The 121,185-nt window shown below is 44.1% G+C and overlaps 2 protein-coding genes across 4 annotated transcripts; one reads left to right on the top strand and one right to left on the bottom strand.

Moving 5' to 3' along the window:
• Window positions 1–6,882: 6,882 nt before the first annotated feature.
• Window positions 6,883–28,437, bottom strand: CCT8 (chaperonin containing TCP1 subunit 8). 3 transcript variants are annotated; one of them, XM_074997174.1, is made up of 16 exons: window positions 28,277–28,437; window positions 26,312–26,402; window positions 24,819–24,898; window positions 19,360–19,509; window positions 18,847–19,027; window positions 18,051–18,112; window positions 16,663–16,800; window positions 14,451–14,629; window positions 12,524–12,590; window positions 12,348–12,435; window positions 12,119–12,234; window positions 11,591–11,662; window positions 11,350–11,514; window positions 8,970–9,089; window positions 7,904–8,002; window positions 6,883–7,123 (listed from the first exon to the last, which is right to left on the bottom strand). In XM_074997174.1, the coding sequence occupies exons 1-15, from the start codon at window positions 28,334–28,336 to the stop codon at window positions 7,910–7,912; spliced, it is 1,662 nt and encodes a 553-aa protein (XP_074853275.1). In that variant the 5' UTR covers window positions 28,337–28,437; the 3' UTR covers window positions 6,883–7,123; window positions 7,904–7,909. The 3 variants fall into 3 exon arrangements, with proteins under 3 accessions (XP_074853275.1, XP_074853289.1, XP_074853281.1); XM_074997188.1 differs by having other exon boundaries at window positions 26,312–26,392; window positions 28,277–28,419; XM_074997180.1 differs by lacking the exon at window positions 7,904–8,002 and having other exon boundaries at window positions 28,277–28,436.
• A 20,490-nt stretch (window positions 28,438–48,927) lies between these two features.
• MAP3K7CL (MAP3K7 C-terminal like) lies at window positions 48,928–117,875 on the top strand. The gene is made up of 5 exons (XM_074983451.1): window positions 48,928–49,275; window positions 51,598–51,706; window positions 70,558–70,619; window positions 97,231–97,346; window positions 116,666–117,875. The coding sequence occupies exons 2-5, from the start codon at window positions 51,637–51,639 to the stop codon at window positions 116,844–116,846; spliced, it is 429 nt and encodes a 142-aa protein (XP_074839552.1). The 5' UTR covers window positions 48,928–49,275; window positions 51,598–51,636; the 3' UTR covers window positions 116,847–117,875.
• The last annotated feature ends 3,310 nt before the right edge of the window (window positions 117,876–121,185 follow it).

The raw sequence follows: 121,185 nt of genomic DNA, 5'->3' as shown, positions 1-121,185 counted from the left end.
AGCCAGCATCGACTGCCCACCTCTGGACGAAGGCCTCCCCTTTGCTCGCGACCATGGGGAGTGTGCAGTATGCACCCACAACCTGGGGGATGTTCTGGAGGCCAACGTCCAGGCAGGCGAGGAGGCACTGACACCAGCCCTTCAAGCAGCCGAAGGTCCTCTCCACCACCTGGCGGGTGTGGGTCAGGCGACCGTTGAACTGCTCCTGGCTCGCACTGAGGTGGCCGGTGTACGGGCACATGAGCCAGGGCTGGAGGGGCTAGGTCGCATCTGCCATGAGGCGGGGGAGCACAGTGGTGTCCCCCAAAGGGATCTCCTTCTGGGGGATGTAGGTCCCCACCTCCAGCCGGTGGCACAGGCCCAAGTTCCAGAAGGCAGGGGCATCATGTGTATAGCAGAGTCAACCCACATAGACATCCTGGAAGCGCCCTGGCTGTCCACCATGGTCTTCAGGACCACGGAGTGGTAGCCCCTCTGGTTTTATGTATCGTCCCCCACTGTGGTCGGGTGTGGACAGGGATATGGGTCCTGTCTAGGGCCCCAAAGCAGTTTGGGAACCCCTTGGCAGCGAATCTTGCAATGGCCGCATCCAGGTCCCTGGCTCAGACGACCCTGTGGAGCAGCAAGGCATTGAGCACACAGACCAACAGTGGGGAGGGGACATGAGCCTCTATGGGGGTGTGCAGGGTGCCTCTGGCCGCCCCGGCCCTCCTCAGGCACCCCTGTCCTGAGCAACCCCCTCGCCCAGTTCCCTCCCCAAGCCCCCGCCCAGCTCCTTCCTTCCCCGCTGCCTCCTTCCCCAACTCCACACCTGGGCCCCCCCGTGGCTCCCCAGCCCCCAGTGGGTGCATGCCCAGGCCTCCTTACCTCCATGATGATGGCCCCAACCCTGGCCTTTCCCACTCAAAACTGGTGGCCCACAAGCAGTAGCCATCTGGAGTGGCCAGCTTCCAGACAGCGATTGTGACCCCTTCTCCACGGGAAGGGCGTGGGAAGGGCGTGCCGTATCCGTGTGCCCTGGTGCCTCAGTGTGGGGATGAGCCACTGGCAGAGCTCCAGGAAGGTCTGCCGGCGCATGCGGAAGTTCCGCAGCCACATGTTGTCCTCCCACTCCCCCAGTACCAGTTGTTATCACTACTCTGAGCTGGTGGGGTAGCTCCAGAGGCGGCAGAGCAGGGGAGGAACAGGGGAGCCTGGTGGTTAGGGGTGTTCCCATCTTCTCCTGAGTAGGGCTCCCCTGCCACGAGCTGCTGGACAGCCTCCCGGGCAGCACCCAGGAGGGTGCTTGCTCCCTGGGTGACAACCTAGAAGGCTTCCAGGTGCTGCTGCTGGGGGTCCATGCCTGCTGTGACTTGGTCTGCGAGAGCGTGGATAGTATTTTGCAGACCTTGTGCTCTGCAGGTCGTGTCTGGGAGGGGCCCTTTAAAGGTGTGGCTTGCTGTTGCCTTGGAAGGGCTAGTCCAGCCTCTGACCCCGTCCGCAGGCTTTCGTGGCCCCCTATTTCGAAGGGGAGCGCTTGTGTGTGTGGATGCCCTGCTTTTCCCTCTGGGGCAGCCCCTTTCAATGTTCGCCGTCACTACAACGTTGAACATCAATGGCACCAGCCCCAGACGATGTGTGGATGATACGCATTGAAGTAGCCTATTTTGGTGTCTTGACTTCAAAATAGACTACTTCGCCGTAGTGTACTACTGTAAACGTAGCCACAGTAAGTAGGTTGACAATCATACAGTAGACAGGTAACTAGGTGGGGAATACTAATGATAGTGTCTCAGTCTAATACCCTATATATTTAACTAGGATGCCTTATTTACTGCTGCAGTGTGGACCAAAAATTGGTGTGTTTCCCTGTCACTTATATGTATAGATGGTCTTCCAGACAAAACACACTTTTGGGGCAATGGCCCTATTTGTGTGACCCGTTTCGCCTCAAGTTTTTCAAGCAAACAGCAGTGTAGAAAAAAGTGTTTGTTAAATTGAGACATTATGTTCCATTGCCATGTACCTTAATTTCTTAGAGAAATTATATACAGGGAAAGTAAAGCTAAGCTCTGCCATTTTGCATAGAGACTACGGGGCCTGTACCATAAATGCTGAACATGAAGCATTGGCTCTTTCTATGGAATAGAGCCTTTCCATTTTAAAAGAGGAGTGTTCATGGCCTGCTATCCCATCCAAGATCTCTATTCTCTGTATGTTCAGCTTCATTGCAAAATTAATGTGCAAGTTAAAGGTAGTCAGCTCATATCTGAACTTTAACAGTAAGTAAAGCATCCAATTCAATGTGGTTTTGTACTGGTTTTCAAAAGCAGCTAGTGATATTTCAAAAGTGCAGTTTTTAACTGTGCTTTTCTTAAAATAACAAAAAAAACCACATAGATGAACGTCTAAAAACGGGCTACAGCACAGTTTGAGTTTGTTTGGCTTAGCACTTAAAAGCAGCACTTTGAAAATTTGGAAATACTTTCTGTCAATGAGCATTACCTGACAACTGCTGGCTAATAGCTTCATTTTAAGTAAACTACAATTCCAGACCTGCTTCCATGGCTAGAGGGGGAAGAAGTAGCATTTGGTAAATCTCCCCCTCCAGACCATATCTAAGGGTCTACCTGCACCAGTGGCCTCATTCTGATCCATAGGAGTACAGAGAGCTTTCAATCTGCTACATTACTACCTCTGGAAGGAAGCCGCTTACTTTGCAGTGCTGCTGTATTTCTGTTTGTCTGCTGAGGCTATGAGAGACAAGATGGGTGAAGGTATGTCTTTTATTGGACCAACTGCTGAAGAGCTTGGTGTAGTTCAAAAGCTTGTCTTTCACCAACAGTAAGTAGTTAGATAAAACACTACCGCACCCACCTTGTCTTACTTGCATTACTTAGGTACCAACATGTTGGCTTCTTTTTGTCCCACCATCAGGGTCTGATAATAGATTAGCAGAATTGTGGCTCAGTTTCTCCTGCAATTCCATGTTACAGCTACACCAAGGTTGCAGTTTAGTTTTGAATGGGCATACTTCTTCCCTGTTCTTGCACCTTTCCATTGCATCAGTACAGCTGCAACAGAGCACTTTCACTAAAGTAAGATGACAAGAGAGAGTGCTCCTGTGGACTAATCTACTTCTCTCAGAGGGAGGGATGGGAAAATCTCTCCCATTAACATAATGCTGTTTGCACAGGCCAGTATGTCTAATATATAACTATCACTCAAGGATGTGGATTTGTCACATCTGAGCAATGTAGTTATATGAACATGTTCAGCAGTGTAGACTAGCCTTAACTCTACTGGGAGGTTTGATGGTTAATAATGCAAAAGAATTTATTTTGAAATATCACGTGCATGGACGCTAGCAAAGTTATTTCAAAATCATCAACAACTATGTGCTCAGCGCCTGTTGGTGTCAGATACCTGCCTATTTCCTTCCATCTTTCCCTGTCCAGTGCAGAGTGGCTTAGTTTCTGCAGCCTAGCTCTGCACCAGTCTACTATATTATGAACCCATTCTCTGTGGGGTCCATTATGCCAAATACCAGGTTCTTGATTTTTCATTCATCCATTCTGCAGATATGCCCAAATAGCTGTAACTTCCATTGTATAACCACCTGCAGTAGGTTCTCTTTCAGCTCTATCTTACTATATAATTCCTCGTTGGTGACCTTCTGCATCCATCCTATTCTTAGGATTTTTCTATGACGACTCCTTCTGAACACCAATATCTTTCTCTTTAACTCTTTGTCATCCATACAACATGCTGCTGCTGCGCACATGCACACACACACAATCTCTCTAAGACGCTCTACTACCTCAGAATAACTTTGCTGTGTGGCCATAGCCCAGATACACAGAAGCAGCCTGGGAAAATTTGTCATTTCGTGTTTGGCCAGCATGAACCAGCAGAGCAGGCAGCACTCCTCAGCAGCACATTTGGCCATGAATTCTGAGGGTTGCAGACAAGCTCCAGCATAGAGCATGCAGAAGATCCAGGACCTCATTGCTTGGCAGGGGGAATGGGAGTAAATCTGTACTGGGAAAACTACAAAGCAGCAAAAGAAATGCAGACACACACCAAGATCTCACAGGGCATGGAGAAAAAGGATACATCAGGGATGCCAGCACTGCCGTGTGAAAATAAAGGAGCGCAAATAGGCATACCATAAAACAAAGGAAGCAAATGGACATTTTGGGTCATCACTGCAAACATCCTACTTCTGGGGGCAGCTGCATGGGGCTCTGGGGAGTGACCGAACCACTGTCCCCAGTCAGTCACTGTGGATACCTCTGAAGAGAATCCTCAGGAAGCCTCTGGCAACAGCAAGGAGGACACAGTGGATGAGGCCGATGACAGTGGTCAGCAGGCAAATGGAGCAGCTGATTTGTCAACAGCCAGGAGCTTTCTGTAACGTTGGATCTCATCCCCTTCCTGCCAGGACATTTTGCAGCTAGGCCCTGATGTCAAGGAGGGCACTTCTGGTGAGTCTTCATTTTAATAATGGTACAAGTAGGTTAAGGCACTTGGGTGTGATCTGTGGCAGGTGCTGTACCTACACAATCCCCAGAACTACTGGTTAATGTGTCTGGGGATGGGGCACCGATGCTCCTTGCACATCTCTACGAAGTTCTCAGGCAGCTACACTTTAATCCTTCTCATGAGGCTCAAAGGTTTGTGGGTGTGGATTTTTTTTGGTCCGGGGGTACTTATTCCAACCTCAATAGGACACCTTTCCTCACCAAGCCACCACTAAGTATTCTGGAGTCATGGCACCACAGACCAGTACAGCATAACAACCAGCCTTGTGCCAACAGTCAGTAGCCATTCCTTATCAACATTAGTCTAAAGAGAGTAAAATCACGGGGAGGAGCATTATGCTACTATCTAATAGCACATGTTGCTCTGCCATGCCCTGACCACTCCCTCCATTCCCCAGGCTGCTAGGGGAAGGGAAATTTTCACTGTCCCAGGAGTGTTGGGGGTAGAAGCACGCTGAGACAGTGAGAAGACACTTGAAAGCATGCTCCCAGTCTGTGCCTTACCTGGCTGGAAGTGAACCATGTCAAGCAGGTCTATTAGGATCTCTGTGCAGTACCTGCTGCACCAATGATGCTAAAAGCCAGAGTTTGTCTTTGGACAGAATTCACCCCTATTGTATTTCACAGAGGTTCCTCCATGAGACTCCTTTGTGGTGTTACTTATCTACAGTAAATGTTTCTCCCTAATGCCTGGCCTTCACTTACGTTCTGTTGCAGTGTACTCAAGAGCAAGCTCTTTGACCACTGCTCCTTTCCCCCAGCTGTTCAAGTGGCACAGATCTGCAGGAGAAAACAAATGTGGGAAGACATGTTCCTAGCACACATAGGAGCCACCTGCAAGGACAGGCACAGTTAAATGCAGAGAGAACCACTGTGGAGGACTGATCAGGATGAAAGGAGAGCACTTGGTGCAAATTGGAGACCTAGGAGGATATTGTACAGCTGATGAGGCAGCAAACTATTGTGACTGTCATGTTGCTGTCTGGTCATTCAAAGCTGTTTTTCAAAGCCTTCCTAATTAGCAATGCTGTGTGCTATGCTCTCTTTGTCCTGGTGGCTGGCTGCTAATTATTACTAGCCAGATGATCTGCCTCTGCTCTCCAGCCTGGCATGAAGTTTTCTCCCTAGCTCTCAGGTAAATTATGAAGCCTACAGGTGGCTGTCACCACTGAGGTCTGAAACAAGAGACTCCTGAATCTGATTTTTAAATGGCTGGAAGCAGATTTTATGACCATTCTGCAGTTGCCCAGCCTATAAGATGCCTGGGTGTGGCTTTCAGCTAAAGGAGTGCTGGATCACTGTTGCTACCTCCTATGGTAGCATTCTCCAGCTTTCTGAACAGATCATTCTGTACCTTTCCCAACCATCCCATGTTGCTCAGTGAAACAGCCCTTGTGATCCAACAATGCCTGCAACACTATGGAGAAGTACCTCCTGAGTTTCATGGACTCTGGTGCCAAGGTAAGTGGCGCACGCATACCTATTGCCCCACAGCAGTTAGTGGACAGATTTGCTGAAGTGGGGTTCCCTATGTCCTGCACACTTCTCAGAGTCACTGTCTTTCGTAGCAGAAGGGTATTGAATGGAGATGACAGCATCATTTCTTCCCACTATGGTGGGGCTAGGCCATACCAGCTACAGGAGAGCAGGACTGCCAGGGAAGGACACTGTCGCAGGCTGAAGATTGGGCTACTAGGTAGAAAAAGGGCTGAAGCAGTTCTGCCCTGAGTGGTGGCAAATAAGCAGCTGTATGGCTTACCACTTACTTACTCAAGTGAGCTCTGGACTAACAAAACTCAAAACTCCATTACTGAAGTTATTTAAGAAAAGGTTTCACAGACATCTGTAAGTCCTACCCTATGACATGGGTATAATTTCCCAAAATTGGGCTTGAAGCTTTAACATTAATGGTGTTTATCTGAAAAAACCCTAAATAGAAAGCAAAGCTGGACAGAAAATTAAACAACTTGTTTCTTTAATATAGCTCAGGGTGAGAAAAGGGGGTGGGGGAGGTTTAAGATTCCCTGAGGAGAGGAAATGCAGCAAAATTGGCTGCTGAACCTCAAGCTCATTTCATTAAAAATGCTGAAATGTGTTACTGTTTGTGTATTCACCTTTATACACCAATTAGGAGTTACATTCTACATATTTTCTTACACCTGCGTAAATTTTTCAGTATGAACCTAACTGAAATTTCCCTCACTTTGGGTTACATTAAACAAGTGAAGGGTCCCTGCTAATTGCAGAGATAAAAAATGGGGCCCATTGTAAAATCTGCTTACCCCAATATAGATAACACTCAAAAGCAACGTGTGGAAGTTAATTTTAAGACAGCAAGTCCAACAAGAAAAGTTTGAGATTTTATATTTCAAGATCATTTATTGAAATGGTAGCGGTACTGTACTTTATTGGCTACAGTCTTATAACTTAAGGTCAAGAAGGAGAAAACATGTTAAGCCCCAACAGGAGTTCAACAACAAGAGACATACAATCCTAGTTCACTCAAACTATAGTGAAAGTGTTCATTCACTTTGGTCATCATCCCAATCTTTCTTTCCTGAAGGAGGTTTGGGCCCACCTGCTGGTTTTGCCATGATGATCTTGGAGAGGGGGAGAAAAAAAAAAAAGATGAACACATACGCTGCATTTTTCCATCCTACAGCACAAGACATGCAATTTTAGTAGTATTCACAAAACTCATGCAAATCTGTTATACGTGTTTTAGTGGACAAGCTTTTGCCATTAGATATGTTCCATATTTCTGCAAATATATAGCAGTTTAGTGCATAAGATGTTTTCCCCTATACAATTTCAATATTCCCTCAGTTAACTTTTTTAAAGGGAAGAGGGGAATTCAAGCTGTACACTTTCACATTTAAGACAGACTTGTTCACATTTTATTCTGCATGCAATTTAAAGCCTAAATTAGGTTAGAAAAATGTCCAATATCTAGACAATCTGTCAGGAGCTGACTGTTACTGAACATGTACAACATCTGATAGGAAATATTTACAGAACCTAATGCACAAAATCTGAACAAACAAAATCTATTTTAAATTCTTGACATCAGCATTTCCCAGCTTAAGATTTCCAAAAATGCCAGCTGCAACTCTCCCCTGCTAAAATTTGGTTTTAAACAGCATGTGCGCAAAATTATGTTAAGCTAAAAAAGTAAATAGCACCATATAATTCAGTTAAAAAAGATGAGTTCACTGCAACACAATCTGCCACAAATCGTGTCAAACAGGTTGTTAAAAAGATGACATTGCCCACACAAGTGCCCTTGAAAGGGAACAATACATATTAGTTCTGCATTTTGTGTGGATACATTCATGCAAGACATCTCTCAGCTCAACATGACAAGTGCCACCCGATCTTACAGCACACTAGTTTTCAGGTTCCTCTTTCCATTCATCCTTATCCCAGTGTCCTTGTTGTTTAGGAGCTTTTGGACCACCTGCTGGTTTTGCCACAATAATCTACAGAAGTTTTACATACATCATACACATTGCTGCTGAAGTTCCATATACTATCATGTCTTTAAACTACCCCAAAAAGTCTTCACTGCATGCCTTCCATTTTGCTGTACAAGATGCATTCAGGTAAAAAGTGAGTTTCTTTTTTGGAATCATATACATTCTTTGAGGCAGTTACACATGTGAAATTAATACCTACCAACTATGGGTCAGGTTATAAATCCAAAATGTACAGATCTCAGTGATATAGCACCTTGACTCACTTTTCTAGGATCTGAATCTAGTAACCTGGTCAGCAGTTACTAAACCTAAATTTTCATCCTGAGAATTTTAAGTAAAAGTCATGGGCACTAAACAAAAAGTCACAATCAATGATTTTTATTATATATTCCTGACTAAAACTGAGGGGGAGGGGGAAGGAAGAAAAAAGCTGTTGCTGCAGGTCACAGCAAGCTCAACTCCTAGCACCACATGCTTGCTGCCTCTGCTCCACAGTAAGCACCCATTCGCAGAGAATCACAGCCAATGGAAACTGTGGGGGCAATGCCTTCAGACAGAGGTAGCAAGTGGAGCTAGGAGTTGAGGGAGAGGAGTTCCTGTCCCCCTTCTAGGAAGCCTCCCTGGTAAATACTGCCTCACACCAACCCTGTATCCAGCCCCCAAACCCAAACTCCTGCTGCTGGGGGGTAGTAGGGTCTGAGACTGCCCTTACAGTGACTGATGCAACTGGCCCAGGGGCTGCCTCAGCTGCTCAGGTGGTCCCCAGAACAGCTACACAGATTACTGAAGAAATCAGGGTGGTCACAGAAAAAACAGATTTCATGACCTCCATGGCAAAATACAGACCTTTAGCAATAGTGTATCCTGGTTTCACAAAAATAGACTTAAGGTTATCAGTTTCCTTTTTATAAATATATCTCAAGTTTGTGACTTCAAACTTCTACCTCCCCAAATAATTTCTTCCACTCACCTGATCCACTCTGAGCACAGTCACTGCAGCATTGGTAGCCAGCTTAATACCCCAGTGTTTTCCAAGATATGTGTCTAACACACCGTTTTCCAACATGTCCTTCACAGCTGCAGCTTCAGCCTATCAGAAACAAATAAGACCACGGTTCAGAGTTTCACAGCACCAGTTTTCCTACCTTATTTTAAACATTAACAGTTTGTTAATCAGTCACCCCTGCAAAGCCATAACAAAATACTTTTGATTTATCCCACTTCAGCCAAATGAAATACTTTTTGAGCAAAGTTTTAAAAATGGGATCTGAATTATAGGCAAAATTATCTGAGATAGATTATTCTCTTTCAGGTAAGCAATCAAGAACATACCCTTGCCTTTTCACATATGGTACTGCATGCACCAGTATTTCCTCTGATTTTTTTATACCCATGGGCAGAATAAATTGTATTATGTGCACACCCATAGAAACATATGGTCCTGCTCTGGGTGGCTGTGGGTGTTCCCTTAGTCAGCTGGGCAGCATCTGAATCTCTCCCACGTGCACACCCAAGCACTCAGCTTATAGCAGGGGTGCCTGGGGGGCAAGGGAGGAGGGAGGGAGGAGAGGAAGGGGCATGAAATTTTGGCAGGGGCCGCTGGGTTGATTGACCTTCCCACAGCGCCCAGCAATGTTTGAGCCTTTGGCCTCTCTGTAGGTTGGGAGGCTCCAAACTGGTGGCAACACTGCAGATCTGGGGGTGCAGAACTCTCCACTGAGTCTGGGGAAGGAAGCCACTTTGGCTGCTGGGGGTGGAACAAGCGTAGGCCAGGCAGTGAGGGGGTGGCTGATTACTCCTGTTCCGAACAGGGTTTCTGTTGTTACAGCGCTAGTGACTGGGGGAGGGGGACAGAGGCTCTGAGTCAGGGCCAGCAACGACAGGAAAGTTTCAAGGAAGTTTGTTCCTCGGGCAGGTGAGGCCTGTGTCTGTTGCACATGTTATTCTTCAGCATGGCTTCTGGCCCAGGCTAGAGGTGCCTGACAAGCCCTGGCTCAAATTAAGCATTGATCGTTCACAATATTCCCGCTAATCTTTTCCATCGGGGAACAGGTTTCTTCCCCATCCATGGGCACAATGAACTTTTTCCTGTGTACTGACACACGTGAATGGGTGCCACCCGTAGAAACTCAAATCTAGCTCGGGCCTCTGCTAATCAGCTGGGGAGTAACTGCATCTCTCTTGAGCAGCTGCACAAAAGCACAGCTTACAACAGGGGTGCAAAGACGTGTGGAGGAGCACCTCTCAGGAGACATAACATTTCCTAACAGGGACAAAGCACAATCAGCCTCCCTTCTGCAGCCTTTGCTGGCTCCATTCCTTGCCCATGCTATTGCCAAGGAAGTCCAACGCATAATTTACAAGAGACTACTGCTTGCTTGTAGAGCACTGGACATGCCCGACAAAGTCTGCTCACCCCTGGCTTATAGGAACACTGGTTGTAATTAATTTGTCTGTTGAAAAACACGGCAGTATAAGCTGTTTGTCTAGCTTACCAATGAACACATTACTTAATTTAAAAACAGAACACCTAATATCTAGAACATGGTTTCCCAAACTGCGGGGTGTGAAGAAATTCTAGGGGGTGCAAGGTAACCCAGCCTCCCCTATTATTCCCCCAACATTTTGCTTCTGGCTCTCAGCTCCTGCTATTTTACATGGGTGACCCAACGCAGCCACTATAAAAAGCAGGCAGCTGGCGAAGACCCACAGGCTAAGGTGAGAGGAGGGGGGAAAGAAGAGAATAGAGTTAAATGGGGGGCTGGGAGTGCCTGGCTCAGGTAAGGTGGATGGGGATGGAGTAACAGCAGAGGCTTGGCAGTGCCTGGCTTTGTGGGAGCGGTGAGCAGCTCACAGGGCTAAAGTGTCTGCCCAGCTTGCAGGACTCACAGGGCTGGGTGGCAGCTCTGGCAGCTGGCTCCAGAGGCTGGCTGGCCCTGGCGGGCAGCTCTGGCAGTGCAGGCTTGAGGCAGGTGGGCGGCTGGCATGGGCAGCTCTGGTGACTGGCACGGGGCTCAGGCAGCTGGCCAACTGGGGCTGCACCAGGCACCCACAAGGAGGCTAGAAATACTCTGTGCTTATTTCTAATTTTAAACAACATATTGATATCAAGTTTGTGTTTACTTTAAATTATGAATTGAATTTTTTGTTAAAAGGGGGGTTGGGTGATGGTAAAGAACAGGTGGGGGGGCGTGAGTGTTTCTTAAAAATCAAGTGGTACATGATGCCGAAAAGTTTGGGAACCACTGATCTAGAACATGTTTTATATATTTAGGCATTTTGTGGTATATTCTGTTGCACAGAAACAAGCATTTTGGCAGGCATTATGTATGACACCAATAACATATTACCTCAATATCAAATCCAACATTTTTGTTGCCTTCTTGATGCACTGCATAAAGTTTAGAGATGACTTCATTAGCCTTTACTCCTGAATTTTCTGCTAGTGCTCGAGGAATGGCTTCAAATGCCTCAGCAAATTTCTTGATAGCATACTGCTCAAGCCCAGGACATGTCTAAAGCAAAGTTTGAAAACTGTTTAAAATATTAAAGAAAAATAAATTGATAAAGCAAAACGAGAATATTATTTACCTCCCCATAAGATGTGATCTGCTTCGCCAACTCAATCTCTGTTGCACCACCACCAGGAACAAGACGTTTATCCTGTAAACCAAGCATAAGCTACATAACCATAAACACAAAGTGAGTTAAAGCTATCAAGGTCCACAACTGCTGCTGCTTTCTGTTTTCAATGGGTCCAGCAGGAGCTTCGGGAAAATGGTCCACAGATGGCCACATATGGGTCACTGTTTCTCTGGCCAGGATGGTGTTTAGCTCTGCCAGTTTGTATTGGAGTCCAACAGACCATCTTGTGACTAAAGATGTATGAAGCACAGTGCACTCTGGCCACAACCCAATTTCTAACACCAGAGCTGCAAGCGTGGCAAAGGAATCTGTTACATACCTGCTCTTTACTCAACATGGAGTAATCATCAGTGGGGAGATACAAGTATCTTCCACATTCTAAGTGACAGAACAGAGCAAAGCATGCTGGAGAATACTGGCACAAATATCTTATCTACAGCTCTGGTTTAACAGAAGTATAATCATTTTACTCACCCTAGTAAGTACTTTGAAAGTATTAACACCATCATCTATAGCTCTTTCTATATCATCCATTAGATTTTCTGTAGATCCACGGACTACTATGGTAGAAATGGCACCGTCTTCCTTTTCTGGTAAGGAAGAAAAGATTTAATTATCTGGAAAACACATTACGATGTGGAACATATATAAATACACCTCTAGTCACAACCCAGAACCATAATCTCCTACGGAAAACACATACCGTGTTTAAACACAACAACTTGCGTATCCCCAACCTCTGACAAACAAACACTGTCACAATGACCCATTTCTTCTAGTGTAGGTGGAACCTGGCAGAAGAAGCAGAAGTCAGAACAAGAGTCTGTTCATATAAAATAAGTATCTCCACTGTCATTATGCTCTTCGTAAATAGCATACCAATTTGGGAAGAGCTGTAGCGCCCACAGTTTTACACAGCCTCCTTAGATCCCATTTTGAGTTCAACCTTAAAAAGAAGAGTTCCTTTTAGTACCAAGTTTCCAAGAACAATGTGAAGTTTAAATCAGTTGGCATGCATAAATGTTTCCTCCATAATTTGGTTATTTGTGTACTGCATCTGATGAAGTGGGTCTTTGCCCACGAAAGCTTATGTTCATACTTTTCTGTTAGTCTATAAGGTGCCACAGGACCCCTTGTTGCTCTATGTACTATGAAATTTAGTGTAATATTGAAATCTACAACAACACTACCAGGACATCAAATTCACTAGGGCAGGGGTCTAATACGAAGCCGCCACATATGGCCCTTTAAGGACTTCTCTGTGGCTCCCAATGCTGTAAATTGGAAAGTGTAAAAAATAAATAAAATTAAAATAAAAATTGATAAATGGTGAATGTCTAAAAGCCCAAAACTGGTATCTAAATAACAAAACCATAGGCAATCTTCAAATTTGGATGACTCCTTTAATATGTACAGTGCACTGTGGGATAGGACACTGTTTTGATCACGTTGCTAATAAAGTATTATTTACATGCATTGTGGCTCTTGAATTATTGAGGTGGTTTTTTTTACTGAATTTAAAAAATGTCTCTTCCTGCTGTTTTGGTAGCTGACTCCTGCACTAGTGCATTAACTAGTGCAGTTAATAGCAATAGAACAGAATACAGTTACAGAAATTCAGTGCTAATATTATAGAAAATGGAATAGTAATGCTTTATTTTACACATCGTTATTTGGAATCAACTCTTTTTACTTAATAATTATTTAGCACGCTAAAAGCTTAACTATTAGTCCTCAACATCCTTATGATGGCGATAACTACTTGTCTATTTTACTAACAAGGAAAATGAAGTTTAATGACCTAATCAAGGCTACTAGTTCAACATCTGGTCTACTATATTAGACAATATTTTAATCAGGAACAACCGCCTTAAATTGTAATGCTGTTTCTCTGAAAATCCAATCCAACTCTTTTGAAGTGTCACTGATTCTATTTTGTAAACAGAAGATTACCTTTTACATGCACAAACTTTTCTGAGAGGGAAACTATGAAAATTTAAGAGTAGCTGTTCAGTCTTTTATATGGGGTCGTCCTATGTATAATTCTACCAATACTAAAAATGTTCACTCATGTTTATGAAGTGAATTTTAGTGCTCATGGAAGATACTTAACAGTCCTAGGGAAGAGTTCTTCCATTTATTAAAAATACAGGCAGTGCATACTTCTGTACATGAGTGGGCCATCATGTCTCTACTGTGACTTGGAAGTATCATCATAATGATAGCATTAAATGGGCACAGAGTTAGGGCTAACAACTCTCCTAAAAACACTGTGTCCTTTTTAAAATGTTTGATTTTGTTGACTAGAAAGTTATTTTCAAATGAGGGGGGAGGAACAGCTCAGTGATTTGAACACTGGCTTGCTAAACCAGGCTTGTGAGTTCAGCCCTTAAGGGGGGGCAGTTAGGGATCTGGGACAAACAGACTTGAAGAATTTAAAAAAGATGGTGTTTGGCTCTGCCAAGAGAGCAGAGGACTGGACTCGATGACCTCCCAGGGTCCCTTCCACTTCTATGAGGGGTGGGTGGGTGGATGGGTGGGTGTGTAATGCTTACAATATATAATGCAACAATTATACCAAAAACTCCATATTTTGCAAGGTTCAATCCACTGTCAGAAAAGTCAAGCTATGTTCTGTAACATATACACCTAACTTACAGACACTCAATTTCACCCTCTCTTGGAGGAAAAAAAAAAATATCCACACAAGTAACAATATTTACATTACAAGTATTTTTGTATTCTCATGACTTTGGGTCAAGAGAAAGTATGGTACCTATTGATGTGTAAACTTTTTAATCCTTACCTGACTAACATAAGATTGTATTTGTTAGCATAATGAAGTGCCATGTCTGCCACTTTGCCACCTGTTACTACAACATTTGCACCAGCATCAGCAATTGCCTTTACTTGAAGATCCATTAGATTTTCTTCTCCTTTGCTGAAATTCATAAGTTCTTCAGCATTTTTTATCAGCACGGTGCCCTATCGAAAAGGAAACATTTCAGTTGACAAACCAAAATGAACTTCTTCTCTCCTATGCACAATGTCAACTCATGTCACACTATCACTATTCCTCAAGCAAAAGCATGTGTGAAACATGTCAGAGTCTACATTTCAGACAGACCAGATTTTAGCTCTGGACCACCCGGAAAGAAATTTCAAAGCTGATGATGCTGTATCAAGAAAGTCTTAAATTCTAGTCCAGAGTTCAGATACAAAAGACTGTTCATATCTGTTCCTGGATCTTCTCAAGTGTCAAGACAGTTCCAAAACAGTCAAAATACTAACCATATAAAATTTTACTTATACAGAACCATCCTGGCCTGTGAGTTTGCTTCTACAGGTCAGCATCAGTTATGAAGAATATGGTGTAAAATCCTCCATATGTTTAGTAACTAGTAAGCAGCCACATTCTGCATCAGCAGAAGCTTCTAAATAGTTTTCCCGGGTATCTCCAGAACACATCAGACTAGAGGCTACACGTCCCTAAGCCAGTTCTCTCTGATCTGGCAACATCCGTGGTCCATCAAGGACTACAGGTGTTCCTGGGCCAAAGAGCCCCAATGGCTGGCAGTCAAGCAGCAGAAGGGCCAGCACTTCAGAGCCGTGGCTGCTGCAGCCATGGCAGGGTGGCCGGCTGTGGTTCCTGGTGGCAATGTATTTCCCCTGGTATGGCAAATTGGTCCCCAGGGTCCAGACCAGAGATATACAACCTGTAATCTAATGTAGACATCAAGTATACTTGTATCACTGGCAGGAGAAAAGTCAACCATCCTACCCCAGCGGTTCCAATTACCAGTGTTATCTTTCAAAATATAAGGTTTTATAGAGGCACAGAAACAGCAGTGTCCCAATATGAACTAAAAACTAGACTGCCATCATTCACTTGCTGCTCTCAATGCACTCTGAAAACCTTACAGTGGATAGAAGAGTGTGATGAATACCACCACTTTGAATATGCGAGTACTCATAGGAACTGTACTGTTGCCCAACACTATCTTCTAAGGCTACAGTTACACTAGCATGGTTTGTCAACTAAACTGCTGAAATGTCCACACACAAAATGCATTTTGTCAACAAGACTCTGCACTTTCACCAGCAGTGTTCTGCCTTTCAGCCATGAAGCCACAACGCTAACGTTGACAGATTCCGTCAACAAAAAAAGCTGCGTGGACATTCAGGGGGGAGGGCAGTCTTTTCTTGACAGACAGGGCATCCAGAAAAATGGGCAGCCCTGCCTGCTATGCTTTCAAATGCCTGTTTTGTCGCAAGCATGTCCAGGCAGTCCACCCACTCTGTCGACAAAGCAGAGTACTGTTCCAGTTGGCTTTTGCATGTAGCCACACTCCGTCGACAGAAATTTTGTTGGCAAATCTCTTCCCACAGTGACTTCTGTTGGCAGATCACTGTAGTGTAATCGCAGACTAAGACTTTCAAAAGAAAAGAACTGAGCACATTGCAATGCAGCTCCATCCATCTCTACCAGAATCTATATCTTTTCAGGTAATTTTGTATAGCACTACAATGTAATTGAAACATCTGCAATTAAGTCTAAGGTCATATGAAATAACAGAGTAAAATTAGTGTGCGTTAGACATACCAGAATATGTTAAGTCAATTCTGTGAAATTTTTGGTTGGGCTGTTTGCATAGTAGAGCCACCAGAACTTGTCTGTATTCCTTCTGACTGTTATATACCCTGACTGTTACAAACTCGATTTTGACTTAAATTGTATTTGTATACTAACATTTTGTATTGCTTTATCATCAGTGGTCTAAGGAAGCTGATAAATGCATTTTTCACCTCAAAGAAACCTTCATACTAAAGTTAGAGAAAAACATGGCTTAGACAGTTCTCATAGAAAAACCTAAACTTCATTTTAACACAGAAACTCAAAGTTATCATCATCCAATGTCAATGATATTTAAAATTAATATGAATCTGGGAATGCATACAGACCAACTATTGCACATGTACATGAATTGTGATGGGACTTCTTTAGGGCACCTACATACCTTAGTTTCAGTTATCATGCCATCAAAAGGACAGGAATACACAGCTATTTTAGCATCTTTAACAGAAGTGACATCTCCTTCAGTTTCTTTTTTAAAAACCATGCCATGCAGGACTGAAGAAGCAGAGATACCAGAGCCCTAAAGAGAATAAAGGGGACAGATAAAGCTCAGATTTCAGTACACCAATCCACTACGATAAAGCTACACTTGGTCTTTTAAACAAAAGAAAGTCTCATGTTAAAACATGCTTAAATGTGTTTCTTTCGTAGGATTAGCAGGAAATACTATGCTGATTTAGAAATACTAAATATTTTTCTCTAGAAATACAAAGTTGAAGATTTATTCCACAGCAGTAACAATTAGACATCTATACTGATCCTTCCTCTTTTCCAAGACATGGAAAAAGATTAGGAAGAAAGAAGTTAATGGGAAACACAAATTTGGCCCACCCTGACATCTTTACTGAGGTCTGACATCCTACTGACAGATTAAGTATGACAGAATCAGGCCTGTAACATTCTGCATCCTCCCTCACCTCACCCTGAACATCTGGGTTGCCTTTTAAATTGAAGGTATAACTATTAATCATCATACCGCTGAGGTTTTAGCTCAGAAAAATTAATTTGTTGGACGACCACAAAGTTCTGCTACTGAACTTTAACAACAATTCAGCTTTAATCTATGTACTGGACAGCAAATTATCTTGAAACTAGACATGCCATATGGGTTGTGGTAAAAACAATCTGAGTATGCTATATCAGTATACATACGTTACTGAGGCCATATCTTAAATCTTTCAAAAATAAGCACAAAGTCTAGAATGGGCTGGAAAACAACAGAAAATACAGATTATAGGTTCTAAAACAGGGGTATGCAAAGTGAAGGGCATGAAATTTCATAAGGTGGATGCAGCATGATCTGCTGCTGGGTCTCCGGCTCATCGATCTAATTAAAAATATTGAAATATTATTGTTTTTATGTATTTGCATTTAAAGACCAATATGTAAAGTTTTTACATTCTACATACTTATTTTCTTACACATGCTGAAAAGGTTCTCTTTTTTCATATGAACATGTATTTCATTTAGACTGGTGGGTGGGAGTGCTACTAATTACAGGGACAAAAATGGGGCATGCCGTAAAGAGTTTGCTAATCCCCGATCTACAAATTAGCTATTTTCATTACAGAGTTGTAATCTAGTGAAGTAACAGAAATATCAGAATATACTCTCCTGGAGGAATTCTGTACGTCTACCAAATGGGGTGATTGTACTGTGTTATTTCTACAAATAAAATAAACCACAAAATATGCAGCATTTTTAATTTTTGAAACAATTTCCCCAGGAGTAGAATTAGTTATGCTTTAGTAAAAGCAATTCATAGCTTACCAAAATTTTGCATACTCTGATATTGTCAACATTGAAATGACCAGAATCAGGAAGAATAGATACTGTTTGAGAAAAGAAACATATTAAATATGCATAATACACAAATGTGGTACCAGCAAATCATATGCATAATTTAAACAGAATACTGTATAATTAAGATATTTGTTAAAAGGCTTTTGAACTAAATAAAGAGATCAACAAGGTAACTACCAAATTTTATATGTTAGCAGGAAAAAAGTTACCCTCCTCACTAAATCACTATTATAGATAAGTACAGATAATTTAATGCTGAGAAAACAGAATTCTTTACTATAATGTAAACAGCATTTGGCACTGCGAGAGAACACAAATCAAAGAAGCCAGCAGACCAAGTCTGAGACTAAATTTAGCCCAAAGTATTTAAGAAAATTTTGCATTAACAATGACAGTAGTGTTTTTGAGCTCTATATAACAAAATACACCAATACCATGCTTAGATTAGGTGATGCACTTAACAGCATAAAGGCAACTGCAAAGATGAAAATAGATTTGCATCTTGAAAATGTATGGCTTAGTAGAAAGCCATTTGCTGGACCATAATCAGCATGAAGAGAAGACAATTGGTAAGAGGAGAAGAATTACCCCTTCACTCTCTCTCGACCCCCGTAGCATCAGGCCTAACATGTTCATCTTATTTAGCCTGATACACAAATAGCTGGCAATGGCTTTCACCTGTGACGTGTGTACTGAATATCAAAGTTTAAAAACAAGCCTGTATGTATATAGATGCATATAAGATGCAAACTCGTTTACTTACCACAAGCCTGAGCAATAAGCTTTGCCAGAAAGATTTCATTGCCATACTGTTTACTCATTACTGAAGTGTGCAGCAAAGATGCCACTTCTTCAACATCACGCAGATTCTTTGCAGAACAGCATACTAAGTCAGGGAGAATTTCTAAGGCTTTCTTGCAAGCTTTTTCATACCCTTCTATCACCTAAGATGCAAACGACAAAGTTCACTGACATTCTAGCCTCCGCCATCTAGCTGTACATTAATATTTGCTATGTTTCCTTCCAAAAAAGTCATATATATACTGCCATTTGAAATATGACTGAATAGAACAACTCAAAAACTATGAAGATCAATTGATATGCTGTCTCAAGAATAGTAAAAACAAGGCACTGTTACTTAAATTATCTTACTAGCAAGTATTCAAGAATATTACAGATCTGATTAGGTAATACACAATCCAAGTTCATTGACTAATCCATATTAGTTATCATCTACCATTGTACACACATCATGAATATTAATTTAACAGCTTGCCTCTGAAACTGAAAGTCCCATCCTCAAAAGTTCCTCTGCTAGCTCAAGAAGGGCTCCAGCAAAAACAAGGACAAAGTTTGTTCCATCCCCAACTTCTTGCTCTTGCATATGTGAAGCCATTACAATCATTTTTGCAGCAGGGTGTTGGACCTGATAAAGAAATTACGCCAACTGATTTTACTGTTCATATCCTAGTAGTCAAGTTTAAATGTATATGGCTCTCAAGTTTGTTTTCTTTTTTAAATAATTTTTTTAGTTAAAAATCTAAACTAATGTTAATCAGGATTATGAACTAGATGGGGAAAAACAAGTTAAAACAGTAATATTTTATCAAAATTTGGTAAATTACACAATAAGCATGAAACATGAAAATGGCAGAGTGCTCTAGGTTCAGGCACTTCACAGGAAAAACACAAAAACACACACTTCCTTTTCCCCACTTCTAATTGACAAATGCATTATTTTTTTACAGGACATCAATGTGGTCTTAAAAAAAATTTGATTTTTATTTTGACAATATAATTTGAAGATATAAAATTCAAGCAATACTGAGTTGTCTATGTGTGTATACACACCCACAATAGATCAGTTCTCTAATTTTAACGTGCACAAAAATGGCAACTCTTCACCCTTCCAAAAACAATGAATAAGCAAAATGCTTTATATATTCTGAGATACTTTCATAGCTACAGAAACGATATGTAAGCCATTGTAACACACAAGATGATTAAAATAAGCACATAAAGACACCTGTATTTAAGCGCTCTAGTGAAATTACTGAGGATAGTGGAAAAACAATATAGATTAAGGATTCTCAAATAAAGTAGTAAGTTTATTTTTCTATTGTATTTGTCCATTGGCTAATTTATAATTCAACAAGTTTAAATAGGGGACCATTACAAGCAAATTAGGAAGTTTCTATAGCAGTGATAATCAGACCTCAAGTATCAGAGGGGTAGCTGTGTTAGTCTGGATCTGTAACAGCAACGAAGGGTCCTGTGGCACCTTACAGACTAACAGAAAAGTTTTGAGCATGAGCTTTCGTGAGCACAGACTCACTTCATCAGATGCTGGTCTTGGAAATCTGCAGGGCCAGGTATAAATAAGCCAGAGCAAGGATGGGGATAACAAGGTTAGCTCAGTCAGCAAGGGTGAGGCTTACTACCAGCAGTTGATCTGGAGGTGTGAACACCAAGGGAGGGGAAGCTGCTTTTGTATTTAGCTAGTAGTGCCCCTCTGCTGTATACACACTGGACAAACTGGACAGTCTCTATGCAAAAGAATAAACGCACAAATCAGATATCAGAAATGGCAATATACAAAAACCCGTAGGAGAGCACTTCAATCTCCGAGGCCACACAGTAGCAGACTTAAAAGTAGCTATCCTACAGCAAAGAAATTTCAGGACCAGACTCCAAAGAGAAATTTCTGAGCTACAATTCATCTGCAAATTCGACGCCCTCAGCTCAGGCTTATACAAAGACTGCAAATGGCTGGCTAAATACAGAAGCAGCTTCCCCTCCCTTGGTGTTCACACCTCCAGATCAACTGCTGGTAGTAAGCCTCACCCTTGCTGACTGAGCTAACCTTGTTATCCCCACCCTTGCTCTGGCTTATTTATACCTGGCCCTGCAGACTTCCAAGACCAGCATCTGATGAAGTGAGTCTGGGCTCATGAAAGCTAATGCTCAAATCAGACCTCAGTGGTTCAAGGAACCAAATTAGCAAACAAAATCAACCAAAAGAGTCACAGTTGGGTGAATTCGTTATTTCATTTACTATTTTCATATATTATTCTCATAGCAAACAACTATTATTTTATCATCTGCAATTGGTTTGTAACAGTAAATTTTTTCTGACTGGTTAATAATTAAATCACACAGTGTTTTAATATACATGCTCAAAAGAGCTGCAGAAGACACACTTAAGGGCCTTACTCTGAGTATCACTGTTCTACCAGATATACAGAACACGATTCATGGATTAATCCAGAGATAACACAATTGAGTTTCTATTTAACTGATGCAACAAATGACATGTCAGCTTCTGCACAGTTCTATTAACTTTCTCACTACAGGACAACTTCACATCCCCAATGCCTCTAAAACCAAAAAGTGAGAACTGTAAGCAGGTAAGAGAGACATGTGACAGTTGGCAGTAACAAGATGTTATCACCGCAGTTATTGCACTTAAAAAAAGAATCTTCCACACAAGATGTCAGCAATTAAAATCCACCTATCTTCAATTTCTGAACTCTACTCCTGTTTTGAGGAAGGGGGGCAACTACCTATAATCAGTGTCAATCTGAGTGTCTTTTTAGCAAGGCCTTGTTGTCACTACTGCAATCCTGAAGAGCCCTTCTATTAATTTTCTGATGTGTGTGTATTTGCTACACACCTTTCAGGGTCCAATTATGAAATACAGTGAAGTCTCAAAGTACGCAAATTCAGAGTATGCAACCCCATTCTTATGTGGCTGGCCCTCCCTCCTCGCTCCCCCAATTCATACTTACTCTTGTGATTCGTACTTATGCGCTATGTATGGGTCGAGAAGCAAGTGTACAGTACTCACCCACATCTCGCACTAGCATCACTTGGAAAGCGAGTCTACCCACACAGCATCTTTCTTCTTGCTTAAGAAAAGTGAGACTACCACCACCAAGCACCCTTCGCCCCGCGCATAAGAAAAGTCCACACAACTTGCAAGTTTTGTTTGTATTTATCATGTCACACTTAATAAAATATACATTTTTGATCAGCGAAACACTATTTATTTAGATGGTTCATCCTGTTGGGATTATTGCTGAAAGGCCTGCCTAAATCAATTGCATAAAAATCTCGCATGCTAGTCCGTAAGCTTATGGACTCTCAAACTATATATCTTCCTTCTCTCTCATGCTCTCATTCTGTGAATGTTATCCCCTAATGCTCGTGTAAAGTTTTTCTTTATCAGTGAATTTTACCACAATCATGGGCCCTAAGAGGAATATTAGTAGTAGAGCTAGTCATGTTGAAAGTGAGAAGAGGAGGAAAATTCATACTGTGAGAACTTCTGCAGTCAAGATTTTGGACTCATTAAGAAGTGGCACATCAACTCTGAGGTTGTGTGGTGGTTCAACATGAACAAATCTTCCATGCGTTCTATTAAAATTCATGAAAAGCAAATACATAAAACAGTGGAAGACAGTGCACCAGCAACAGCCAAACTGATCCAACATGCGCGGGATCCAATTCTTATTAAGACTGAGAAGGCCTTAAATTTAATCACTAGAGGACATGAATAAAAAGTATGGGCCATGTGATGGAAGAGTGTTACAGGAAAAAGCTCTCTTTGTATGAGCACTTCAAAAAATCCATGAGTGGTGAAGGACCTACCGCATCTACAAAAACATTTTCAGAAAGTAAAGGATGGCTGGCAAGATTCAAAACCCGATACTGCATAACGTACAGTTAACAGGGGAATCAGCATCTGACAACCATGCTGCAGCCAAAAAGTACCCAACAGAACTAAAGAAGTTGCTCCGGGAGAAGGGATATAAGCCAGAACAAGTGTTTAACGCTGATGAGACCAGACTTTTCTGGAAGAAAATGCCCAGTAAGAACCTACATTTCAAAGTCTGAGAAGCAGGCACCCGGGTTTAAAACAGCAAAGGACAGAGTTACATTCCTATTTTGTGGCAATGCTACTGGGCATACGATCAAACCTGGGATGCTGCATTGCCCTGTGAACCTCAGAGTATTGAAAGGAAAGAATAAAAACGTCCTCCCTGTGTTTTGACAGTCCAATCAGAAGGCATGGGTAACAGCACAGATATTTTTGGACTGGTTCCACAAGTGTTTTGTCCCTGAAGCAGAAAAATATCTGGCTGTGATGGGAATGGAATTTAAGGTGCTGCTCATCATAGATAATGCTCCTGGGCATCCCGAGTCTCTACAATTCGCGCACCCCAATGTGGAAGTCATATTCCATCCTCCCTCATCTAGCCACTTGACCAAGGTGCGATACGGACATGCAAGGCTATCTACACCTGCCTCACCTTCTCCTGCATCCAAACTGCTATGGATCTCGACCCGGAGCTTGATATAAGACGTTGCTGGAAGGACTACAGCATCTGGGACTGCATTACGTATGTCAAGGAGGCTATGGAGGAACTTAAGCCTGAAATCATGAATGTGGGATGGAACAATATTTGGGAAGAAGCTGTGAATAACTTCACAGGCTTCACCAAGGTAGAAAAAAAAGTCAACAGGATCGTTAATGTTGCTCATCAGGTAGGCAGCAAAGGATTCAATGACATAGCAGAAGACGATATAGAAAAATTACTGAATGGTGATGGGGATAAGCTAACAGACGAAGACCTAGAAGATCTTGCGAAGAGTGCAGAGAAGGAAGAAATAGAAGAGGAAGAAGAAGAGATCAAGCAGGCATCATGGAACCTCCATAAGTTCAGCGAAGTTTTTCAACTCCTTAAACAGCTAACTGGTAAGGTGCAGGAGTAAAATCCTTCGATGGAAAGGAGTTTAAGGATCACTCGGGAAGTGAACAGATGTTTCTTCCCATTAAGGGAGATGTTCACGGAACTCCAGCACAAGAAGCAACTTCCTATCACCATGTTTTTCAGGAAAACACCACAAAGAACACAATCTCCCTCGCCAACCTCTACCATCATGCAGCCTCCCAGCACATCGCCGCAAGGAGCCTCCTTGCACGCTCCTGTTTTGTCCCCTGCACGAAAAAAGGTTGCAAAATCACCGACCAAAATGCCTGTCACAATTCAAGCCTTGCATTCTCCTGCTTCGTTGCCTGTGCTAGTTGAAGCCTCGCATTCTCCTGCTGCCTCGATGTCTGCATCACATGTTCGCAAGAGATCTCTACAACCTCTACCTTCTTCTGAAGTGGATCCCGATGATCCTCCATCTGTTGAGGGGTCGGACGAAGAGATCAGGAATAAAATGCCCCCATCATGCTGTATAGTGCACTTCATTGTCTTTATCCATCATCGCACTGTACAGCAGGCTTTATCGTCATCATTGTACGAAGAGAAGTGAACAATCTTGCATTCAGATAAGCCCAGTTTGATTTTTTTATAGAAAAATTATAGCGTCCACAAGCACAGTGTTTTATAACATTTATACTTTAATATTTATGTACATATAATATACACAAAGAAAGTTTATATGAACACGTACATGGTTTATAGGCTTTTCTGAAGTTTTACCTTTGTACACAATAGTTTTCTATAGGGATACCCCAATTTATGTGAATTCAAGCTTATGCGGGGCTAACAGGAACCGAACCCTCGCATACTCTGAGGCCTTACTGTATATTGTTTAGAAACTATGGCCCTCATACAACAAACTTACCTGCAATCACTTATTAGTAAAACTGAATAAAAGTTATAGACTCTGAAATAAATTATTTGGATACACATGAAAATCTTAACATGAAAAAGCACTTACCTCCAACTCCCTTAAGATAGTTGCTGCATCATTTGTCACGAAAAGCTTCTCAAGATGGTTAATAACCATTTTGTTCATACCTAATGATGAAAAGCTGATCAATTCTTATTTTACACTGTAAATACCTTACAATTTGAATTGGTATTTATTTGAATTTATTCCCTTAATTCCTCTTCTCTCATGCATTTGATGAACTATTTTTGTTCTTTTATATAAAAGTATTCATAACAAACCTGTTTACCATAATCAGTCTCGTCTCTAAAGAAAGGGTTTAGAGTATAACGACCTTCACAACTTTTAGCTCTACCGACATTTGTAAATTTGGACTAATTGTGAGACTTCTTAAAGTTTTGAAGTTGCTTTAAGACTATATTATCAATTTAAATGAGATTAGTTTTTTTGTAATCCCATTCCTATCTAATTTAAGATAGCTAACAAAAAGGTACTAATGCAGGGGTGTCCAACATTTTTCAACTGGGAGCCACATGGCAATTTTTTTACATGTTCCGGGGGTGGGGGGCACCTGAACACATAATAGCCCCAAACGTCCCCAACCCCAGCTTCAACCCTTCTCAGCCTCAAACCCACCTCCCCATCATCCCCAGGTTCAACCCCTTTCAGGCCCAACCCCCGCTCCCTGTCTCCAGATTTAACCCCTCTGAGCCCCAAACTGCTGCCCCTTACCCCCCAAGCCTAAGCCCCTCACAGCACCAAACCCCAGGATTAACTTACCTTACACAGGAGCGCTGGGTGCTACAGCCCCCCCAGTGCACCTTTGCCAGGCTGTCATCTCCTCCTCAGCATGGCTGACCCCAGCCCTCCTACTCCCTACCCCACCCGTAGCATGTGCTACTCTCTGCACTGCCATGCTGAAATAATGGGACTCAACTGGTTTAACGATCACATCGCTCCTGCTGGCTGTTAAGCCAATTAAATTTAGTTTTACTCTTTCAGCGCAGCAGGGTAGGGAGCTGCAAGCAGCTCAAGGAGCCACATGCAGCTTGGAGCTGCCGAGCCAGCTTTCAAAATGCACGGCTGCCGGCTCCGCAGGCCAGATGAAAAGGCTCCACAGGCCGAATTCTGCCCCATGGGCCACGTGTTGGACACCCCTGTACTAATGCATTATATCTGTCTTTAGTTTTTAAGTTTGCTTAATATGTTGGATAGTGCAGGTGTGTTGTCAGTTTAACCATACCCCCTGTACAGTCAATGATGTTTCTTCATCTTGTGCGATTTTTCACACAGCATAAAATGGAATTAAAATAAGAAAAAGGTAAGAATGATAACAGTTCCACAAAAACTGACTTGAGGACTTAGAGAAATGCAGCCTACGTTTTTAAAAAAATTGAACAAACAGAAAAACTCCCTTTACTAAGGCCATGTAACTGAAGACCCAAGGTTTGCCATAAACAAAAGAATGGTCATCTTTAAAAAAATGTAACTTCTTTGTACGTAAGTATTACAGTAAACTGTACAAAATTAAAGAAGATTACCATTTGGTCCCAGAGCTGTACGGGTGGTTTGGGAAAGCTCCTTACACGCCTGTATGTTCCTAAATACAGCTTCTTCTAATCCTGAAAAATGCTACCAAAAATATACATATTGTTTAAAGAGTCTACCAAAAGATACTTGGAAAATTACAATCACATATCATTTGACAGCCAGGATGAAATGCTGGGTTCAGTAAAGTGAACAGCAGAAGTCCCACTGATTTACTTTGGAGTCATCTCCTGTTATCACAGACGTTTAAATAAAAGTTCAATCTTACTCTTTTAAAACTAATGACAAAAAAGCTAACATACATTGACTCAACTGCACAGTTTAATAATTAAAGCAAATTTATCAATATGAAAAAGGAAAGCTGTGCTAGTACTCAACAGACTGACCCGCATCAGCCCTACCAAGTTCACAGTCCATTTTGATCAATTTCACTCAGTCATTTAAAAATAATAAATGTCTTTAAAGTACCTAAAGTTCATTACAAAGAGGAGAAAGAAAAATCACTGTCCTTAACCTCTGATGATAGGATAAGAAACAAAGGGCTTAAACAGAAAGAGAGGGGTAGATTGGACACTGGAATAAGTTGCTCATGGATGATGTGGAATCTCTATCATTGGAGATATTTAAGAGAAAGTTAGACAGACATCTGCCACAGATGATCTAGATGGTGCTTGGCCCTGCCATGATAGCAGGGGATGGGCTACGATGACCCCTTAAGGTACTTTCCAGTTCTACGAGTGATTCTAAATTTCATGATTTCAGCTATTTAAATCTGAAATGGCTGTGTTGTAATTGTAGGGGTCCTGACTGAAACAGGTGTGTGGGTCCAGGGGTGTGGGAAGTGGTAGCAAAGTTATTGTGAGGCAGGTTGTGTTAGTGCTACCCTTATTTTGTTTTGGTGGCGGCCACAAGGATGAATTTGGAAAGGGGCTTTAGGAGCTTTCTTAGTGCTGTCTTCAGAGCTAGGTAGCTGGAAAACGGGCTGCTGCTAGCCAGAATCCAAGCTCTGTAGACACAGCCACTGCCAGAAGTAGGGCTGGCCTGGCATGGTACTGCCATCAAAGCTGTGCACCTGTCCAAGAATGGCTCTCCAGCCACCTAGTTCTGAAGTCAATGCAAAAAGGTGGCAATTCTACAACTCTCTTAAAACAATCTTGCACACCCGCCCCACTCAGCTCCATTTTTGGATCAGGACCCCAAATTTGAGAAATGCTAGTATCACCCATAACATTCAGATAGCATAGGGTAAAAGCACAAAAAAGGCCAGATTTCACAAGCAGTAACATGTTTTTCATGGCTATTAATTTGTTAGGGTCCTACCCATAAAACTCTGACCAAGTAAACCAGGGCCTTCGGGTGAGGTTATTGGTTTACAGCGATCCTGACAAACAGTATTTCCTCTAATTTTTTTTCCATCTGAAACACGTAATTTCTACATTGGTACACACAACAAAATTCATCATGCACATGAACCACCTATGGTGAGGGGGGGTGGAGAGATTAGGAACAGGAGGGGGGGGGGTCAAAGTTTAGGCGCATGGGCTCTGGGACAGGGCTACGGATGAGGTGTCTGAAGTGCCACTGACCTAGCCCCTCTCCACGAGCTCGCTGGATCCCATCCACCCACCCAGGGCAGGGCGGGACCCCAGCAGGCGTGTGACCGTTCGGGGGCGGGAGGCGTTTCGGGCTCAGGCCGGCGCGAACTGGCATCCCGCACAAAGGCGGCGGCCCAGCTGAGTGCAAAACCGGCAGAGGACGAAGGGAGCGGCCCGGCTCCTTTCCCCGCCGCAGCTGCGGCCCCGCGAGAAGCCGGCCCGGGCAGGGAAAGCTCACCCGGCCTGGGGGTGGGGCGGAGCCCGCTCCGCGAGCAGAGCCGCAAGGCTGCGCTTCTGGAAGCTTCTCCCGCCCGGCGCCGTGCGCGCGCGGAGATCCCAGCCCGCGCGCGTCCCCGCTCTCACCTTCGCGCCCTCCTTCAGCATCTGGGCCAAGCCCGGGGCCTTGGGCACGTGCAGCGCCATGTCCGCTCCCAACAGCGAGGCCGCACGAGCTGCAAGAACCACGGCAGGCAGCAAAGGAGGGAGGGACGGAACGAGCGGGAGCGTCCTGCGCACGCAGCTCTTACGCAGGCGCAGGGGGAGGCAGCCGCGCGAGGCCGGAAGGGCGGACTCTCGCCCTCAGCGGCAGGCGAACGATTCGCGGAGAACATCCAGCGCGGGGAGGTGGGCGGAGCCTGGCTCGCGAGCGCCGGGGAAGAGCGCTGCCCCCGGCGCCTGGCGCAGCTGCTGCGTGTCCACAGCAGCGAGGCGGGGCGGCGACGGGTCCCTCTGCCCGCCGACGAGACATTCTGCACGTCAGGCGGGGCTGGGGGCTGCGCCTAGCGCTGGGGCTGGGGTGAGCTCGGCACCTCCGACTCCTGCTGTGGCGCCGGGCCCAAGCTCTGCCCTGCAGTGTGTGGCCGAGCCCCGCGCCCCCGGGGCAGAAGATGGGGTTGGGGCAGTCTGGCTGTGGATGTTGAGGTGCAGGGGGTTTGGAAGCCCTCGAGCGCAGCCAGGAGTACCGCAGGGTAGGGCGCGCCTCCTGGCTCAGCACCGTCCATGCTAGGGCCTCGCCTCTCGTCTGTGAGGTGGGAAGAGCAGGGTGTGGGCAGCCCAAATGCGTGTGATACTCTCTCCCCCGAACAGGACAGTCCTTAGGATTTGTGGACAATGGAACTGGTGCCCTTATTCCAGGTGGCATCTGTTGGGGAAGAGGATTTTTTGTAGATGTGCTTTTATAATCTTCAGCTACAGACCAATGAAATATTTTAAAGCAAAATTTTAAAACAGTAAATTCAGAAACTGACAGGTTACACCTGGCTTCGGCAAATGTCTGTTAAATGGCTCCTTTATCACACGAATGGCTCTTTCACAGATTCAGTGTTCTGCTAATAGGGCTGTAGGGCTTTTTTTGCATTTGAGGGTTTTTGTTTTGATAGATCCTCTCCAGAGGAAGCAGAGCCACAGCACAGAAATAGGAAGAGTCATGTGGGTGGGCATTTAGACCCAGAAGTGACCCAAATTTTAGCTGACCTATGCAGGTGTGTATTCTGCATATAGGCAAGGGAGGCCCTACCCCAGGCTGAGGATCCACATTCCAAAGTATGCCCATGAGCGCCATGAGCGTCAACTATGGTAGCACATCGTCAGCTGTATCCCAAAGGGACAAAGCATCCTTACTAATCCAACACCAACCCAATCAATCCAGGAGGTGGTCTGGCTGGTTATTCAGTCTGACTGGTTACTCAGTCTGTGCTCTGATCTGTGTTTCAAGATTTAGATGGGTATGGTGCTAAATGGTGTGAAGGCCTACACTCCTCAGCCATTTAGCTATGTTAACCTAATCCCGAGTGTTGATTGAGCTTGGAGAGGGGTTGGCAACCAAAAGAGCAAGAAGAGCCATGTTTTTCGAATTTGGTAAAAAACTCAATAATTCAAGAGCTGCAATACATGTGAATATGAGGCAGTCCTTAATAAATAATGTCAAACAATACTTTTTGTAACCTCTATTTTAAAAATAGTACATACACACATCCCACAGTGCACTGCACGTATTAAAGTGGGAGTTATCCAATGTTTCGAGATCACATCATTTGCTATTTAAATATGAGTTGTTTATTGTTGGACTTTTAGATGTTCACCAAAATATTGAAAATAATCAGGACATTTTTCTTTTTCTTTTTTTTACTTTGAATTTTTAGTGTCAGGAGTCACAAAGAAGCCCTTAAAGAGCAACAAGCTGCAGACCCCTGAACTAGATCAATAGAAGAATGCTTCCATTGACCTAGCCACTGTCACTCAGGTTCCTAAAGATAAAGAAAAGTTGCTTCTGTTACTGTTAGCTGCATCTAACTATGTAGCTATGTTATAGCTGTGGCACCCTAGTTCTCTTAGCATAGGCTTTGCTTTCATTGGTCTCACCCTCCTTTGGAGCTTTTAGTGACATCGTGATTATCACATATATACTGGCACCTTGATAAATGCCCTTCATAATTCATTGGTGGTCCCTTCTAATAATATGTCCATAACTAGAAAGCTGCCAAAACAGTACAGAGAGAGTCAGTTGTTGGTTCAAGTATCAGAGGGATAGCCGTGGTAGTCTGTGTCTTCAAGAACAACAAGAAGTCCTGTGGCAGGACAAACAGATATTGTTAGTCTACCTGAATTGTTGGTTCCGCTAGTAATATCTTCATTGCTGATCTCATCTGGCTGGGTAGTATGGAGCAGCTGAGGAAATGAGCAAGAATCAAATAAATTGCTGAATCTGCAGTGACTGCTGAAGCCATGAAAGGATAACCTGCAGTTTCCGATTCAAGGTTGCCAGTTTTGTTGACTAGAAGCCATTGTTGCAAATAGCATCTGGTTTGTGTAGTTGGGAAAGTTGGCAAACCTAGTCTTGCTGTGTCTTATAACAGTGGCCTTAAAAAGCTGTTTTGTCTTTTCTCAGCATAGTGTGTAATGATTGTTTTAAGGACATACATTAAACCCCTGAAATGCACAATTTCGAGTTGCTCTTTACATGCTTTAACGTGAATTAAGCGCAACTCAAAGCCACTCTGTGATTTTGGTTCCCCCAGCTGGGGGAAGCCAGGCTGACAGCCATGGTGGGGTGACTTCTCCCCAGCTCCCCAGGCAGCCTCAGTGTTACGGCTTCTCCACAGCTCCACCAGCTGGAGAGAAGTTGCACTTGGCTCCCAGAGTGGCGGTTCCAGCTCCTGCCTCACTATGAGGGCCGGGAAACTGACTAGCACTGGTGGGCTGAAGCTGGGAAACTGACCAGCGTCAGCACTGGTGTTTCCTGTCTCCTGTGAGCCAGGGGAGCTGTAGCCTGACATGTGATTGCATGTGGCCATGAAATTAGGAATTGACTCTTTAGTGCACATGGAAAACTTCCAGTAGTACTAAGAAAAGTAGACTGGTGCTACGTGTAGCACCTGTAACATGCAACTGGTTCTGTTATTGGTTCCAACTGCTTTAAATTCATTTTGTAAAACTGATTGGATTTCAAGTCAATGTTAGTGCCTTCAGCATTTTTAGTCTCTCTAATTCGGAGACGTGGTTTAATATTTACTGTTGCACACCTGTTTTGTTCTACTGGCAGAAAAAAGTTCTCTAATAAGGGCAAAAAAATTGCTTTTGGTACAGTTGGTCACTTAACCAACCTCAAGAGGGAGCACTTACTTTAATTTTATGTCTTGCAGAATTTAACAGAATTGTGTGTTTTTATGCTGTATAACATAGTAGAAAAGATAAGTAAGAACAATGTATGAAGTGAAATTGACAACAAACCACCTTGTTAATTAATTTTCTTTTTAAATGTAGGTCTTCCACAAGTCCTCAAATCAGAGGTAGCAAAATTTGCCAGTGAGAAAGCTTCTGTTATACAGGCAGAACCTCTGTAATCCAGAACTCTCTCATTCAGCAAGCTCTGTCATCTGTCATGATTTTAGTTAGCTGGACACCATTTATCAGGATGTGACCAAGTTTCCTGCGGTCCCATAAAGTTTATTTCCAGCCACCAGTCCTGGCTCTCAGTATTCTGTGCTGTTATTTAGCTGTAATTTAGCCCTAAGTGTCTTCTCAGAGCCCAGCAATCAATGGAAGTGCTGGTAATGTACTTGAAAATATTGACCTCCTGTCAGCCATAAAATTCTCTTGTCTAGCACCAGTCAGGTGCCAAGGGTGGTGGATGAAAGAGGTTCAGCCTGTATTACATGGTCAAAGTCTCAAGTATGAAGCATCATGAACAGCTAGGTATTCTTTACACAGTGCCAGTTCTAATAACACACCGCATGGACTAGCTTAAGTTAGAGGGGAAGAATGATCTAGTGCTAGCTTGGTACTTGGAAGAAGTGGGCTCAGTTACCTGCCACATCACAGGTTTACTTTGTGAACTGGGGCATTTCACTACTATAAAAAGTTTTCCAGCTTGAACTATATGCATATAGTTAAAATGGCCAAATTATCCTCTTTCTTCCTCCAATGTGATGGCAGTCATATTGGCATAAAAGTGTCTATGCCCTTTCTTCATAGAAAGTAAAATGTTTACAACTTTTTTTTTTGTATTTTTCTAGCATCATGAATAGGAAGACTCAACTAAAAAGGAATGAAATCATCTCCTTCTGGTCTTGCATACTGGTAGGCTCCATTTTGCCTGAGAAAGAGTTCCAGAAACTGATGAGATCCAGAGAACCACCGTGAGATGTGGTACAAGTAGCCATGGTAAGTGTATTCTGTGGTAGAGAAAACACAGGTGTAGAAATTGAAGTGTCTGGCTGCTGTTCTGAGATACCATTCCTATTTGGAGATTGGAAGGCTTTCTCAGGATCAGTGGGATGTCTTGATAATCAGAGGACTGAAACTGTGAAAAGAGCTCAATAAGCGTTAGACTGTATTTTTCACAGAACTACAACATGCCAGCAAGCCTGGCAAAGACGCTACCACTTTTTACGTGAGTTTGTCTTGGAGGTGATGATGCTGAAGGGAAGAACTTTAGTTATGGTGCAAGATCCCGAGAGAAACCCAGAGATTCTGTTGATCAAAGGTGAATTAAGGCAGACTGGGACCTTGAAACACTGATTTTTAGAGGCCCTCTTCTAATTTTTGTAAGTTTTCCCTGCAGATCTTGTTTGTTCCCTTAATTCCATTCTTCTCTGTTTATGTGATGAGTAAACACTGCTCTCTAGATGGTAGCAGAGAGGGAGCTGTGCTAGTCTATATAGTATCATAACAAAAAGCAGTCAAGTAGCGCTTTAAAGACTAGCAAAATAATTTATTAGGTGAGCTTTTGTGGGACAGACCCACTTCTTCAGACCATAGCCATACCAGAACAGACTCAATATTTAAGGCACAGAGAACAAAAATCAGTAATCAAGGAGGACAAATCAGAAAAAAATGATCAAGGTGAGCAAATCAAAGAGTGGAGGGGTCGTGGGCGGGGAGGTCAAGAATTAGATTAAGCCAAGTATGCAGACGAGCCCCTATAGTGACTCAGAAAATTCCCACCCCGGTTCAAACCACGTGTTAATGTGCCGAATTTGAATATAAAAGCCAGCTCAGCTGCTTCCCTTTGAATAGTGGTGCGAAAGTTTTTTTTCAGTGACACGCATACTCTTAAGTTGTTAACAGAATGCCCCATTCTATTAAAATGTTGACTAACTGGTTTGTGGATCTGGAGTGTTTTGAAGTCTGTTTTGTGCCCATTAACCCTTTGTCTAAGGGAGTGTAGCCAGACAGATTCCCCCCTTTTTGCTCTACTCCATCTTGTCTCCCCTAGGTTCTTCAGAGCACCACAGGGTTAAAAGAAACAGCTCAGCCCTGGAATGCCCGACAGCGCAGATGTGCTTATCTCAGGCACAGTCTTTTGATGCTCTGGAGAAAAACTGCAACATAACGACCCTGAATGGGCCGAAACCAGACAACAAAAGACAAATGGGCTAACAGACAGCCAGGGCCTCAGGCTGCCCTTGGCAAGTACCATCAGTTGATCCGCCTACACAAATGTCCCAGGCGAGGAAACCTCCGGCCCATAAAGAAAGAATGCCCTAAATTATCTCCACCTCACAGGTGTGAGCAAACTCCCTGTCAGAACTAGTGTCACTAGACAATCTAATTCAATTGGCAGCCCCCTCTAACTGAGCTCCAATTACCTCTACCTGCCGGTCAGGAGGATCTTTGCCTCCCGAGGTCCCAGGGGACACCCTTTCCTCGTATTGCTTCTTCCCGAGGGATTGAGTGAAAACGCTGGTCACGCCATGTTGAGTAATGCAGGGGTGAGAATAAGACCTGTTAAGTGTATTGCTTTTGCTTTTGTGCACATTCAATAATAGATCTATGAATTGTTATATGCAAGCTATTGGTAACTAAAGAAGGGAAGTACAAACCTTGTAATCTTGTAACAAAGTATAAACTTTGTAATCTTGTAACCATAAGAGCTAAGTTCCTTACTCAATAAATAAGTAACTGGTTAAGTTTTTAACCTGATTCTTCCTATTACTGTGCAAACCGAACACAAACAAAGTACTCAGGTGCTTTTCAGCTGTTTTAGCCTGATCACTGGTGAGGCGTACTGAGAGCTGAGTGCTGGGTCGTGCTTCCTCCACAGAGCGGACTCTTGGGGCACATGTCAGCCTCCCTGGCTGCCCGCTGCAAAGGTACTGTCTGTCCTAGCAGTCAAAGACTCGGGTGAAGGAGGCTCTCAGTACAACCTTTGGGGCACCCGTCAGTCTCCGTGGCTGCCCGCTGCGAAGGGACTTTGTCCTAGCAGTTAAAGACTCGGGTGTTAAAACCTTGGGGCATCTGTCAGCTACTCCTGGCTGCCCACTGCGAAGGAACTGTCTGTCCTAGCAGTTAAAGACTCAGATGAAGTGAGGGCACACGTGGTATCTCACCCCGACCATCGGCTAACAGGGAGTTAGAAGTCTGTCCAATATACAAAGCATCTGGGCATTGTTGGCACATGATGGCATATATGATGTTAGTAGAGGAGCATGAGAAAGTGCCCGTGATTCTGTGGGTAACGTGGTTAGGTCCGGTGATGGTATTTCCAGAGAAGATACGTGGACAAAGCTGGCAGCGGGCTTTGTTGCAAGGAAAGGTTCCAGGACTGGTATTCCTGGGGTATAGACTGTGGCTGTTTGTGAGGATCCTCCTAAGGTTGGGAGGTTGTCTGTAGGAGAGAACAGGCATGATGCTTTGTATATTGGACAGACTTCTAACTCCCTTAGACAAAGGGTTAATGGGCACAAAACAGACCTCAAAACACTCCAGATTCACAAACCAGTTAGTCAACATTTTAATAGAATGGGGCATTCTGTTAACAACTTAAGAGTATGTGTGTCACTGAAAAAAAACTTTCGCACCACTATTCAAAGGGAAGCAGCTGAGCTGGCTTTTATATTCAAATTTGGCACATTAACACGTGGTTTGAACTGGGGTGGGAATTTTCTGAGTCACTATAGGGGCTCGTCTGCATGCTTGGCTTAATCTAATTCTTGACCTTACCCCTCTCCCACCCCTCCACTCTCTGATCTGCTCACCTTGATCATTTTTTTCTGATATGTCCTCCTTGATTACTGTTTTTGGTTCTCTGTGCCTTAAATATTGCATCTGTTCTGGTCTGGCTATGGTCTGAAGAAGTGGGTCTGTCCCACAAAAACTCACCTAATACATTATTTTGCTAGTCTTTAAAGTGCTACTTGACTGCTTTTTGTTTTGGTCTCTAGATGGAAACTGCTGCTGCTAAGTGGAAATCGTTCCTGGCAGAGGGGAACTGGAATTCGTACCGCACGCACCTGTGCCTCTTAAATCCTCTAATCACAGCACAGGAACCACCAGAGAATGGTGCCTGTACCTTCCTCTCCTTTCATGTAGCTCAGGGCTGTGTTTGTGCCCAGGCTGAGGGTGAGAAGCCCTTGGCTAACAAGTACCCTATTAAAAAATTAAACCAAGGGGCCAATTTGAAATCCTTGCTTTACCTGCTGGTGCTTCCCTGCCCTGCTTCCTATTTCTTGGCAACACCGTGGGAACCTGAGGTGAGGGTTTGCCTGGAGGATCAGGCCCTTTTACTCCCAGGCTCTTGTCACCTGTTATAGAGAACTAATTCCCTGCCTCAGCAGCACCCATCTGGGGAGGAGTAGCTGGCTGTCCTGTGGCAGTGTAGGTGCCCAGAGAGGCCGGTACTTGCTCTGCCTTTTCAGGAAGGGAAGGATGGGGTGAGCAATGTTTCTGTGAACAAACGGTAAGTCTCCATTGTGCCTTACGGCAGCATGAATCCCCAGCTCCCCTGGCTGCCCTTAGCCCACCTGTCTAGGGTTGAGAGAGGACGTGGGGAGCTGGAGCTCGAGTTCAGGGAAGGTAGGAGATTTACTCACTGATTTACCTTGCTGCGTTCGCAGAGCAGCCCCACCCACTGGCCCTGGTGCATCCCCCATTCCATGCCATTTGCCTCCCATGCATACACTGCCCTCTACTCATCAGCATTTGCACACAGGGGCATGGGAGCAGTACCATCTCCAGGCCTATTGAAGGAGGATGAAGAACAGATCCTCTTCTCTTTTGACTCCCACCCACAAACCTCTCTTGCCTGTCTCTAGATTTAAACGCTGGCCCCACAGACATGAAGTCACCGCATCGAGGGCATTAAAGTTCAAGGACTTTCCAACCCTGCTGCTCTAATTCAGGTGAATACATCACCTCATTCCAAGCCTCCTTTATATTTCATGGGTGGAACTGAAACCTGGGCAGTGGCAGAGATTCTGTACAATCAGGAAAAAGCCCGGATCCAGCCACAGCTCTTGGTCGATAATTAATTACCAATAAAACCTCAAGTCAGTTTCACAGGGCTTTCTGCATATTTAGATCTACTTGAGAGTGACCCACACCACTGCAGCATGTTGTCAGTTTCCTTGCATAGTCTACTAGTTTTATCATCTCCAAATAACTCCACCTCCTGATTCTCAAGATCTGGGATAGGGAGCAGACACCATGAGATTTCAGAGAGACACTGGTCATCAGTCTCTTCAAGAAGGATGACAAGTTGCACTGTGGACACTATGATGGCATTGCCCTCCTGTCAATGGCAGGGAAAACCTCAGCTTGAATCCTTGCAAACCAACCTCAGCCACTTATCGTCTTTCCTATTTCCTTATCTCCAAATACCACTGTTTTTGTTTTATCGATTTTCGTAATCAGTCCATACTGCTTCCCTTCTTCGTTTAACACCTGCACCGTTTTTGCTAGCTTCTCCTCGTGTTCCTCAATGATAACTATATCATCCGTCAACCTCAAGTTGTTAATTCTTTTCCCGTGCACAGATATCCCTTCTACCTCTTCCTTGATCTTGTCCATCGCTCTCTCCAGATGCGGAATGAAGATATTTGGCGATATTGGATCTCCTTGTCTCGTAACTCTACTTGTTTTAAACCAACTTCCCAACTCCCTGCATGTTTTCACCACTGCCTCTGCATTGTCATTGATATCCTTCAACAACCATATCAGTCTGCTATCCACTCTGTATGACTCCAACACCACTGTTGAAGCAAAAGACTTCTCTGTGTTTAGGCGGCGAACAAAAAACTTTATTGAATTCAGGAAGGCAACAGATGAGCCAAACTGGACACCAGTAAAACCAGGTCCAGCAAGGCTGCCCTATTCAGCTAAGTCTAGCATTTTATACCCTTGCACAAACAGGTCCAACGTCAGAGGCAATTAGTTAGAGAAACATAAATCATTTTCAGAGAGAAAACTGTTATCAGTAAGGAGGAACAAGTACCAGGGAGTAAAAGCCCCAACTCCAAACAGTTCATTAGTGCATTCCATAGAGTTCATCCTCCCTGCCATTCCCAAATAGGTCAGGAAAAGTTCAAGCTCTTGTGTATGTGCAGAAATAAGAAACTTGAAATGGCTTCTATATAAGGTGGCTTCTGCACCACCCAAATCACTTTCTGATCTATACTGTCAAATGCCTTTTGAAAATCAATGAAGCAAGAGTATATGTTCTTGTTCTTTAGTCGAGCTTTTTCCGCTATCAGTCTTAGTGCCAGTATCTGCTATATGGTACTTCTATCTTTTCTGAACCCCGCTTGCTCGTCTGCTATATGTTCTTCTGTCTGTGATCTTGGTCTTTCCATCAGTATCATCATCAGCACGTTGCCTAGATGACTCGTTAGGGCAATTGTTCTGTAGTTCTTGCACTCCAATGTACTTTCTCTCTTGGATATTGTCACTAGCACAGTCTATTCCTTAGGTGCATAGTCCCTTCTTTCCATGCTATATCACGTAGTCAGTGGAGAATGGTAATGTGTGACGGGATGGTACAATTTGAAAGGTCCCACCACAGTGCAGATGAGGAGAGGCAGAGAAGAAGAAAAGAGCAACAAAAACTGTCCCAGCCCCTCCAACGGCTACCAACGGCTACCTGCCCCTTCTGTGATAAGATCTGCAGCTCTAGAATCAGGCTGGTCAGCCATCAGTGGACTCACAAATAGGAAGGTGACATGAAGCCATCCTACTTGTTATTGAGTGACTGCCAAGAAGAAAGATATTATGAAACAAAAGGAATAATCATGATAAAAGAAAAAGGCAATACAATTTAGAACAAACTAGATAGTTGAGGAATCTGCAGGTAAATACAGAGCATGAAATAAAAATGAAGGATTGGGGGTTCATATCTGTGGAAATACTGTTAATGCTTAAGAGCAGTAAGACAAAGCATACTCCAAGATACGTAAATGAAGTTACTGAATTGGAGTTAGTTTGTAGTGGATGATAAAAAGCTATTCAGCCATTGTGAAATATATGGACAAGCAGATATATCTACAAGACTGGAGAAGGGCTCTGTATATGGGAAATTATATCCAAACTTCTTGCTGCCAAGAGTGGTTGTGTTACAGGACAAACAAAACAGATTAGCCATGAGAATAAATGGTATAAATAGGATGTTTTTCTGTGTATTTTATTGGTATCACACCTAGCACTTTATTGGGATCACACCTAGCAACTGAGGTGGGCTAGCATCTGCCTATTGTGCATTTTTTTTGTTTTACTGTTTCGAAGAACAAGGTGAACTCTCTATTCAGATGGTTCTTGTAGTTCTAAGATAATGATATTGCATAATTGGAATCACAGCCAGCTCTGAAACAATGAAAAGTGTATGACATGTTTTAAGCGTGTTATATGTTTTTTGCTGCAAAAATCCTTAGCAATTATACAAACATATCTGTAACGTTTATTCGGCCATTCTACAGTCTTGCCAGTTAGAACAGGGCTAGTCTTGTTCCCCAACATTTGCTAAAGGAAATGGAACCCTTGGATAGTAAATAGAATTTTGTAGTCTCCTGGAAAAGTATTTTAATTTTGGTGTATATTTTTGCAAATTTGTGGAGGCAAAGTTAAGGTTAGGTGGGTAGAATAAGTAAACGTTATATGATAGTGAACGAAGAAGATTATGTAGCAGAGGAGAACTAACATATCTTGTTCATTTCCAGACAGAGTGACATTAGTTTATTTTAAAGATGTTGGATTTGTGTAACGAACATGTAACAAATATTTTTGGGCTTTAGTTAATTTCTACTTCACTTAACTGTCTGATAACGTTCAACTTTTGTAAATAATTTTTGTTTGCAAATGTGACCTGCAAGGGTTAGTTTTTAGTGAACGAAATATTTAAAATAGACTGTTTCCCACATTTTATAACTCAGAAACAAAGTAGCATGCAATTTGTCAGAAAGCTGGGATTTTGTGCACCGCACTTAGCTTATGACTTCTGTAAATAGCAATTTATAATTGAAATGCCAACATTTTGCTGCTATGATACAAACAATCTTAGTATAATACACAGCTCTTCATAGTGAGGTTCACAGGTTCAGGAATGATAGGCCTTTTTCCCTGTTTCATTACTTCATTTTTACGTAGCTATTACTCCACTGATTGGTGTAAAACTGGAGAATGATGCAATGAATTCCATGCAAGTAACTTAATGGTTACTTTCTACATTTAGCTAAAGTTAAAGAATTATAGTGCTAACATAATAGAGAAGTTGATAATATGAGTTGTAAGTAGGCACAATATGGAGACTCTTCTCTGCTCCCTCCATGGGACAGATTCCTCATGTGCAGTGAGCCCCACTTTTAATGCGCTCCCTGGGCCCCTCTGTAGTATAAACTTTTATGCCTTACTGCATTGTGCTTCTTTGAAATGGACAAATGAGTAGACACTGAGAACTAAGTAAACAGTATTTGCACTTGAAATAAAGGAACACAAATGGAATTTAATAGCAAGAGTACTAGTATCCTGAATTTACTCCCTATATGGTTAGAAAGCAAGAATTTTGATTTTAATATACTGGAGGTTGATTTGGGGACATAACGGTTTCTTCTTTCCAGAATTGTTGAACCTTTTTAAAAATTTAAGGGTTCAGGAATTCAAAATTGTTTCATTGTAAGTGTAATTATCAGTGCCTGCATGCAGATATGAGCCCTGATGCTGGAAAAGAGCTTGGCTATGTGGAATTCTGTTGAATTCAGTGGGCCTTTGCATAGGCATCCACCTACACAAAGGTCCTCCCAGAATCAGGACATTACACATTAGTAATGAGTACAGGCTGAACCTCTCTAGTCCAGCACCCTCCAATACTGACTGGAGCCGAACAGGAGATTTTGCCAGACCACAGGAAGTCAATAGTGTTTAGCAGCATTACCAACATTTCTGCTGTTTTTTGGGCTCTTAGAAGACATTTGGGGTAAATTATAGCTAAATAACAGCAAAGAACACTGAGGCTGTGTCAACACCAGCTCCCTTCTTCTAAGTGAGCATGGTAAGTAAGGTGTCAGGAGATTATTAATGAAGTGCAGAAGTGCATATGCAGCACTTCATTAAGCTAATTCTCCCCACCAGCAACTTCGAAGTGCTAACCCACTGGTACTTGGAAGTGCCTGGGCAACTTCGAAGTACCTTTACTCCTCAAGTTGCCTAGGCACTTTGAAGTACAGATGGGTGAGCCGCAGCTACACGTGAGCCGGCATTTTGAAGTTTAACGCTTCGAAGTTGGTGCGAGGAAGAATTAGCTTAATGAAGTGCTGCATATGCACTGCAGCACTTTATTAATAATCTCCCGATTTATCATGCTCCCTTTGAAGTAGGGAGCTAGTGTAGACACAGCTTGAGAGCCATTACTGGTGGCTGGAAACAAACTTTTTGGGACCATGGGAAACATGGCCATACCCGTGGTAAATGGTCATCCAGCCAACCAAAATCATGCCAGATTACAAATGTTGCCACATGATAGGGTGCTGGATTACAGAAGTTCAACCTGTACTTCCCTGCCTCTTTCAGATACTTAGGCTGTAGCCACACTTGGCCAAACCTTTGAAATGGCCATGCTAATGGCCAAATTGAAGAATACTAATGAGGCACTGAATTGAGTATTCAGCACCTCATAGCATTCGCACGCTTTTGGCCGCAGTGCTTCAAAATGCGCATGGCTTGGTGCAGCTACATGGGGGTGTTTTGTGAAAGGACCCCGCACATTTTGAAATCCCCTTTTTCCTCTTGGCTGAGGGGAATAAGGGGATTTCAAAATGCGCAGGGTCCTTTCGAAAAGGAGTAGCTGCGCCAATCCATGTGCATTTAAAAGCGGATAACCGTACCCAGAGAGTAGTTCTTAATGGTTCTCAATCCTGCTGGAAAAGTATAACAGGTGGGGTTCCACAGGGGTCTGTGTTAGGACCGGTTCTGTTCAATGTCTTCATTAATGATTTAGATATTGGCATAGAAAGTACGCTTATTAAGTTTGCAGATGATACCAAGTTGGGAGGGGTTGCAACAGCTTGGGAGGATAGGGTCATAATTGAAAATGATCTGGATAAATTGGAGAAATGGTCTGAGGTAAACAGGATGAAGTTTAATAAGGACAAATGCAAAGTGCTCCACTTGGGAAGGAACAATCAGTTTCACACATGCAGAATGGGGAGAGACTGTCTAGGAATGACTACAGCAGAAAGGGATCTAGGGATTATAGTGGACCACAAGCTACATATGAGTCAACAGTGTGATGCTGTTGCAAAAAAAGCAAACATGATTCTGGGATGCATTAACAGGTGTGTTGTGAACAAGACACGAGAAGTCATTCTTCCACTCTACTCTGTGCTGGTTAGGCCTCAGCTGGAGTATTGTGTCCAGTTCTGGGCACCACAGTTCAAAAAAGATGTGGAGAAACTAGAGAGGGTCCAGAAAAGAGCGACAAGAGTGATTAAAGGTCTAGAGAATGTGACCTATGAAAAAAGGTTGAAAGAACTGGGCTTGTTTCGTTTGGAAAAGAGAAGAGTGAGGGGAGACATGATAGCAGTTTTCTGGTATCTAAAAGGGAGTCATAGGCTACGTCTACATGTGCACGCTACATCAAAATAGCTTATTTCGATGTAGCGACATCGAAATAGTCTATTTCGATGAATAACGTCTACACGTCCTCCAGGGCTGGCAACGTCGACGTTCAACTTCGACGTTGGGCAGCACCACATCGAAATAGGCGCTGCGAGGGAACGTTTACACGCCAAAGTAGCACACATCGAAATAAGGGTGCCAGGAACAGCTGCAGACAGGGTCACAGGGGGGACTCAACAGCAAGCCGCTCCCTTAAAGGGCCCCTCCCAGACACAGTTGCACTAAACAACACAAGATCCACAGAGCCGACAACTGGTTGCAGACCCTGTGCATGCAGCATGGATCCCCAGCTGCCGCAGCAGCAGCCAGAAGCCCTGGGCTAAGGGCTGCTGCACACGATGACCATAGAGCCCTGCAGGGGCTGGAGAGAGAGCGTCTCTCAACCCCTCAGCTGATGGCCGCCATGGCGGACCCCACTATTTCGATGTTGCGGGACGCTGATCGTCTACACGTGCCCTACTTCGACGTTCAACTTCGAAGTAGGGCACTATTCCCATCCCCTCATGGGGTTAGCGACTTCGACGTCTCGCCACCTAACGTCGATTTCAACTTCGAAATAGCGCCCAACACGTGTAGCCGTGACGGGCGCTATTTCGAAGTTGGCGCCGCTACTTCGAAGTAGCGTGCACTTGTAGATGCGGCCATAAGGAGGAAGGAGAGAACTTGTTCTTCTTGGCCTCTGAGGATAGAACAAGAGGCAACGGACTTAAACTGCAGCAAAGGAGGTTTAGGTTGGACATTAGGAAAAAGTTCCTAACTGTCAGTGTGGTCACACAGTGGAATAAATTGCCAAGGGAGGTTGTGGAATCTCCATTGCTGGAGATATTTAAGAACAGGTTAGATAGATGTCTATCAGGGATGGTTTAGATAGTACTTGGTCCTGCCGTTGGGGCAGGGGTCTGGACTCGATGGCCTCTCGAGGTCCCTTCCAGTCCTAGTGTTCTATGATTCTATGGAGCACTGCAGCTGGAAGCGTGCGAATGCTAATGAGGCACTGAATATTCAGTTCAGCGCCTTATTAGTATTTTTTGATTTGGCCATTAGCATGGCTATTTAGAAGTTTTGGCCAAGTGTGGCCACAGCCTTAGAGGCAAATGTTGCCTTCTCCAGCCATGTGGGCACCAGTGACCCCAGTTGTACCAGCACTTCTGTGATAGCATTACTATCCCCCAGACAAGAGAGGCAGGATTTTGGGAAGCATACACAGAGGCCGTACAACACCACCGTGCAACAGAGCCTGGTTTATAGCCAGGTTCATTTTGAAAGATTCAGCAACTCTTAAAAATTATTACACAGGTTCAGCTCCGAGATCTTAATGTGTTGCTATACTACTTGCTTAATGAACAGAGGAACAAAATCACTCATAAGTCAAAATCTGGACATTCATTAATAAGTGGAAGTCAAAAGTGAGAAGGTAAATCAAGCTGAAATTTAACAAAGGCAGTTTTTTTGAATGAGTTGACCTTACATGACTAGCTGCTATATTGGTGAACTGTTTCTTTCAAAATGAGCCCAAACCTATAATATGCTGAGAAATTTCAGTTCTTATTGTGTGTTCAAGGGTCTTCCTGTGGTCTTTGCCCACAACAACTTATGTTCCAAAATATCTGTTAGTCTATAAGGTGTCGCAGGACTTCTTATTGTTTTTAATATGATGAACTTCTAAAATGTGTCCTCTAGGGGGCAGCATTGGGGAGCAGATATGTTTGGATAAACACTATTTATATACATAAAGCAAAAAGCAGTCAAGTAGCACTTTAAAGACTAGCAAAATGGTTTATTAGGTGAGCTTTCGTGGGACAGACCACTAGCACGGCTTCCTCTTTGTTACTATTTATATACATGGTTCACTGTGGTGTGTTTAAATAACCTATTGTAAACAATGGAATAAGCACCCCAAAGAAGGAAGTTCCATGTTGAATAATGAGTTTTCTAAGTATAACTATATATATTAGAGGATTATAATTGCTGAACTATAGTCAACTTCATTAGAAATTGTTCATATGAAACTCTAAAACCATACAAACCTGAATGTGGGGTATGTACATAGGAAAAATTGCCTTTTGTTGATATACTTAACTGGGAAACACAGTGCCCTAAGACCTTACATTACTTTTCTCAAAGAATCATCAAGATAAGTCTTGTCTAGGAATAACATCACATCTTTCACGAACGCTGAGAGTGGGGCCAACTGCCTTGCCATATCCCTATTAGGAATGCTGTTAAGAAAAGTATATTTTTTAATATCTCCTTTGAACATCATCCATGGGTTGGAATATTTTATTTTTAAACAGTGACTGGTAGCCTGTGAAACACCATTTCAGCTTGAATGAGATCATATGCTACCAAAATACTGTTCATATTAGGAAACTCAGATGAATTGAAAGTAGCATAGCTATAAAGAGGAAGGCAACAGGTGTTTTGTTAGAAAATAGTGATCATTTTGCTACTTTTTATAAATGTGCAAAATAATTGATACTTCATATTAAAAAATTACAAACTTGTACCAAATATCAGTAAGATGTAACATTTCTAATTTAAGGAACAATGGCAGTAAAATCTTCTGATGACTCAAACATGATATTCTGTGTATCACTCTTCTGGAGGAGTTCAGGTTTCATATTGTGGTACGAGATTAAAAGAATTTTGCTTGGGTACTAAACATTTGATGACTAAGAGCAGGCTGGCAGGAAAATAGGGTTACAGTACCGTTACCTTGCTTCTACAGGAAAAAAACTGAGGGATTATCAGTATTCTGATCTTTTCATTACTTTCAAGCATATATTCAGCCTATTATGAATGAGTATTTACTGTGCTGCACCAAATGGTGGAGTAATTTGCTTGTTTGCAATGAATGTGTATAAGAAGTATGGGGTTGCATACAATGGGATGTGAATAAGAGCTATGGCAGGGGTTCTCAAATTTAGGGTTGGAATCCCTTATGGGGTCATGAGGTTATTAAATGGGGGTTATGAACTGTCAGCCTCCATCTCAAACCTCACATTGCCGCTAGCATTTATACTGGTATTAACTATATAAAGACATGGTTTTAATTTATAATGGGGGAGTTGCTCTCAAAGGCTTGTTGTGTGAAAGAAGTAACTTGTACGAATGTTTGAGAACCACTGAACTATGGGATTGGGCCACTAGAATCTGTTCCCAAGTTTTACAATGCCTTAATAGGAATTTAAGCACGTAACCTAATTTCAGTCAGCCTCTGTTTTCCATTTTTGCAAAATATGATGATCCTTTTCCATCTTTATAAAGTGCTTTGAGAACTTCATATGAAAAGTGCTGTGTGAGTGATTGCTGTTGCTTGATTTCAGCTTTAATTAAGTGATCTATAATGTTATGGTCCCAATGGTAAATAAGTGAGAAAAATAATTACAGCATGTTAGTAATTATTCAACCTAGTATTACACATCTAGTGCAGTGTGGAAAATGCAGAGTCTCAGAGGAATCAGGGAATACTCTTCTTAAAATATGAACTGATACATTTCAAAATATGTCTAAAAATCTAGTATGCATACAAGCTCTTTAGCTAGACAGCCACATAACCACTAAATCAGGATCAGTGCAGTCACAGAAGTCCATGTTGATGTGTGCTTGGTTTCAGTGGGTGACTTACATGGGTAAAGGCTATAAAGTAAGGCCCTGGATTCTACACTCCCACCATTGTTCTGAAACTGTCAGACTACACTGTCATTCACATAGTATTCACATTCTTAGTACACATAGCAGGAGTTTCAGATGGCTAATCAGTGTCTAGAGGACTGAAATTTAAATTTAAATGTGGGGTTTTTGTTTGGTTTGTGTCCCAGTGGGTGACTTGCAACTCTGCATGGTACTATGCTGAGTGAAAGAGATGGGGCGAGGACTGTTTTACATTTCAAGAGTTAAGCACTGGGAAGACTGCCTTCTTTTGAAAGGTTTGAAGAGTAATATGGGATTCCCTCAGAAACAGTGAGCTATACAAAATGAAGATTATATAACATGCTTACAATAGATAGCAAATACCAAAATATTATGTATTGAATTTATAAATACAGTGTTTACACTCTGATACGATAGCTGTGCATTCAGTCCACTGATTTGAAAACTAGCCTTGTGTTGTTCATGTGGCAATATATTCACTTCATATTGAACGTACAAGGTAAATTGCATGTGTGTGACTTTTGTTAGTGAATGATTAGGAAGCTTGCTGTCTTGGTTAGTAAAGGTAAATTTTGTTGGTGCTTAAATACCAAGGTTTTATGCATCTTCGAAATACCTTATGTAGGACCTGTTTTTCACGGCATTGTAACTGGTGAATTCATTTGGACCTGTGCTAACCGGGTGTAAAGGCTATCTATCTGATTTGTTTTATATGAACTTTCAACAGGTGTTAGTGACTACACACAATGCAAAGTAGGAGAAAGTCAGGCACTATGAGAGAAATCCTGATATCAAATAGAAAGTCCATGAGAGTTTTGGGCATAGATTTCAATGGGGTCAGGATTTTGTTCTGTCTGTAAATCAAATACACCCTTTTAAAAAAGTCCAGTAGCTGGCAAAAGAATCCATCATTGAGATTATTATTAAGTGGTGGTCTATTTTACTGTGAAATTTCTGTAGCAATGGTGGTGGTGATGAACAAAACAAAATCTGAGTCCAAAATGAGATCTAGAGATTATTGTAAACATCTTTTTAGAAGTATACATACAACTGGGAAGGGAAAAGGAAAGGACTTACTCAGGGTAGAAGTTGGGGGCATATGCATGCTTTGAAATCATTTACTAGATTCCCTTGGCTAGAGTCTTGTTCCTGCTCTGGTGGCAAAGTAAAGTTAGAAAACAGGCTTAATCACTATCAGGGGAGTCCCTAGGTAATGTAGAACCTGTGTGGTGCTTCTATACAACCTCTTTCCAAACCCCAGCAAAAGGGCCTTTCCTGGAGGAATTGGAGTGTAAGTAGGGTAGCTCTGTGCCCTAGATCTCTCCAGTTGTGGACCAGTCCCTTGGGTGACAGAAAACTCAGTGTAAATTAGAGCAGCCAACAAATACCTCTAATTTATGCTGGGATTGGATCAGTTGGGAGACAAAAAGTTGTTTTAGTGCAATCTTTGCAGCTACCCCTGTTTCTGCATATAGTACAGCTCCAATCATAGAATCGTAGAACACTAGAACCATAAAGGACCTCAAGAGGTCATCAAGTCCAATCCACTGCCCTCTCGGCAGGACCAAGGACCATTTATGTCATCCCTGTTAGATATTTATCAAGCCTGTTCTTAAATATCTCCAGTGATTGAGCTTCTACAACCATCCTAAGCAATTTATTCCAGTACTTAACTGCCCAGACAGTTAGGAAATGTTTCCTCATGTCCAACCTAAATCTCCCTTGCTGCAGTTTAAGCCCATTGCTTCTTGTTCTATGCCCAGCAGCTTAGGAGATTTTTTTTCCTCTCTCTCCTCTTTGTAACACCCTTTTAGGTACTTGAAAGCTGCTCTCATGTCCCCTCTCAGTCTTCTCTTTTCCAAACTAAACAAACCTAGTTCTTTTAATCTTCTCACATAGGTCATATTTTCAATATCTTTTTTCATTTTAGTTGCTTGTCTCTGGACCCTCTCCAATTTCTCCACATCTTTCCTAAAATGCGGTGCCCAGAGCTGGACACAGTACTACAGTTGAGGCCCAGAGAATGAACCAGAGAATCTGGCCTTGGATGGGCCATCCTTGAGACATTTCAGAATACAATAATTTGGGATAACCCATCAAATTAATTTTACATATATTTTGAAGTTAGAGAAACTAACTTTTTTAAAGTGCTGTTGTAACTGTATTAGTCCATGGGTTCCAAAGTATTAGAGAAACAAGGTAGGTGAAGTAGTATCTTTTATTGGCCCAATTGCTCTTGGTAAAAAAAAGGCAAGCTTTTGTTAATTAAAAAAATCCTTAGTACAGTGATAAGTGCAGCAAATACACTGTTAGTCAGTCTCATGTCCTGTTGTATCCTTTGCACTTTCAGAGATCACAGTGATCCAGAAGAAAGCATACATCCAATAGGGTGTTTAGGTTATGCTTGTAATTGCGTCAGTCTGGACAACTGCTGCTATTTTTCCACAGCATTTTTTCCAGAGTCAGTTACTAATTACCTTGTTTATAGTTATTAAACTGACTGGCACTGGAAGAATCTATAAGCTGTTTCTTTTGAATAAATTGCAATTTCAGTTCCCATCCAAAATATTTGTAAATACATCTGCCTTCAGAATGTATTTACAATAAAGGCTATACACAACTCTAATATACTGCTAAAATTAATTGTCACCTTAATATTTCTGTCATTTGTTGTTAATCTGTTATTAGACATTTTACCAAAGCCACTACAAACTGAGCTTAAAACACTAAGCCTCATCCTCTTTGTTAGTTTTGATAGTTGCTTCTATCATTTAATAGTTTGCGTGTAGCCAGTCCAAGTTGGCAGTGTCACCCCAGGCTGCTTCGAGCCACAGACATTTTTGCTGACTGGAGTCATGCTATCTTTGCCAGTTTGCTGGAATAGACACAGACACTGATTGGGTCATGCTGAAAACATTCCTGTCCTGTGAAGCAAGTCTGTTTGTATTTTAGGTTTGCCAGGACTAATGAATTAAAAATCTTGAACTCTCCACAGTTTGCTGCTTAATAATGCCTCTAAAGTAGGATTTTTTTTCCCTTTGAAGCATGACAACGTCATAAATCTCATTGCTGGAAAGGAAAGGAAGGGAGAGTGGAATTGCGAAGAAAAGTAGAAAAGGGTAGTCTTGAGGGACAGCAAAGCCTATGGGAAGTGCAGGTAGCAGCATGTTGCCTTAACAGCTGTCTCAGCTTCTCAGACTCTGTCAGTTTGTTACTATGTAGCAGGTGCAGCCTTTTCTTTTATTGAATCTTTACTCCATAAAGGCAACGACAAGCCAAGGCAGTGGCTGGCCCTGGATTATACAAGTGCAGACTCTCCACTAAGTGAGGTAAGGCAACAGGTGTGAAAACTGAACTAAACTGATAGAGCTGTAGCTCACTTAATCTGAGTTCTGCTACAGATTTTATAAAGAAACAACAGCTAGTTCCACAGACTGTCTTCATCAATATAGAACTGCTTTTTGGGATCCTTTTAAATACCTCATTACACTCAAAGTTGCCCACTTCCATACCCTTTTGTTTACGGAAAGATTATCCTTTTTATGTATGAGAAAAATAAGTGGGAACTGTTTCATTTCCATCAGCCGATCGGACATGCATCATCCTATTTACACACCCAACACTGTAAAGAAGGTTTTCCTGCCATATCATTTTCTTTATTTTCTTTTTGATGATGGAGACCATTGAGGAGTCTGCAGAAAATCTATTGAAGAAATCATCTTAATACATTAAATGCACAGATAATGAGATAACTGGCTGGTGTACAGAGTGTGTGTGTGTGTGTGTGTGTGTGTATAAACATATATTTTTATATGGGATTTTCTTTCTGTAAATTAAAACAAAGTGAAAAATCTCTTCTGTTGTATTAAAAATGTTAGTTATTGAAGGGAATATTTATTTTTACCCCAGATTGATGGTTAAATACTGGTTATTTGTAAACTTTGTAGAACACACAGTGAGTGACTAGGACAAGATTACTGATTTACTTCAGACAGTGCTCAGTTATGGTAAGCTTAAGGCTTCCAACAAAAGAGGTCCTATCATATTTGTTGTTAATGGTATTAACATCCATGAATGTCTTTCTCATTTCTTAGTCTGTTGTATTACATGTGAAGTATCTTATAGTGTAGAAGACCTGTACACTGATGGTTATCAGATGCTATGCATGTGTGATACAATATATAATGATGAACAGTCTTGTTTTCAAAGCTGTGTGAATTTGTCTCTCTCTTTTGTTCTGCGTTTGAGAGCTGGGTAAGGGTATATGTTATGATAAATAGTTTTGGTTTTGCAATTGTTCTGTTTTTTTTAAATAAAATAAAAATGAAAGGTCTCAGATACTTTTCACAAAGAGAGTGTGGAAGAGGGAGATTTTTACTCTAGAAAAAGTTACTACAAAAACATTTTGAAGATTTAAAGGAATTGTTCTTTAATGCAGAGTGATGCACTTTAAAATGAAATAACTCCATATGCTGCGGTGTTCTTTGGATCAGGCCCCCAAAATGCATTTTGTCTGTTTAGATGACTGCGTGATCTGTCTTCTGATTGATGCTGGTTGGGTGTGTGTTTGTTCTGATTAGTAATAATAGAAGAAGATGAGGTTATTTGTGAGAATCCTCTAAATATCAATATGAAAAGAGACTGCTAGCTCCAAAGTAAGGATTTTGAAATAATTGTTCTTTTAAAAAATCTGAGCACCATAAAACAACAATTGTGATCAGAGTTCACATCAATGGATTATTGTGTAACATTTTGACAGGGTAACAGTATCCCTCTGCTGTCCTAAATGCTAGGACAGACAAAACAAAAAAAAGTAAATGCTGAAATCAGTGTGTCAAATTTGTGCTTGGTAGTACTGTACTGCTTGCAAAGGATTGATGTCAGGGATGAATTTGCCTCATTTTATGCATCACCAAGCAAGACCTTATAATGATCTTCTGTAGTATCATCTTTATGTAGTACGATAATAATTAAACCTAGCGTTAAATTAGGTGTTGCAATTATGGTGTAGGAAAACAACCATTGCTTTCTAAAGTATTATGGAAAAAGCTGCAGTGTGATGAGCTTAAGGAACTGTCTTTTCCTTTTCCTTCAATTAAATGCCATATTTTTTATAGAGATATACCATACCTTTTAGCAGTTTTGTCATACTTTCATAGGAAATTAGAAATCAAATTATTTAGTAATGTTTTGCAGTTATGTTTTTATTTCAGTGGTATTCATTTAGTAGTCCACATGGGTATGTCTCATTAAAACTGTTATTTGGAGTTGGCAGACCCAGAAGACAGGCCAAGAGCTAACTAAGGTCCTGATCCTGTAACTGACTCCCTCGCCAAGGTTTTGTGAATTAACAGTCTTCTGACTTTTAAATGTGCCACTGTCAAGGCCAAGGCTGAGATATGCTGTTAGGGCAATGTGAGGAAGTTTATTTTATTGCACTGTATCTGAACTATGGATAAATCAAGGATTTAATTTATGTCATTGAATTTAACTTTAAAAAATTTTTAAAAGAAAAATGTAGCTCTAGGCATGTCACTTTAAATGAGAATAAAAATTCAAAAAGTGCTACTATAAATATGTGCAAATCTCTAATCTGAGGATGTAATGGTTTCATATGACCTGTAATGTGTTCAATATTTATATAATTGCAGCTGGAACACACAGATAAACGTGTAGGCTCAAGTGCCCACATGATCACCACAGCAAGAGTACCTGCTGATAAGCCAGTACGAATTGCCTTCAGTCTAAATGACACTCCAGGTAAAGTTTAATTTGATGGAACAAATCAAAATGAAATGTTTCTAAGTTTTATAAGTTCCTACTAGTATTTGTAATACCAAATTAAGTCTAATGTCAAATATGGACCTTTTCCATGTGTGCAAATCAATTTTCCTGTCTGATAGCAACAGTATTGTTAATGGAAACTAACAAAAGATTAAAATCACTTGTCCAGTAGCCTAGCTACCATAAAAGTGAGATTTACATCAACAGAATGTGGAGTAAATACAAAACTACAACTGAATTACTAATATATTTCAATGGAAAATTGAAAAACTTTGCGGAACTATTTTTTAATTGTGTTGTTTTATTTTGATGGGAGGGCATAGCTGACATCTAAGGAAAGGACAGAAGAAATACAGACTTTCCAATAGGCAGAAAGATTGAGAAGTATCAACAGAGCACCCAGCGTGAAGGGTATATTCAGGAAGCAACTACTTGACATGGCATGTTTTCTAACAAAGTACTACATTTTCCATTACCTTTTGTCCTGTAAGTTAATGCTGACTGAGAAACTACTTCCCCATGTAACCTGTGTACATGTGAACTTTTGGATTCATGTTACTGACTGTGCCCAAATTTTTGAAAATGCCTAGATATAGTTTGGCTACTTTCTCACTAGAGATTTTTGTCAGCAAAGGGGGTGTTTTGTCAACAAAACCCACAGAGCGTCCACATTACCAAGGCGTTCTGTTGCCAGTAAGTTGACAGAACGTGCCACTTTTGTCAAGAGCATTCTGCCATTCCCCCATGAGGCAGAATGTCTCTCTCGACAGAGATCTGTTGATGGAAAGCCAGTCTGGACATTCTGAGGGGCCATCTAGCAACAGAAAAGTTCTCCATGGCACCAGGTAGCTGTCCCAGGGCACATCCTGTGCACAGCAGTCAGGTCCCTGCCTCTGGCCATTTTTAAAGCTGTAGGGAGCTCTGGAAACACCGTGCCAGGAAGCTGAGCGCATGGAAGCAGTCCAGCAGCATGCTGTCTATCCCCACACTCTCAGAGCCACTCCTGACAGTTGAGCTGGGTGAAATGGCAGAGAGCCAGGCCCCTGGTGACCCCCATGGCCCTTCCAGGGAGCAAGCTGAGGGGTCATAGGACCCCACCGCAGGGTGCAAAATGCTGGGCCCTCTCCTGAACTGAGCCCAAGATCCAGGACCTCCTGGACATGTGGGGTGAGGAACAGACTCTCCTCAATTCCTTGTCCAAGAGGAGTAACACCCCCACCTACGTCTGACTGGCCACCATCCTGGCAGAATGGGGCCACCCCACCCACACCATAGAGCAGGTGCACGCAAAAGTGAAGGAACTGAGGCAGGGCTACACCTGGGCCCGCGATGCAAGGTGCAGATCAGGGGCAGGACCAGCCACCTGCCCCTACTACCAAGAGCTCCAACACCTCCTGGGGGGTTGACAACATCTCCCCTCACCTGCGTCCATGGAGGAGGCCCCACCTCACTCCTCACCTGCAGCTGGAGCCTGAGGAGGAGGAGCAAGAGCACCCCGGGACCCAACCTATGCTGGAGACAGACATGGGGTCCAAGGACAGCGGCAGGTCCCTGGTCATTGCCCTGGGCTTGGGCCCCTTCAGTCAGACCTCCTCCAAGGCATCCCCGGAGCTTTTCCAGGGTTCCTCCGGTAAGTACCTTGCGCATCACCCACCCCAGGGCATGGGGGGTGGGCGCAGATGGCGAGTGCTGCGAGCCTTGCCAAGCTGCCTTGGGCACAACCTCTCAGTACAGGCCCAGCATGTGGAACCATGTGCGAGCCAGTGTGTCCCATTCAGCCCCCAGGCATGGGAGCCAGCCAACTGCCAGCCTCACAGGAGGCCGGACCAGCCCCAGGCTCCGGGAGTGGGAGGGCCCGCCATCTTCAGCCATGGCTGGAAGTGGGCTAGCCATACGGGCACCAGCCTGACCCCAGACACACCAAGAGGTTCAGCTCCTGGCACACAGGCGTGCCTGCAGACAAAGGTCAGCACCTGCTCCTGTGGACAGCGCTGTGAGCCACATGGGTATGGGGGACCTTGGGAGGACCAAGCTGCACCTGACTCACCTGCCATCTATGTAGGGACCCCTTTGTGGCCAAACAGTCTCCCCTCTTGGCTGCCAGCTCATGGAGCCAGGGGTGTGTGTGCAATTGTCATCCCAGTCCCCGAGGCACCATGGAATCCCCATGTGGCAGGACCCACTGTGCAGGCCATGTATAGCTGTGGTCCTGGCACATCCCCATCCCGTGACCCAGGGCGGGTGTTGTCAATGCTCAGAAGCGGGAGCAGGACCTCGGGGTGTGTTGCATGCATGACTCACCTTCTCTCCTCCTTGTCTTTCCTACAGCAGAACCCACACTGAGCGAGGGCTGAGCCATCCACACCAGGGCGAGCCATCCCTGAGGCTATACCAGGGCAAGCTGGCACACCCCAATTGAGAGGGTGGGCCCATGGCTGGAGGGGACATTGCTGGGCTGAAGAGGATCTCCAGAGGGCCCAAATGGCCACCCTGTGGAGTATGACTGACCTTCTCGAGTGGCAGCCGCGGGATGACAGGGAGAGGTGGGAGCAGGACTGGAAGTAGCCGTCATGGGCCTGGGACCCACTGATGTCCCACTTTAACACCACCACCAGCATCTATCGAGACCTGTTGGCCCAGTCACCCATGGCTGCCACCCCTGCTTCCCTCACCCCAGCCTCCCCACTGCCCTGCCCCCACCAGCCATCACTCAGGTCATCGGTGGGCGATGGCCAGAGCCTCCCCCACATGCTCCCCCTGTTGACCCAGACCCCCCTACAGCCCCACTGCCTCCATACCTTCTCATGTTCACAGCCCCAACCCATCCCTTACAGGAACCCTGAATCCACAGCCTTGGGAGGGGATCCCAAGGCCATGCTGCTCAGGGTCCCACTCCTCTGTGAGGTTACAGCCTCCACCCCCTTCATGGACTGAGCCCTGCCCCCACCACTGTCCCTAGATCACCTCTCCAGGTTCTGATGCTCCCTCACCCCGTCCCAAGCCTCCCATCCTAGTTCCAATGCCCCCAGCCCCTGTGCCAACACCCCCCAATTTATATAGTTCACTGTTCTTGGAGTTTGTAAAGAGTTTTTTAGGACAACATTTATTTCAAACACATTTCTCTTTGTTAGATTTAAAAAAATATTTGAACATCCCCACGTCCACCTTTATTGGGGAGGGGACATGGGAGGAGTCATGGGGAGGACAGGGCAGGGCTGTGGGGCTGAGGCCCTCACTGGGGGTGCCGTGGGGAGGGTAATTGAGTGTCATGGCAGAAGGTCTCCCTTAGGGCCTCCCAGATCCACAGCCCATCCCTGTGGGATTGGCAGACCACAGCTGCACACAGCTGTTTGTAGCTGCAGCTGGCGTCTGCCTTCCACCCCAGGAGTAAGGTCTCCCTCTTTCCCTCCACAATGTTGTGGAGAGCACAACACGCTGCCACAACTTGGGGGACATTGTGCTTGCCTATGTCCAGGTGAGTGAAGAGGCAACTGAAGTGTGCCTTAAGGTGGCCAGAGACACACTCAGCCTGCAGCCATGCCTGCCAGTTGAGCTGGGCATTAAATAGTTCCTGGCTCGGGTCCAGCTGCCCAGTGAGGCAGCAAGGGTGTGCTCCTCAAAGGCGGGGTCTGAATTGTCCTCCCTGGGGAGGAAGAGGAGGAGGAGGAGGATAGCCAGGAGGAGGTTCAGCAGAAGCTGAAGCACCTCTGGGTGGTGCCAGTGCAAGCCTGGGGGCTGCTCTAGCACCATGGGTCACTAGAAAATGCTAGTGTCTCTCTCTCTCTCTCAGGAAGTAAGTGAGCCCTGCTGTAGCAGCTGTGCTCTCCCTCAAGGAGGTAGGCATCCCTCAGCATGGGCAGGGAACGTGTGTTGGGCAGCAAGGACCTTTAAGGGTGCACCTTGCTGGGGATCCCAGAAGGGACTGCCAGCCATGCTATCCTGTCTGACTGTGTTCTGTGGGCCATTCTGTTGAGAAAGCAGTTGGGCGGTCTGGAGGCTCTCTGTCAACAGAGCGGATCAAAAGAATGATCTGTTTCTGTGTCTGGCTGCAATCTGTCCACGGAAGGTATCTTCTGACAGTAAATTCTGTGAACAGATCATTCTATGGCAAATGGAGCCTTTGTGAAATTCAGAATGCAATAAAGTAAACCAGCAACGGGGAAGTGCAATGATAGCAGGAAGCTAGTCCTCTGCTGCCAGTGCTAGGGGAAAGCCTGAAGGCAAAGCTGAGGTCTATACAGAGCCTGTAACCTACAAGGTGGATGGAGTAGCTCATTTTCTGCTCCCAGAAGTCACAGATCTTTTCAGTTAAGTTATTCCATTTTGTTCATTCTTACACAAGGGGGTAACATGCACATTTTACACAGCATTCAGGATATGGAGTATTGTTATTCCTCCAACAGCCTTAACTATGCTCCACAATTTTTTTTTCCATTCTTTGCATCCTTATTTTCTCTGCATGTTCAAACTGCTTTTGTGAATGCTTTTTACAAACAGGATTCCATTTAGACCTGGTATAAGTACATGTGATTCCCCAGACTTAAGTGTAACAGCATCCACTTATACCACATTTGAATTGTATTATGGAGCAGAATTAAGGCTGTTGTAGATATAATAATGCTTTGCTTCCAGAATTCTGTAGGAATACGATCTCAACTTCACTGTTACATTCTTGGTTTTTGTCACCTTTCTTTTTTCTTTTATAATTTAAAGATTTTTGTAAATAATATTCCATATTTATTACTACTTAACATTATAGTAGAACCCAAGACCAATGCACATGACAGCACTGAAGGAACCTATACTTCTGTCTACTAACACAGTCCATTTACAAAGATATGTGATATGTAAAGGTTGGGAGAAGAAGGATACAATCACTGGGGAGGCATGCCCATGTATACTATTGTATATAATTTTGCAAATTACAGTTACCAGTATATTATAACATTAAAGTTTAACCTATTTCTATCTGCCTGTCAAGGCAGCCTTAACAATCTGATTTGTTTTCGGCATCATGGCAGTGGTAGGTCTTGAAGAGGGATATTTTAAGGAGGGGAGGGAGAGTCATAAATTGTAGATGAATTATCTGCTCATGTAAAGAATGGCTAATTGGCCAAAAGAGGCTTACACAATGGGCAAAGCAGAGGAAATGGAAGGGCAAGCTGATAAAGGACAAGAGAAGACAGCACGGGACAATGCTGTGAAGGGCATGGAAGGTCAAAGTTCAGTTATATGGAAAATCCACACTTCTGAACAACATAGTTATGCTGGTATAGGTTTGTAGTGTAGACCAGAACAAAGAGACTGCGGCTACACTGCATTCTGCTTTTGGAAGCAGAGTGCAAATGAGCAAGATCAAAAATGGAAATGAAGTATGTATTTACATATTTCATGCCTCATTTGCAGATTGTCATGCAAGTGTGCTTCTGGAAGAGGCTTGTCTAGAAGCAAAAACAGCCATGTAGATGGGGTTCCGTTGAAAACATACCCCCTTTCAAAAGAACCCTTCTCCCTGAAACAAAATAGGAAAAAGTGTTCTTTCGAGTATTGTGTCCAGCTCTGGGCACTGCATTTCAAGAAGGATGTGGAGAAATTGGAGAGGGTCCAGAGGAGAGCAACAAAAATTATTAAATACCTAAAAAAATCTGACCTATGAAGGATGATTGAATTCGGTTTGTTTAGTTTGGAAAACAGAAGACTGAGAAGGGACATGATACCAGCTTTTAAGTACCAAAAAGATTGTTCAAGTGGGAGGGAGAAAAACAATTCCCCTTAACCTCTGATGATAGGACAGGAAACAATGGATTAAAATTTCAACAAAGGAGTTTTAGGTTGGACATTAGGAAAAACTTCCTAACTGTCAGGGTGGTTAAGCACTGGAATAAACTGCGAAGGGAGGTTGTAGAATCTCCATCATTGGAAATACTTCAGAGCAGTTTAGATAAACATCTGTCAGGGATGATCTAGATGGTGCTTGGTTTTGCTGTAAGTGCAGGGGACTGGCCTCAGTGACGTGTTGAGGTCCCTTCTAGTTCTAGTTTCCTATGATTGTATGGTTCATTTTTTCTGGAGTCTGAATATTGACTGTACCTTGACCAAGAAATTTTGACCTTAACGATAAAATAATTGACTACCCTGGTATAGGGTAAAAGAAAAACAAAGCAAAAAAAAAAAAAACCAACCAGATTTCATGGTCCATGATGCGTTTTCCATAGCCTTAAATTTGAAGTGCTCTAATAATAACCATATCACTGATTAATCCTTAAAACCACATTCTGTTATTGGTAGACAGTAACGCCACTTTTTGAGGATTTCATTAGAATTTATGAGAAATGCCCTTGAAGCACGTGAGACCATGAGTCTCCCAGTGTTGCACTCATAAAAGCACACTCAGTTTTTTTCAATGGACATAGCAGTATGCCAGATTTATTTAAAGTACAAAATAGATATCAGAAATCAGCAAGGCGTACATTCACACAGCACAGCACACTAAACGTTCTGCCGCTGGTGTTACAGTTACCCGTTCTTACCAATGTTCAAGTCAGTCTAGTGGCCAGCTAGACTGAGCATGAGTAGGTGAGCTGGGCCTCAGCCAGATGCATCTGGAGGTCCATTGTTATTACAAAATGCCCCAAAGTCCCTTGGCTGTTGCCCGGTTTTTGTAGGAACAGAGTCTCATGTAAGCCTATGGACTTTTCTGTGTCGTGCTTGGATTATTAATTACAAACTGGTTGTTTCTGCAGTTTTCTTTCATTTGCAGCATTTTGTTTTCAAAGCCACTCTTTATTATTTCATATTTTGTTTCTGATTTAGGGTGAATGCCTTTGCAATTTAGCGTCATCATTCTGCACTTTCTGGCCATCAGGGTCTAGGTGGTCTATTTGGTGCCTTGTTTCTTCACTCCCTGTTTTGTAATTTTCTGGCATCTTTTCTTTTATTTATTTACATACTACACCTACCCCATTCACGCACAGAAAAGTGCAATGATTTCAGAAACAAACTTCCAGCAGGACCCAATAATCCTATCAAGGCAGAATAGAACGGAGCAATCTCCTATATTACTAAATCAATATGTAAATTTACATGTCATTAAGTAAACTTATATTAAAATTAATTCATCATAAACTAAGCCAAACAGTTCCATCTCAAAAACAATTTTAACACAGATTGAACCTCCCAAAACTGGCATTCTCTTGTCTGGCAACATTCATGGTCTGGCATGACCACGGATATTACTAGGCAAAGACCGTGGGTTGGGAGGCTATTAGTGGGAGGGCCAGACAGAGCCCAGTGATAGGGAAGCCTGGCAGAGTTTATGTTCTCAGCTGGAAATGGCCTTTGGTGGGTCTGGGGCCATGCCAGCAGCTTGGCCAGAACTGAACCTGATGCCCAGAATGCCGGGGCTACACTGGCAACCTAGCCAAGGTTGGAGCCAGCCTCTGGGGCTGGGCTGGGGCCAGAGCCAGTGCCACAGCCTAGGCTGGAACTGGTCTCCGCAGGACTACGGCCAGAGTTGCTCCCGCAGTGCTTGTGGGGCTAGGGCCATGCTGGTGGCTTCTTTGGGTCTTGAGCCCATGCCCGTGGGGTCAAGGCCACTCCAGCAGCCAGGTTAGGGCCACAGTCAGCTCTGGGACTGGGGCCATACTGACAGCCCAGCCAGGGCCAGATCCGGAGCCAATGTCTGCAGGGCTGAAGCCCGTGTCCCAGCCATAACTGGAGCCGGCTTCCATGGGGCTGGCACTAGGGCTTTGCTGGTGATGCCTGTGGGTCTGGGGCTGTGCCAGTGGCCTGATCAGGGTCAGAGCCACTCCATGTCCAACACCCGTGGGACAAGAGGCAATGTTGGTGCTCACTGGGCCGTGTCCGTGTCCAGAACTGCTGTGGCGAGGGCTGGAGCTGGCACTGGTACCTGCAGGCTCGGGCCATGTCCAGCAGCCTGGCCAGGGCTGGAGCCAGCTTCTGGGCCTTGCTAGCAGCCTGGCTGGAGCTGGCCTTCACAGCCATGGCCAGCAGTCCGAGCATGACCAGGATGGTGTCAGCCCAAAAGGGGCTGATGTCCAGGCAGGAGGTGGGAGGGGGAGGGCAAAAGTGAAGCCAGCAGCAGACTGGGTGGCTAGAGCAGGGGACCTACCTTTGTCCGGCAGATTCCCTCATTTGGGACCAGTCAGGTCCAAAAGGTGCCAGATGAGGGAGGTGCAACCTGTGTGCATTGTTCCCCTTTTGGCCATTCAATAGTAGCATTGGATAGGTCACACTTTACATAATTGTTTTAAAGCAGTGTATTGAAAATCTGTTTGGGGTTGTGGTTTTGATTTAAAATACAGTATTTTTATTTAACACTAATACAGCACGTTATAATAACCAATATTTGAAGTAATACTAAAAAGGTAATGAGAGGGTAGAGCAAATCTTACATCCATGAGGGGTACCATAGTTTAGAAATATTAGTTTGTTTACCATGACATTTGTGGTAGTAGCTTTTAGTACTGTAACTCCTAATTTAGTTTTACCCAAAGCAGTTCAGCGTACTTGGAAATCTTTCTCTGAAACTACCCATCCCTCCTGTCTGCCAAGGAAATTCAAAAACCTTCAGTAGTTCACACTGAGATGGTGTTAGGACAGCCATCTCTTCATTGGACCTTTACTGCATTTTATTTTACTTAGGAAAGATGTTGTAATGGCCTTTCCTCAACACCCCCCCCCCCCCGCCACGTTTAATTTTAATCCAACATCCAAGTGCACTTACCTGGGCTTGAAGAATGGAAATTGATAAAGATTTGCCAGTAATTTTGTGTGCGTGTATGCGCTTATTTTAGTAACCATTGTTTTTCCATACTATAATTTTTGGTAATTTTACTTTGTGCTTAAAATCTATGGTTTGTTTTTATTTTATTGTTACCAGTTGATATTTATTTTGTTTCATGCATATTTTGCTTTTTAAATGGGCCTTTACCACATGTGAAGTTTTTCTGCTAATAGACTAGCATTCCTTGACCTTTACCCTTCTGCAACATTCGAATCTGAAAATACAGTTTAAATGCCTTTTTTTTTTTTGGCTTAATTCAATATTTCTTTAAGAACACAAAGCTAGCAATGAGACAAACAATACAAGACAAACACACACAACATAATTTTCATTGCAAAAGTAGAAGAGTAGATTCATGGTATTCTTGTTCCTCATGTGGTACGAGTTTTTTTTATGAAGTTCTGAAAGACAAAAAGAACTATTTTTTTTACCGTCATTGGGAGGGGGGAAGATTATTTTTTAGAATACTTTTTTACAAATTTTGCTTCTAATTGCAGACTAAACAACAGAATTACTCCTTTACTTTCCTTTGTTTTTGTTTTATGGGCAGACCATGTTTCAATGTCTTCTACTTTGCAAGGGTTTAGGGTGAATGATTCCACTGTTCGCTTAAGTTTATTAAGTGGTGTACCTTAGTTGTTTTTCTTATGTATCAGACCAGACTTCTAATAGTTTTTCTGCTGTGCTAAGTTTAAAATTTATTGATAGGCGATATCTGGGAAGTGTTACTACTATAATGCTTTTTTTTTTGTTGTTGATTACAGAGTTTTTGTGTACTTCTATTAAAGTGACAGTCTGATTACTTAGAACCACCTAACATTATTTTCTGTTAACCTTACCATACTACTACTGCTGCTGTTTCAGTGTTTTTTATATTATTATGATTATTTTTATAGTATTTTTTATTAAAGCTCTTGGTCACTCCTTATTGCAGCCATGACTTTGGTCTTTATATTAAAATATATTGAACTTTATAAACCACTGAGATATCTTAAGGATTAAATGCTAAGTCCAAAGCCTAACAACATTAATTACTGCTGTCTGGCAAACAGTGTCTGTCAGTTCTGCAACTTTGAATGAAAAATTCAAATGTATTTTTAGCAGCATTATTTAAAAAACAAAGCCAGTTCATCTTACGCCTACAAAACTGGTTTTTACAAACCAGATGTTATGGTTTATGTCCTTAAAATCTCACATATTTACACTATATAATATATATGCATATATATATAGTTTATAAAATAATGTAAATATATACACATACACACATGCACACACACAGCAATACATACATACATACTTTTAACATTCCTTCTGCTGCTTTATTTTTACACAGCTGAACACAGCTGACATTCCCTTTTCTACATTTGGGGGGTGGTCATTAAATTCCAGTTGAAAACCCTTATGTTGTTTTAGTGAGCTTAACTAAATTGACCATAATCAAATTATTTAAATTAGATGTTTTGTTGCCTCCAGCTTTACAGAACATTCCTTAAGGAAAGGGACAATTTTTCTTCAAAATGCCTGCAATAAGAACAAGACTATAACATTTTGGCTACATCTACACTACAGTGATCTGTTGACAGAAGTCACTGTCAGAAGAGATTTGGCAAAACTTTTGTTGACAAATCACATCCACATACAAAAGTGGATCGAAAGAGCAATCTGCTCTGTCAAGAGAGTGGCCAGAATGTCCAGTCACTCTCTCAATAGGACAGCCAACTGGAAGCTCAGCAAACAGGGCTGCCTAGTGAACCGGAAGCCCTGTCTGTCAACAGAGGGCCCCTGGAGCGTCTACATGGCTTTTATGTCAACAGAAACTGTTATCAAAGGTGTTATCCCTCATCATGAGAGGCAGAATACTGTTAGACGTGCCAAGTGTTGTCGTCGGAGTGTTGACAAAACGCATTTTATGTGTAGATGCTCCATGAGTTTTGTTGACAAAACTCTGATTATGTCAAAAAACTCTCTAGTGTAGTGTAGCTGTTGCCTCTGACATTTCTGTTGCTTGATTTCCTCTATCCTTTGCAGAGCTAATTTTTTATTATTTTTCCAGATGACCATCCCATGTATTGTCTCAGGGATGCCTCTACTTAAATCTTTACTTACTTGTGTCACTATCCCCTTCAGAGCTCCCAGCCTGTTCTCCAGTCTGTTAACTGCCTGGTTGTCTGGACCTGATCCTGCTTTCCTTACTGAACCATCCCTTTCCATGGATACAGGTTTTTTTCCACTACCAATTGATCAAATAGGGTGAGCTCCTCAACTAGTCCTGATACCTCCTGGTGCCTTTTTCTCTTCTTTTTAGTTATATCTAGGGTGACTGTTTTGCCAGTTAGGTAGCGACCCTTTCTGACAGAAGCCACAGGTACTTTACTATTAATTCACTGTATTAGACTTCTTTAGGTTGGTTAGTTTGATTTAGTTTGCGCTGCTCAAATTCTTTATATTAGCCCCAAAGCTCTGTTTGCCCAAACTCTTATATTTTCAGAGTTAGGTTTCACATAGAAAATATCTCCTAAAACTCCTAAGCTGCGTCTACACGTGCATGCTACTTCGAAGTAGCGGCACTAACTTCGAAATAGCGCCCGTCACGTCTACACGCGTCGGGCGCTATTTCGAAGTTGAAATCGACGTTAGGCGGCGAGACGTCGAAGTCGCTAACCCCATGAGGGGATGGGAATAGCGCCCTACTTCGACGTTCAACATCGAAGTAGGGACGTGTAGACGATCCGCGTCCCGCAACATCGAAATAGCGGGGTCCTCCATGGCGGCCATCAGCTGGGGGGTTGAGAGATACTCTCTCTCCAGCCCTTGCGGGGCTCTGTGGTCACCGTGGGCAGCAGCCCTTAGCCCAGGGCTTCTGGCTGCTGCTGCTGCAGCTGGGGGTCCGTGCTGCATATACAGGGTCTGCAACTAGTTGTTGGCTCTGTGTATCTTGCACTGTTTAATGAAAGTGTGTCTGGGAGGGGCCCTTTAAGGGAGCGACTTGCTGTTGAGTCCGCCCCGTGACCCTGTCTGCAGCTGTGCCTGGCTCCCTTATTTCGATGTGTGCTACTTTGGCATGTAGACGTTCCCTCGCTGTGCCTATTTCGATGTTGGGCTGAGCAACGTCGAAGTTGAACATCGACGTTGCCAGCCCTGGAGGATGTGTAGACGTTATTCATCGAAATAGCCTATTTCGATGTCGCAACATCGAAATAAGCTATTTCGAAGTTGGGTGCACGTGTAGACGTAGCCCTAGAGATTTTCTTTCAGTGCCAAAGCAGAGCAAGAAACTGTAGGTTCTTCTCTGTTGTAAAAATATTTGCCCAAACTCCTACACAGTGCTTTTTTTCTTCTTTTTAAAGAAAAAAGAGGTGACAGAGCTCAAGCCCCAAACCACTCCCCCACTGCCCCCAGGCTTATCCCCCTGCAGCCCCAAACTGCCCCAGTTTAACCCCCCTCCCAGGCCCCCTCCCTGCTTCAAGTGAGTGCCCTCCCCCCAAGAACCAGGCACCCAAAACTCCCCCTCCCTGCTCTAAATTAGTGCCCTTCCTCTTCCCCAGAGCCAGGCACCCCCAGAACCAGGCACTCCCAGCCCCCATATCAGCTCTAAACCAATGCCCCCCACCCCCAGAACCAGGCACTCCCATCCCCTCTTCCATCCCTAAATCAATGCCCTCTCCCTCCCCGCTGCAGAACCAGGAACTCCCAGAACCAAGGAACCCCAGCCCACCCCAACCCCGTAATTCAACCCAACTCACTAGAGCTACTGATGGAGTTGGGGTTGAAGGCATTGCACCAAGCCACTGGGGTTGCACCACGCTTCCCAGGCCAGGGCGAGCCACAGGTGCTGCACCAGACCCTGAGGCCAAACTGGTCCTCGAAGCCATGCCTGGCTGCAGGCACTAAGGCAGCACGCACTGCATCGGGTGGCAGGAGTCACATGGCTCCTGGCTAGAGCCACAGAAGCCATGCGAGGGAAACGGGGACAGGTGCTGCCTCCTCCACTGCTGCCATTCTTGTCCCACCAAGTGGTGGAGTGCATGCATAGAGCGGCAGGATGGGCGCCCCACATGTGTGGCTCTTCTGAGTTGCATTCACCACACCTCACTTCCCTGTTTGCCTGTGACAAATGAGGAGTGTATTGGACAGTGCAACCACCCTGTGCAGCTCGGAGCTGCATACAAAATGGCAGCACTGAGAAAAAAGGTGCCAGAATGTTGTTCCACAGAATTCCGGAATAAAAATAGCCCTGCTCCTGTATCCTTCAGAGTTGAGTCTTAGATAGAAAATGCCACGTGAAACTCCTACACCCTTACTCCAGTGCCAAAACAGAGCAAGAAACTACTTTTCTTCTTCTTTAATACTAGGCTCACTACAATTGAGGATGTGCATGCCAGTTTTAACATGAATTGTCAGTTTTGCAATGATCGTGGTGTATGCCACATTCCCCCTTCCACAGTTCTTTCAGCTTAGGAGAAAGTATGCGATGCAGGAAGATCAACAATACTGTTCATGTTTTTGTGAAGTCCATAACACTTATTATTAAACAAGCCCCTCATGTTCCTATCCTAAGGGCAGGCAATTATTTTTCCTCTACTCTTTTACAAGTAAGGTAACCAAGAGGCTGCACAAGGTCATTTCAGGCATAACTGGAATAGAACCAAGGGCTCTCATATGACAGAGCCAAGTCTCACAGTCATTTAGCCACAGTGCCTTTTAGCAAGCAATGTCTGAACTTCTCTGTCTGTAAATACTGCTCTGGCCTCTAGACACTGCCCTCCTAGAGCCAGGTTTAGAAACCAGGAATCTTGAGACACAACATTCCACTGCTGCCCCACAAATAGATGTGTATGTAGTGCAATAGCAAGTGTGTGTAGTATCCTTTTTTAAAGGCTGCTCAACATATAGGTGGCATAAGCATATCTCTGTATGTGAATTAGTACTTAAAGATACGACAAACTCATTGCCAGTGCACTACACAAATATTTATGAGGCAGCAGCGTAATGTTGTGTTTTCCACTCCGAGCCAATGGTAAGGAGAATCTCATCAACTTTAGCTGGAGTTGGACTACACGCAAACTGAGATTTTCAAAGGAAGCAAAGCAACAATGGAAAATCACTAGAAATTGGGTGCCTAACTCCCATTTGGCTCCTTTTAAAATCCCAACCTTGTACTAAATGGCTATGTCTGCCCAAGAAGCCTCTGTTGACAGAAGTCACTTTCAGAAGGGATTTCCCAGCAAAACGTCTGTTTGCAGATTGCGTCTACACATAAAAGCAGATTGAAAGAGCAATCCGTTCTGTCAGCAGAGAGCAGCCAGACTGCTCAGCCCTCTCTTGACAGAATGGCTGACCAGAATATCGGCAAACAGGGTTGCCTGGTGAACTGGAAGCCCTGTACGTTGACAAAAGAGCCCCAGAGCATCTACACAGCTGTTTTGTTGACAGGAAACTGTCGAGAAAGGCATTATACCCAAAGGCAGAGAGGTTTAACGCTACCGGCAGATGTGCTGAGTTTTGTCAACAAACTGTTGACAAAGCACATTTTGTGTGTAAACGCTATGTGGGTTTTTCCGACAAAAGCCCGGTTTTGCTGTAAAAACCCTCTCGTATAGATGTAGCCTATATGTGGATAGGGTGAGCACTGGCTTTTTAAACCTTGCTTTAGTCTAGAGGGGTGTGTATGAATTTCTGAATTCAATAAAATTGCTGCCACTTAAGTTTTTGCCATTTATAACAGCTCAGAAAAGTTGATTTAAAGAAGTCTTAACCTAGTGTGACAGACAAAAAAGAAAAAAAAAAGCCCTTTCAGCTGTTGAGTGTATGCTAAGGCAGGCCCTTTATAAAATGTACTATGGTATGCTATAATGGTTCAGATACCAATAAGTTCTATTTTTAGTACCATTGACTCAATCACTTTGTGTTCAGAAAATAAGAGGAGAGCATCTGCCAATTAAAAGGATTTCCTCTGCAATTGTTTCTCTTTTAAGTTTCATCCTTTAAAAATTTATTTAAGGTATTTGGTTAATTTTTTAATTTGCTGCTTCTCTTTATGCTGCAGCTAGTAATATAACACTTCTAACACTTTGAAATAGTCATAAACATTCAAATAGAACGTATTTTAAAAATCTAGTGCCATTGAAACATAACAGCAGTTCCTGTTTCATTTATTTTTGAGGTTTTTGGCAAATTAAAATAATGATCGGTCTTTCTTACTGCTACTTGTAATGGTGTAATTGTCAAATATCAATTTAACTACTTTCTACAACTCTGATCCCATATTGCTTTCAAAGTGTTTTACAGCTATTCATGCAAATGTTCACAGAGCAGCTGTACTACTGGTCTGACTGAGTCATATTCCTTCGTTCCACTTGGCTATGCGGCATGATTCATCTTTCTTCTTTTAGAATATTTGTCTATTTTTAAAATTTGCACAAGAAGGAAATAGCAGCTTAAAAGTAAACACTTGCACACTGATGTGGAGTTACTTTATACAAGTGAAAAACTTAAATATCTTGTACGAGAAACCTCGTGGGTAGGTAGTAATGAGCTTTTTTAATATTAATGTAAGCTGAGCTCAGAATATTAATAATTGATTACTTATGTGGTACCTATAGACCAGTGTTTTCAACTGTTTTTATTAAGTACCCCCTTTAAAAGAAACTATAGGTACGCCCAAGTACCTACAATTTTCAGATGCACAATTTTTTTCTACCATTGCAACACATTTTTTTAAACAACTTAATCATAACAGTTAGTTGGAAGAAGTAGCCTATACACAATAAACTTGCCCTCATACTTATGATTGTCCAAAAAGGATGAAAAATTAGATGAACATAAAATAAGTTCAATTTTTTATTCATAAAAATGTTGAGAAGCACTGAGTTAATTTACCTTCTGGAAGAGCTCTGCCTACCCCCAGGGGTACACGTACCCCTGGTTGAGAAGCACTGCTATAGACTCTTTTTGTTGTTGCCCTCTTCTCGACTTCAATTTTCCTTAGTGTAGCCCTCACTTTTTTGTGTTTGTTTGTTTGCATCCTGTCCTGTGTGCAGTGCAGTATGAGTCATGGTAAGGCCAGCTCACTGCCCTGGATTCCAACTCTGTGTTAGTTAAAGCGAGGTTTTGACTATATGCTAGTCAGTAGATACTCTGCATAAAACAAGGTTGCTTATTTTGCCTATCCCCCACCACAATCACTGTCCTCCATGACCCTTAGAAGTAGGATACAGGGGTACAAAATATCTGGCAAGATATTCTGTGAGCAGATGAGGCAGTCCAGAAAATCCTATTGATTCAGTGAGACTCTGTGGGAGCACAGGGGTCTGCCAGCACAGAGCAGCTTGCAAAATTCTGCCTCAGCATTCTACTGTGTAAACAACTGTGGTTTAATTGTACTATTGCAAACAATAGACTGAAGACAAGTTAGTAACGAAGATGTGTAACACGATTCATAATAAATAGTGCAATCCAATCTAAAACTGGTAGTGTGACAAAGAAACAAGTAGTCCTTTAACACCTTTAAGGATTAACATATTTATATATCAGGTAATGAGCATTCGTGGGAAAGAATGGGGTAAGCAGGTCTTACCCACAAAAGCTCATTACTTAATGAATAAATGTGTTAGTCTTTAAGATGCTACAGGGCTGCTTGTTTTTTGTGAACCTACAGATTAACACGGCTTTCCCTCTGAGACTGTTAAGCCATGTCTACACTAGCAATTTATTTCGAAAATAATTTTGAAATAAGGCCTTCTTTCGAAAAGCATCATGATGCATCTATACACAATATAGGCTACTTTGAAATTGGGATCAAAGTAATGGGGCCACATTTCGAAGTCGTTCTTGCATTCCCGTATTCCTGTATTGGGAATAACACCCTATTTCGAAGTGTAACTTCAAAATATGAGTGTGTAAACACTCTGCGGTCTGCTCTTTTGAAATAGCAGGTCCGCTATGGCAGCAGCCTACAGGAGCGTGGAGACGCTATGGCCGCCCCAGGCAGGGCTTTATGGTCAATGCTGGCTACATTTAAGGAAATACGCACCCAGTGACCCATGGCAGGAAGCTGAGAGTGTACTAGAAGCAAGGCGAGCATGAGCTCTCGGCTGCACACCCTCCTCCCAACAGCAGGGAAGAAATTGCCACTTCCCCCGTGCCAGTGGCTAGTAGCCAGGAGCCCTGTGCCCCCACGGAAGACAAACACCTCCATGAGTGCATGGCCAGGTGGTCCCTGGGCCCCTGCAGGATCCCTCTCCCGGGCCTCTTCAGGGCCCCTTTCCCCAGCCCCTTGCAGGGTCCCCCAGTCCATGGCCTCTTGCAGGTCCTCTCTGCATGGCCCCTGGCCTGTTGTCCCCCTCCCCATTGTGCCCTGAGCCAGGCTTACCTGAAGCAGGACTGCCCCAGTGATGGCCTTGCCTACCTCAAACTTATGGCCGACAGACTGGTGGCTGTCTGCGGTGTCCAGCTTCCAGGTGGCTATTGCTACCCTCTTCTGCAAAAGGAGCATGGGCCGCATCCTGATGTCATGGTGCTGGAGGGCTGAGGCAAGCCAGTGGGACAGCTCCTCGAAGGTCTGCCTGGTCATCCTGAAGTTTTGCAGCCACTGGTTGTAGGCCCATTCCCCCAGCATGAGGCAGTCCCACCACTCGATGGTGGTGGGGTACACCCAGCATCGTCGAATCAGTGGGGTTAGGGGCTGTTGAAGTAGCCTGGCTGACAGCCCACAGCAGGGGCCTATGTGACTGGCCTTCCAGTGCTGCTGGAGGAGAGCCGCAAGCAGCACAGCCAGCAGGTTGGCCATGGCCTGGATAAACTCCCATCAAGGAGGTGCTGGGGAGGCTTGGTGCCCCTGATACAGCTCAGGTCCCTGCACAGGGTCTGCAGTGCTGCGGCAAGCCTTGCAGCCTGGAGCATATTCAGGGTGTGAGTGTTGGGCAGGGTCCTTTAAGGGCTGCAGGCCCTGGAAGATCTTGGCAGCCAAGTGACTCTGTCCATGGTGTTTCCTGGCCCCTTATTTTGAAAGAGCGGCCGTGGCTCTGTAGACGTTCTTTTTTGAAATGCTGGCTGCTCTTTCAAAATAGGGGATTTTGGCTTTGTGTGTTTGAATGCACAATTTCAAAGGCTGTTCTTTCAAAAAGTGCATTTCAAAAGGGTTCCTTTCAAAATTGTGATGTAGTGTAGACAGAGCTTTAGTGTGATGTTGACTCTAAGTATGATTCACATTTCTATTCACAATCTAGATTTTAATGAGCAGGGGTTTACACTCCAAAACTGGCATGATTGGGATTCATTTACACCTGTTTGGAAACCTATGTTAAAAAATCCTTGATTTGATTGAGCATAATGAATGAATTAACCTCATCCCTTCAGGTAGGTCCTTCCAGGTCAAAGTAAAGACACATAAGTAAAGCAATATGGAGAAGCTTTCACTGCTGCTATCTGTGCTGTATCATTCCTTTGTAGCTACACAAAAAAACTTGTGATGTGTTTGATGGGTATTTTATTTACTACAGGGGAGAAACTTTCTCAGATTGTTATTTTAACCCTCGTATACCATAGTAGAAAAGTCATTTTCAAGACTGTTTAGAAGTCATACCTATAATTAGATTATGATGTGCTAAGGTAGCCTCTCTGGAAGGTGATGAACTCTCTTTAATGAAGTCAAAACCTTGGTGAAGAAATGGGTGTGTAAGAGAAACCTAAATTATTTGTACTGTAATTGAGAAGCAAACGAGAGAAATTGTCTGCATTTACTGATTGATTTTATTGCACTATAATACATTCTAGAAGTGTGACTCTGTTTAAATGATTGTAACACAAAATAAGGCTCCAGTTCTACAAAGTCTTAACTTTACGCCCGAGAGTAGTTCCACTGAGTTCAGTAGGACTATGCAAACATACCAAGTTAAGTGCATCCTGTGTTTTCAGGATCAGCATATAAGGGACAACATGCATGTCATACTGTGTCAAATGAGCAGGTGAAATGCCTTTATAAGTAAGTTATCTTTCACAATGTGTGTTTACATTTTAGATGATACTCCTCCTGAAAACACCTTTCCTTTGGCTTTTCCAGAACTGGAACAGCAACTTCAGGTAAACGTTTATTTTTATTTTAAACTAATTCTATACTATGTAGACTAGATAAAAAAAAAATTGGAATATGTTTGTACAGCCATAGTTAAGTTACTGTGAGTGTTTCAGTGGCGCACATCCAACGTCTAAAAATTTAATGGGACTGCACATTTGCATGGAGAGATTGGTTTGAATTTTCAACACAGTGCAGCAAAATGTGGCCATTGTAGCAGTTTACAGGCTTTTTATTTTCAATTATTTGTGTCCATGCCCTAGCAGGGCTCATTCTGCTGCCATTGGAGTGAACAGGAGTTGCACTGCTGATTTCAATGAGAGAAAGTTTGTGCCTATACTCTGTGAGATGGTTTAAGGTCCATATCCAGTCCAAGATAGGCTCCAGACAAGATACTTCACTGCAGCCTCAAATCATTCAGTGAAGCAGCAAGAAAGGGCTGAGATACAAAGGTTTGTCTTGCATTTCACTTCTATGCTTAAGCTTAGTCCATCCTGGTCCCAGGTCAGTCTCTAGCACAATTTTAGAGCAGGAGTTCTTAACCTTATTCTTTCTGAGGTGCCATCCAGCATGCTATTAAAAACTCCATTGTTCTCCAGGGCCATTGCATGGTTTTCTATGTAGAAAAGGCAGGCCTAGCATTAGGGGTTACCAAGCAGGACAATTGCCTGGGCCACACACCGCAGAGGGCCCCGTTAAGCTAAATTGCTCAGACTTCAACTTAAGCCCTGGGTCTTGGGCTTGGAACCTCTGTCTTCTTTGGCTTCCTGGCCTGGGTCCCAGCCTGGCACCTGAAATCTGTTTGTGTCCATTTCTCCAAGATGCCTGGGGCTCCTGGTTAAGAACTACTGAATTAGAATATCCTGAAGGTTACCCTCACTTAGGCTATTTGGTCAACAGCTCCCACTACGGCAATCAGGGAATATCAGGGTGTAAATGTCGCAGCCAGGCTCCCTTTGTCTCAGCCACACTTTCAGCCTAGAAGCTGCTGCAGTGATGGCGGTATTGCCTTGCTGCTCAGTAAGATGGCTTTGGGGCTGTCATTTGTGGTGGCAAGGTTAAAATCAGATCATTTATTTTGGTCTGTGGAAACTCAGGAGTTTAACAGTCAAAGAGCTAGCTGTTCTTGAGGTCAATACCTTCTAGAGTAGCTGCAGAATGATGACAGTTTTGATTTTGATGGCTGCTTCAGATATCTTTCCCAGGAGAACTCAGGTTCCAGTGAATGACAGCAGGCATCCTGTGACATTTAAATGCAAAGCCAGGGGCTTTCCTTATAGAAACTGGGAAGATTTTCAAAGTGGCTATGTTGTCCAATGATATTTCCTTAGCTTTCTTCTCTCAATGAAGGAAATGATGCCAGAGTGCCATTGATCTGGAGAAAGCTCAATTATTGTCCTGCTTCGAGTGGTCCCCGTGGGTGCTCCACAGTAGGTGTCGGCCTTGCCCCAGCGCCGCAGATTGGAAATTTCCAGCAGTCTCCATCGGGTTGCGCATGCACCGATGCTCGTCGGTCCTTCGCGCGCTTATGGTCACGTGCACGATCCAGTCCCCGCCAGTTCCTTCTTAACCGCCAACAGCTGCAGATGGAATCCATTCCGGCTCCAATGCCTGAGAAAGATAAAATCTGATTTACTTACTGTTAATAGTTATTAGTTGATAGCTTAGTTATTATAGTTGAAGTTGTTTATGTTAGATGTGTATATAGTTAGAAAAGAGAGCAAGGAAAAGTACAGAGGTGGCTGCCTCAGGCGGGTCTGCTATCTTGAGGCCCCGAACGTTGTCTGTTATCTGTTACTGGACTGAATAACTGTTAAGTGCTCTATTAGCACTCAAAGACTTTAACGTTCGAGCAATGTCCTCGCCGGAGTTTAAGAAATGTGACTCATGCCGTGAGGCTATGCCTGCCTCAGATGGGCATATCAAATGTATCTGTTGCCTCGGGGAAGCCCACGTCCCTCAGAAATGTCCTCACTGCTCTAAGCTTACGGCTAGAGCCCGAAAGGACAGGGAAATGAGGCTGAAAATGTTCCTGTTTGATAAGGCCCTCCAGCCTGGACCATCGGAGAAGCCTCACAAGGAGGGATCCTCGGGGTCGCACAAGAGGAAGGCAGCTTCCCTAACCTCCTCTGTGCAGAAAAAGAAGAGGCTTTCACCAGCTCGATCCCTGCCAGTAACTTCCATGAGCGGGACGAGAGGAGCACAGGGCCCAAGCCCGCTGGCTTCTCATAGCGGGAAGGCCGTGGCTCATGTACCCGTGCAAGGGCCTCTGACCGTTAAGGAGTCAGCACCGAGGGCCCTGCAGGCGCCGGAATTGGTGGCACCGGCTCCCACAGCTCCGAGCCTTGCGTCACCGACGGCACCAGAGCGAGGGTACCCGGCGGAGCCCAACGGTGCCGGAGGAGACTACCCGCATGGCACCGCGCACAGCGGAACCGAGCACGGCAGCGCGAGCAACGGAACCGAGCGCGGCACCGACTACAGTGCCGAGGTCCCCGGCACTGGTGGGAACACCTACAACTCAGGAACGGGGAAAAGCGAAGACCAAGACCCGGCACCGCAGTCGTCCTCCAGAGGTCATTGCGTTGCCATTATCACCTCGCTCTCCCCCCAAGATACACCGGGCAGCAACTCCAACAGCCTGCCTTAGACCTCCATCTCTGTTCCTTCAACCACCATCCCCCTGGCTCAGACATCTTTCACCAACCTCCAGCAGGGATCCCTATGAATACTATCACAGAGGATCCCCGCCATTGTCAATATCATCTCAGCGATCATGCCCTTCCACGCGTCACATCTACCCTTTCCGGTCGTGGTCCAGGTCCCCATCACCGGGCCCTTGCCCCTGTTGTTATGGCCGTCCTTACCATACGGGACACGGGCACAGGGGGTCTGGATCTCGGGGTAGATCCCCGTCCACGCCTCGCCAACACCCCAGCACACAGTCTCACCCTGAGGGAACATTGCAGCTTTCCCAGCCAGAGAGTGCTCCAAAGGACCTGGACCCCCATCCAGACCCCTCAAAAGAACAAACATACAAACAGAGTCAGGAACCTGAAGATTTAGAGGAGATGTATCATAGCGACGCCTCCTCATCCTCCCCAGATGAGGCAGTTGTCCCTGGGGATCTCTCTCCCCCGGACGACCTTAAACAGTTTCAAGAATTGTTCAAGAGGGTAGCACAAACACAGGACGTTCAAGTAGCAGAGGTGCAGGAGAAACATCATAAGCTCCTGAAAAATCTGAGACCCCCGGCTTCATCCAAGATCGCCATCCCATTAGATGAAGCGATTATGGAATCGGCCACCAACATAAGGCAGACTCTGGCTTCCATCCCTCCTACAAATAAGAGGGCAGATAAGAAGTATTTTGTCCCAGTAAAAGGCATGGAATTTCTGTTTAGCCATCCACAGCCGAATTCCCTGGTGGTCGAATCGTCGCAACATAGAGCCAAGACGCCCCAATATAGGTCGGGGGATCAGATAAGGACACAAGGAAATTAGACCTACTTGGCAGAAAGGTCTACTCCTCATCTACCTTACTGCTGCGGATGGCAAATTATGCTGTTCACTTGTCGAACCACAATTTTGACAATTATTCCAGACTTACGTCCCTCATGGATTTTCTTCCAGAGGACAAGAAGCCGGTCCTCAAAGTGATCATCCAAGAGGGCTACGCAGCCTCACGAGCAGGAGTTCAAATTGCCTTGGATGTAGCGGACACAGCGGCTCGTTCCACAGCCACCGCGGTAGTAATGCGTAAGGAATCGTGGCTCCAGACGTCTGGGACTCCCAGAGATCTGCAATTAAAAATCGCAGATCTTCCTTTTGATAGGCAGAAGTTATTTGCAGACTCAACCGACTCAGTCCTACACTCCAGCAAGGACTCAAGAGCCACACTTAGGACCCTGGGTATATACACGCCCCCCCGTACAGGAGGAAGAAGTTTTACCCACAGCAAAGGCGTTGCGCTTACCAGCCACAGCGTACTCAATATCAACGGGAGTATGACCAGGGGCGCCACCAACAGCAACAGCAGTACAGGGCCCCTAGACGTCGCCCCCAGCAGGGTCGCGCACCCTCTGGGCAAACCCTGAGACAGCAGGTTTGACGGGTACGTCGGGGACTGCAAGATCAAGACCGTCTCTCGGTACCAATCTCAACACGTTTCACCATCAGCTCAAACCGTTGTACTCTCAATGGCAAAGCATCACCACAGACAGATGGGTATTGGAGATTATAGCCACAGGGTACATGATCCCCTTCCAATCACTGCCACCACCGAAACCTCCCACCAGGTCCTTTTTCAAGGACCCCTCTCACCACACAAAGTTAAAACAGGAAGTGGACCACCTCATGTTCATAGGGGTGGTGGAGAGAGTACCAGAACAATTCCAAGGGAAAGGCTTCTACTCACGGTACTTCCTGACAGAGAAAAAGGCAGGAGGCTGGAGGCGAATCCTGGATTTACGGGCCCTCAACCGGTATTTGCGCAATCAGTGTTTCAAAATGACTACAATTGCTTCCATAATCACGGCACTGGATGATGGAGACTGGTTTGCAGCCCTCGACTTACAGGACGTATATTTTCATATAGCAATTCATCCGGCACACAGACATTTTCTCCGGTTCACAGTATGCAGGGAGCATTTTCCAATACAGAGTTCTTCCGTTCTTTCTCTCTTCAGCACCCAGAGTTTTTACCAAAATGCTGGCGGTAGTATCAGCGTACCTACACAGACAAGGTGTCTTCATTTTTCCATACCTAGACGACTGCCTGCTGAAAGGGACCTCAAAAGCAGACGTCTTACGCATGATACACATCACTACAAACACATTTACCTCGTTGGGCCTAATCATCAACCTCTCGAAGTCAAAGACCGAGCCCATGCAAAATATAGAGTTTATAGGGGCGCGCATAGACTCTACTACATCAAGGGTATACCTGCCCGATGCCCGTTTCCACGCCATCAAATCCCTGGTACAAGTAATAACGTACAGCCCCATGGTCCCAATCCTAACATGTCTACAACTGTTGGGGCACATGGCGACCACCACGTTTGTGGTACAGAACGCCAGGCTGCACATGTGAGGCCTGCAGCATTGGTTGGCAAGCGTTTACAAACCAATAGCCCATACCATCCACAGGGCAGTATCGCCCACAATGGAGGTGCAAAGGTCACTGGCATGGTGGGCAGACCCCAAGAACTTACTAGTAGGGGTGCCTTTTCGCCAACTGCAAATTACCATTTTTCTCACGACAGATGCATCCCATACGGGATGGGGAGCGCACATCGGCAACGAAGTTACTCAAGGGTTATGGTCCCCCATGGAAAAGACACTGCATGTAAACATACTAGAGCTCAGAGCAGTGTTCAATGTGTGCAGGCGTTTTCAAAATTACCTGCACGGCAAAGTAGTCGGGATAAATACCAACAACACCTCCACCATGTTTTATATTAACCGACAAGGAGGGGCCAGATCTCATGCACTCTGCACGGAGGCTGTCTGGTTGTGGAACTGGTGCATTGCCAACAATATAACCCTAAAAGCCTCATACTTACCGGGTGCCCACAACATAAAGGCGGACCAACTCAGCAGACGCTTTGTGCTCACGCACGAGTGGCAGATCCGTTCCGACCTGCTCCGACGAGTGTTTCACAAATGGGGGTTTCCCCAAATCGATTTATTTGCCACTCACAACAACAAGAAATGCCCCCAGTATTGCTCCAGAGCGGGCATAGGACAGGGATCCTTGGGGGACACCTTCATGATCCCATGGAAGGACCCTCTACTCTACGCGTTCCGTCCCGCAACACTCATCCACAAGGTTTTGGAGAAAGCCAAAAGGGAGAGAGCACACATGATACTCATAGTCCCAAACTGGGACCGACAGCAATGGTTCCCTCTGCTCCTGCGCGTGGCATGCCGCCAGCCACTTCCCCTACCAGCAGTACCGGACCTTCTCACGCAGGCTTGGGGGTCCATAGTGCATCCACATCCTCAAGGACTCCGCTTACAGGCATGGCTAATCCATGGCTCAGCGCCTTAGAGAGCATGTGTTCGGAGGGAGTGAAACAAGTCCTGGAGTGCAGTCGGAGGACCTCCACCAGAAGGACTTACGAGAAGAAGTGGACGCGATTTACCTCCTGGTGCTCTTCCAAGCAGTTAGCTCCTCTGGACGTCCCTATAACTGTAATTCTAGACTACCTGCTGGAGCTCAAACAAGACGGACTCTCCCTATCCTCACTAAAGGTCCATCTCGCGGCTATATCAGCTTTTCAACACAAAGAGGAAGGGCCAACCATATTCGCTCATCCGGTTGTCACTCGGCTCCTAAAGGGGTTGGCAAACCTATACCCCCCTCAGAAACCGCTACCGCCGTCATGGAGTTTGGACTTGGTCCTCCACATGCTGTCGGGACCACCCTTTGAGCCACTGGCCACGGTCCCCCTCCCGTTACTTACCATGAAGACAACCTTTCTTCTTGCAATTATGTCAGCCCGTAGGGTGAGCGAACTTGCAGCAATAACGGTGACGCCGCCCTGCACAGTGTTCTCAAAGGAAGCGGTGATCTTACGATTACACCCAGCCTTCGTTCCAAAGGTTTCCTCAGAGTTCCACATTAACGAACCAATAGTATTACCCTTGTTTTATCCTAAGCCTCACAACTCCAGCAAAGAGGCATGGCTGCACTCACTAGATGTGAGGAGGGCGTTGGCCTTTTACATAGACAGGACTAAGCCCTTCCGGAAAACGGACAGACTCCTGGTGTCCCTCGCACCCAGGTCGAAAGGGGAAAGCCTATCCTCACAAAGGATTTCAAACCACATCGTATCCTGCATAAGACTGTGTTATGAGCTTCACAAGACCCCTCTGCTAGTTCCGCCCAGGGCTCACTCCACTAGAGCGATGGCGGCATCGACAGCCTTCTTCAAGGGAATCGCACTAAGAGACATCTGCAGAGCGGCAACTTGGTCATCCTACGACACCTTTGCCAAGCACTATGCCATGCACTGGGTGTTTGATGAGGATACACGCCTGTGGACAGCAGTCCTTTCAAGGGCAAGCTGCACATAAATCAGGTACCCACCTCCTTTTTTGGGGTCACTGCTGGGTAGTCACCTACTGTGGAGCACCCACAGGGACCACTCAAAGAAAAAAGAGAAGTTACTCACCTGTGTAGTAACGATGGTTCTTTGAGATGTGTCCCGGTGGGTGCTCCACTACCCACCCGCTCCTCCCCACTTCGGAGCTCTGTTTCGTGTTCTTCAGAAGCATCCGGAGCGGTTGATCAGGAACTGGCGGGGACCGAATCATGCACATGACCGTAAGCGCGCGAAGGACTGATGCGCATCGGCGCATGCGCGACCCAACGGAGATTGCTGGAAATTTCCGATCTGCGGCGCTGGGGCAAGCCCGACACCTACTGTGGAGCACCCATGGGGACACATCTCGAAGAACCATCGTTACTACACAGGTGAGTAACTTCTCTTTTCTGCTATCACCAAATAGATGACGGGGGAAGGGGTGGACAATAACAGAAGCTGTCCTCATCCTCCCTGTCAGAATATGAAGAACAGGGGTGGACCCCGAGGATTTATAGGGCAGAAGGAGGTACAGTAAGAGGGGTGAGCCAAGAATGCAGGATTCTGGTGGGAAGGCTGGTGTAATGTATGATGGTATGTTTGCCTTTCTTCAAATTGCTACCCTTGTATGCTATCGCAGAAGGCTGAGAATATTTTCTGCAGCACAGAGGCCTAATTTGAGCAAGGCAATATTTTTGAGTGGCTACAGCAATGAATAGGAGTCAGGAAACCTGTGTTCTATTCCCAGCTCTGCAGCCAGTCCTATGTGACCCTGGACGAGTTATCGCACTTTTCTGTTGATCAGTTTACCCTGTGTAAAATGGAAATAGCAATGTTTATTTTTCTGTGTAAAACACACTGAGCTCTCTGGATTAGAAAGTGCTGTGTATGATTATCTTTGCTGCTTGGTGGCATTTAAAAACAAAGTTACGCAGATAATCTATCATTGCTACTTTACATCCAAATTGCCTATTTTTTAATTTTAAACATATTGTTGGCAGTGTTGTACTACCTCTGATGGCTCTCGGATACCAGAGAGACTGTGTGTGAGGCCGTGTCTTTTACTGAACCAAATTCTCCCTGTGAAATAAACCCAAACTCCCTATCCCTATGTCTCTTGGGCAAACACTTTTCACAATACAATCAGATCTGACCTCTCAGAACTCACCTGCAAAGCTCTTGTCACCAACAGAAGTTGGTCCAATAAAAGATTACCTCACCCACCTTATTTCTCTAATCTTTTTAAGCCGGCTACAGCCAACTTCCAGTTTATATAGTACACTCTCTAAATGTATACTTTCACAACAGAGTTAAAATGCGCCTCTGGAAGCATTTAAGTCTGTTGGATAAATAATAGCCCTTTACAAAATATTCTAAATATACAGTGGAAAAATTCTACAAGGAGTCCACTTGGTCTGTTTAGTGCATAACATTTTTTTTAAAGAACTGCCTAAACATTTCCTTCTTCCTCAAAATCTCAAAATACCAGGGACAATTCAAAAAGAACTCATCAAAGGCTTTGGGTCAGATGACGTTCTTTTTATTATCTGTCAGAAACATATTTTGTAATAACAGGAAAGTATAAATTATGATGAGCATCTTTCTCATTCTACCTGATTAATAAATGTTGGTGCTTCATTCTGTGGCCACAGTCCTTCAAACCCATATACATGTGCTGACATAGCTTGTAAGTAATTACACTGAATGAATGGGCTTGAGTGATTGCTGGATTTGGCCCTAAACTCACTATTTGCAAATATTTAGTGCATTGTAGCAATTCTTACAAAAGAGCACTTTTGACAAATGAAAGTTTAATGCTTTTTATAAAAAATAGAAATCTTCATTCCAGTGTTCTGATCTACTTAGTGAAGTCACAGGAAGAACTTTGTTCTATAAATACATTTCTGAAAGTTCCATTTTCCATTACTCTGCAATGGAAAAATTCTAAAGAGTATTAATTGCTTTGTATGAAACCAAAACAAACTACAGCACAGCTCTAAAGGGCTGCATCAGGAAGACGTTATTAGGAGTCCTCTAGTGCTCACTAGCCTCAGAAAGTTCAGCGTGGAAAAAGTACCGAAAAAGTTACTTGAGTAAAAGTGAATCTGCTTCCACTTCTGGATACCTGAATACAATGAAGATGTGATGTATGTATATACCTTTATTCAAGTAGTTTTCCAGAGAGGGACACTGATGACTTGTACTTAATTACATCCCCCTCAAGCAGCTGTACTTTTACTGAAGTAACTTTTTGGATACGTTTTCCACCTCTGACAGCAGGCTACACTAGATAGAAAGATTGAATTGTATTGACATATTACAGTTAATTAAATAAATAAATCCACATGCAGAAATTACCAGGCTACTCAAGCAAAGCAGAGCTGGTGTAAATAAAGCTCCCTATTGTTCAGCTTTCTTCAGCCTGCTGTCCTTGGGCACAGTTCAGCAAAACACTTAAGCATGTGCTAAGTACCATTGAAGGCTGATCGTTTCTGAATAAGGATGGACTTACACACAGGAGTTCATGTTTTGCTGAAGTGGAGTCCGACCCTGCTTCCCCCACAGTAGACTCATGGATTCTGTGGGAGAGAGGATGTGCTTTATGCATTTCAAACTTTGCTGTGGGGAAGCAATACAGTAGGGGCTCAATATTCGCGAACCTAAGGTTCACAAATTCAATTATTCGCAAGTGGCCACAAGTGGCCACTTCCCCGAGGGCTCTGGCCAGGAGCACCAGCAGCTGTCACTTCCCCCGGGGCCCTGGGCAGCAGTGCCAGCTGCTGCTGCTTTCCCAGGGACCTGAGCAGGGAGTGCTGGCAGCTGCCGCTTTCCCCAGGGTGCTGGGCAGCAGCACCAGCAGCTGCCACTTCTCCTGGGACTTCAGGCAGGGAGCACCGGCAGCCAGAGGCTGCCATATTTGTGTAATTCAACATTCGCAGGGGTTCTCAAGGCTAGTTTTTCTGAGAGGGCTTTCTATGAAAGGTGACTCCACTGCTTAAGATCTCAATTTTTAAACTTACGTGATTAATAGATATGCTCCATATTTAGAGATTTCCTAAGCACCTAATGCCTGAAATGGATATTTAGATTCCTGACTAAAGATGCACGTGTCCAATATTAGACACCCAAGTTATTTGTCTCTGTACTATGTCTCTCCAGTCTCTTCCCCTGGTGTATTTTGTTCCATCTGGCTCCTCCTCTCGGTTACGCTTTCTACTTCCATTGGGTGTTCCTGTTTTCCCCTGAATAGGGAAGAATGTATTCATGGACAATTGTTCTTATAAAAATAATGAAACTCTCTTCCATTGCCTTACATAAAATCATGAACTTGTGAATTTATGCAGACTAATGCTATTGAAATCAGTAGAGTTAGATTAGCATAAAATTGTAATAGACTTGCGTCATTTATAAAGTCACTGGTAAATTTAAGTCAGATTTTATAGAAAAAGTGATGAGTGGAAAAGTTCCTTATGTACATAACACTTCTGCCAGTCAGAGCTGGCAGAAACAAGGGCTGGGTGCAGTACCAAGGGGATCCAGTTTAAGTATACAGCACAAAACCATCTTGAGCCCCCACCCAGTGACCAGGAACAATTGCGCAACACCCCTTGATTGCATCTAAGAGGCAGTACTTCACCACAAGCACAGAGTCTGAGCACAGCAAAAGCTTTTAATAAAAAAATAAAAGTAATCTGGGAAAACATAATGAACAGAGTTCACAAACATAAACCATGAACAAAGGACCCACTCCTATGTAAGTTGGGCAGTGCCCTTCCCCGCTTAAGTCCAGCAACCCAAAAGTCCCTTTAATGTGCCCGTCCCTTCTCTGTCCCTTCCCAGTTGCTGTCCTTAGTCAGTACAGATCCAGAGTTCAGAGATGTTTCTGCAAAGTTCACCTCCCACCCTGGGTGAAAAGCAGGTGGGGAAGGTAAGGAGGCACCTTACTTGCTCTACTGCTCTGACATTCATATGCTGCCCCTCTCTGCCAGCCACCCTGCCACTGCACCTCTGCCAGTTACTGCTCTAGCCTTCTCTGCCAGTCGCCCTGCTGACCACTTGCTGTGGCTCTCCTCTAACCACATTCTGGCTGCTCACTTCACTTTTTCACTGGCTACTTTGCTGTCCAATTGCTGAGATACCTGCAAGGCCTACCACATAACACAGCTCTGAGCAACTTCAGCTGTTAGTGGGGGAATCTCACTCCTGGCACACGCTGGACAGTCTCTAGTATCAGAGATGCTATTCCACAGCATGTCTAATACTTTAGAAGTAAGTATCAGTGATTTCATCTCTGCAGCGTGTAATGAGACTTTCAGTTGCATCTAAATTAATTCTTTATAAAGAAAGAGCAAGTCAAATGGTGTCTAAGGACCTTGGGCAGGACCCACACTGTCCCCACACTCTCTCAACTCACTGGGCTTTGAAACACATGTTCCCTGCCAAGCAACTGCCATTTACTGGAGTGCAAGTTTCTCAATCAGGAAATGCCAAGTATAGTTCTGCTGCCCTGGAGTCACACAACAAGGATAACAACCCTTTATTACTCTTGCCTCAGTAGGAAAGATACTGGGGATTCCACAGCAGCCAAAAGTAACCATTGGCCCAATCAATCTTATCATTCTGAGAACCTAGTCAGGGAGGCTGTGCACAAACAGGATTAGCCCTTGGAGTCCTTTTTTACAGCTCATCACTCGGTATCTTGAGAGGGGCTATTCAGATTCTCCATACATGTAAGAAGAGAAGAATGGCCATAGTATATCAGACCAATGGTCCATTTAGCGCAGTGTACTGTATTCCAACAGTGGCCAGTGTCAGAGACATCAGAGGGAACAAACGGAATCACACAATTATCAAGTGATCTATCCCTTGTTGTCCAGTCCCAGCTTCTGGCACTTGGAGGTAGGCAGACAAATAGCAATACACAGAGCATGGGGTTGCATCCTGATCACCTTGGCTAACAGCCATTGATGGTCATATCCTCCAGAAACTTACATAGTTCTTTTTTAAAACTCATTTATACTATTGACCTTCACAAAATCCTCTGGCAACAAGTTCCACATGTTGACTGTGTGTTGTGCAAAGTACTTTATGTTTGTTTTAAATGTGATACCTATTAATTTCATATGTTATGTGAAGGGGTAAATATCAGTTCCCTATTCACTGTCTTCACACCATTTATGATTTTATAGACCTCTATAATATCCTCCGTTGGTCACCTTGTTTCTTAGTTGAACAGGCTCAGTCTTCTTAAACTCTCCTCACATGGAATCTATCCCATATCCCTAATCATTTTGTTGCTTTTCTCTGTACATTTTTAATTTCTTGTATCTGTTTTTGAGATAGGGTGACCAGATGTGTGTGCATTATTTGAGGTGGGAGTATACCACTGATGTATAAAATATGTACGTCTTGTTATCCGTCCCTTTCATAATGGTTCTTAACACAGTTAGCTTTTTGGCTGGCTGCTGTACGTTAAACAGATGTTTTCAGAGACTTGTCCACGAAGATTCCCAAATCTCTTTCTTGAGTGCTAGCCGCCAATTTAGAACCCATAGTTGTGTATATACAATTAGAATGATGTTTTCCAATGTGCATTACTTCGCAGTTACCAACGTTGAATTTCATGTGTCCTTTTGTTGATCAGTCATCCAGTTTTGTGAGACCCCTTGGTTTGTACCAGACAAAGTTAGTAGCCAGTCATGTTTGCTCTGAACCTTTAATAATGACACTTAAATTGCAGTTACAATGAGTACATACATACAAATTATTTTGAAAGGCATAAAAAGCATAATTTTAAATATTCACTTAATTCTAAAGCTGCCTTAATCTGCTGTATGTTTGAGAGTGTTTGTGCATTTGTCTGTGTGTCAGTCCATCTGTCTGTGACCCTGTTTATTCAAGAATTCCTCCTAAATGGTAAAAGCTGTGACTGTTAAATTTAGTATGCAGCTGCTTCTTATAATAACGTAAAGCATGGAAATGGTTCGATTGTGCCTCGACATAGTGGCTATGGCTACACTAGTGAGTTTGTTCAGCAAAACTCGTCATGCGTCCACACACAAAATGTGTTTTGTTGACAATCTGTTGACAAAACTTAGCACTTCTCCGAACAGTGTTCTGCCTCACTGGGATGAGGAAGAGCAGCTTTGTGGACAGATTCTGTCAACAAAAAACCCATGTGGATGCTTTGGGTGGCTGGGGGGTGCGAGGGGCTTCTGTAAATAGACAGGGCTTCCATGACACTGGCAATCCTGTCTGCTGTGGTTCCAGTTGGCTGTTTTGTCGAGAGAGCAGCCAAGCAATCCAGCCGATCTGTTGACAAAGCGGATTGTTCTTTTGATCGGCTTTAGTGTATGGCCAAACTCTGTCCACAGACATTTTATTGGAAAATTTCTTCCAACAGAAACATCTGTTGACAGATTCATCTAGTGTAGCTATAGGCAGTACATGCCTGGAATGTGATTTTTTTCTCATCAAACGGAAAGGGAGGGCTGTGATAAGACAGTTACACTCCTGAATGACCATATGAGGGGCAGCAAGTAACCTAGCACAGGGGCGCAGCCACCAGCCAGGTTGTCTGGCCTCTGCCACCCTGGGATGGCGCCAGGGAGAAGCTGCTGGCTGGGCAGTGCAGCTTCTGCCAGCCCTGAAGTACAGCCACTGACTGCCCCTACCCCTTCTTTTGAGCTCCCACACCTCCTGACCCCCTGCATGGACTCCTGCACCCCTGCCCTGAGCTCCCCACCTCCTGCTCTGACTCTTGCACCCCCAGCTCCTTCCACGCACCCTAACCCTGAGTCGTGTACTCCCAGGCTCACAGCCTTGAAGGACCCAAGCAACACCAGGTAAACCTTCTCATGTCCTATATTTGTACTTAATGGTCCACGGATTTACCAGTTTGTTCTGTATTAATAACATTATGATTATTATATTGTTAGCATTTATAAGACATTCGTACCAACAGTATTGTAACATGTTACTAGAAATGAACTAGATCCCTCACTAGTGCAGACCTAAATTCTTTCCACTCCCTCTTGAGCTGCTTGTTTTGGAGGAATCAGACATTGGTAGTACAGTTCCTGGACCGTGAATCTGACCCATCGAGGTACTGTAGGAGAAGATTAATCAATAGGCTGTGGTTGTACCATGGAAGCTAGCTCCCACAGAAAATTACCACTTATCTGGGCATCAGTTTGGTACACAGTAGTTGCTGTTGTTATGGAGGTATATTGCAGGGAATTGTAATTAACATGGCAAATGCACAAAAGGCCATTGTTGGACTCCCCAAACCATGCAAGATGAGTAGAGGAAACACAAATATCTGTTCTGTCTCTGCACATCAAGGTATATCTGTGTGGCAGGGTCAGCATGGAGAGCCCCTCAGAGGGAGCCCAAACAAGCAGAAGGGCCTGCAAGGCAATCACAGGCAGCTGGGTGGGAGATGGCTCAGCCTAATTAAGGCCAGCAGGCCCCAATGACTGGACTAATAAGAGGCCTTTAAAACCCTTCACAGTGGGAAGGGCAGAGAGAGTGTGAGAGGTGAGCAGAGAGACGCAAGGAGACAGGAACAGTGAGAGAGAACAGGCTTGAGAGGAGCAGAGGAGAGCAGCAGGAACACCAGAGGTCACAGAGGGAGGGCGGGAGCTTCTACAGATCAAGAGTGGGGACCCGTGACTGCTATGGCCTGGAGAAGGTACCGGGCAAATCATCTGGGGAAGTGGCCAAGGGAGGAGACCTGCTGTGCCAAAGGCTAAGGGAGTCAGCTCCTCCCACTGGCAGCTGCACAGGGTCTCTGGGCTGGAACCTGGAATGAGCAGGCAGGGGCCAGGTTCCCCCCAGACCACCCCTTGCTCCAGCAAGGGCAACAGGGCCCTTAAGTGATCCTTATGGACTGAACAGAGGCCAGAGGCGTAGGAATAGGACTGACTTTGCCACATCTGACAAAAAGGACTATCATGAGGATGGCAGATTAACGGATCATAGATTATATATATACTGGAGCTGGTAATCTAGTTTCCAGATGAGGTTGATATACTTATTTAACCAGAGCTAGTGCACTGAAAATAGTAGAAGTCACACTGTTGAGAACAGTAGGACAGGTGGTCACTGTATGTATGAACCCATTTGAACTCCTAGACACTTAGGAACCTAGCCCATTGCACTGCTGCTGCACTTCTATTTTATCTAACTAGCTTGAACAGAGGTATATCTATCTGACCAGTGACGGCACCTCCATCTCCTATGTAGTCATATCCACATTAGCTGATCTCTTTATGCATATTCAGTCAGACCAGATACAGTGTATGATGCAAACATGTTTTATAAACTCTAGATCTTTTGAGAGTGGACATACCTATTCTGCTGCTATCCAACAGAATATATGTTAAGGAAATATTCTTCACCCCATGCATTCATTGCTACCCTGAATTTAGAAGCTACATCCCAACTCACTGTTGTCAGCTCTCATAATTATAGTATGAGTCTCACAGTATTTGGTGTTTTTCTTTAAGCCTCAGCACCTAGGCTACGTCTACACGTGCACCCGACTTCGAAATAGCTTATTTCGATGTTGCGACATCGAAATAGGCTATTTCGATGAATAACGTCTACACGTCCTCCAGGGCTGGCAACGTCGATGTTCAACTTCGACGTTGCTCAGCCCAACATCGAAATAGGCACAGCGAGGGAACGTCTACACGCCAAAGTAGCACACATCGAAATAAGGGAGCCAGGCACAGCTGCAGACAGGGTCACGGGGCGGACTCAACAGCAAGTCGCTCCCTTAAAGGGCCCCTCCCAGACACACTTTCATTAAACAGTGCAAGATACACAGAGCCAACAACTAGTTGCAGACCCTGTATATGCAGCACGGACCCCCAGCTGCAGCAGCAGCAGCCAGAAGCCCTGGGCTAAGGGCTGCTGCCCACGGTGACCACAGAGCCCCGCAAGGGCTGGAGAGAGAGTATCTCTCAACCCCCCAGCTGATGGCCGCCATGGAGGACCCCGCTATTTCGATGTTGCGGGACGCGGATCGTCTACACGTCCCTACTTCGATGTTGAACGTCGAAGTAGGGCGCTATTCCCATCCCCTCATGGGGTTAGCGACTTCGACGTCTCGCCGCCTAACGTCGATTTCAACTTCGAAATAGCGCCCAACACGTGTAGACGTGACGGGCGCTATTTCGAAGTTACTGCCGCTACTTCGAAGTAGCGTGCACGTGTAGACGCAGCTCTAGAGTCATGAGATGTTCAACTTTATTTTTATGAAAGTTTCTAGCCTTCATGGTTGCATAAAAAAGCTTGAAAATATGACCTGAGTGCATGCTAACCACCCTAAAACATAATTTAATAAAAAGAAATCAAAATGTTTTAATTTATTATTTATTAGTTTCATGTTCTTAAGCCAACCTCATGATTTTCAAACACTTGGATTTGGCAGGTCTGCTGACTACCATCTCATGAGGAACATGGGGTAAATGCCGATGCCTGATAGGTCAATTTCACATGTCCATACCAGACATGCAAAATCAAATCCTGGAAGATTGACCCTTGGGTAGTGTAGACATAGCCTAGGAAGAAGATCCATAGAAAGGGTGTAAGGGAGGTCAATGGGAGAAACTCTCCCATCAACCTTCCTCAGTGAGGGTGGCCAGGTGAGTTGAATTCAGATAAGTCCATTGTAGCTATGCAATCGCCATAGCTAGAATTGCGTATCTGAAATCGACTTAGTTTTCTAGTATAGACCTGACCCTAGATTCTTCCTCCAGGTCCTCCTGTGTGGCTTCATGCTACACTGAAAGAAACAGTGCACCAATCCTCACACAGAAAGACTGCCGCGATGCAGTTACAATCCAGGGTCTCTTAATAGCTCTCTGTTGCATTCTGTATAATGTTAGCAGAAGCCTGACTGAGGCCTGGTCTATGCTATGAATTTAGGTTGAACTTAGCCACATTATGATTTTTTTAACAATGAGCCTCCATCACCAAGCCCATACCACCAACTTTAAGGGCTGTTAAAGCTGATTTCAATAATCCTGCTTTAGGCCTTGTCTACACGTGCCCCAAACTTCGAAATGGCCACGCAAATGGCCATTTCGAAGTTTACTAATGAAGCGCTGAAATGCATATTCAGCGCTTCATTAGCATGCGGGCGGCCGCGGCGCTTCGAAATTGACGTGGATTGCCGCGGCGCGTCTCGTCCAGACGGGGGTCCTTTTCAAAAGGACTCCGGCTACTTCGAAATCCCCTTATTCCTATGAGCTCATGGGACTAAGGGGACTTCGAAGTAGGCGGGGTCCTTTCGAAAAGGAGCCCCGTCTGGACAAGACGTGCGGTGGCAAGCCGCATCAATTTTGAAGCGCCGCGGCCGGCCGCATGCTAATGAAGCGCTGAATATGCATTTCAGCGTTTCATTAGTAAACTTCGAAATGGCCATTTGCGTGGCCATTTCGAAGTTTGGGGCACGTGTAGACGTAGCCTTAGAGTAAGGCTAAATTCAATCTTGCATGATTAATGTTAAGGTATTGCAGAACACTGTGAACATCAATATTTTTGGCCTCCTGGAGGTGTCCCATAGTGCTCCAATGTGACTGCTCTGGGCAGCACTTTCAACTCCACTGCTTTCCAGGTGCACAGGAAAAGGCCCAGGAAAGTCTGAATTTCATTTCCGGTTTGGTCAGCATGGTGAGCAGAGCAGGCAGCATACCTCAGCAGCACACCTGGAACTGATTGCCATTTGGGAGGGTGAGAGGGGGTGAAATGAATCTGTGATGGTAGAACTATGAAGCAGCAAAAAAAAAAAAATGCTGATATCTATGCCAAGACTGCGTGGGGCACGATAGACAAAGGATATTCCAGGAACACCCATCAGTGTCACAAGAAAATAGAGCTCAGACAGGTTTACCGGAAGACAAAAGAGGCAAACAGACTGTCTGGGTTATTGACACAAACATGCCACTTCTATGAGTAGCTGCACGGGGATTCTAGGGGGACACTCAACCACTGTCCCAAAGCTGTCCATGGATACCTCCCAAGAGATTCTTCAGGCAGCCTTGAGCAACAGCCGGGTGGACATGGTTGAGTAGGAGGAGGAAGAAGAAGAAGAGGAGAATGGTCAGCAGGCAAACAGAGCAGCTGGTCTCACGAACAGCCAGGATCTTTTTTTAACTTAGGAGCAAATCCCTTCCTCCCAGGACATAATGCTGCCAGACCCTTGTGGGAGGGAGGGCACTTCTGGTAAGTTCTAATTTTTAACCATGCTACAAGTGGATTACGGCAGTTGGGTGTGATCTGTGGTGGCAATTCTACCTACACAGCAGGGGCTCCCCAGAGTAGTTTGTTAATATGTTTAAAGACGGAACGGGAATCCTCCCTGCACATCTGCATAAAGCTCACAACGTACCCTCTGTAAAGTCTGTCCTTCACTTTTTTGTTACAATGGGTGCGACAGTGAGCCTGTTGCCCATTCCCCCAGCACCTCCAGGTGTTTGGCTAGCAGAAGCAAAAACATACTCAGGATGATGTGTTCCTTGAGCAAATGGAATCTGCTTGAACAGGCAGGGTGACGCCACAGGGGAGGAGGATGGAGCATGGCAAGAGGCAAATGGAACCTAAGAAGAGGAGAACATTCAAGGAATGAGAAGCCGAGACCCAGGAAGCGATATTGAGGCTCATGGGGAAGCAAACAGAACTGCTGACATGTCTGGTAGAGGCAAAGGAGAGGCAGATGGAACACAGAGCCCTCTTTCAGCCCATGCTGAACCTCGTGCCCTCTTCATGATGTTCCATAGCCTTCTCTCCCAGGTACCCTTGCATGAAGGTGGGGACAGTCAAGAGCCACCTTCCACTCAACCCCCAAGGATGTCTCCAGGAACAGAAGGCTGATGTTCCCTTTAGGGATGTAAAATTCATTATCACTTGTGTATGAGGTGTGTGAACAATAAGTTGTCTGATGGATTATTTAGGATTTTTGCTGGTTTTAGCTGTTAATATATTGGGATAAGTTAACTTGTCATTTTCAGGAGAAACAATGCTTTGGCGAGGAAACAGTGAGGGAAGCACATTTGAGAGCCAGCAACTGGTTCTAGGTGCAAAATAGATACAACGTCTCAGAACCACTAGGTATATTTAGAGATCTAAAAACTATCTTTTGAGTAGGAAGCTGCAATATGGGAACTGAATGCTGCTTTAAATTATTAATCTGATATAAAGTGGGTAGAGTTGCAGAAACTAAAATTTTTCCTTTAAGGATCATAGTTTAGGGGCTTTCTCGCTGAATACTTTTTTAAGACCTTGTTGTGATAAACTGTTGTGCTGATTACTCTGTTGGATAGCAGAGATTGTGCTTTGGCTCTCCCTTGCATTCCTAGAATAGAACACTGCAACTTCTATATTTTTGTCTTGTTAAATTTACACTGGATTATTTGGGTGGGATATGCAGATGGTGCTATGGCTCTGGCTCACCCCCAGTGAAATATAATTAAAACCTCTTTCCCAGGAAACATTGTCACTGTCACCCCGTGTGTGTGTGTGTGTGTGTGTGTGTGTGTGTGTGTGTGTTTAAAATGGCTGAATGCACCATTGCTGTTTGGCCCACTGGGGGATGTAAACTGACGGGCTCTTGTGTCCCACAGTAGTTTCTTCAAACACTATCCCGGGGTTTATCAGACCTTAGTCAATTGTTTAGTTAAACCACTTTGCCTCTGCGTATTTATATAACATAGGGACTGTTTTCTGGGGGTTTATTGAAGTTGCTGTGGATCTGATTGATCACCTGTTTCAGGGGCCAGGTTTTTGCATTGGGATCTAGTGGGTTTTTACATCTTTCTCATTGCATGTTGGGTTAAAAGGTATATGATTTAGGAATTTAATGTGAGGAATTCTTAGAGTGTTAGTTTATCCCAATTTGCAGCAGGTGTGTCCAAGGCAGATAAAAGAGGATGTGGGGTTTCACTGGATCTCAGGTCTATGGAATAAGGAAGACCTAAATTTGTTGCAGACTGGAATACCTCTTTGGTCTTTCAGTCCCTTCCATACAAGGAGTGTAGGGAATTCAGCAGAGCCAAGTGAATCCTTGTGGTAGGCAAAGGAAAATCTATGCTAAATTATGAGCTTATATGAGAGATGCCTTCCCTTGCATATCCTGATGAATGAGGAACTCTGTCTATGGCTCTGATCTCTCCTGAACTCTAAGTTGTTTCTTGAAAACAACTTGTTCATAGCAGTATAGTTATAAATGTCTTAATTTAAATCCTCAGAATCCATGTTGTATTGAAAATGAATGTTTGTACATTTCAATTTCTAAAAAACAACATAACATTTACAATTAATTCAGATGACCTGCATCACATCATCCATTTTTCTTCATTAAGGCACCATGAAAGACTCACTGTTAAGAAAAAAAACCTTTTGTTCTTTCTGTGTAAGTAGATTTAATGAAAACTGTGCTTTGAACTTTAGCGAGAGCAAAGGGTTTCAGAGTCAAAAAAAAAAAAAAAAGTACCAGTGCTCTGACATTCCCACCATAGTCATTGAAAGCATATTCCTCCCTAAATAGAAGAGTCCAAATAGAGCTATGAGGGTAGAAATAGATTCGTTTGTATTCCAGAGGGTAATTGGACGTTCCTCAGCTGGTCACTAGAAGAATTATTTTTAAGCGTTTCCTTTTGATTCAGACAGGTGGCTTAATCATGCTATATGAAGTTCATATGCAGTTGATAGAGTCCTGACTACTAATTAAAAATACTACATTTCCTACAAGCATTATGGACAATATGTGAAGCTTATCTCCGATATCTGAATTAAGAAATTGTCACCCCCTACTATCTTCAAATTGTACTTTCAATACATTAGGGCTATGTCTACAGTACAGTGATATGTCAACAGAAGCTTCTGTCAGAAGAGATCTTCCGACATAACTTACGGTGACAGAATGCATCCACACACAAAAGCAAATTGAAAAAGCAATCCTCTCTGTCAGCAGAAAGTAGCCACACAGCCCATCCGCTCTCTTGAGAGAGTGGACCCTGGAACACTATCAGACAAGGTCTCATGGCTGGCAGACCCTTCCAGGAGCCCTGGCCAGGCATGCCCTGAAAAGGCCTCCTGCCACACACTTTCCCTGCCCAGGCTGAGGCTTGCCTCCCTTACTGAGGGACAGCACAGCTACTGCAGGACTGACGTGCTTTCTGTGAGAGACTTTGCACTCTCCAGTTAGCCATGGTGCCAGCACAGCCCCTGGGCTTATGCTGGACCCACTCACAGCTGCTTGAGCTGCTGATTAGAGACATATTTGACATCCACTTGGAGTAAGTATAAAGGAGCACACAGTCAGTGCCCCGAGGCCCCACCTGCGCTTGCCCCCTCAGGTGATCAGGCATGTCTGGAGGTACACCACCAGAGCTGACTGGTGGGACTGGCTGATCACGGGGCAGTGGGACAACAAGCAGTGGCTCCAGAACTTCTGAATGAGGAAGGACACCTTCCTGGATCGCTGCATCTAGCTTGTCCCTGCCCTCCACAGATAGGGCATCTAGATGCAGCCCACCATCCCCCTGGAGAAGTGAGTTGCCATCACTCCCTGGAAGCTCATCACTCCAGACAGCTACTGCTCCACTGAGAACCAGTTCAGCATGAGGAAGTCCACTGTTGAGGCTGTCATCATATAGGTAAGGCACTCTCGGGCTGCAGGCCCTGCATGGGGGGAAGTAGGGTTCCACCCAAGGGGGGGGCCCTTGAGGAGTGGTGTTGGGGGTCTGAGGGGTGGGATTGGGGAGGGGGGTTCTCTGGGGAACCATGATGTCGCACACTCACACAGACCTGCTCCCAGGAGGGCAGTCTCACAGGACTGGGGACTCCCAGAAAGCCTGAGGAAAGGAGACAGGAGCGGGCGGGGAACCCACTGGGGCCCAGGGACACCATCCCTCACTTGTACGTTTGGTCTCTTCCCCTTGCAGGTAGTGACGGCCATCAACATGCTCCTCCTCCAGAGGGTCATCCACATTGCAAACCTGGATGCAATCATGGCTGGCTTCAGCACCCTGGGGTTCCCAAACTGCTTTAGGGTGATTGATGGGACCCACATCCCCATCCGTGCCCTGGACCACAGTGCAGCACAGTACATCAACCACAAGGAATACCATTCCGTTGTGCTGCAGGCCCTGGTTGACCATCGGGGACAGTTCCTGCATGTTTGTTGGGTCATCAGGCCAGGCGTATGGTGCATGGCTTTTCCTCAACTCCGGCTTGTGCCAGAAGACAGAGGTGGGCACCTATGTCCCCCTCCAGCAGCTGGTGGTTGGGGATGTGGATATGCTACTGTGCATTGTGACATACGCTGCCTACCCCCTTGTGCCCTGGCTCATGAAGCAGTATACCAACCACCTGGACCCAATCCAGGACCTGTTTAATGCCCAGCTCAACTGGGCACAAAACCAGGTCAAGTGTGCCTTCAGCCACCTCAAGGCATGGTTTAGGTGCCTCCTGACCCAGCTGGATGTGGGGGAGTACAGTGTCCCCCAAGTTGTGGCCAACTGTTGTGCCCTCCACAACATCGTGAGGAGAAGAGGAAGGCCTCCCTCCTGGAGTGGGAGGTGAATGCTGGCCACAGCTATGAACAACTGGATGCCGTTCTGATCCACAAAGACCACAGGGATGGGTTGTGGATCCAGGAAGCCCTACAGGAGAGTTTCTCCCAAGGACTCCAATGACCCTCCCCAGGGCAGCCCTACCCCGACCTCACCATGACTCCTCTCTTGGTCTACTTACACCTCCCCAACCCCTCCCCAATAAAGTGGGATGCAGGGGTGGTGAACAAATAACGTGTTTACTTAAAAAAATAAAAATAAACATTGTGCAAAAAAACTATTAACAATGTGCAAGGATATAACTGTACACAGTAGGTGGGAACCTTGGGGCACAGGGGCATGTGAACTGGGTTGGCAGAGCTTGGGACAGGGGTTGGGGGGCATCAGTCCTGGGAGGGTATGAGGAGCCACAACTCCACAGGGGAGCAGGACCCCATGCAGCATTAGCCATGGGATTCCCTTCCACCACAGGTTCAGAGTCCCTGTTGGGGCTGAGACATGGAGGTGGGGAGCATGGAGGCAGTGGAGCTGCAGCAGGGTCTGGGTTGGCAGGCAGAACAAGGAGGGCCTGGGGAGCAGGGAGTGTGGGCATGGTGGGAGGGGCCTGGGGCCATTGCCTACTGCATGAGCTGAAGCATGCCTGGGGGGCAGGGCAGGCGGGGGCAGAGATGGGCGAGGGGATGCAATGGGGAATGGGGGCAGCAGCCATGGGTGCCCAGGCCAACAAGGCCTGCTAGGTGGCAGTGGTGGCATCAAATTGGGCCATCAGTTGGACCCAGGCCCACATCTGCCACTCCCATTCCCCTGCCCTCCACTCCAGGTTGGCCCACAGCCACCACTCGCAGAGGTTGGTCTGCCTCCGGAGGGCAGCCATGTAGACCTAGACCCATAGGGCATCCTTGTCAGGCCAGCAATGGCCCCACTGGCTGCAGGCCCTCCCCTGTGGTGGGGGGGGGGTGCTGGCTTTCTCGGGGACCAGTCGTGGGCTGCCTGGCTCCAGTCCTGGGATGGGGCTGGCTGGCCCTGGTGGAGTGGTAGGGTTGGCTCATCCCTCAGATGGTGCAACTGTAAGGAAGAGAAGGAGAAGGGATGGTGGGTCATTCCTGCAACACAGCCCCTAAAGCCCTGGGCCTCATACACCATGAGCCGCAGCCACCACCCCCGGGCCGAGGAATGGAGATATCCCAGGAGCAGAGGCGTGTATGCCCTGCACAGTGGTCCCTGCCACATGGGGATCCTGTGGTACCTTGGGGACCAGGCTTACCATGGCACTCCACCACCCCCCACTCAACAGCCTAGTGCCCAAGGGGGAGGGGTGTCCAGCACAGAGGGGTCCCTGCATGGGTGGCAGATGAGCCAGGTGCAGCCCCCACAAACACATAGCAGCAGTCAGGGGGACCCGTCCTCACCCCACAGGAGCTGATGGAGCTACTCAAAGTAGGGACAGGTGGCCCGTCCTGCCCCTGACCAGCATGTGTCCCAGGCCTTGGTGTACCCCTGCCAGACCTCCTTCCCCTTCTCCTGTACTTGCTCCAGTTTCCAGGCAGAGCAGCCCCAGTCTGCCAGGCCAGGCATTCCTCCTCTTGGGCGAGGCGTCCACAAGGATCGGCTCCTCAGCCCAGAGGCTCAGGAGGTCTTGCAGCTTGGGCCTGCTGCAGGACAGGGCCCAACATTTTGTGCTGCAGGGAGGCTCAGGGGACCCCTCCTCCAGCTTCCTGGAGGGCCCAGGGGGTTGCACTGTGGCTGCCTCAATGCCAAGTTGCTCACTTCAGGCAAAAGATGTGGCCATGGAGTGTAGGGGAAGAGCAGCATGCTGCTGCCATGCTTCCCACTTCTTGTCATGGGGTTTCCGGGGCTCCCTGCAGCTTTAAGAATGGCCAGAGGCAGGGAGCATAGAACTGTGATTGAGGAGGACAGGGCATCCACCCTAGTCAGGGTGCCAGTGCCATGGAGGACTGTTCTGTCAATGAAAGGTGCCCCGCCCCCCCGGAGCATCCAGACTTCTTTTCTGTCAACAGAATCTGTCGACAGAGGTGTTTTCCCTCATGGGGGAGAGGCAGAAGGCTGTCGACAAAATTGCTGTGTTCCTTCCATTTACTGTCAGCAGAATGCGTTTGAAGTGTGGACACTCCATGACTTTTGTTGACAAAACTTTCTAGTGTAGACATAGCTTCGTTGTAGTGTGTGAGAGGAATCCCAGAGTGGGATATTTTTATTTACCATTTTTACAGTAGTGGATTTCCAAAGTTCACATTTTGATTTTAAAAACAACTTGCTGTACTAATACATGGACTGCAGTCAGTGGCTGTGTCTACACTAGCCCCAAACTTCAAAATGGCCACGCAAATGGCCATTTCGAAGTTTACTAATGAAGCGCTGAAATGCATATTCAGCGCTTCATTAGCATGCGGGCGGCCGCGGCACTTCGAAATTGACACGCCTCGCCACTGCGCGGCTCGTCCCGACGGGGCTCCTTTTCGAAAGGACCCCGCCTACTTCGAAGTCCCCTTATTCCCATGAGCTGATGGAAATAAGGGGACTTCGAAGTAGGCGGGGTCCTTTAGAAAAGGAGCCCTGTCTGGACGAGCCACGCGGCGGCGAGGCGCATCAATTTCGAAGTGCCGCGGCCGCCCGCATGCTAATGAAGCGCTGAATATGCATTTCAGCGCTTCATTAGTAAACTTCGAAATGGCCATTTTTGTGGCCATTTCGAAGTTTGGGGCTAGTGTAGACGTATCCAGTGAAGTCAGTAGCAAATCTCTCATTACTTTCGGTAGAGAAAGACTGGATCCCTGTTACCCAAATACTCTAAAGTAAGTGTGTTCAATGTCATAATAGTTTTGCAATTGTACAGCACCCTCCATCACAGTCACTCAAAACACTTTACAAATATTAGTGAGTATTAATGAATTAAGCCTCACCTTACCTCACCCCCTAGGCAAGTACTGTCTCTTCCCTTTTGCAGGTGTGAAAGGTGAGATGCAGAGAGATGGACTTGTCCAAGGTCACATCAAAGGCTGTGTCAGAACTGGGACGCAGGCTAGGGTAGAAATTCTGGCTCCCTTGAAGTCGGTTGCAAAACTGCCCCATATCTTTTGGCTGACTGCCGTGTTATCTATAAGGCCTTGTTCCACAAATAGGCATGCAAGGAATAGGGGAAAAGCATATATTTAAAAACAAAACTATTTAGCCAGTGGCTCCTCTGTATACCCGTTTCTAATCTTATAGATTTTTATATTTGAATTAGATCTCTTCCCATCCTGAAAACAATCATTTTCTGCTGGATTTTGCTTTGAGATTATATATATAATGTTACGATGTGGATATAGCCGGTGTCCCAAATTCAGCATTATAATTTACTATATCTGATAAAGATTTATAAGACAGAATATCCTACTTTAAACCCAAATTTCATTGACAGCTTACGAAGGTGCCAAGTACAATTATGCAACTACTTGAAAGGTCAAAATGTCTACATTTACATGTGATAGATGGGAAAGAACAGTAATAACATTTGGTCAGTCCTCAAGAGCACCATTTCAGGAGGGGCAGGAGCCATGCATACCAGGACACCATTTGCTCTTTTTCCCATTTCCCTGACTGTCTGGGAGTGAGGGGAAAGTATATGGCTCTTGTGCATGTCCCTCACTTCTAGCTGGGGAACAGTTGGGGCAGAGGATTCACACGAGCCGTATATATTCCTCTCATTCCCTGACACTCAGAGGAATGGGTAGAAAAACAATTCGTGTCCCAGTACTCAAGGCTGCTGCTTTCCTGAAATGGCATCCTGGTCAGTCCCATGGTCCTTGTAATAAATAGTTTTCCCTATATGAGGACTATAGGATTGGAAGTATAGATTACATCTTCATTTTTAAGTAGGCAAGATTTTTCTTCTAATGTTTGTCATATGCAAAAGAATTCGATTATTTTTTTCTTCTATTTATGAAGCCTCTGCCTCCTTGCCATGACTCTAAGGAATCTATGGAGGTGTTCAGACAGCACTGCCAAATAGCAGAAGAATATCATGAGGTCAAAAAGGAAATTGCGCTGCTGGAAGAAAGGAAGTAAGTAACTTTTTTTTTCCAAAGAAACTTTAGTATTTACTTGTACATTCAAAGGAAAAGAAGTGTGATTTGCATGAGGAAAAACTTTCATAATTTGAAAATTCCTATAGAACTATTCACATGGAATATGATTTGCAGGGTGGGGACAACAAGGCCAGCCCAGCCAGCAAGGGCAAGGCCCCACCACCAGCAGCTCCGGGGAGAAGTTTCTGAGCTGCAGTTCGTCTGCGGGTTCAACGCCCTCGGCACTGGCTTAGACAGGGACTGCGAGTGGCTGGCTAGATGTGGAGGCAGCTTCCCCTCCCTTGGTGTTCGGGCCTCCGGATCGGCTGCTGGTGGTGGGCCTCGCCCTTGCTTGCTGGGCTGGCCTTGTTGTCCCCATCCTTGCTGTGGCTCGTTTATGCCTGGCCCTGTGGATTTCCGGGACCGGCATCTTATGGGGTGGGTCTGTGCTCGCGAAGGCTCATGCTCAAAACTTTTCTGTTAGTCTATAAGCATTAAATGGACCATCTTCTCCACACTAGAGGACCTTCATTTTGCTGATGACCTAATGCTGCTAGCCCATACACATCGTTTTATGCAAGAGAAGACAAATTGACTCTGCACCTTCAGAAAACAGGTCAGACTAAGAGTTAGTCAGAAGAAGACAGAAGTCACGATCCTAAACATTGAGGCACCAGAACCAGTCAAGATCAATGGCCATGACCTACCTGCTAGAGAGAGCTTTATATACCTGGCTAGTATCATCAGACAAGATGGAGGTGTCAGAAGCCATATCCAAGGCAGACTCAGTAAACCCAGAAATATCTTCATGAGTCTGAATGCTGTATGGAAGTCAGCACAGTACAGCACCCACACCAAACTGAAATTTTATCAGAGCTGTGTTTTATCAACATTATTATATGTATCAGAATGCTGCGGGGAAGGCAGAGTATGACCTCAGTAAATCTTCAACCTTTCACACCAGAAGCCTTTGGAGGATCCTTCCTATTTTTTGGCTGAGAATAATTTCAAATCAGGACCTGCTTTCATGGTGCAAGCGATATTATATGGCCACCATCGTTATGAAAAGACAGTGGAGATGGATTGGGCATGTGCTCAGGGAAGATGGCAGTTCCGTTACAAAAACTGCTGTGCACCGGACTCCTGAGGGGAAGTGGAAACAATGATAAACCAAGACAACATGGCGCCGGACTGTTGAAGTAGACATGCAGAGCATGAATCACACTTGGGGCACTATTGAGAGGCTGGCCAGTGACAGAAAGAAGTGGAGCACCTTTATTGCTGCCCTACAAACCAGTAGTCATAAGGGCGATGATGATGATGATGACCTGCAAATGGGTCCAGAATCCCACTGAAATCAGTAAAAGGTTCTAAGGATGCAAATATCTGCCATCAAAGAGAGCATTTTAAGCTTGGGGCCTCAATTATTACTTAACAAACTCTCCACTAGCAGGTATTTTTCTATTAATTGCCATGATTTGGCAATGAATTCTTATTATTTCCTCCTGCACTAAGTCAGATAAGGATTTTATTGACTGACAGGCATGGCTGCTATCAAGGGCCAGCTGAGAAAATGATACATTCCAGAATGTGGCCCATTATGCACTGTTAGAGCCTATAGTTTGATCTTGAAGGATTATTTTCAGAATACATTATTATTTCTATATTGAGACAAATTAGTGCTTGTATGTGGTATGGTAGGTACTTTTTAGCATGAGTAATTGGTCAGGTCTTTCCCACCAATGTCAATATATCGAGAGAGAGAGTGAGTGTGTGTGTGGACCAGCATTTTTCAGACTGAAGTTAGGCACTTAAATCTATAATTTGATGTGTACATATGTGACTTAGATTTTGAGATGTGCCAAACATCATTGGCTTCCTCTGACATAATTGGGAGCTAACTATGGATTTATGATGCTGGCTTTAGACCAACTTTGAAAATTTTGGACTGACTACTAACTGAACTAGAACAGATAAATAGGCTCAATTTGTTCCCATCTAAAATACATAATTAGCACTTACATAGCTATTAATTTTAATTTTGAATTCTTTCCTTTGTTTCAGAGCTACTCATAATAAATTGGCTCCATTCAGCTACAAAATCAAACTTTCACAACTGGTGACCCAAATCCCAATAAATTCATTTGTCCAAATGTGCACACACAACCATACGTAGGGACATGCCAGACGTTTATATTACATATGCATTTTTTATGTGCTCATCCAGAAGCACAGTGTGCTTCTGCCATTTATGTGGCCAGTACTGAAAATCTATCACAGTTTTAGGATCCCACATTCAATAATCTTTTAAAGCATGGCAGGATGTGTTGGATTCTCCATGTCTTTTGGTTCATCCTCCACTTTTAAAACAAAGAAAATGTCTTCTCCTACCATATATATATATATATATATATATATATATATATATGTCTGGCATGTCCCTGTGTATGGTTGTGTATGCACATTTGAACATATGAATTTATTGGGATTTGGGTCACCAGTTGTGAAGGTTTGATTCTGTAGCTGAATGGAGTCAATTGATTATGAGTAGCTCTGAAACAAGGGAAAGAATTCAAAAATAATAGCTATGTAAGTGCTAATTATATATTTTAGATGGGAACAAATTGAGCCTATTTATCTGTTCTAGTTCAGTTAGTAGTCAGTCCAAAATTTTCAAAGTTGGTCTAAAGCCAGCATCATAAATCCATATTTAACCACCAAATTATTTCAGAGGAAGCCATTGATGTTTGGTACCTCTCAAAATCTAAGTCACATATGTACATATCAAATTATGGATTTAAGTGCCTAACTTCAGACTGAAAAATGCTGGTCTTTTTTTTCTGTACATAAAGCTGATATAAATGCTTTTGTTACAAGTTTTATTTGAATGAGCTACACACACATTTTCAGGCAAAATACACTGGCTGTGTCTACACTAGCTGTCAACTTCAAAGGGAGCATGGTAAGTAGGGTGTCGGGAGATTATTAATGAAGTGCTGCGGTGTATATGCAGCACTTCATTAAGCTAATTGCCCCCCATGGTACTTGCCAAGTGTTAAACTTCAAAGTGCTGGCTTGCATGTAGCTGTGGCTAACCTGCGGGTACTTTAGAGTGCCCAGGCTACTTTGAAGTCCCTTTAATCCTGATGAGTAAAGGAACTTCGAAGTAGCCCGGGCACTTCAAAGTACCTGCAGGTTAGCTGCAGCTACACGCAAGCCGGCACTTCGAAGTTTAGCACTTCAAAATTGCGGTGGGGGAGAATTAGCTTAATGAAGTGCTGCACATGCACTGCAGCACTTCATTAATAATTTCCCGACACCCTTCTTACCATGTTCCCTTCGAAGTTGGGAGCTAGTGTAGACACAGCCTCTGAAGTTTTCCCTTAATGCAAATCTTTTAAAAGAGAAATAATATTATAGAATGAAATTTCTCATTTGTGTGCAGTGTTATATGTATAGATACTATGTTAATAGGTGCATAAAAATGTTTAATTGTTCCAGAGAATGTCAAATACACATACAAAAGTATTACTCCAAAAAGAGTAACTATGTAATTTCTTTCTGAACTATTTTTATTTCCTTCCTAATAATAAATATAATGCCTACATACCACAGTTGTGGGTGCATTAGAAATGCCGAGACAGAAAAGCATATCAGTCCAACACTTTTTATAGCACTCAATTCACTGCATCGAAATAGAAGGAGAAAAAGATTTTTGGTAAATTGTCTGATTTTTTTGCATTGTGCAATATTGTTCTAGACAGAAACATTTTGAAAGTTACAGTGATCATGATATTTGTGAGGGTATTTGCTGAAATTTAATAGCTTACAGTAGGTCACATTGGCTGGGATGAAATGGGATATTAAATATTCCATTAAATAGATGAAAGGGATGTTTTTATCTCTTCCACAAAGAAGTGGGCTGGAATGAAAAGGCTGTCTGATTGACAGATGTTCAAAAATTGAGTCTTTCCTGAAGTTTCTGAAACTACCAGTTGTAGTAAGATGAAGGCCTATGCCCATGCAGCACAGGCCTAGTTTGAAGCCTAAGTCCTACCAACAATGTATAAAACATGGCTAAAAGCAAAGCTAAGCTGTGAGCAAGAGGCAAGCCTCTGATAACAGACCTTGGCACAAGCAGGGCTGAAAGTACAAAAAACTAGTTGCTAATCAGCCCGGGTGCGGAACAATAACTGGTACAGTTCATAAGGTGAAATCACAAGGTACCACCAGGTCGTTAAAAAAGACCTTGGTACCTACTCCTCACAGATACAGACCCAGGTCCAGGAAAGGATCTAAAATGACAGCATGATGGTTAACAGATGATATAACCAAACCACAAGGTACAGGGTGAGCTAAGTAGTGTCAGAGGGTGAGGTGTGATTTGTTTGTATCTATACATAATGTGGTGTCTTGTGAGGACAGTCTTTGTATGACTTAGGGGGAGTGGAAATTTCCCACTGACAGAGTCATTCCATTGCAGCAGGTACATAGGGGCCATGGTTCAGTAAAGTCAACTTAACAACTGTCATTGTACTTTGCTCTGCAATAAACCTGGCTGGGTGCCTTCAATCCTCGGTGGTCTGTGGGGAACTTCATGGCGTCTGCTACAATCATTGGGCCCACATCATTGAACACACATGCAAGCAGCCAGATGGTTATCATCACTGATGGAGCCAAAGACCCATGAGGACACAAAAGTAGTAAATCCACCAGACTGCACCAGTTAAAGAACTACTGCAGATGTCCCAACTTTACTACAAAGTATTATCAGATTTTAACCTCCCTTTATGGAAATGTAGATGCTTAATAGCATAATTTGTCAGATAAAGATAATCCTTTCTTGTAAATATTAAATACAATAAACTGATCAATACACACATAATTTCTCCCTTTTATTTCAAACAAATAGTAAACTGTGCAATATTCTTCTACCCAGCTCACATTTTTACTGAAAGGATCTTCTGTGAGATGGCCATCCTGCCAGCATTCTCAGTTTCTTTCCACAGATTAGCTTGCCTGTGGAATGCAAAGATCAAACACTACCCTGCAACATGTACTCTTAGGAAGCCAGATGATACAAAACTCTGTTTTCAAAATACTGCTCAAGGTGACAATCTGTTCTAAATGGATTACTTCACGTTGTGACGTTTAAAACAAAAAAATCTGCAGATCAGTAAAGATAACATGATAAACTAGTGCTGTTTCAATAATCAGAATTTATCACAGAGGGGACTTGATCCCAATCAAACATAAATAGATCTTACTGCCCCAAGCGCATTTGAATAATGACAGCTGAAAAGGATTATTTATAAAATGCTTTCTGCATAATACTGTTTTCATACCAAAGTGGCAGGTGTCTTATGGTAGATAAATAATGTGTAATTTGTCTCCCTTTCCTTCTCCCCTCTCCAAGTACTTAGAGCAAAAGCATGGCAGTTAACAGCTTTGGTTTTCACTTTTGTCCAGCACCGCAGCCTGCCTGCCAGTGCTAAAAAGTTGGCAGCTGGTGTTTCTCTTTTGGCCTGCTGTCACCTGTGGGCTCTCTCCTGGCAGCCTTCTCTTCCTTTCCTCAGAACCTCTTCCTCTGTAATGTGCTTATCTCCACAGAACTTGGGGGGTCAGAGCACAAAGCTAAAAGGGAGGTAGTGAATAAGACTAGCACTCATCGCTCTGCTCCACAGAAGGAGCCTTTTTGCCTTATTTTCTTTGGAGGGTGAAGCAGAAAGTTAGAGCACACACACCATAGTAGGTGGAGGAGCAATGCAGTTATCTCATAGGAAATAGGGAGTGACAGAAATGGATAGCACTAGGGGATCAAAAATTAGAATTATAGGGTAGAACAGAGGTTAAGATTTGTGGGAGAACATGCTGTAAATTGGCATAGCTCCAACTTCATTTGAGTTCTTCCTGTTTACAGCAGCAGAGAAATTGTGCACATGAGACACAATCAATCTGAAATGGAAGAGGAGAGAAAAGGAAGAAATGGGTATGAAGGCAAGGATACACCACACTTAGATCAGTGAATGTAATTTAGTTTATGTTCCTGTAAATTCTTATATTTCCATGGCAGATGTGCTAGGGTATGACTATACTTACAAGGAGATTGGCACATCACAATCAATCTTTCGGAGATCAATTTTGCTGCATCTGTGAAGATGTGACAAAATTGATCTCTCTGGGCTCAGCCATTGACGCTGGTACCCTATGCTGTCACACTGAGTAAGAGATGTTGGCACGAGCACGAAGAGCCCTGATCTTCATTAGGGAGCAAAGTCAATCCTGATACGTCGAATCTAGTTATGCTAATGGCATAGCTAGAATTGAATATCTGAGATTGACTTTGTTCCCTAGTGTAGACCGGGCTTTAGATCTCTAATTTTGGGTGAAAGGGATAAGATAGCTGGGTATTTTGGGCACTTATCATATTACTGTTACAAGCTAATGAACCTAGATTATGTGGTTAAATATTAGAATTATCTTGGTTGCTAGCTACATTTTATATTATTAGCTCTGGACAGTTTTATCTTTTTCCTCCTCCAAACAATTCTAAAATATGTCTGGAATAAATGTGCTCTATGTTTGTTCCTTTTCTGTGTCATAGATACCTTTTCACCTCCTTTCCTGTGTATTGTGGTAGATACCTAAATGAGGGTAGGCTCACCTTCTTGAGTCCCTGATTCGTACATTAGTTCATTCTCTTTTTCTACCACCACTCACAACCTCCACCAGAAAAAAAAAAGAAAAAAAAAAGCAGACTACTTATGCAAACCTTTCATGTGGTATAAGCATCCAGATGAACTGGAGATGGGGGATTTCCATGCTTCTAATAGCATTCATCCTCACTGCTGGATACTGCCAAACTATCCTTGACATAGATGGCTTATTACTGACACATTAAGAGGTTTCAGAGAAGCAATACTTAACAGCTATTTTCAAAAACAATTTGCCTGGGGAACGTAAGAATTTTTGTGTTGGATCATATTAGTAGTCCATGTAACCCAGATTTCTGGCTCCAGTAATGGCAAATACCAGCTGCTTCAAAGGAAAGAACTATTTGGACATATTTGCAAAATGAACAACGAATGAAGAATCAAGACCCTGGTATTCGGCATAATGGATGGTTTGAATAGGAGAGGCAGACCCCACAGAAAATGGATAGATGATGTAGTAGATTGGTGCAGAACTAGTCTACAGAAACTAAGCCACTCTGCACTGGATAGGGAAAGATGGAAGGAAGTAGTGAGAGAGGCATCAGACATCAATGGGCGCTGAGCCCACGGTTATTGATGATGATGATGATGATGATGAACTTTGCAAGCAGATCTTTATGGGATAATCTGCCCTTAGGGAAAGTTTCCTTTTACTTTCCCATAGGTAGAGGATGATGTATACACCAAAGCATCGTTATATTCCTTCTACAGATATGAATGACCAGTACTGAAGAAACAAGAAGGAGTCCTTAGAGACTTCAGTTTGAATGAATATGATGAAATGGGCTTTGCCCATGAAAGCCCATGTCAAAATAAATCTGGTAGTCTTTAAGAGACCAGAGGACTCCTCCTTGTTTTTGCAGATTCAGAGTAACACAGATACCCCTTCTCAGAGTTTCAGAGGCCACATGATTTGTAGAATGGAAGTATAATATCCACATTAATTTCCATCCTATTCCATATGTATCCTAACATCTTGTTTCTTTGATTTCTGTTGCACAGTGGGTGGAGGACTTCACTGAACTGCCTTCAGTGATAGGTGTGGATGTTCCTAAAAATGCTATGTCATCATAACCTACTCATCTCCTATTCCACAGCTTTCTCAGTTTACCTGCTTTACGCTTTATGTAGTTTTAGGAATTGTGTAGTTTTATTTGCATGTGTGCAAAAAGGTTGTAAAATACTACCAAATTAGAGCACCACACTGGCTTCATTTAATCCTAAATGAAATTTTAGTGTGTCCTGCTATGCTGGTCAGTGCTCACCTCAGATGAGCTAGGATTACATAGCTGAAGTGTACTGAAAGTGGCACTATCACGGGCTCTGACTTTATAGCTTAAAAACTAGATTATTTGTTTAACAGACACAGCAAAATTAAACTCTGGAAGATCGACTGGAGTGCGTCGATCTTGTAAGTATAGATGTGCCCTCAGAGGCATAATTCTTATTCATTCTCCCACAGGAGAAAAGGGTAAGCAACTGTGAACCACTCCCATGAAAGGACAGTGCCTATATGATTCATTCCACTCCAGTATATAGGGTTTTTAAATACGTGTTAGAAGTGAGCCAGCAGAATTTGCTTGCATTTATTATTTATTCAGAATGAATGAAATAAAAAGGCATCCCTGCTCTCCACAAAAGAGCCTTTCCTGTGCAACACCAGGGAACTGGAAACCATTTAGTTAAGGCTCTGCCAGTTACTTTAATTTGTCTTTTTGCTACTGTAAAGCACACATTTTATTACATTTTTACTATGCAAACCATGCTTTTCATTGAAAAAAACAAAGTGGATATTGAAAAGGCACTATACATTTTATCATAGCCTCACGTGTTTCAGCAACGTGTTAGAAAATGCTTTATTGTGTTAATTTTTAAACAGGGTGTAGCTGCTAAAAGAAAAACACAGTTTACACAATGCTGGAGCTATTTATTGAGCATTCATTGACTAAGGTGCAGGAGCTTATTGTGGTATCTTTCAAACTCTGAAAGCTTAGTTCAAATCCAGGGTTAGGTCACAAGCAAAGATTAGTAGATGGTCTCAGTCTTTTGTGGACATTGTAAGCCACGCTATTCATAACAGTTAGTAGTTCTGTGGAATTCTGATTTTAGGCCTTTGTAACAGGCTGATAATGTTTGCCTGAAACATCACCCCTTGTTGTTAACAGGTGTTGATACTGACAATAAAAGAAAAGTAAGTTCCACTGATTCAGAGGTGGCCATTTTCTATACTCTCTGAATATAAGGCTAGATTACAGGGATTTGTTGACAGACCTTGTGTGGATAGATCGCAGCTAAAGTGCGAAGTGGATCTCCAGAGTGATCTGTTCACTCAACAGAAAGCATCTGGACTGCCCAGCTGCTCTGTCGGCAAAATGGCCAACTGGAAGCACAGCAGACAGGGCTGCATGGTGACCCGGAAGCCCAGTCTGTTGACAGAGGGCCCCCCAGAACATCCAGACCGGCTTTCTGTCTACCTTGTGGGGAGTAGGGTGCAGCAGTCAACAAAAGGGCAGCCTTCTGTCAACTTACTGTTGACAGAAGACCTTGGGAATTTGGATGCTGACAAAAGGCTCTAGTGTAGAAGTGGCCTATGAGAGGAGCAAGAGGCTTTTTAGGAAAGAGGATCTAAAATACAGGTTGAGCAGTGAGGGAACACCGAACTATTTGTGGAGAAGGTTTGAGGTTATCTAGATTATTTGTTTTTAATTATTTATATAATAAAGCCAGACCAAAAGTGGGGCTTATTCTGTATGAGCTATTTGTAGAGCAAGTTGGAAAAAGTCTTTCTTGGAGTTTCTTTTGATCCAGATTTTGCAATTCAAGATTGATACACATTTGTAAATTAATGTACATTTTATGGTGTCTTCCTGCGCTCCCCCAGCTGGATTCCAGCTAAGTATTGTTGGTGCCTGACTTTTTTGAATATTAATGTTTTTCCTTAAAAATTTGCAATGGCTGTAAAACCCATTACTTGTTATTCCTGAAGAGCGTGATTTGATATTCTGATTACTGATTGCTTAGTTTATTCTATCTCTGTTCAGTGTAAACTATGTAAGTATAAGAAAAGTAATGAAGAATAAATCTGAAATAGTTTACCTGGATCATTCAGAAGTTAGGGAGTGGCATCTTAAAAAAAGTCCAAGCCTTCAGTCCAACATTGCTCCCCATGGAAAAAGTGGAAAAACATTCTGAGGAAACTCTCAGCTGGCCTCAAACCATGGACAGGAATTTTCATGTCACTACATTAATACAAACTGATTCCTCTGCAACAGTTTGCATGACCCATAATATTTTTAGTTACTGCTCATTTGCAGCTGATGTTGCAGTCCTCAGGCAGGCAAAATACCTGTTCCTAACAGTCTAGTAGTGTTTACTTCAGCTTAACTTTAGCATTTCAAAAGGTTGTTCCAGTATAGGATAAAGAAAGAGGAATGAATCAGCTAATAGCATTCTGCTTTTTAAAAAATGTATTAAATATGGTATACAAATGTTAATGCAGTTCTGTTACAGAAAAAGTTAATCCTTTTACCTAAAAAAGCATGAACTCGGTCTAAAATGACTTATTACAGTCATACTTCGCAAATGGAAGGATAGTGTGGTGCTGTTCTGTCACTCCTTGGCACTGAGATTTAATAACTTTATAAACAAAAAATATGATCTAGTTAGCAAGTGTAGATTATTCCATATTAGACTATAGCATTTTCCTGGATGAATTAATTGAAGCACTTTAAAAATATGCTGAGGGAAGAAAAAAGAAGATAATGGCCAAGAGAAGGTCACTGAGTACAGATTTGAAAGACAGGGGGCAAAGTTGTCAGCTTTGATGATCCCACATCTTGTCCCTGACAAGTTGCAAACCTTGTTTGTCCCAGACTAGAAGCTAACTGTCACAGAGCTGTAAATGCTTAAATAGTTATTTGTACTGTGGGAAGCAGAATGATGGAAAGGACAAAGCGACTTCTAAAAGAAACTCTTCTGGAAGCAAGAAGTTGAATCATTGGCAGCTATGTCAGGCCCTTGATGTTTTCAGAGATGGCATTGGAAGATATCTATAGGAAGCTCAGACCTACCAGTATCCCCATTTAGAAGATGATTCAACACCTGGTAAGCTAGACATGCTTTCCTTTTAAAGCTTAATCGGGTGATGGTCCATTTGATTTTGATTTTGCTTACACCTGGCTGAGATATCAGGTAGTCTTTTGCCTCTGGGGAACTGGTTTATGATTGCTCTCCAGACTTGGAGCACATTTTAGGCCATGTCTACACTACAGAATTAAGTCAATTTAAGTTACATGAACAATCATAAACTGCTGTAATCACATGACTTGTGTATGTTCATAGAATGTTCTGTGTGTGGACAGAGCACATCCACCATAGACACCAACTTTCCTTCTTTCCAGGAGTTCCTCAGTCCCCTTCCACTCCAGCCTCTGCCCCATTCCACCCTTTTTCCACCCCACTTCCATTCTGCCTCTTCCATCAAGCCCCTGCTTCCTTGTCCAAGTGTGCCCCATCCATGCTGCTGCTCCTCCCTCCTGGAGCTTCCTGAATGCTGTGAATCAGTGGTTTGTGGTGCTCCATAAGCACTGGGAGGGCAGGAGTTGGTCTGAAGGGCCACCAGCAGGTGAGAGGCACAGGAGGGGAGAGGGGGAGCTTAACTGCTGGTGGGTGCTCAGCACCCATTAATTTTTCCCCATGCATGCTTAGCCCTGGAGAATCCACAGAGCTAGTGTTTGTGGCATCCAAAATTGATGTTTTAGCACTGAGAAGAGAGAGCAATGCACAGTGAGTAGATATCCCACTGTGCAAGTCAACATTAGGAGCTCTGGGAATGGATCACAGTACACCATAGGGATGGGACCACTACCCTGTAATGAAGTTTCCTCTGTCCCATTATGCCAAGGATTTCTGACTGTATTTCACACCATTTTCAGCTGTACCTGTAAGCTTTGCATCCATCTGTACTGCTCACCTGTCTTATAATAAGCTTTATGAACACAAAGAAGCTAATCCTGCAGTATATCATAAGATATAAATCTGAACAGGAATACATGGTGCCTGCTCTGCTACGTACCATGGAAGGAAACAAGTCAAGATGATGTTGCCTCTAATGGGGCCGAACACATCCCTGCCGGGCCTCCTGCTGGTTAGTTACATGGAGAATTAGCTCCCTCATCAGCATGGTGCCCCTTTCTGCTGATGTGTCAGCCATTGTCGCTCTGCTGTCTGTGTGCTCTGATCTGGACCTGAGCATTCCCAGAATCACAGTGTCCTCTTCAGAATACTGCCATTCAGCCGTGCCCACCACAGTTACTTGCACACTTTCGGGGTATCAGCAGGCCTGCACCTGCACAGTACCACCACTGTGGCCAACTGCAGCATCAGTCGAGCCCTCGTTTTAGGGGCAATCCACAGTCCATAAAGGCCACTCCTTGGTGGCAAGGTGTGGTGCGAAAGGATAGGGGAGGACTCAGGACTTAGGCTACTCTGAAAGCCAGCCCAGGGACCCTCTGGTGGCAGACTTGTCCTGCCTTCTTTCTCTCTCTCCCTCTACTGCCTCCTGTTTCCTTGGCCACTTCCGTTGTGATGCCTTGCACTCTACTAGACTTTGTATCACGGCCAGCAGTCTGGCAGTCATCAGGCTGGAGCCACTCCCCAGCGCTTGTTAGCCTGCTCAGCACAACTTTCTCCAGGTGCCCTCACTCCTGCTAGGAATTGATTACTCTGATGGTGACAGATCTTCAAGGCTAAAACAGTGTACCTGTGGATGATCTCAGCAGACAATTCACTCGGAATCGTGAATGGGAAATCAGTTCAAGCTTTCTGAAGCTTTCTGTGTTCAAACAATGGGGATACTCCAGCATAGATTTATTTATGACCAGCGACAACACCAAATGTCCAAGCAATTGCTCCAGAGCCAGCCTGGAACTACAATTCCTGGAGGATGCGTTCACAGTAAGGTGGTATGAACCCCAGATGTATGATTTTCTACCGCTATTTCTACTTCAGCATATACTTCTCAAAATAAAACAAGATAAAGCCAGGATAATTCTGGTAGAACCAGACAGGCCCAGGCAAACCAGATACCCCTACCTACTCCAGATGTCATTAGAACTTGCTTGGCGCTTCCTCACAATCTCCCATCACCTCCTCCATGACTGTCACAACCCTCATCACCGTAAGGTGAACAGTCTTTACTCACAGTTTGGCTTATTGCTGGTTAACATCACTCAAAGCAACAACATGTGTGGCTTGAGTCCAAGAGATACTTCTCAATGCCTGCAGACATTCTGCAAGAAAAACAAACAATAGTGGCATTGATTTGTCATATGGTGTGAGAACCAGTTAATCTCTCCTATTGCAATGGACAGTCTACGTGTTCGGAATAGCTGTTCTGGAATGGCTTATTTCAAACTAACACTGATGTGTAGACATAGCCTTGTAGAGCAGCTACTTTGGTATCCACATGCACATTTACACAACATTATGGCACTGAAACACATTTGGCCACAGACACTCAGTTTGACCACACTATATTATCTACTATAAAATTACAACAACCGGAGGTCCCTCTGCCAGCCATGCAGACTGCTCTGTAATCACCGAGTGGGGCATCCACAAAGACACTCCTTGAAGAAGAGACAATTACTCACTTTGTGCACAAACTGAGTTTCTTTAAGATGGTTGTCCCCATGGGTGCTCCACCACCCTCCCTTCCTTCCCTCTGCTTTGGCATTTTCTCTTCAAGGCAGAGAAGGAAGGGAAGGGTCAGTGGGTTGTGTATGTCTAGTAGCCATCACATATGGCACATGCTGGCTGCTCTGTGTGTGCAGCCTGCTGAGGGCACTGCTGCCTTTACTGCAAGTAAGTGAGCTCAAGCAGCCCATTTAACTTAATAGACACTTGCAGTAAGTAATTTTCTTCCCCCCTTCTGTTTTGTGTAGCTGATTTGTCAGTTTTTATTTAATTTTTCTGTTAAATTCTCTTCAGCTGCATCTACACTATGAGATAAATGTAACATTTAATTTCGATATTATGAATTCAAATAAAGTGTCTACAAACATTCTTGAAATTCAACACACCATTTTTCCATGTCAAATATCTGCATCCCCATTGCCCTGTGCAAGTTCGAAAGCATGAGCAGTGGATTGTGAGTACCTAGCCCACAGTGCCTTAGCTCTGGTTGCTTGTGGGTGTTCATGTTGGAATCCCAGAATTCCAAGCACTGTCCCAGAATTTAGAGCATCAGTAACCACATGAAAAAAGAACTGGAGATCACACCATTTCCTGCTGCAGCATTTCAGTGCAAGCATGGATCCACAGACACTCCAACTCATACCATAGATTGTATCAGCAACCACAGTGGCTGTTGCACAATTTGTTCTTCAGTTCCAAAGCTCAGTGACTGTTGGCTATATAAACAGTGCGATGATGATGAGGGTGATTTGGAAAAGCAAATTTCCCAACTGCAGTCCAAGAACTCAGAGGTGCTGGCTGCCCTGAATGCACTGCTGACAGTGGAACAGTGGTTTTGGACTTTGAGACCAGCACACACTCGTGGGACCACATCATTTTGGAGTCCTGGGATGACCAGCAGTGGGTGCAGAACTTTCGCATGCGTAAGTCCACCTTTATGGAACTTTGTGATGTGCTGGCACCTGCCCTGAAAGGCAGCAACATGAAAATGAGGCTGGCTTTAATGGTTCAGAAGCGAGTGGCAATTGCACTGTGGAAGTTTGCAACCCCCAACAGTTATTGGGCAGTGGCGTATCAGTTTGGGGTGGGCAGATCTCCAGTGGGATCCATGGTGATGGAGGTGGCCCATGCAATCTGTCAGCATCTCCTCAGGAAGAGTGTGACCCTGGGAGATGTACAGGCCATAGTTCCTGCTTTGCTGCCCAGGGCTTTCCTAACTGCAGTGGGGCAATAGATGGCACACACATCCCAATCATGGCCCTGGGCCACCTTGTCTCAGAGTGTATAAATCGAAAGAGGTACCTCTTCATGGTGATACAGGGGTTGGTGGATCACAAAGGTCATTTTACCAACATCAGTGTTGGCTGGTCAGGGAGGGTTCATGATGCATGCATATTCCAAAATTTGGGACTGTACCAAAAGCTCCTGGATGGGACTTTTTCCCCAGATCAGAAAATCAAGATTGGCAACGTGGAGATGCCCATTGTTATATTGAGTGCCCCTGCTTATCCTCTGCTTCCCTGCCTGATGGAACCCTACACAGGAGCCCTGTACCCCAGCAAGGAAAACTTTAATCACAGACTCAGTGGGTGCAGAATGGTGGTGGAATGCGCCTTTGGATGTTTGAAAGTGAGGTTTGTATGTTTATTGACACGTTTGGACCTTTCTGAAGGTAATGACCCCACTGTTATTACAGCGTGCGCTGTTTTGCACAACATGTGTGAATCTAGGCAGGAGACTTTCCCGTCAATCTGTAATTCCGAAGCGGAGGCCATAGGCAGGGCTTACTGACAGCTGCCTACACAACCATCCACCAGTAGGCATGCTCAGGCAGCAGCAATAAGGGACATTTTAAAAAACACCTTCATGACTGATTTGTAGCTCACATGCTACCAGTGTATTTCTCTGCCATAATTAATGCCAATATTCATGCCGTGCCGTAATGAATGAATGCCTTTACTTGGTGGAAGGGGGCTAAATTGCAGTAAGTAGAATGCATGTGGCAAGCAGCTGTGCCTTCAGCACCTCCCCCGCCCCCTGCCTGGTTCCCTCAGCTGCGCATCTGCTGCAGCCCAGGGAGTATCACTGGTCAGCTGTGCCTTGAGTCCCCCCACCGCCAACCCACCAGTTTGATTTATTTCCCCCTCACTCCTGCAGGACAAGAAATCACACCGAGCTCAAAGGAATGATTTTATTTTGGCAGGTGTAGATGTATAATTGTCTGGGAAAGGAAGCCTTTTCAAGGGTGCTCGAATAGCCTTTTGCAGTAGCCCTAGGGGCTGGAGTGGCAGGGTAGCCTTGCCCTCCCTCCTCACATGTGGGGACTGCAATGATGGTGAGCGTGGGCGACTTCTCCTCAGGGGACTCCAGCCAGCTGCTGCCCAGCAGGGTTGGGAGTCCCTCCATTTGTTCAGTAACAGCCATTATGAACTTTGCCACAACCTCAGTCTGCTTTGCCGTGGCCTCATTCATTTTTGACAATTGCTGCTGCTGGAGGTCACGCATTGTATTGTTAAGCTATACTTGACTCTGATGCCAGTCAGCCGTACTGTGGTGCCACTGAGCAGTGTCCTTTGTTAGCTTGGTACGCTCTGCCTCAGTCTTTTCCATATGCTGCAAGATAAGATCTTGTTTGCATTTCTTGCATCTTCGTTTTTTTTCTAGAACATTGGGCACTGGGTCTGGAAAACAAAGGTCAAAATTAAGATACAATTCACATAATGTGCTTTGAAGTGCAATGAATGAGTGTCTGTGCATACTATCAGGGAAAATATACTTTTGAAGGACACTCATGGGTTATTAATGATGGGATAATAAGCGTGCATTTCACAATACATCACTTGCCATCACTTATCCAGATCATTGCTTTGTGGACATGGTAAGCTATACACAGTTGTCCTCTTTTGAGGGGAAGGGAGGTCTGCAAAGCAGGGGAAGCCGCCAGGTGTTCTGTAGCGGTGAAAAATGGACAGCTGCATGGGGGGTGGGGTTCCATGTACAATAAAAGTAATGTAAAGAAAAGAAGAAATAATCCAAAAAAAAAAGGCTGGATGTAAAAGGACATGGAAGGGGAAACACCCAGCAGAGCCCGGCAGCCATGGGGCATGGGAGAGTCCTGAAAAATGGAAATAAATAAATAAATAAATAAATAAATAAAAAGTCTGGAAAAGAAATGCTGGCAGGGAAGGAGACATGGGAAGGGAAAAGCCCAGCAGAGCCTGGCTGCCGCAGGGCAGGAAGCATGTTAAAAGAAAAAAACAGATGCGAATTCCTGTGCTTCTGCAGGTTGCCAAAGAAGACATCACCCTCCTAAAACTAACAGATGTGAAGAAAGAACAGCTACTCCTGCTATGTGACCAAAAGTCTGGTTGCTATCTGGTTGCCTGGTGTGACAAGCCAAGGTGTGCTACCATGGAAGCTGCAACAAGTCAGCCTGCTCAAGAGCCTTGTGAAAAAAATACAGGAGTACCTGGATGAGGCCTTCGAGATCTCCAAAAAGGAGAAGCGCTCCTCGCAAGGAACATTAACACGCTGTTCTGAGGGGCACAGAACTACAGCTAGCAAACCTGTACCCATACACAACCCTATAGCTGTACCCACCCCCAACCTGCTTCTATCACATGCAGAATAAATACTCACTCGAACCACATGCTCCCGGGGTGGGCCAGCATGGAAGTGACCGGCGTGAAGGGGCCCAGTGTGGAGAAGAACGCCCTGGAGGGGACCGGTTCCAGGTCTATGGTGGAGAGCTCTGGGCTGTCTGGAACAACTTCCTCTGTCCCCTGCTCATTGCCCCCTTCCTTCTCTCCATTGCCCTCTTTCTCCACGCCATGCTGCTCCTCCAGGCTCAGCCTGGAATCAATACCAGGGTCTCCACAAGTGTTGTAATTCAGTCTGGGCTCCATGATGGGGTTGCTCTCCATAATCGTGTACAGCTGTTGACAATAGTGGCAGGTCCGTGGAGCCACCTCTGAGAGCTGGTTGGCTTCCCGAACTTTTTGATAGGCCTGCCAGAGTTCTTTAACCTTCACCCAGCCTTGCATAGAGTCCCAGGAGTAATATCAGGCAGTCGTCTTGTGCACCATCTGATCATAGATTGCTGTGTTTCCTTTGGCCACTTGATGTCTCTTTGCCACCGAGTGTTCTCCCCAAATGGCAATGAGATCAAGAATTTCCTAGTGGGTCCAAGCTGGGGCTCTCTTGTGAGCCAGAGAAGTTCTAGTTGGATCACTACCCTGAGTGCTCATGATTGCAGTACAGGGCTACTGAAAATTGGTACCACTGCGGTGCAATGCGAGGTCAAGGATTTTGTTAATAATGAGCACCCTTTATATTTGCAGGGCTGGGCTGCTGAATTCCAATTCAAATTCTAATTTAAATTCAAATTCAATCAAAACTTCGGAGACTCACTTTGACCTTCTTCCTGCACACCTGAGAGCAGTACATAATGAAGCAGCCATACTTGGAGGGTCACCACGTGGCTTTGTGGGATACATATGGGACACTTCTGGAGGCTAATAAATTTGAAATAAGGACATGCCATGTCTACACTAGTCTTGATTCAAGATTTCAAATTCAACTTTGAGCTATATCCGTCCTGTAATGTTGATCTTTTCTAATCAGTGTTACAGTTCAATAAATCTAGTTAAGAGTATTAAGTGTGAAGACAGTCACATTTTAATATCGAGTTAACGCCTTGAAATTCGATTTTATCTCATAGTGTAGATGCAGCCTTCGTCTCAGTTTTCATTGATCAGAATTTTCCAGATCTGAAGAAGTGGGTCTCTGTCACCTAATTAACAAAATAATTTATCTTTAAAGTACTACAGGACTCCTTTTTTATTTTTTATTTTTAGGTTGGTGTAACTGTTTTGCTTAAAAACAGCAATTGCATGTTTCATGTTATTCTCCTGTTAGCATCAGCGCAAGCACCCAGACCAACATCTGATACATCTGTACAGAGTTTTAACATTCTGTCAAAATGAGGGCTAGTTAGAATAGACTTTTCAGACAAAAGCTTCTTTATCTCATGAAATCTTTCCTGGCATGCTTTCATCCAAATGACTTCATTTACCTTGTTTTTTAACAAATCTGTGATGGCAGAGACTTTTACTGTACTTACACACAATCTTCTGTTTGGGTTACATGCCCATTTGCAAAAACTTCAGCTTTCCAAGGTTGAGTAATGTTTGATTTTCTATTACCTAGTGTCCCAAATAAGTAACTCTGGCTGCTTCTGTTTTACACTGAGAAGCTGTTATGGTTAGGCATGCCTCTTTGAGTTTTCACAGCACAGGGCCCAAGTGTTTTTTGTGATCAGCCCAATATCACTAAACATTGCAGTGGCATCCACACATGCTCTTGCAAAGTTCTGTAAACCACATAGCACTTGACTGACCAGCCTCTGGAGGGTGGCTTTTTCAGTATTAAGCCGAATTGTAATGCTGAATTCATAGAGTCCTATATTCATGTGAAGGTGGAGTTTTTTCTTTGTGGTACACATCTCAGAGAGCTGGAAGGGACCCTAGAAGATTATCAAGTCCAGTCCCCAGCCCTCTCAGCAGGACCAAGCACCATCCCCCCATTCAGTTAGTGCCAGATCCCTAAATGCCCCTGAGAAGGATAGAACTCACAACTGTGGGTTCAAGAGAGCAATGCTCAAACCACTGAGCTATTCCTCCCTGATCTTGAAGAGTGCCAATAACTGTGTTAAATAAATAGAACTGCAATATTTAGTTTTGCTTACAATGTCCAGTAGATCATCTGGTACTGTAACAGCATCTAATTGTCTATAATTAACACAGAACCTTACAGTATTCCTGCAGGACCAAGACCACAGATGATGCCCAAGAGTATAATGGCATAGACATACTTCAATTTTTATCTTCCCATTTTCTTAACCCACAGAAAGGAGCTGATTGCCAGGCTGGAACAGGCAGAAAAGGAGAGTATGGATGCTGCTCAACTGGCTAAGGAGTATGCAGAGCTGACAGAGGAGAATCGGACATTGAAGCTGGCTCAGATGCAGTGTGCAGAGCAACTGGAAAAGCTTAGAATACAATACCAAAAGAGACAGGGCTCTTCATAACTCTCAGCTAACCAATATGAGGCAGTCAAATCCAGTATTTGTTCTGTGCTGGCCAAGAAGTTTTTAAAAAAGGTTCTGTTGTAACACTTCACTAGATACACAGAATAGTGAAAGCCTATATTTGATTTAATGCTTGCCAGCCAGTAGCTTAATATAATGGATATTTTATCCATTATATAATGGATATTTTATTTCAAGTAACATAATTGAAGCTAATCTCGCCCCATTATATGTTCTAGTAGATCAGGTTTCTTTTCTAAAGATATTTCTTCCAATTTAAGAAGATCTGGACATGTTAGAAACAGGTATAAATAGTCTCTATGTTGGGAGTTGGACCATACTAAGATATACAGCAGGGCAGTACTAGTACTAGTACATGGAACACTGGAATACACTCATGTTCTTCTAATTTTAGTTTAGTTTTCTTTGTTTTTATTTTTTATGCCTAAATGATTGGAAATTCTCCTAAACTGTAAAGGGCTGTTGCTCAAAACTATGCTCCAATGATCTGGCATGTTGAGTTAATTTTAGGTTGTTTCAGAAAGTCAAAGATCACACATTTTTAAAAAAAATAAATTCAATAAAACAACACAATCAGATAATTGTTTTCAATGTATTAAATTGTGAAGAAACAGAAGAAAGTTTTCTTTCCAGCACCATGTACTGTACTTTGCTAGTAATTCTTTTAAAAATTCATTTGTACTTTTTGGCATGTAGGAAATGGAAAAGTAATGTATTGATACTACAGTGGTGAATAAATAAGACTTTATGGTTGTTAATGGAAAATACTTCATTAAAAGTACCATAATTATATTTTGATTTTATTTTATAGGCTGTTTTGGAACAGAAATGACTGAGGGTAGGTACTAAGCAGTTCAGTGATATATGAATAATTGAGAGTTAAAGTGTTTGTTTTTCCTTGCTCTACCTATCACTGTATTTTCTCAAATCATTTGAAAATCCTTTGTTATATTTCCATTTCTATTCATACAGTATTTTTTTTCATTAAAAGTGGCTTACCAAAAAACACCCTATTTTGTGCCCTTCGCTTCCTTAATCTTCCCTGTACTTTAAACTCTGCTTGATTGGTTCTATGTTACAGTTTTGTGAGATTAGAATTAAATGCACACATTTGATAAGGTTACAATTTTAAAATTAAATATGTTAGGAATTGCTAAAGGTAAGATATTCAGATAAACCTTTACTTTTGACTCCATTGTTCTTGTAGGCTTCACTATTTACAGTAGAGTAAAATAGGCAACTCTCACTGAAGTTATTTAGCTCCATACTTCTCTCCACCACTCCCCTACCTTTCCCCGCTACTGTAGCAGAGAGGCATAAAAGAGCACAAGGGCTGTGTTCTACACTAGCTCCCTGCTTCGAAGGGAGGATGGTAATTAGGGTGTTGGGAATTTATTAATGAAATGATGTGCTGCATATGCAGCACTTCATTAAGCAAACTACCCCCCGCAGCAACTCTGAAGTTTTAAACTTCAAAGTGCCGGCTTGCGTGTAGCCGCAGCTCACCCACCAGTACTTCGGAGCTAGATGTGAGTTGGCACTTCGAAGTTTAACACTTCAGAGTTGCTGCAGGGGGCAGTTTGCTTAATAAAGTGCTGCATATGCGAATCGCAGTGCGGATTCCGCGCAGAGAGGTCTACCGTTGACATGGTCTTCTCTCTAAGGCAGCTGCAGGAGAAGCGCAGGGAGCAGAGAAAGCCACTCTACATAGCCTTCATCGACCTGACCAAGGCCTTTGACTTGGTCAGCAGGGATGGTCTGTTCAAACTGCTCCACAAGATAGGCTGTCCTCCACAGTTACTCAAGATGATCCAGTTGTTCCACGAAGACATGAGAGGAACCATCCAATATGACGGCGCATTAATGGATGCTTTCAGAATCAGGAGCGGCGTCAAACAAGGATGCGTGCTTGCTCCGACGTTGTTCGGGATCTTCTTCACACTCCTCCTGAAGCATGCCTTTGGATCTTCAACAGAGGGCATCTTGCTGCACACAAGATCTGATGGGAAACTGTTTAACCTTGCAAGGCTGAAAGCTAAGTCTAAGGTGCGGGAAGTCCTCTTCAGAGACATGCTGTTCGCGGACGATGCTGCTGTAGTGTCTCACACAGAAGACCAGCTTCAAAAACTACTGGATCAGTTCTCCAAAGTGTGCAAGGACTTTGGGCTTACCATCAGCCTAAAGAAGACGAACGTACTCGGTCAGGATGTTGCTGAATCCCCATCAATCAGCATTGACAACTGTATGTTAGAGGTCGTCCACGAGTTCATTTACCTCGGGTCCACCATCACTGACACCCTGTCGTTGGACACTGAGCTAAATAGGAGAATTGGAAAAGCGGCCACAACTCTGTCCAGACTCAGCAAGAGAGTGTGGAATAACAACAAGCTGTACACTCACACCAAAATGCAAGTCTACAGAGCCTGCATCCTCAGCACCCTCCTTTATGGCAGCGAGACTTGGACCCTGTATGGCCGCCAGGAAAAGAGGCTGAACGTCTTTCACTTGCGCTGCCTCAGGCGCATCCTTGGAATATCATGGAAGGACAGAGTGACCAACACCGCTGTCCTCGAGCAAGCTGGAATCCCAACCATGCACACCCTCCTCAGGCAGCATCGACTCCACTGGCTTGGCCACGTCCACAGGATGAGTGATGGAAGGATTCCAAAAGACATCCTGTATGGTGAGCTAGCCTCTGGCAAAAGACCTCCCGGACGCCCCCAGTTGCGCTACAAAGATGTCTGTAAGAGAGACCTCAGAGAGGTAGACATCGAGCTGGACAACTGGGAAGAACTAGCAGATGACCGCAGCAGATGGAGGCAGGGGTTAAACAAGGGCCTTCAGAAGGGCGAGATGAAGATCAGACAGCTAGCAGAGGAGAAGCGAGCACACAGAAAGCACAATAAGGACTTGCCAGACACCCACTACATCTGCAAGAGATGCAGCAAGGACTGTCACTCTCGTGTGGGTCTTCATAGTCACAATAGACGCTGCAAATGAAGTCCTCAATTGAAACTTTAAAGGGCGCGATCCATAGTCTATGCAGACTGAAGGATGCCTACTAATGCAGCACAGAACTTCATTAATAAACTCCCAACACCCTACTTACCATCCTCCCTTCGAAGTAGGGAGCTAGTGTAGACAAGCCCAAGATGACTCCTTATCTCTCTGCTGGCTAACAATGTAAGAGCAGCAGAGACTTGAAAGTTATGGCTGCTGCCTACTGCCTCATGGAGTATCAGCACAGGATGGGTTGGCAAACCGGCAGCATCTCAGATACAATCTCCTTAACCTGTGTGTCAGTATACCTTGCACTGGGTCTATACCTGGGGCAGTTTACTCTCTTCTCATAGCAGCAGGAAAACAAAAAGGGGAATTGTGTCTGTGTCACAAACTTTTTTTCCTGGGGTGCTTAAAGGGCATGTGATAATAAGCTGTCCCTTATTAGGGTGCATCATTATTCCATTTTGTTTTTATTTTGTTGTGTGTACAAATTTGAAAGAAAAACTGGATCCCTACATTTAGCAGCATAATGAATAATACAAAATTATTAGGATATGAAATACCATCAAGGTTTGGACAATGTCCACTTTTGTTTTGCGTGTTTGCATTTCTTCATTTACTTCTTTTTAAAGAAAACAGTAAAAAAGACACAGAGAAAAAACCCCAATGGGTAGATTTTCAAAGCCGATGAGGGAAGTTAGAAACAAATTTAGACAGATTTTTTAGTTGGGAAATATTAACCATTGTCTTCAAAGATTACATTGTGTATTTCCACAGTGATTTAGTCAATACCTTAAATTGTGGAACTCTCTGGGGACTAAGGAATAAATAGCCACAGTCAGTAAATTGCTGAGATTGTGGTTTTATACAGTAAATGTAAGCTCTGTGAAAAAAAGGTAAGGCAGAAAAATCTGAAACCTTGGTGCCTCCATTTCATATACATGGTGCTTTGGGGTAGTCATGGCATGTGGCCCTCTTAAACTATTTATGCTCTGATCACTACGTAACTCCTATGGATCTCAGATGCCCAGATACTGTAAATTCTCTGTTTCTCCCTCCCCCTGGCACTGTAGATTGTAGTTTCACTACCTGGGATAAATCTGGCATAATTTGTATAGTGTCCTTATTAAAAGTTGATTGAAGTCAATGGAAACCCCCTTTGACTTCAGTTAATTTGAGATTTTTTTATTCTGCTGATCTGGTCTTTTTCCATTTATGCTGTTTTTTTCCTACCTCATTCTTAATTATAGTGCACAATCAAAATTACCTCACTTTTAATTTATGTATGTGTACTAACCTGAATGCACACATGTGA

The sequence above is a fragment of the Carettochelys insculpta genome, chromosome 1 (genome assembly GCF_033958435.1).
Source record: "Carettochelys insculpta isolate YL-2023 chromosome 1, ASM3395843v1, whole genome shotgun sequence".
NCBI classification, from domain to species: Eukaryota; Metazoa; Chordata; order Testudines; family Carettochelyidae; genus Carettochelys; species Carettochelys insculpta.
The sequence above is the reverse complement of the archived record's forward strand: the minus strand, read 5'-3'. Positions and strand labels throughout refer to the sequence as shown.

What these genes read in the sequence shown, in the direction of transcription:
- CCT8 (XM_074997174.1), bottom strand. Translation starts at nt 28,336, where the DNA reads ATGGCGCTGCACGTGCCCAAGGCCCCGGGCTTGGCCCAGATGCTGAAG. An exon ending in TACAGCTCTGGGACCAAATG is followed by an intron (nt 24,899 to 26,311) that starts GTAATCTTCTTT and finishes TTTCATCATTAG; the next exon opens with GTATGAACAAAATGGTTATT. An exon ending in TCAGAGTATGCAAAATTTTG is followed by an intron (nt 16,801 to 18,050) that starts GTAAGCTATGAA and finishes TATTCTCTTTAG; the next exon opens with GGCTCTGGTATCTCTGCTTC.
- MAP3K7CL (XM_074983451.1), top strand. Translation starts at nt 51,637, where the DNA reads ATGATCACCACAGCAAGAGTACCTGCTGATAAGCCAGTACGAATTGCC. An exon ending in AACTGGAACAGCAACTTCAG is followed by an intron (nt 70,620 to 97,230) that starts GTAAACGTTTAT and finishes CTATTTATGAAG; the next exon opens with CCTCTGCCTCCTTGCCATGA. An exon ending in GCGCTGCTGGAAGAAAGGAA is followed by an intron (nt 97,347 to 116,665) that starts GTAAGTAACTTT and finishes CTTAACCCACAG; the next exon opens with AAAGGAGCTGATTGCCAGGC.